The sequence below is a fragment of the Puntigrus tetrazona genome, chromosome 4 (assembly GCF_018831695.1).
Source record: "Puntigrus tetrazona isolate hp1 chromosome 4, ASM1883169v1, whole genome shotgun sequence".
Lineage (NCBI taxonomy): Eukaryota > Metazoa > Chordata > Actinopteri > Cypriniformes > Cyprinidae > Puntigrus > Puntigrus tetrazona.
The window spans coordinates 34733-147232 of record NC_056702.1 but is presented as its reverse complement, the minus strand read 5'-3'; the positions used below and the strand labels follow the sequence as shown (position 1 = coordinate 147232).

The window sequence follows — 112500 nt, the reverse complement described above, 5'->3', positions numbered from 1 at the left end:
TTGTATTATTCGTCATTATTTGTATAATTTCAAATAATTAACATTGCATAAATAATATTGTTGATTATATAGAAAAATGTACAATCCTATAAATATATTTACATTTTATTAAATATGAATAAATATAATTTAATGTTGTAAAATATGTCTTTTTAAAATACAAAATATTTGCCATTTTATATTTTGTATATATAATTCTTCAGATTTTAAATATTTATAATGTTACATATAATATAGAATTGTTAATATACAAAACATACGTAGATATAAAAACTGGTTATGTTCTTGTTTGTGTTTTATTATGTAAAGTATGCTTGTTTGCTTTCAAATAATTTCAGTATTATAAATATATTTTATAAATATTATATAAACTAGAACCTATAGCATAATGCATATATAAATATTTGAATTTGATAAAGATTTAAATATATTGTTAAATTAAATATTAAAAAAAAAAATCTTTTTGCATTTTATAATATTCATAAATCATACATTTTTATTATTAAACTAGATTTTTGTTGCTCATTTACTTTAGATATATCAAATATGCTATGTATAATATATGGATAATGTGTATGATTTCAAATAAATAGAATATAACAGAACTGTAATATCAAAACAAACAAATCTACAATATAATGCATATATAAATGAGCAATTTTGCAATATTAAAATGCTACTAAATAATGAAAACATACCGGTCGTCCCAAATAGCTACAATTCACAGATAAAAGTACAAGGACAAATGCTAAATGCTATCTCTGCTTGTTTCTCTTCCAGTTCATCGCTTTCGCCTCCCTGTTCTTCATCCTGGTCTCCATAACCACCTTCTGCTTGGAGACGCACGAGGCCTTCAACACGGTCATCAACAAGACGGACTCCTTCCGCAACGACTCGTTCACGGACTTCAGCCAGCAGTACGAGATCGAGACGGACCCGGCGCTCACCTACGTGGAGGGCGTCTGCGTGCTGTGGTTCACCTTTGAGTTCCTGGTGCGCGTCACCTTCAGCCCGGACAAGCTGGAGTTCGTCAAGAGCATCCTGAACATCATAGACTTCGTGGCCATTCTGCCCTTTTACCTGGAGGTGGGCTTGAGCGGGCTCTCCTCCAAAGCCGCCAAAGACGTCCTGGGCTTCTTGCGCGTGGTCCGCTTCGTGCGTATCTTGAGGATCTTCAAGCTGACGCGGCACTTCGTGGGCCTGCGCGTGTTGGGACACACCCTGCGGGCGAGCACCAACGAGTTCCTGCTGCTCATCATCTTCCTCGCGCTGGGCGTCCTCATCTTCGCCACCATGATCTACTACGCCGAGCGGATCGGGGCCAGCCCCAACGACCCGACGGCCAGCCACCACACCATGTTCAAGAACATCCCCATCGGCTTCTGGTGGGCCGTGGTCACCATGACCACTCTGGGCTACGGAGACATGTACCCTCAGACGTGGTCGGGCATGGTGGTGGGCGCGCTCTGCGCCCTCGCCGGAGTCCTGACCATAGCTATGCCCGTGCCCGTCATCGTCAACAACTTCGGCATGTACTACTCGCTCGCCATGGCCAAGCAGAAGCTGCCTAAGAAGAGGAAGAAGCACATCCCTCAGGCGGTGCAGACCGGATCGCCGTCCTACTGCAAGACGGACCTGAGCACGGCCTGCAACAGCACTCAGGGCGAGCTGTGTTTGGGTCAGAGCCGAGGACTGGAGCGCCACCGCTCAGGTGAGAGACTGCACGCGGGAAAACATGCTTCGTGTTGATGAAAAGCTTGAGTTGTCGTAGTGGACTTTTTGTAGCGTGTAACACCGCTTCAAGTGAATGAAAACATCCTGCAAAGTTTGAGAAATCTCAAAGTCGTGTTTATAACTAATGGCAAAGTGAGACATTAGCATATTGCCACTCACTTGTTGGTGTTTTCACACTGTTCTGAATGAAAATGCTAATTCATTCTTTGCCACTAGGTGCTGCTTTTGGAGCGTTAAAAGCTCACAAACGCAGAATAGCATCATTAAAAAAATATCTTAATTTGTGCATCAAAGATTAACCAGTCTTTTGGGTTTGGAATGAAATGAGGACGAAGATTAAATTTTTTGGGGAACTATCGCTTTAAATTTCTAACCTTGGTAGAAATGACTACCTAATGGGTAGTTTAGAGTTTAGCATTTATGTAGCTCAGCTGTGCTGTATGTTATATGCTAGATGTCTGCCAAATGCGTGGAAATGAAAATTTAAATGAAAAACTACCAAAAAATCAATCACATGACACACATTAGCCAATGACGTAAGCTGTCAATGGCGTCATTGTTTTTGAATTGAAAATGAGCGGGAAGGAGGGTTTGAGCAGCATGAGTTTGGCCTGTTTCATTTTGACTGAATTATATCTAATATCTACTGCATGGAGTTATGATTTAGGGTTTGAATTTCCTGGCTGAAGCTGATATTTCTTGGAGATCTGAGCGGGAGAGGTGGCAGATCTAGTGCAGATCGCCTGTTGCCACGGAGATAAGGGTGCGAGGAGATGGGCTGTGTTTCAGTCTGATATAATAGTGAGAAAGAGACAGCGTGCAGGCATGTGCTGGTCATTTACACGCTTTCAGGGGCAATGACTTGGAAAATGATGGAAAATTAGGCCTTAAAATGTTTTTGATCACAATCAGATATCTACGGAGCCCCTTAAGGGACATGATAGAGGGATACATTCAGGGTGGAAGGAAAAATGTTATTTAAATCTTTTGCGTTCCACTGAGAAACATTGCATTTAGTAAAAATATGTCTTTGCGAGAGAAAGATGAAAATGTTTTTTTTTTCTTCCCTTTTTTCCCATTTTTTCCCAGTCACCCAGAGTTTTCCCACCACCGTGTGAAATCAGATTAAAATCAGTCCCGTTACACAGCGCTTACTGACCTTTAAGTCATCACTGTCTTCTCATGATCCGTGTTGATAATGTTAACTAAATCTAAAACTATTAAAAATGGTTTCAGTTTATTAAAGTGTTTTCATGATCAGTGTTGCTCATGGTACAATGCTATATATATATTTATTTATTTATTTAAATCCAGAATAAATACTATATTAACAAAATAAAAAAGTTAAAAGGATAAATCATAATGACTGAAATAATAATGCAAGCAGAAAGTAAAACCTCAATTAAAATATAAAAAAATATAATACTGTAATATATTATGTATTATAATATACATTATAATAGTATGACTATTAAAATACCAGTGTAATCAGTTAAGAAGTTTTTATTGTGATGGATGTCAGTCAATGATGCATCAAGTAAATTGTTGTGATGTTACACATTTAAAGATCTTGCTTTCAAGCTCTTTTTCAAAACTCAGAGAAGCACAATTTCCCATTGCCTATTGTTTTAATTTCCGTCTCCTCCCTCACAGATGATATTATCAGGATGTTTTTAAGCTGTTCTTCTCGTGGGGATCATTAGTTTGGTCCCTCTATCTTCTGACGACTCACTCGTTCGACCCAGTTTCCCTCCTATTTCCATCCTGCGTTTGACCTCTCAACTCCGTCTGTGTCCCAAATAAGCAGCTGTGCTTTCTCACCGTCTCCCACCAGTGCTGTCTGCCGACTGCAGCGCAGGAAGTGACATCACCATGTCTCCGGAGGAGCGGATCCCGATGCGACTGTCCAGCGCTCGAGAACAGGACCGTCACACCGAAGGCACCTGCTTCCTGCTGGCCGCCAGCGACTACACCTGCTCGGCAGACGCAGCCATCCGCAAAACAGGTACCTGATCCACCAATCACAGCTCTCCGCTCGCCACACCAGCAAAACCCATCGGCCATTACTTCATCTACTCACATTCACTCAGGGATGGAAACGGTTTATGATGGTCTCTAGCTGCCGTCACCGCTAGAGCGTCACCCAAGTTTTTTTTTTTAAAACATAAATTACTACCATGACGCATAATTACTTAATTACATAATTACTAATATTTAAGTTTTAAATGTGTATTGTATAACAGTATTTAAATGTATATATTTTTTTTTTACATAAATTGCTACCCTTATTCATAGTTTTCTCAATTTAAATTTAAATTATATATTGTGTTACGGTCGTGAAAATTTGATTTAGTTTTTATGTAAATTATTGCTATGATGCACGGTTAAACTTTTTTTACTGCTATGATACACAATTGCTTGTTCATTTAAAATTTAAGTATGATACACAATTGTTGTTCATTTAAAAAATTTTGGTTCATTTACCAAAAATTTTTTTTTTTTTTTTTTTTATCATGATGCGTAATTACTTTTTAATTTAAATTAGAGATTTTATATTGCATGTCTGTTTTTCTCACTCTTTACTTTGCTCTCCTACCCATGCATCTCCCGTTAGTTTGCTCCTTGTTTTGGTTTGCATGTTGAATTGTTTCAGCTAATGTGACTGAACTATTACCCAGCGTGACCCTGTAGCCGGGCAGATGTTGATCGCCTGAGGCTATCACACACACACACACACACACACACACACACACACACACACACAATAACCCTGGCTAATAACCCTGCTGGGAGGTTAAACGTGTGTGTTTGTAAGGTCAAGCTCTGTCACAGCCTGCCGTCCTTCAGCACAAGCAGAGCCAAAGGCCATTAGAAGGTTACTCTTCTTGAATGCCTGTCAGTTCACACATGCAATTTTGTCTTTGATTGTTTGTGCATTTATTTATTTTTTTGTATATTTATCTTAAGCATCAGGACAGCGGCTTTAATATGTTAGGGACATTGTTTTATCTTGTTTTATCTTATCTTGTTTTATTTTATTTATATTTTATTATAATTGATAATAATGATCAATTATCATTAAAGTGTATATTTTACCAAAAATTATATTATTTATGCAAAATATTTAGATGAGTAAAAAAAAAAAAAAAAAATATAAAAAAAAATATATATATATATATATATATATATATATATATATATATATATATATATATATATATATATATATATCCAGACTGGCTTTTGTTGAAATATTTAATTCATATCATACCTTTTTCATCATCATCCCCTTGAATATCATCATCATCATCATCATCATCATCATCATTATCATCATCATAACTGGGATGTGTTTAAGTCTTCTGAAGGAGTTGTAGTAATTTGTTTAGGAACTGATTGATCAGCTGAGATTCTCATGATTTACTCACAAACCGTGTTCAGCCATCAAAACAAAACCAAGAACATTTCAGATTGGTCTTCCAGGCGTCTTGATGGTTCTGCTGGCTGGACGCAGAGAATGTGACGTGTGTGTGTGTGTGTGTGAGTGTGTGCACGCATGTGTCACGTCTCACTCCGTCTCATGTGTGTTTTGTGTGTTCTGTGCTCTTCATGTTGCGTCTGAAGGTTTTGACAGCGTCTCTCTCCAGTGACCTCTCCCTACAGCTCCCCTGCCAAGGCCACGCCCCACTCTCAGTGACCCCGCCTTCTGTGGGCGGGATAGAGCCATTATGATGTACTGTACATAACTATATATAGAGTGATATGGTGAAGTTTGTAAAGAAAGTATTGTAAAGAAATACTGAGGTAAATCTCACAAAATTGTTATAGAGAAATATATTTTGCTTAATGAAAATTGAGCTTAGTTTTGCATTGTGACATTTCAATTAAACACATTTAATTTAAAAGACATTTTCTGTGTAATTCCTGTTATTCTTAGTGTTAAAACAAATCAGTTTTAAGTTATTCAGTTATATCAGTTATTACCTTAATTCATAATAACTTTACAATTTAAAGTAAAAAGTAATTTGTTAATTCAATTAATAATTAAAATAAAAATACATATATATTTATTTTTTAATGACTATATAATGCCTAATAACTGGTTTCATTTGAAATATATATTGTATTAGAGAAACAAGATTGAGATTTTATGTTTTTCATAAAGTACTACCATGATGCAATATTTCAAAATGTACATTTTTAATAACCACTATATTACAGTAGTGAAATACAGTAGTGTATTACAGTTTTTTTTGACAAATTATTACCAATTATTTCACTATTTTTATTTTAAGTATATGTTATTATTATTAAATTACTACCATAACACATTATTACCACAATTTAAATTGAAATAATTGTAAATAATAATTAATAATAATATTAATATTATGTTATCATATATTAATATTAAAATATACACTGTTCGCATTTTCGTCATGCTTTCTTTCTGAACTTTTTTTTTTTTTTTTTTTGCAAAATTGGGCCATTTAATGTGACTGTCTTGTATTAAGCATTAATTGAGGAAGAGTTGAGGAAGCTTGCAGCAGTGTGTGTGTGTGTGTGTGTGTGTGTGTGTGCGCTGGACGCATGACTTCTGTCTCGTTGCACTGGTTGTACTCACAGATAACTGCTCAGAGGTTGTGTTCACGAGGCTCAGGCGAGCAGAGGCGAACGCTCTGTCTTAAAGGGAGACGAGGCTTGCGAGACTCACAGGTAACAGACGCCCTCGTGCTGTGTGATGTCACTGGGGAGAGAGAATGACTCTGATTGGCCGACTTTGATCTCAGATGCTGCTGATTCTTAAGGACTGTTTCTAGAGAAGAGTTCAAGTCAACATGAAACACCGTTGCATTTTTATTAATATTTAATTTTATTTTTAGTTATTTTGTTGTATTGTCTTTTTTATTAGCTAGCTTTTTATATTTTTAATTTAAATTTTTTAGTTAACATTTCAAAATTATTTATTTATTTTTTTAGTTCCTATAATTTTTTATTCATTTTCTTTTTTATTTTTCATTTGAATTGTTTCCTATTTTTTTTTTTTTTTTTTTTTTTACTTTGGTTAAATCTTTTGTCATTTTATTGTATATTTTAGAAATTATATATATTTATGTACAAAGTGTTAACTGGCTCCATTTAATAGGACTGTAATTTGGGTATAAGTTTTTGATCTCTTTCAAAAAAATATTTTGCAAAAAACAGCCTATTTTTTGTTTTGAAAAGGATATTGTTAATGACAATAATAACAGTTCCTTTAATGTAGACATTTTGTAGAATGTAGTAGTTAATGAATAAAATCTCTTTAAAAGATCTAAATAATATATGAAGAGAACAGAAAACGAAAGCAGACATTACCTAGTTAGAGCCGTTTTTTTAATTGGAGGGGTTGAATAATTACGAATAATTAAATAAGATTTTCTAAATCGTTATGACTGGAATGTGTGTTTGGTTGTTCTCATGTTCTCATGTTGATTTGAGCTCACTCTGTTGATGTAAACTGTAAATGCATCAATGAGTATTTCTATCCACGCCAGAAACATTCATAGTCATAACTTATTGAAAATCTTCCATCTTTCATTATTAACTACAAACCGACAGCTCACGTCACCCGAGTCATTCATCTGCATCCTCTGACCTGTGTGTCATTCATACGTGTCTTGTGTGTTTGTAGCTAATGCTAATTCAGAGGTTTGTCCTGAGCATCATGTGAGTGAATCTGGAAGGGACGGTTGCTAAGCAACTGGTGTAGGGAGATTTTGTGTCACGCATCCTCGGCATAAAACTTCATTTAGCACTTTGTGTCCACACCCTGTGCAGTGTGTTACCTGAACAAACGCTGTCTGCTCTGTGTGTGTGTGTGTGTGTGTGTGTGTGTGTGTGTGTGTGGCTCTACATCACTGAATATATGTGTGTGTTTAGAGGTGTATGATGTCAGGGTCAGTCAAATTTCTGCCCAAAATCAAAAGAAATTGCATCGTCACATTTTCACAAGTGCGTTTTATTACAGATTAGATACAAAGATTCAAAGTTCATGTCACAATGCCAATTTAATTTACTGTTTCATTCGTGCTATTTGACCCAGAATATATCAATAGGATTCACTTGTTAAGAAATAGTGAAAGCAATATATTTTGCTTTATTTTAAAAGAGGAAATGAAAAATATTATAAATCTTTTGTGTGATAGTAAAGACACGCAATACTGAACCATAATTAATAATAATAATAAAAACTTTTTTGCATTTTCTTGAACTACATGTAATACATAAAATCTCATTACTCAATTCTATTGTATTTTTGTATGTTTTTCATATTCGGTACAAAAAATAATTAAAATGAAAATCTTTCTCTGATTTGATTAGCTCTAATTAATTTCACTTTTTATGCTAAATATTTTTTATTTTGGGGTGAAATTTGACCTAGATATTATTCATGAGATTCACCTGTTAAGACGTGCAGTGTATTATGTTCAGTTGATTAGTTTTTTTTAAAGAAATGCTTCTTTTTAAAAAAGAAAAGGCAAATGTTGACCCTTTTGTGACGTAACACTGATGCATGGGATGTTATTGCGTTCGCAGCTACTGTATCACCTCTGGCTGACGTACAGTTTATATCGGCCAGAGACGGGGAAGGCGGGGCCAGCAGAGACTCAGATGGATTTGATGAATTGGATTGGACGGTCTGGAATAGAATAAGCCTGTGATTGGACGGTTCTGAAGCGGACTCTCTGTGAACAGAAACCTCACTTGAACTGCTCACGACCTGTGGATTTTCCCGCTTTTTTTTTTTTTTTTTTTTTTCGGTGTGGATAAAGACTGAAGCCAGTCGGCACAAAAAAAACCACGATATGGATAGTGAAACTTTTCCTGCTTAAAACGAGTTGGCTCTCCGTTTAATGTTGCATCTGTATAAAGGACACACATCCACCTGTGGCTTCCCCTCTGTGTCAGGTAGCAAATCAAACACCCCTCGAACCCCTTCCAAGGCCTCTGTCGTTGCAATAAGTGTATTAAGATGTGTAGAGGCACAAGTGTTTAAAAATGAAGTATTAGTGTATCGAATATACTAAACAGAGTAGAGAGAGAGTAAACATGATAAGTTTAATAAATGTGACCTTCAGTCGTTTATGCTTTTTATTTGCTCTAGTATCTCTGGTGGATTCATTGTTGTCTGTGAGTGTGTGTGTGTGTGTGTGTGTGTGTGTGTGTTTGTATGTGGGATGTTGTTCTCAAATGGCACATTTAAAGGAATAGTTCAGCCAGAAATGAACTTTTACCCATCCAAGGTGTAGATGAGTTTGTGTCTTCATCAGAGCATTCCCTCACTTTCCTCTGCAGTGAATGGGTGCCGTCAGAACGAGGGTCCAAACAGCTGATAATCCACACCACTCCAGTCAACCAGTTAACAGCTCGTGGCATTTTACCTTCAAATCAAGACAGGAGATGGGCCTTTTCATGAGCGGAATTGTTGTGGATGACATATTTAAAGTAATGTTTATAGAATGTAATGGACTCATATGCATTCTTATAGCGTTGAACAACATTCTCAGAGCGTCCTTGTAATGTAACTTACACTCGATGAACGTTTTTGTAACTTTGAAACAACGTTATAATTGTAACAAGAAAACTTGGACTTTTCTACGTTCTTAGAATATTACCATTAGACATTCAAACAACGTTACGAACATCTTAAGAAACATTTTTATAAATTACACAAAAAAAAAGTGTTTTTATAATCTTCAGCTGTTACCTTGATTTGGATTCGTATTTTTGGTCAAGAGTAAAAGTTCGAAGTTAAAGCTTGTGTCTTTTCCAGATCGCGATGTTTTTATCGGCTCGTTCTGACGGCACCCATTCACTGCAGAGGAAAGTGATGGAAAAATGCATTTCTCCAAATCTGACGAAGAAACAAACTCGTCTACATCTTAGATGGCCTAAGGGTTAGAACATTTTCATTAAAATTTCATTTTGGGCTGAACTAGTGCTTTACAGACCTCATGAAATGGCTTCAAAGCACATTTTGAAATAATCCCTCTGCTTTCATTTGCACAGCTGCGTTGATCTCAACTCTGCACCATTGGCCGAGTCCCACATCAAGCTAAAATATTTGAAGGAATTTTACCATTTATACCTAAAATGTTTTTTAATGTGTGTATCTTCTAAAATGTTTTTTTGGTCAGGTTTTATTGTAAATGAGCAGATAACGAAGCCACAAAACCTCGTCTTGAATGTCTTGCGGTCTTTGAATGTGTGTTGATTTTCGCAGTTCTCTTTCTCATCCCCGTTTCTTGGAAAATTCGCCCAGTGCAACAATCAGATGTGATGTGCAATAATGATGTGAAACAAAGCTGCACCGATTCACACTGTGATTTCAGTTCAGTCCGTGACAGACGCCGCAGCAGAGCCTCTGAAAACACAAGTGCGGCACGGACACTTTCGCTCTAATTAGAACCTTTCTTTTCCTTCAGCCATGGAGAGATTAGAGCTGTCACATTAGAGAGTGTGTGTGCGAGTGTGTGTGCGTGAGTGTGTGTGCGCATGCAGGCATTTCATGAAACCCGTCAAGAACACGTCCAGGTCACGTTTCACTGCAAAATCAAAAGAAAACTTGAATCAATTTGATTTAGCATAAAGAAAATGAAGCCTATTTTAGGATCGGTATTTCTGTTTTGCATTTTGACGTTGTATTTAATGTGCGCAATTACAATATTTTTTTTGATTATTAAATGAAAGCAGCGCTAAAAGTCCTGAATATTATATAGGCTACGACAAAAAATAAATATATAGACAGAGCACCATACAAATAAGATTTTTTTAAAGAAAGTTCTCCAAGGCTGCATTTATTTGATCATAAATACAGAACAAATTGGAAATATTATTACAATTAAAAAAATAAGAATATATGGTAAAATGTGATTTAATAAAATAGTCACTATAACCTTATTGGTCAAAATTAGCATCATTTTCTATATGCAATATATATACACACACATATATGTTGGATTTTGGGTTAAATGCGGGCTAGACAAGTTCTTGACAGTTTTGTGTGTGTGTGTGTGTGTGTGTGTGTGTGTGTGTGTGTGTGTGTGTGTTTCCCACCACCCACAGAACTTAAGAGGATAGTATTCTTCATGTTAATATTATCTGCTGCTTTAAGAAGTCAGGGCACCGTTTCAAATATATATGACAAAAATGTAAAGGTATATATATATATATTTTTGAACTTAGATCTTGTATTTTTGTGTCTCTTGATGAGTCTCATTGTCAGTCCCATGGTGTATCTGTATGTCCACTCTGTGCAGACTGTGAATCTGGGGTGTTTTTATGTTTCAGTGATTGGAGTTTTGAACATGTATTGTGGAGTCATTTGTCGGCCTTTTGTAGTGCATGCAAAGACCCATGGTCAAAATGTAAAGACTGCGTCTGAAGAATATGTACAGTTCAATGCAATGTGAGACAGTCGGATAAACATATTAACCTTGTAAAAAAAAACAAACAGCTTTCTTTTCTTTCTGTTTAAAATCGCCCTGGACTGCCCAGAGGAGAATGATGTTTCTCAGATGCTGCTCTTTCATAACAGTTCTTTCAACTTTGCCTCAGATGTTTCAATGGAAGCCTGTTTCCGCCGTGAAAGAAAAAAAATAAAAGGTAAACTGGGCTTTTTATCTCACAATTGTGACTTTTTTTGTTAAGTAAGAACTGCAAGATGTAAAGTCAGAATTGTAACGTTTCAGGGAAGAGTCTAAAATACAAGATATAAATTCAGATTACAGGTTTACAGTGCTCTCAATTCTGACTCATGCAGGAGGAAATATGCATATGCAAGGAATGTACTTTATTTGAGCCACAGAGAGATGTCAATCCACACCATTTCTCAAGTGAATCTAATCTGATAAGTTTGTCTGACAGGATCATGATTGGTCAGATCACCTGTCAATCAAGCTCTTTGTGAATTCTGACTTCGTACCACAAATCTCAGAACTTTAGACAAACTCAAACTTGCAAGAAAAGGTTCAAATTATGAGTTAAAATGTTGCAGTTGCCTTTATTTTATCCCGATGAAACAAGCTTCCTTATGTCTCTCCCAAAATCCACGAGAAATAAAAAGAGTAAAGAGTGTGCTTGAAGATAGGTTTGCCTTCACGGTGAGATCCCTGACTTTAGTAATAGAGTACAGTTTGAGACGTTGAGACGAAGAGAGGTTTGCGTTTTCGAGGGTTTTTTCTGAGAAACACCTGTGAACTTCAGCAGAAGTCGATTTCTTTGCATTGACCCTCGTTGCTTTCTTGGAGACACATTTGAGAAACTAAACAAACCTTCTCTTCGTTTTTCTTGATTCCTATTGTAGTGCATCATCACACATTGAGAAGATGATTTCTGCGCTCGTCGTCTTCTCTCCTATTAGCCTTGATGTAGGTCTCTATATGTAGGTCTTCTTCTGTCCTGTCACTACGGACACTGTTGCCATGGCGGGGAAACAAAACAGCAGGGGGTGAGTTTGTGTTTTTTAGGCCGCAGACCTCCCATGAGCGACCGTATCCATAACGACCAGGGAGTTGCCGTATCCATAACAACTCGTTCTCTGCACAAACCCGCTTGTGAGCAGACAGAAGTGAAGAGCATGAATATTGCATCACAGTCTCTCTGCTCTTCACTGTATGAACCACTGTGTGATCTACAGCTCCACACACACTCTTAAACGTGTTTAAAGGGAGCGTAGCTTCTAGACGAGATCGAGGCGTATTCGTTTACACTCATCTCTTGCATACCAAGTGTGCAGCGATTGCATTTTCAGCTGTTGCGTGTGAAACATTCATTTGGTAGGAAATACTGTGCTTCTTGTCGCTGAAACATGCGGTATTGATGATACTAGCACTTATTTATTCCAGTGCGTGTTTCCAAACGCTTGTTCATGCCTTAATGAAAACATTTTATTATGAAGAACAATGTAAGAAAGCATTACAAGCAGTAATGCTATTTTGACATTTTACAGTAAAATAAATTAAGCAATATTAAGCGAGCACGAGCTAACAATGAACAAGTATTGTCCAGTAACGTCAACAGAACATTCATCAATCTCTCAGTAATAGCCTAGATATTTATATATCATTCATGTAACATTGTTTTCCTGAAAAGTTTTAGATTGATTGTTTATCTAACAAGTTTTTAAATGTTTCTACATTAGTAGCATTCCATGTAAGTTACATCCCAAAATTTTCGAATGGAATGCTCCCTTTAAATTTGCGTAAAAAAAAAAAAAAAAAAAAACTGGATGTGGATGTTTTGAATTTTTTGAGAACATTCAGTAATTATACTTTCACAAATTTGTGGGAGCATTAGCAAAATGTTCTTAGAAAAACGTTTTGTTAGCTGGGACTATAAACAATGGTTTAGAACATAAGTTTAAACATCTCACATAAACAAAGTCCATCTTTTTCCTAAACGAATCCCTGTTTCTGAGCGAATTGGTTGAGTGAATGATTCACTGACTCATGCGTAATGACTCATTGCTTGTTGCATGTCCTGGATGAGTAAGATTCATTGAATCAGTGAAAAGAGTGACAAGGACAGAATGCTTGATGTCAGAAGGAATTCGAGCTGCTTGTGTTGTGATCCCGATTCAGTCTGTTGTGCTATATATGACTAAAAGCAAACAGTGTGTGTGTGTGTGTGTGTGTGCTGTTTCTAATTAGACCTGTGTTTAAACAGCAAACTCAACATGTAGCTCAAATACAGCCAAATCTCTGGTATATTTGAGCAAATTGTTTGAGTTAATGATTCACTGACTCACAATCCCTTTTTTATTCCTGAATGAATCCAATCAATTGAATAAATGCTTAAATGGCTCCTTAATAATCACTTTTCACCACCTAGTGGTCCATCAATGTAACACTTGTTTTTCCCGCGTTAGCATTTAGCATTTCATTAGAAAAAAAATACTGTTTCATGTGAATAGTCTTCTTCGTCATCTGTTTAAAAGTTTGTTCGGTCAACTTTTAGGAGCGCGTAAGCATGTAGACGAGCTCACGGCTATGACATGGACAGAAAGACGTAAAGTTGATATAAATGTTTCTCATGTTTAATGTGAGGAGGAATGAAATGCTGATCCAGTCTGTCGTGAGAGGTGCTGTAAGGACAACCTGAGTGCAGACGGCGAATGAGTGTGTGAACTGTTTCTAATGAAGTTTAAACAGCACACTCAAAACACAGCTCAATTACCCTCCAAATACAGCCGGCTGAAGTGAGCGCAGCGCTCTGTCTGCGCGTGTGTGTGTGTGTGTGTGTGTGTGTGTGTGTGTGTGTGTGTGTGTGTGGGGAGGTTGTACTATTGCGGTTTGATTGCTCACAAATGGAAATCAGATATGCATGACTCAAATGATACTTCAGCGCCACTGTGAATTGTTCTGCAATATGTCAATGGATGTCAAATTGATGCGGTTATTCAGAAGCACAGACGCTTACCTGACTCCGCTTCCCTACAGGCGACACGGATCTGAAACTTTAATATAACTATAGGAACACTTTAATATTTCTGTGCGACATGAAGATTTTAAATGTTTCAGTCTTGCTGCAGGGCCACAGAGGTTTTTATGCTGGGAAAAAAGTTTTTGATATTCTAGTTTAAGTTTCTCGGTCTAGTCAAATTAGTTCTTTTCAATAGCGCTTTTCATAATACACATTCAAGAGAATTGTTACTGAAAGTTATACATGTTTGTAGTGATATAAAAGGAATAGCTCGCCCAAAAACGAGTCTCTTTTGATGTGCTCAGGCCATCTGAGATGTAGATGAATTTGTTTCTTCATCAGATTTGGAGAAATGTAGCATTACATCACTCGCTCAGCATTTGAATGGGTGCCGCTGCTAAAAACATCACAATAAACCCCGCCCCTCCAGTCCATCACTTAACATAGGTGAGCATTTGATGTTACATTTCTCTAAGTCTGACGAAGAAACAAACCCATCTGCATCTCAGATGGCGTGAGGATGAGCACATTTTCTGCTAATTTTTAGTCAGCCATTCTTTTAAGATGTTTGTGTGTGAATTAACCTATCAACAGACATAAAACACAGAGACAATCATAAATTGTAAACTCTCACCCACGACCACATTTGGATCCATGTGCTTTAACGGCAACCTGAATCTGTTGCTATGAGACGGACTGCTTCATTAGAGGAAGCGATGTAGTGATGAAGGCAGATTGTGTGTGTGTGTGTGTGTGTGTGTGTGTGTGTGTGTGTGTGTGTGTGTGCGTGCGCTCTCAAGGTCAGCACACACATTCATACTGTCACTGTGCAGCGATATCCTGTCTCCGTGATTGCATTAGATTACATCATGTGTATGTTATCAAACAGAATCTTATATGTTGCATCCCAAGCAGTTTTCAGTATTACAGAGTGAACAGAATAACCAGAAACATAAACACACGTGATATAGTGCCGCTTGTGGAAAGGTCTCTCCCTGTGATTCATGCCACCGCCATCTCCGTGTCTTTTATTACGTGACACTTTTATACGCACTTTAATTACTGTAATCAAACAGCCGTGGAAACGGATCTGTTCTTACGTCGGCTCACATTCACAAATGTTTTGAAATACTTTGAGGGTTTCTGGTTTCAGTCGGCAAACGTGCCGCTTGAAATGAACGGGATATAATTGCCCTTGTCTGACCTATAAGGAAACAGAATGAATGCGATAAAACCGAATGAAACGTCAGATTCAGGTGATCAATAGCCTTAGCCTGAGAACCGAAGCTGTAATAGCGATCGCTGTGGAAATCAGTCTGCAATCAAGCGTGTAATCAAGCTAATGAATTGCTTCTGTAGAAATATTTCCATGCGGTTTGTATGCCAAAACATTTTTTGCCTTCCTTATTCTTATTCCTTATTTGTTTGTTTTTGCGCAGATCATTCAGGTTTTCACTGAACCTCTGGTGCTGGTCTCATCCAACACGGGGGTTTTCAAACTGGTAAAAATAGAAATAAGATTAAACTGAATACATGATACAAAAAACAGAAGGAAGTAGAAGAAAACATAATTACGTTATGTATTAGACAATATTTCCAAATATTTCACACACCTATAATCGTAACTTTTCTCAGTGTTAACGGGGGCTTTTGTACAAAAAAAATGTAAAAATGGTATTGTTTATGTGGCTCTCTTACATGAAGACTGTCCTGTTAGATTGGGGGTCCGTGTCATCTAAAGACTGAAAGCCCCTGGTCTAGACAGAGAGCATCAGTGATACAGCCAGCGAGGTGATTTTATATCACAGCATGATGAGAGCCGTTGCTCTATTATTGCAGACGTCAGGTGAGCTCTTCATGACTGAAATGCAGCAGTATCCAGCTGAGAGGATTAGTGTAGCTCTTATTAACAATCACATGCTTTAACACCCATTACTGTCCACACACGGAATTAAACCGTCTGTCCGGTCTGCACCAATATGACACATTTTCCATGTTGGTTTAGATAAAAAAAAAAGATGCTTGTAGTGGATTTTAGCTTCTGTGATGAATGAGATACAAAAGAGCGGCGAGTGCAGAGGTCATTATCTCGCCCCGGCGGTCAGCTCCGAGCGATCTGAGCCCAACATCAAGAAAGCCACGTCTGACATCAGCCAGAGCTCTTCCTGGAATACGTCGGAAAAATACCTGCTAGGAATGTTTTCAAAGCTATTTCAGAATGGTCTGAAATGAAACATTCTGTTTAAATATCAAAGGAACATTCCATTTTATCATTTTGAAACGAGTAACATTTAAACGTCAAACTGAACTCTCAACAAAATCAGTGAATAATATATTCTTTTTTTGTACATTATTAGTTTGTCTGTTTTTTCATTTTTAGAAACTCTGCTAATGTGTTAATACAACTGATAGTCATCTAGTCTTTTCATTTCAGCTCTTTAAAATTCTTTTTCCTGAAATTCCAAATCCTGTTTGCAACCTTCTTTTAAAATTGAATTATATTCAGGAGGTAAAACACACACACACACACACATTTATATAAATTGAATTATATATCAGGATATATATAATACACATATACACACACACATATATATATATATATATATATATATATATATATATATATATATATATATATATATATATATATATATATATATATATATATATATATATATATATATATATATATATATATATATATATATATATATATATATATATATATATATATATATATATATATATATATATATATATATATATATATATATATATATATATATATATATATATATATATATATATATATATATATATATATATATATATATATATATATATATATATATATATATATATATATATATGTATATGTGTGTGTGTATATGTATACTTAATGTCTTAATTGAAGAAGTTAACTTGGGCATCCCTGGTAATAGTGATATTTGTCATTCAGCGTGTCATCAGACGAATGTTTTCTCTTCTCGTCTGTGAGGTGCTGCTCTGATGTGTGTTTTAAAATAAGCCGCTTTATACACAGGGTGAGTCAGACACGGATACCTCCAGCAATCAGTCCTCCGGGAGCTGTACTCTCGCGCACACACACGTAAAAAACTGAAAAATGAGCGCACATTCTGTGGTTGTGAGTGGAGAACCGCAGCTGTGAGTGATGACAAGCAGACAGACTGATCAATTTAGCAGCCCAGTGTCTGAAGTAACCATCCACTCGAGAGTTATACATTCAAAAATATATAAAAACATTTTCTATATTTGTACGTTATTTGACATTATGTTCCTAGAAATTATTTTACCAAAAAAGGTTTTTTTGCCTTCTTTATTTAGACTAAAATATATATAATAATAATAATAATAAATTGAAAATAGCAAAATAAATTAAATTAAAATAGCAAATAATGATATAGATGAAACATAAATAGGAATTAAAATATTAAAAAGCACATTAAAAAGCAAACATTGTTACTTTGGTGAATGTTTTCTGCTGGTATACACATTCTGTTGTTAGGTAAACACTGGTTTAATAACTCGTGTGTTTGTGAATCCAGTACGACTCTGAAATCTTTTAAAAAGCATCTCCTCCAGCTCCTGCTGGTGACACCTCATGTTTTATTGTGATTAGTCTGTGCTTCTTCTCCAGCTCCATTAGTTTAGGGAGGTACCTTCACGGTTTATGACAAATCATTCGACCCGTCCATCTGTATCCTCCTGAGACCCAGCACAACACAAAGGATTTTAGCTTCCTTTTACTTCACTTTAAGTGTTTACCGCATTAGAAACATACAAAAGAACTGACATAAAGAATAAGAAATACTGAATGATTTCTGAAGGGTCATGTCACATGTGTAATGATGCTTTGATCGCGGAAATAAATGAAATTTTTCAGGATATTCAATTTCAAAAATATGTGTTTTATTGTTTAATAATATTTGGCAGGCTTTTTTAAAAACACAAAAACTTTTCAGTGTTTTTTAGCATTGTGACACGTACCGTACATCAAGCATAAATTGTTCTGAAAGATATTGCAGAAGATATTTGGTAGTATTTGAGCAGAAAAATGAAAGCGAAGCATAGCAATGGTCCAACGTGAAATCTAGAGCTGAAATCAAGCTTGATTGTATAAGGTAATAAATCAAACTGAAGAAAGCCAATTAGAGTGTTACGTTAGTGACAGGTGACCAAGGGAAGACAGTAAGAGTGAATAATGTTTCATCCATCACGTTACTGACACTCAATGGAGATCGCTGGCTTTTTTATTGATTGCAAATCAGCAGCAATGACAAAAGAAAGAGGATGAATTGACTGATCCTCGCTGCTAATTGAGCTGAAATGTCTCCTTTCACGTAAAGCGCATCAAACTATGACCTATTGACTCACAAACCCATTTCAGGGTCTTTGATGAGGGCTTTAAGAGCAGCGTCGCTCCTGTGTGTCATGTGAAGCTTTGAGCTCAGCCTTCTGGGTAAATGACTTTAATTAGCTTCGTTTAGTCGCTCTGATAGACTGGATTCATTAGTTTTATCAGCCTTGTCGCTTTATTATTCCACATGCAATTACACAGCGGCCCGCACGCCTGACCTCGCCGTCCCATCAGAGCACAAGCAGGTCGGGATGGAGAGCAGGCTTCGGTGTCCCGTGTGTGGAGACTTTAAACCTCCATTTCTGCACGGTCAAACCATAGAGCTCCAGTTGGTATCAAAACTCCTGTTAATTGCTTCCTTGAATGGGATTTAAAGTCTGAAAACATTGCTTATAAAACTGTGAACTGTGCGAGTCTTTATGAGTGAATCATTGAATCATTCACAGACGAATTGTTCAAACATGTCGATTCATTCAGAAACAAAGTCTTTGTGTGTCATTGAATCGTTCATGCAACCGATTTGTTCAAAAACGCTACATCCTTTTGGAACAAACTAAGTGGCTTTTATATGTGATTCAGTGAATCACTCACAAACATTGAGGTCATTCATTCAGGAACAACACATGTGGCTGTCTTTCTTAATGAGTCATTGTGTAGTTCATTTAACCAGTTTGTTAAAAATATTACTACCTTCAGGAACAAAGAAAGTGACTTTCTTTATCAGTGAATCATTGAATCGCTCACAAACATTTAGTTTAGTTAAGCTGATTCATTCAGAATGAAGTGAGTCATTGAATCATTAATTCAAGCAATTTGTTCAAAAACACTAATTCATTCACAAATTAAGCAGTAACTGGTTTTATGAGTGAAGCAATGGATCATTCACAAATGATTTAAGCACACTGACTCATTCAAGAACAAACTGAGTCACTGTGTATATGAGTGAATCATTGAATCATCCATGCAATCGTTTTTGTGCAGATGACTAACAAATAAAGACAATGGAAGCAATTAAAATCAACTAAAGAACGATGACAAGTGCTATGACAAGTCTGAGTATTTATATATATATATATATATATATATATATATATATATATATATATATATATATAGCAGATGTAACAGAACTAAGGTTAAAGTTGATAGGTTTGGAGTGTATCCTGGCTGATTTAAGCTGCTGTGTATGTGTTCAGTGGTCCAGAAGGGAGATATTGCATCATTTGTAGTGCTGGTGACAGCGGGATCTTGAACCAGCCGACAGGAGCGTGTCTAATCGTAGCTCGAGAGTTTCTGCAAGCCTTTCCCTTTTTCACAGTCACGGGAAATCCAGCGCTAAGCGGCGTTTTAGATCTAATCTGAACAAAATCACCCAGAGCGCTGAAAGACAGAGATGGATGTTGAATAGCAGCTTCAGGCTAATAGACACTCGAGCAGATGAGCAGCAGAGCGAGAATCTCCTGCAGAGTCTGTGGATATTATTATATCTGAAAAACAGAGTTCTGTTGCTAATTTTAACATTAAATATTATAGGAGCAGCTGATGGCTTTCCCTGCATATAGTGTACAGCAAGAGTGCGCAAAATAAATGATTTCTAAAATGTGGAAAATATGGACGAGGTAACAGAATTAAGTCAGAACAAAGAAATTCATACAGATTCAGAACTACTCAAGAGTGAGTAAATGATTACATATTTTTTTATTTTTGGGTGAACTATTACTTAAATTGCTATTTAAATATGAAGTTAAGAAGTTGTAATGTAAATATGAAGGGATAAAAAACTCAAATATCATCATGAAATTAACAATTTGGTTCAACTTTAGAAAACATTACTATTGTGCAGCAGGCCGTACTCACATAATAATAATAATGACATTATTACAGTATTATTGTAGTAAACCTCTGTTGTGAAGTACGATTTGCCAGAAAATAAAATAAACTACATTTTTATTTGATTATATTTATTAAAAGTGACCATTTCTAATTAAAAACGAAAACATTTCATAGCGCCCTATTGTTGCAAACATTTAAAAAATATTAAAGCTTTATGAATTCAGTTGATTTGACATGCTTATGCTTTTTTAATGATTCAAATTTGAGGAAAAAACTAATATCATAGGGCCCTTATAACTTTTCATTAATTGAACACACCTGTTTACACCTGCTTGCAACATTTTTTTTTTACTTTTTGTTTATTTTAGACATTTAAAAAGGACCTGTTTGTGCAGCTTTGCTCACTAGCCCCTTTCAAGAGTTCATTCATTCAACACGTTTTGAACGAGTCCAGAAAAGAACTGCTCATAAGAATCATCTCTTTATGAATCACTACTCTAGATTCAGCTGTATTTTTCTTCTTATTATTATTGTTATTTTGGATGTGTAATTGCGATTAGATTTTTAAGTTTTAAGATGGTAATATTGTAAAATATTTTATTTGCATATAAGAATGATTTCTGAAGGATCGTGAGACACAAAACTGGACTAATGGCGCCGAAAATTCAGCTTTAAATTACATGAACACATTACATTTTAATATATATTCACATAAAAAAGCAGTTATTTACAGTTCTAATAATATTGTCAAATACCTTTTAGATTTGTAAGTTTGTCTTGAGCGTAAGAGACAGAAGTAAATAATTAAAAGACAAGAAAGAAAGAAACAAAGAAAGAAAGAAACAAAGGTCTTCATAAACAAATGATTCTTACACTGAAAAAGTAAGACTGAAAAAGACTGGAGGTCTTGATTTGAATCGTTCTAATGAATCTCTAACTGAATTATTCAGTGCAGCTAGTGAACGAGCTTCTTTTGGCTGAGAATAAGGGTGTTTTGGATCTCGAGGGCAGTGATTTGATCTTGAAGTGCAGTGGTTTCTCAGCAGAGATCACGTCATCATGTTGTACTGCTCGTTGAAGAAAAGAGAGTAACTTGGTTCTGCTTTCTGTCAAAAGCAGAGCGTTGTATAAGAGCCAGACTGAGACTGAAACTTTCATGAAGCTTCTTAAATACTTCAGCTGGATGTTGGAGGTGAGAGAAGAGAGGCTCAAAGAGAGAAACGCAGCAGGCTTTTTTTCTCTCTTTCAGACTGCAAATGTGTGTTCGTCGTTTCCGGCAGAATTCTCGAGCAGACGTCTGCGAGATCTCTGCGCTCGCCGCCGTCTGCTTTCTGACACCGCGTGAAAACAAAACGAGCCGCAGTTCACTGACCCGCTTCTGCAGCGGCGAGAAAAGTGGCTTTAGACAGAAACAATGGAGAGAGGGATTCTTTTATCTGCGCTTGGCTTTAAAGCGGACTGATGTATCGCCAGGCCGGTATTTGCCCGTTTTCAGATTATCAGCGTCAGTTTTGCCCATTTGGACGATTAACAGAAGCGTTTTCTTGTGTCAGATCCAAAGTCTACCGAGAGCTTTGTCAATAGATTATCCACAATTTGCATGAAGAAAAGAAAGCCTGTTTTAAGATTTTTTTTTGTGCACATTGAGAAAAATAGCCATCATTTCTTTTTGTATTATTTCATATGATGCAGACATGTTGGTGTAAAAAATACTGTGGGATTTACTAACAATTTTTACTATTAGATTTCACAACTTATAACAAAGAAATGATAAGTAACACAGTGAAGTAAAGAGGAAAAAAAACCTATTTAATCTAATAAAATGTGTTTTATAATGTTTGTTTGAGGACAAAAATAAATGCAAACGATGGGAAATCCATATTTATTTAATTCAAATACCATTATAGCTATTTAAAAATTTATATTACAATTTATATTTCTTGTTTTCATTTTAAATTTTAGTTTTTAGTGTTTTAGTGCTTTTCTATGTGTAGTTTTTTTTTCAGTTTTAGTTATGTTTATTTTAGTTTAGGTAAGCTAAACTGAAAAACGTTGCCTTGGCAAGTAGCTGAAATTGAATCAGTTTTTGCCTTTTTAATTTGATTATTGTTTATTACACACATTTAAGAGTTAAAGGTGCAGTGGAGGAGCAACTGTTGAAATGAAGGGGCGGATGTTGAACGTGACTGTCAGATGATGGAGAGCACAATGATCTGGACGGGTCACACATTCGATGAGGTCAGACTCTGAGGTGCGTCACTCATTGACATGCCATTTGTAAAGGCGCTTATGAAGAATTGCGTGTCCGTCTTTAACACACACACATTCATCAGTTCTGAAAGGTTTTTGATGAGGAGCGTTAAGAGAAAATGGCATCACTGAAAATAGCTTCACCAACAGATTCAACAATTGCCCTCAACAACCTGAGAGTCAGAAAATAACATTAGGGTCAAGAAAACACGGTCAAATATAGAGCTTCTGGCAAACCACAAATATCTGTCATTGACCACAACTTTTTTTATTTTTATTTTTATTTTGCAGTTGTTTTTTTTCATGTATGCAATTTTTTTGTAATTGACCACAAATATCATATTATATCATAATTTTTTTCTTTCATATTTTATTTTCCATTTATATATATATAGACACTTTTTTTAATTAATATATATTTTTTTATTTATGCCTTTTTTTTTTTTCTTATTTTATTTTATTTATTTTGGGTCTGTCAAAGAAAATGTTATCTTATATAGGTATTCTTATATAGGAAGAATATACATTTAAAAAAAAAATAAATAATATATATATATATATATATATATATATATATATATATATATATATATATATATATATATATACATATATATACATATAGTTTCAGTTGGCCAAAAATGGTTTCCGGTCATCACAGAGGTCAGTAAGAGTTCGTGTTTTGTTAATGCGATCATCTCCTTCATTGATGGCATCTTAACGGGCAGCGTTTTCAGCTCTGCCATACGGAGGAGCCGTGCCTGAGGAGGACGCCATCTGCCCGTCCTCCTCTCTCGCTGTCATTAACACCTTCTTTTTATAGCGGAGAAAATCGGGGGCGGACGAGTTTAATGCTCTAAAACCGCTGTTGTGCCACGTTTCTCTGTACAAACACCGTGATGCTGTTTCCAGAATCAGTCCTCCCTGCATTCTCTCGTGCTGTTGCTCTGGCCGTTTCCTTCAATTAGAAATCTGTGGATTGTGAAGTAAGAACCTAGAAGAAATACGCCAGAAAGTTCCCAGAAACCCCTAAAAGCTGCATAGCAATACCCTAGCAACCACATAGCAATGCTCTGTGAAAATGTTCTCATAACCCCTGACAACAACAAAGACACATCCTAGTCAAAGAGTGGCAGACATGCCAGAAAGATCTTAGTATGCATAACAACCACCTAGCAACACCCTAGTAGCAGTAGGACCCTTAACAACAGGAAACAACTGCATAGCAACACCCTAGCAACCACATGGCAATGCCTAGTTTTGGATATGAATAAAATGACGTAAATACTTTTTTTTTTCTCATTAGTCTACAAAAATGTTTTGTTTCTGTGGAATATTTTACAGCAAAACCTGGGTCGCTGTCATCAAACACTTAACGGTTTCAGTTAACTAAGGGAAGGGTTTAAGGGATTAAATCATTCCCTTCACGCCTTAACCTAAGGTGCTTCATGCAGCCGGGTACTGGTGTATGGAGTTTTACATTAAAAAGCACAATTACATTTATAATAGGTTTTATTTTATATAATCCGTCCATGGCTGGAGTCAGGACAGTGCTGGGAGGAAAAAACACCTCTGAGAGACGAACAGCCGTGTGAGTGTGTGTGTGTGTGAGTGTGTGTGTGTGTGTGTACGAACCCAGCGATCGTTTGCTTTCTCAGCACGTACAGCCGTGACCAGTCCTGTTAACACATCTGAGATAAGACGGCATGGATGACCGCAACACACACTCTCCACACTCTTATCTCAGATAACACACTCTTTGAGTTTGGTTATATCATACATTTTTAGCATTTTATTTTATGAGTTGGGTATAGTTTGATCTTTGTTTGCTTCTGTACTTTCAGGACTTCATGCGGGAAATGAAAACGGCTGCGCGTTTACTTGTCTGTTCAGAATGGGTCATTTTTGCAGTCTGAATAAATAATTTCAGCGTATTACAAAAGGAAATATTCATGAGAACTGATGTACATGAACGTCTGAGGCTGGTGGGAGAGATTACATCACTAAACAGATGGAGAATCAGTGATAAATAAACACGCTCTTTATGCAGCCATGCACACACACCTGTCTGCGCGCGCACACACACACACACACACACACACACGAGCAGATGGTTTATGCTGGTGTTCAGAATGTCGGCTGTTTTCCCACACAGCACTGATTCCCATTTCAATTCTGATTCACAAGCTCTCAATTTGGAAGATAGAAATGTTTAATGTTCTTTATAACTACATAGCAGCATCCACTTTGACCTTAAGAATCAATTTCAGATCTAGCATCTTGCAATTATTTAGAAATGTTTACTTTTACCCAGTAGTAGTGCAGAGAAGGAGCCAGAAACGTGTGTGTGTGTGTGTGTGTGTGTGTGTGTTGGCAGTGTGTGTACATAATCACTCTATAATGATGAAAATCCCCCTGCTCTTTTTTTTTCAATCCTAAAAAACGGTTAGCTGTGTCTGAGCACAAGCTGTTTGCAGAACTCCTAAAATGCGACGCCATATTTCTCAAGCCCCGCCCACCGCCGCTGTATTAACATGCTTACAATCCACCGGCCATAATGTAAATGTAATTATGTAAGTGTTGACATCATAGCGTTGTTATATGGTTGCTAGGTTGTTGCTATGAAGTTGTGGTGGATTCTAAAACCCTTTGCTGCCGTACTCCTCCTCAGATGTTGCTATGCGCTTGCTAAAAAGTTTCTCATTGTGCCTGCTGTAGAATATGAGATGAGATATGAATAGCTGGATTTATTAAGATGAGTCTGTCATCTAATAACCTGAGATCCTGAACTGCTCCACACTCGTGTTATGACCCTACTGGATGACAAATATTGACTCATTTGAGTCTGTTTTAGGAACTCCAGAGAAGCATCTGAGCTGAACTCTGATCTGTCTGAGCACTCACAGTCTCCTCTGGAGGGCTGGAAATATTTGTTCTGTAATATTCAGACACCAATTACGAGACTCTCAGAGCAGCGATTATAGGCATTTTACCCCTGAAACGAACAAAAGCAGATAAAGGCAGAAAGGCCTCACGGTCGGACTGAACGATCTGTGAGGAGGGAAACAGTCTCGCAGGCTGTCAGTGAGACGGATGACTCGGACCTGATGGACAGAGCCGAAAACACACACACACACACACACACACACACACACACACACACACACACACACACACACACACACAGACATATGCGCACAAACACATACACACACACTCTCTTGCACACTCTTCAGAACATTATGGCAGCCAAAGAAAGCCTGTGTGTGAGTGTGTGTGTGAGTGTGTATGTGTGTGTGTGTGTGTGTGTGTGTGTGTGTGTGTGTGTGTGGGTTGTCAGTTGTGTTTTTTTGAGGGCACAAATGTGTTTAATGACATGGCTATGACAGAGATATTACAATTTGAAGATGGTTTATGAGGACACTGCCAATGTCCCCATGATTCAAAAGGCTTACAAAACATACTGGTGTTTAAAAAATCTAAAACTGCAAAAAGTTTTCAGTACGGGGTAGGTTGTGTGTGTGTGTGTGTGTGTGTGTGATGTGTTAACCTTCACGACTTGAGTTTAGTTATGGGGTTACAATATTTTCAAAACAGCGCGTGGAATGAAGAACCAACTAGCAGCGTCTCAAGGCTTCACTATTGTACTTAGTAAAGCAAGTAGCCTGGTTACTATGGAGATGTGAAGATAAAAAGGCCTGGAACACCTGTTCATGAAGAGTTTCTCCAGCAGTTTGATAGAAATATCAGTATGTTTCACAGAGCTGGGGAATTGTTCTCCTGTGTGTCCTCGTTTATATCTGGTGGTATTGATGATCATTGGTTTTAAATTGGCTCATTGTCTTCTGTTCTGGAGGGTCAGCGTTGCATTGAGATCAAACAGAGCTATGTCACCAGCATTATTTATTCATTTTGCTGGACTCTGAAAGCCAACGTTTTGCCTGTGTCACTGATCAACAATGAGTTTTACTTCTCGCTATTTCATTTTTTATTTGTTCTTGGAATTCTGCGTTTTCTTCACAATTTCATTTCAATTTCTCTCTCACGTTTTACCTGAAATTATGAGTTTATGTCTATGTTCCAGAGTGCATAATATCCACAAACAGTATTGAAAATGACTAAAATCATATTCTGACTTTTTGTTTCTGCCACAGATTTAAAAAAATTGCAATTGCAATATTAAATATCAAAACTGATATTTTATCGCATATTCTGACTTTCTGAATTGTAAATAAATAGATAAGTAGATAAATATATAAATAAATAGAATTGTGAGATTATTTATTTACATTTTTAACTCCAGGCATTCCATACATATTTTACTATGCACTTTGTAAAAAAAAAAAAAAAAAAAATATATATATATATATATATATATATATATATATATATATATATATATATATATGTAACATCCAGCCAGCAGAGGAGCCCTCTCCCGAGTACTGACCCGAGCCACGCCCTCTGCTGCTACTTCCGGGTTAAGGGCTATTTAACCGTAGAGAGCACCAGGTGCTCTACGTGAAGTATTGCCAGCCTGTCTGCCTTACCAAGCGTTTACCATTGTTCTACTGACTACTATTGGTTATGACCTTTTGCTTGCTTCACCGACTCACGACTTCACGGATCATCCTTGTTTGTTACGGTAACCGATTACTACTGAACTTTGATATTGACCATTGCCTCCATTCGACTTTGCCCACGGATTTCCCTTTGTGTATGTTTGCCTTCGGACTGATATTACTGTTGCCAACCCTTGCTTGTTTTTGACCATCCTCATCTGTGTGTGTGTTTCCAATAAACATCCGCACATGGAATCGCAATCGGCTTCCGCCTCCTCCTTACAGAATACTTCGCCAGACCAGACTCCAGCGGAGGTGACACACATGCAACAATTGATGGCATACCAGGAGGAGCTATTGAAAGGTTACCAGTCCCGATTGGATCAACTGCAGTCGGTGAACGAACACCTCACCCGGTACATTCAGGATCTACCCCCTACTACGTTTTCTACAGTAAACCTTGCCTTACCGAAAAGTTTGACGGTTCTGCTGAACGGTGCAAGGGTTTCATTCGCCAGGTCAGGCTGTATTTGGAGTTTCAGCGGGGTAGATTCAACAATGAAGAAGTCAAGTGTGCATTTATTATGACGCTACTGACGGGAAGAGCGATCGACTGGGCGACTGCAGTTTGGGATACAGATCCCCACATCAAGACATCTGCTAACTATTTCTTACAGATGCTAAGAGAGGTGTTTGAATATCCTGCAGGGGCAAGGATATCTCAACCCAGTTAATGGATCTGTCCCAGGGTAAGCGCACAGCCGCTGATTATGCTATTGAGTTCAGGGACGCCGCTGCTCAAAGCGGCTGGAATGATGTCGCACTCAAGGCGACTTTTTCAAAGCGAGTCTCACGGCAGATTTACAGACGGAATTGGCGTGTAGAGGTGAGGATTTATCTTTTTCCGATCTCGTCAATTTAACAATCCGTATTGATAATCTTAAGCGCCAGGCACCGCAACGTAAAGCGCCCGCCTATGGTCACGAACCAGGAAAAGAATCAAATACGACACGAGTTAATGGAGAAACCGGAACCCATGCAAGTAAACTCCCAACGTGTCTCTATGGAAGAACGCGAACGCCGCGCGTCGTCTTCAACTATGCTTTTACTGTGGAGAAGGCAAACATTATCAGGTTGACTGTCCTCGCAGACCCACCACTACAAACCGGGTAAATATGAATCATTTTCACGTACTCAGCAACAAGGCTCTCATGTTACCTATCATGCTCGGTCTAAACAATGTAAAGGTTATGTTGACAGCAATGGTTGACTCGGCGCGCCTTGAACATCATCAGTCGTGAGGTAGTCGCCAAATATCACATTCCTTCTCAACCTTGTGAATCTGTTTTAAGGATCAAGACCATTAATGACGAGGACATCGGAGGAGGCATTTCTCACAGAACCAAGTCTCTTACTCTCCAGGTTGGCATGTTCCACAAAGAAACCATTACGTTCTATATTGTTGATTCATCCAAGTATGAAGCAATCCTCGGTTCCCTGGCTTTCGTACACGACCCAACTATATCCTGGGGTAGAGGTGAGTTAACGCAATGGTCTCACATGTGTATTAACAGATGCTTCGCTGTATCTCCAAGGAACTGCCTCACTACCAGTATAGAGAGTCCGGAAAATCAGAGGAGAATCAAGATACCAGCATGCTACAGGCAACTGTCAGAGGTGTTTAGCAAATCACGGGCAACAGAATTACCACCTCACCGACCATGGGACTGTGCGATTGACCTCCTACCTAACGCCATGCCACCCAAAAGTAAGGTATACCCATTGTCATTAACTGAAAGCCAGGCTATGGAGGAATATATTAATGAGGCTCTTAGCTTTGGGTTCATTAGACCCTCCACATCACCTGCAGCATGGATTCTTCTTTGTAGGAAAGAAGGATGGAGGCCTGCGCCCATGCATCGATTATCGAGGCCTAAATAACGTCACTGTCAAGTTTCGATATCCCCTACCTTTAGTTCCATCAGCTCTTGAACAACTTCATGAGGCAAGGATGTATACTAAGTTAGACCTCCGGAGTGCCTATAACCTGATAAGGATCAAGGAGGGAGACGAGTGGAAGAGTGCTTTCATGACGACTCAGAGGGCACTACACGAATATCTTGTTATGCCGTATGGGCTAGCTAATGCTCCCGCTGTATTCCAGTCCTTCATCAATGAAATCTTCAAGGACATCCTAAACAAATACGTGGTGGCTTATATTGACGACATCCTCATTTACTCAAAGAATGAGGCAGATCACATTGGACATGTCAAGGAGGTTCTATCCAGGTTACTGAAGCACAGATTGTATGTTAAGGAGGAGAAATGTGAGTTTCATGTGTCACAAACTCTGTTTCTAGGTTACGAAATCAGCCACCAGGGAGTGAGGATGGACGATGACAAGGTTAAAGCAGTTACGGAGTGGCCTCAACCCACTACGATCAAGGAGCTCCAACGGTTTCTAGGGTTTGCAAATTTCTACCGACGCTTTATCCGGAACTATAGCGCTGTTGCTGCACCACTAACCTCTCTCTTAAAGGGAAAGCCGTCCAAATTGAGATGGAATGAGGGAGCAATTAGGGCGTTCTCCAACCTTAAGGAACGTTTCACCACAGCCCCTATTCTCAAACATCCTGATCCTGAGCTACCGTTTATCGTGGAAGTGGATGCATCGGACTGCGGAATTGGAGCTGTTCTCTCCCAGCGTCACGGTCAACCAGGGAAACTTTACCCATGTGCTTACTTTTCCAGGAAACTGACAGCAGCTGAGAGAAATTATGACGGGAAACAAGGAGCTATTATCCATGAAAGCGGCCATTGAGGAGTGGAGACACTGGCTGGAAGGAGCAGTGCACCCGTTCCAAGTCATCACGGACCACAAGAACCTGGAGTATATCAAGGAGCTAAAAGACTGAACCCCAGACAGGCAAGATGGTCACTATTTTTACTCGTTTTCAATTCACTGTCACCTATCGTCCAGGTTCCAAGAACAGTAAGGCTGACGCACTGTCACGAAGATATGACGCACCTCAGAAGGAGGGAATCCCGGATAATATTCTGCCACCCACGGTGATCCTGGCTCCAGTGTCCTGGGATATAATGGAGGAGCTGCAGAGGAATTACAACATGAACCAGCACCCCCTCAATGTCCTCCTGGTAAACATTACGTACCATCAACAATACGCCAACGCATCCTCCAATGGGTACACACTTCACTAAGTTCAGGTCATCCAGGCATCAACAGAACACTACAGTTAGTGAAGAACGCCTTTTGGTGGCCGTCAATATCTCGGGATGTGACGAACTATGTCAAGGCATGCCAGGTATGTGCACAATGCAAGACCCCCAGAGAATTGCCTGCCGGTTTGCTCAAGCCTCTGCCCATCCCTCAGCGACCATGGTCTAATCTATCCATTGACTTTGTCACAGATTTACCATTGTCTAACGGTTTCACAGTCATTTTAGTCATTATTGATAGATTTTCTAAGTCATGTCGATTAGTTCCCATGAAGAACCTCCCCACCGCCATGGAAACTGCCCTCGCCCTGTTCGAGCACGTCTTCAGAATCTACGGATTACCCGAGGACATAGTGAGTGATAGAGGTACTCAATTTACTTCCCAAGTATGGAGGGCCTTCTGTAAACAGCTCGACATTAATGTGAGCCTTACCTCAGGTTACCACCCACAGGCTAATGGACAGGTCGAGAGACTTAATCAGGAGATCGGGAGGTACCTGCGGACCTATTGCCACAGAGAACAACACAGATGGTCAGAGTTTTTACCATGGGCCGAGTATGCTCAAAACTCACTAGTTAAATTGGCTACTGGTATGACCCCATTCCAATGTGTCCTCGGTATCAGCCGCCCATGTTCCCGTGGTCAGGAGAACCATCCAATGTCCCAGCCGTTGATGATTGGATTCGTAGGAGTGAGAGGGTGTGGGATAGTGCTCATGTGAGACTACAAAGAGCGATCAGGTATCAAGAGACCCAAGCTAACCGCCACAGACGCCCACATCCCCATATCAACCTGGACAAAGGGTCTGGCTCTCGACGAGGACATCAAGATGCGGCTGCCCAGTAAAGCTAAGCCCAAGGTATGTAGGACCATTCAAGATAATAAAACAAGTAAATGATGTCACATATCAACTGGAGCTGCCTACTAATTATCGTATATCTCCATCCTTTCATGTATCCCTCCTCAAACCGGTCCACCCGGGAGCTGACCCTGGCCATGAAGCCCCAGAACCACCGCCGCCACTTGAGATTGACGGGAATCCCGCATATCAAGTGAGCGAACTACTGGACTCGCGGAGACGCAGGGGTCGGCTCCAGTACCTGGTGGACTGGGAGGTTATGGACCAGAGGAGAGATCCTGGGTAGCCGCTCAGGACATTTTGGATCCATCCCTTATTGAGGAGTTCCACAGAGCCAGACCCGATCGTCCAGCACCACACCCGGGACGCGCACGCATCGCACCAACGACGAGATTCTGCCCAGGACCAACCACGGCCACGAGAACAACCTCGAGACCAACCACGAGATTCTGCCCAGAACCAACCACGACCACGGGACGCCCACGAATCCAACCACGAGATTCTGCCCAGGACCAACCACGGCCACGAGAACAACCACGAGACCAACCACGAGATTCTGTCCAGGACCAACCACAACCACAGGGGACGCCCACGAGGACGTCCACGAAAAGCTCCAGGAGTCGCTCCTAGAGGGGGGAGTTCTGTAACATCCAGCCAGCAGAGGGAGCCCTCTCCCGAGTACTGATTTGAGCCACGCCCTCTGCTGCTACTTCCGGGTTAGGGCTATTTAACCGTAGAGCACCAGGTGCTCTCACGCGAAGTATTGCCAGCCTGTCTGCCTTACCAAGCGTTTACCATTGTTCTACTGACTACTATTGGTTATGACCTTTGCTTGCTTCACCGACTCACGACTTCACGGATCATCCTTGTTTGTTACGGTAACCGATTACTACTGAACTTTGATATTGACCATTGCCTCCATTCGACTTTGCCCACGGATTTCCCTTTGTGTATGTTTGCCTTCGGACTGATATTACTGTTGCCAACCCTTGCTTGTTTTTGACCATCCTCATCTGTGTGTGTGTTTCCAATAAACATCCGCACATGGAATTAATCGGCTTCCGCCTCCTCCTTACAATATATATATATGAATATGATATATATATATATATATATATATATATATATATATATATATATATATATATATATATATATATATATATATATGAATATATAAACATTATTTTTGAATATGGTTTGCAAAAACATACAGTTTTATATAAAATACTGTGTTTAATTCAGTGTGTTACTTCCTGTTTCGAGTAAACAATGTTTAACAGTATATCCTACACCAGTTTCCTTCAGCCAGCCAGGGAAAGTTATCCTGATGATTTTCAGTGAACACGATTCAGCTGTGTACCTTCTTCATTTATTTGCATGTATATGTTCCTGTGATCGGAAAAATGAGAAATGATTCATTAACACCATTCAGTGCATACTGTATCCTGAAGTGTGTTGAAGCTGTCACTTTATTTTCCAGTTGTGTGTTGGTGCAGTGTATGGAATGAGGAATGAGTGTTGTTTGGATGAAAGCGCAGGTGTGGAGGTGTGTGAGGTCACTGTAAATATTTATTCCAGAGGTTAAAGGTCAGCGCTCTACAGCTGAATAAAGCTCTCTGCAGCGCTCGACGCAAACCCTCGTTACTATGCAACATTTGTCGACTTCCATCTGGATGTGTGTTTATGCCGTTGTGTTTGTGGCTCGTGGATTAATCATGAGCGAGTGGTTAAACGTAAGCGTTTCGAAGCTTCCTTTGACTGACCGGAGAGTTGTAGACCTCGAGTATCTGATGAATTCTGGCAAGAGTGCATGGCAACAGATGTAGGTAGAAGAATTACTATTCAAAATATGATTTAGATTTTAAATGATAAATTATATATATATATATATATATATATATATATATATATATATATATATATATATATATATATATATAATATATTATATTTCCCAAGAAAAAGAAAACATCTAGCAAAAAATACTAAAAACTAAAAATGTTTGAAAGATCAAAATCAACTATTTTTACTTAAAAAATATACTTTTATGATATATATATATATATATATATATATATATATATATATATATATATATATATATATATATATATATATATATATATATTTATGAAGTACAGATGATAAAAGTGAGATTTGTGCTGAAATGCAATTAATTAATTACTCTGTTACTCTTTTTTTTTAATACTAATATTTTTTTAATATTTAATATTGTAGTTTTACCAAACAAAACGCAAAACATCCTACAAAAAGGTCATATTTAAAATGAAAATGAACTTTGCATTTCCGTATATTTCAAAGCAGTTCCAAACAGTGTAGCGTTGCTGACCGCTGTGAAGTCAGCTTTGAACTGATTTACAGTAGGTTACTCAGGATTGTGTGTGTGTGTGTGTGTGTGTGTGTGTGTGTGTGATGTCCCACATTACATTTAATACTCAATGAACGCGTGGTTTTGCGCAGCTATAAGTCAAGGCCGATTACGGCGACCGGTTGCCATAGTGACGCAGTCAGTCACAGCTAAAAACAGCTCTGTGTGTTACTTTACATAATTTGTCACTTTGGATTTTCCCCGTCTTGCTCTGCGAGCGAGCTCTCTGCATTATTGAGGACTTTTTAACGTGGGAGAGCTCAGCGTTACTCCAGCGCCGGAGGAACCTTCTGCAAATATTAGCTCATCAAATCTCTCAACCACTCGCTGATGATGATGATGACAAAATACACAGAGCGTACAGTAAATATACAATAAATACACACTCTTCTGAACAAATAACATTTAGACTTTACTTTGACGTCGTACAAAAATGCAAGAGTTGTGTGGTGAGATTTGAAATTGTGGCATATGAACATTTTTGATAGCAGGATTTTCGAACATTTTATGAATGATTGTTATGAATGTATCGTTGATGTTAATTAATATTATAATATCTGTAACATGAATGCAAGCTGATGGCCATGTATTAATACAAATATTAAATATAATAAATATTAAAGTATAGTTTGAATTAGGTGGATATCAGCTAATATATAGTTTTTAAATAAATAATAAGCATGATGATTTTTTTTATTTTCCCTAATAATATTTATAATTAATATAAACAATTACTAGTAGTTTATTCATTATTACAATGATTAAAATACATGAATTGTATAATATCTAGCATGCTTGGTGTTTTTTGTGGAGTATGATCATTTTTCTGAAACCCTTGATGTACAGAGAACATTTATTTGAAACGGGTATCTTTTGCAACATCATAAATGTCATTATGTATTTTCTGAACAGTAATCACAATTTCCAGAAAAATATTCAGCAGCACAACTGTTTTCAGCATTAATAATAAAAATAATGTTTTTTGAGCAGCAAATCAGAATATTAGAATGATTTCTGAAGGATCATGTGACACTGAAAATTCAGGATTTTGTCAAAGAATAGATTATATTTTAACAGATATTCATACAGATAAATATCATAGTAATAATTCACAAGTTTTACTGTATTTTTTTTACTGATGAAATAAGTGTGTGGTGTGTGTGGGTGTGTGTGGTGTGTGTGTGTGTGTGTGTGTGTGTGTGTGTGTGTGTGTGTGTGTGTGTGTGTGTGTGTGTGTGTGTGTGTGTGGTGTGTGTGTGTGTGTGTGTGTGTGTGTGTGTGTGTGTGGTGTGTGTGTGTGTGTGTGTGTGTGTGTGTGTGTGTGTGTGTGTGTGTGTGTGTGTGTGTTTGTGTGTGTGTGGTGTGTGTGTGTGTGTGTGTGTGTGTACACTCACAGAATTCATCTGTCATCTCGCCTCACAAGCGTTTCACTAATGAACCAATTAATGTATAACACACAAGCTGCGCAGATTACGGGCAATTTATTTGAAAAATGAAAGCGGGATTCCAGACACGCGCACACAGACACACACAGACACACAGCACACAGACACACACACAGACACACAGACACACACACACACACACACACACACACACACACACACACACACACACACACACACACACACACACACACACACACACACACACACACACACACACACACACACACAGACACACACACACACACAGACACACACACACACACACACACACACACACACACACACACACAGACCACACACACACACACACACACACACACACACACACACACACACACACACACACACACACACACACACACACACACACACACACACACACACACACACACACACACACAGTGACAGAATGAGTGATGTGTGTGCGTCCATCATTCTTTTACAGCTGCACTTAAAAGCAATAGTTTTTTAATGGAAAAGATTGTTGTGTTTTTTTGGTTTTGTTTTTGGTCATTTTAATATTAGTTTTAGTAATCTTTGGAGAACGTTTTGTGTTTTAATTATTTCAATAGTATTTTTTCTGTTGAATATGCTTATTAGTTTTTGTTTTAGTTAAGATTTTAAATATATATTTTGATACATTCTCATTTAATAGTCATTTTTCTTTTAAATATGTATATGTAGCTTTTATTTCAGTGTTAGTTTTAGTCAATTTAATCCAAAAAGTTAAAACAAAATAAAAATGAAATGTTGCCTTAGCATCTATAAAATGTGCTGAAATTGAACAATTAAAATTTTTTTATATTTTATTTCCATAAGTAATTATTTGTTTAATAATTATATAATTAATTCTAATAATATATATTTTTTTACGGTTTTAGTTTTAGTTAACTATAACATTTAACTAGTGTTTTAACTGCAAAAATCTAACTATATGAGTAAAAACATAATATTTTAAAGTGAAAAAATGTAATTGATTTGATTGCGATATATGATTTTGTGTCTTATCAGGTCCTGTATGTACATTAGTGTATCATATGTCATTAGATTGATGTATGCCGCATTATTTTAGTCTTGTGTATTTCTGTGTCTGGCACTGAGGATGAAGGATTACGGAAGATGTGTGCTGTGGATTACTGGGATGTTTTTATCAGCTGTTTGGACCCTCAGTCTGACGGCACCCATTCACTGCTCTGAAGGAGAAACAAACTCATCTACCTCTTGGATGTCCTGAGGGCGAGTAAACCTTCAGCAAATGTTCGTTTTAGTTTGAACTATTCCTTTTAAGAGCACGAGATGGGTGCTAATCATGTAGATCGTGTGAAGCATGATGAAACGTATGTCTATGTACCGACTGTGAAATGCAACAAGCAGCTTTTGGGTTCCGCTTCCTCCAGAAACGCTTTCAAACATCTTCAAGGTATCTCAACACGCTGTTGCCATAGGAACCACATATATCTGCCACGGAGCTGCTGTGATGCGCTCGAGCGTTTAAACACATACGTGTGCTGAATCCCCAAACACATATTTATCATTTCTGCTGCCGTTTAATTATCCCACTTTTCTCCAGCGGAGTCTGGAGTACGCTGACGGCCTGTAAGCCGCCCGGAGACTCGAAGCGGCTCGGCCCGGCTCAGAAGAACAAAACCACTGAAGAGATTTTAATTTGGGATAAAAGCGCATCACGCAGACACAGAGCCGGACGCGTGATGTCACAAATGAGTTTTCTCTCCGGCGGAAATCCATCACACGTCTGCTCGCGCTCGATAAGCGACGGAGGAAAACCCCCTCGCTCCCTCCACAGGCTAAAAATAGCAAGCTATTAAAAGAACAGAAAAAGAAAGAGCAAGCGGGTCTTTCTCCCGCCATTTAAAGGAATAGTTCACCCAGAAATGAACATCTATTCACCTTCAGGCCATCCAAGCTGTAGATGAGTTTGTTTCTTCGTCAGATTTGGAGAAATGCATCATTCCATCACTTTCCTCTGCAGTGAATGGGTGCCGTCCAAACAGCTGATAAAAACATCACAGTAATACACACCACATCAATGAACATCTTTAGCCTCAAGTTTGCATATTTGACTTGATTTGATTTATTTGCTAAAAAGAAAATGTTTAATTAAACTTCTGTTACAATCTTTATTTATTATGAATGAAATATTTAGTCTTTTTAATATTTCTTTCTTTGTTTTAGTATCATTTATAAACTAGTACAGTTTTTGTTACTATGAACTAGTATTATGATCACTAATAATAATAGTGACATCATAAACAGGTGTTTTTGGATTTTTACTTTCACTCTGTATGTATATATATATATCATTGTTTTGTAAATATTGTCAATTTGTAATTATATTTTACTCTTAATATTTCCATTAATATTAACCATTTTGTGCTCTTGTCTTTAAGTATTACTAATGACCTATTTTAGATATTATTTACATTTTAGTTTGTTTATTTTTTATTTTTTACTTATTTTCAATAAGTAATTTTACTGATTCAACTTTAACTTATAATTGAGTTGCCAAGGCAACATTTCTAATATTCATTTTGCTCATTTAAAAAAAAAAAATTATTTGAACTAAATTCCAAAAAGTTAACGACAATGACCCTGATTTCAGATTTGTTCACACGTCTGGCTCAAACTATGAGCAACGATAGCAAAGACACAATAAATCAGTGTTTTAAATGTTATTTTTTTAATCTGAAAATGTATTTACTTTTTTACCATTTTATTGCACTTTTAGGTTTTACTATTCATACCGTTTTTATTAATGTTTTATCGTTTCCAATTACAAAAAAAAATGAATTTGAAGTGACGTTGTCTCCATCTAAGTCTAAGACGTACACAAAACAGCGAAAGGAAACAAGTTGTTAATAACATAGAGCTTAAAAGAGTTTTTTATTTTACAAACCTTGTGGAAAGTACTTCCAGGTCAGAGCAGGTTGAAAAAGTTCGTTTTTTTTTAATATGCGTTTTCTTTTTATTAAGGAGAAACATCTTGATTGGGGATGAAAGCATGTATATTTTATCCTATTTTAGATCATCTTTACATTTATAACTCAGGTATGAAATTAGTAAAGTAAAATAAAATAACAAGGTTTTGAATATGAGTAATGATATCCACATGTAAATACAGTCAGATTTTACTAAAGAAGAAGAGCATTGATCAGACACTGCAGTCTTTCAGAGCTTCAGCGATCTAGTCCAGAAGCAGACGTGAGTGACTCGAGACACACAAGATTAAAAACGTGAGCTAATCTATGAAACTTTTTCACCGAGGATGTCACGCAGTGTGTCGTCACTCACGCGCGGATCACTTCTGATCCTCAGGAAATAAGGAGAGGCATGTTGTATCCAAGCAACAGGACGGTTGCCAGGTGACAGACACCGAGGTCCTGAGAGCAGAAAGGGCGTGTTTGGTGTTTGGGAGAACGACCAATCGTGTTCAATTAACACATGACCTCACATCCTCTCTTTTTCAATGAAAGTTTACGACTCTGTGGCATTTCATACTACTGGTAACGTTTAGTGTAATAATTCAGACGCGGCACTAACATTTTGCACCTAGGTATTAGTTGTCACGAGTATTACAGGTTTTCTGAAAATCTGATAATCTGCATACATTTAAAGGCAGAATTTTGGCTCCATGGTTGATTTTGTTGATGTTTTAGAGTTTAGTGAAGGGATGTTTGATATCTCTTCATCACTAAAGATTTTAATTAGGTTTTTAGGAGTAAAATATATGACGTATGAACAAACCTCAACATTAATACCTTCTGAATACATATATATGGGTTTTGGTGAATGTAAATAATAGACCAACTCAAGTGGAGAGAAAACTCAGGAAACAGAATTGACCAGTGCATAAAAACTCAGTTTCTAATCTGTTTTTAGTTAGGAGTGCTGTGTAGTGAAGCACTGTTGTGAATGTAGTGGTGGTGGTAGTTAGTTCTGGTGTGTTGTACTGTCCTCTGGTGGTCAGGGGGGCTTAGACTCTTCAATCATTGGCTCTGAATCACGAGGTCACTGGCTTTGCTTGCCGTTGGTTTTTTTTGCTCATTCCAGTTCAGTTTACAAGAGAACACTTTGCCCCCGGTATGCTATTTATGAGGCTAATGTAGAGGTCTCTATTATTGAACGTCTTTCTTGTTTAATAATATAGATGACAAGATTTGTTCTTTGAAAAAATTATTTCGTCACGCTACAGGAACAAAAAAAAACATGAGATTTAATTAACTTGTGATTTCTATCATCTGTAAAAAAAAAAAAAAAAAACTCAGAAAATCCCAGAAAAGAAATGGCAAATTAATACTGTTTTTTTTTTTTTTATAAAAATTGGAAAAATAACAATTGTGCTGCAAAAAGCTGTTCATATGCACAATCTTTTAGTTGAATTTCAGTGGTTCATTTATGATGACACTGAGATTATAAACCCTTCAGGTTACCCTTACAGTTAAAAAAAGTGAACTAAAATATAAAAACTTTATTCCAGCTAGTTGGTAATGCAGTATTGCTCATTTTATTTTAGTGTAACTTGATTTTACTAAAATAATAAACTGAAATATAATTGAATTAAATGATATAGACATATAAAAAAGACTTTAACACAAACTAAAATGAAAATGGCAAAACAAAAGTGAAAACAAATTCAAAATACTGATAAATTGTATTAGGAAAATGTTAATAAAAGCTCAATAATACTAAAACTATTGAGGTTTTTGAGGTGAATCTTCTAACAGAGACTTCAAGAAACAGTCACGAGTTTCATTTCATTTTTTAATGATTTTTTTGCCATGCTACAAAAATAGAGTTGGCACCGATGGCAGGGATGTAATGGTGTACATATCACAAAATACACAATATTCTGTCTTTTTTTTTTTTTTTTTTTTTTTTAAATACAAACATTTTACTAAACTGATATCAATACCCAATATATCAAATGCAATATCAAAACTAGTTTCAGTACGATGTCCATAATTGTGAAATACTCGCAAAGGAATGTAACCGCACACACACACACACACACACACACACACACACACACACACACACACACACACACACACACACACACACACACCCCTAAAAGATCCCAACAATCATTCCGTTCCTCAGATTTGGCAAATGATCTTGATTTTTACACTCATTTCATTTGTTTCTAAAACTACTAAGTGTCGTTTTGTACATGTGAACGTTCCTATATTTGCACACTCTCTCAAAAAGGTAGAAAATAACGTGATAATAATGCAACTCAAGCATACAATAAACTTTACAATAGAAACTTTACATAAAGCGGCTGTCTAGATCGGTGCGTCTGCTTGTTTGGAAAGATGGGAGCGCGCAGACGAGCGAGACAATCACATTTACAGCACCGCACACGTCCTCCAGCTCCTTCTGAAAGCACTCATGAGCTTCAATATTATCAATATATATACGCTGCTTTAAGTTGTAAAAGAAAGAATATTGGAGCTTGTGATTTCTCTGCATCCGTCACAAAATAACCCAGAAAAGAAATGCCAAATTAATATTGATATTTGTATAAAAATCTGGGAATTTTACATAAAAAGAAACTTTTATTTCTGACTTTTATACAAGGAACCTCAAATTGAAGTAACATTTGAATTCTTTCATGTGTAATAACACTATAGTTTGCAAACTTTTATGCAAAGATATTTTTTAAAACAGTGTAGGCTGCAATCTTTTTAAGACTGTGATTATATTTCCCTGTGAGAGCACCCGACGCTAACAGAAGGGCTGAGGACGGAGAGCGGCCGTTTAAAGTGACTCTAGAATACCGTAGTGAGCATCTTTTATTGCTCTCAAGTGCAAAATGAGTGACTTACATCAACCACGAGAATCTCCACCACTTCTGTACTTGTGAAATAGAGAGTAAAAGATCACAGCATTGTGAATGAGGTCTGCTGAACTCATCTGTACCTGTTTGACCGCTTCAGACCTGCGTGTGTTGAGTGAATCAATGCAGATCAGTGCACTTGTAAAGTACTATATATATATATATATATATATATATATATATATATGAACAAATCTCACAAAACATTTCACTTCTAGGTCATATTTCACCCCAAATCAAATATATTTATATGAAACTGAAGCTTCTTAAGTGTTTGAAGAACTTGTTTTCGATGAAGCCTCTTCTGCTCATCAAGGCTGCATTTCATTGATTAAAAATACAGTAAGCACAGTGCCATTTTGAAACATCATTACTTATTGAAATAACTATTTGATATTCAGATATATGGTCAAAAGTATTTCGTTCCTGTGATGCGCAGCTGAATTTATCATCATTACTCCAGTCTTCAGGGTCACGTGATCCTTTATTATCAGTCTTAACAGTTTGTCTGCTCAATATTTATTTGCAGAAACTGACATATTTCCATTTAGAAGTTTGTAGTCACTAAAAAATACTACTACTATTAATAATAATAATGCTTTTATTTCACAATGGTAAATTAAATTGATGAAAACTTCTGTTTCAAATAAATGCACTTTTTTTCAACTTTCTATTCTTCTAAGAATTGCAAAAAAAGAAATGCATCATGGTTTTCACGTTTTAAGCAGCAAAAATTGTTTGTCGAACATTGATAATTATATAAACTGATAGCTGAGCGCCAATACTGACTGATAATAGCTGAGGGATTGATTTCTGAAGGATCATGTGACACTGAAGACTGGAGTAATGATGCTGAAAATCCATCAATTAATTATTTAATCAATTACTTTTTTAAAATTGTAATAATATTTCATTTTTGTTCAAATGAATGCAGCTTAATTATTTAGAGTTTGCATGTATAAAGCGGGGGATCTGATGATCGAGGTGTTTAGTAGTGAAACGTGACCTAGACCTCGTGTTTTGTGGAGCTCAGCCGCTGGGTCACATGGGCAGGTCGGTGCTGTTGTGTCGTGTTTTTCTGGACGTGCCATCGTCCCGCGGCTGGGCTTTCTGCAGGCTGGACATAGCGGCGGTGCGCTCGATGTCGATGACGGCGTACAGCTCCGTCCGGCGCGTGGGGGTGGGCGGCAGCGGCGTGGTGGGCGTCTTGGGGGTGTGCGGCCCGCTGGAGTCCGACACCTTGTCCATCTCCACCTCGATGTAGTTGAGCTGTCCGAGCCGGCGGAGGTCGAAGCTGAAGACGCTGGGCTGAGCGCTGTGGAGTTTGTGTGCGCTGAGCGGCACCGTCACGTTCTCCGTGTTCACGTAATTGTGATCGAACGAGTGGAAGCCGTTCAGAGACGGAGATTTGAGTCCGTCCTCGTCCTCCGCCTCGCTGCTGGGTTTGCGGGTCTCCCAGACGGGCGGCAGCGCCGGCAGGTTCTCGTAGTTGAGCAGCGCCGGGCGCCGCTGGGCTGAGTTGTTAGCGTTGTGGGCGTCTGGGAGAGGAACGGGTGGTCTGATGCGCCTCGCTCCGGACCCGCCGTTAAGAGTCTCGTGCGGCGTCTCTTTGCGCTCGTCGCTGTCGTAGCCCGTGTCGCAGTCCGTGCCGCCGTTTACAGTCTTTACTGGAGAAGCGGCGTCAGTGTTTGAGCCCACCGCCGTGTCCGGCTCGCCCAGATCTCGCTGTCTCTGTCTCTGGACCGGCGTGGGGCCCAAAACAAACTTGACGGCCTCCGGCTCCAGAAGCACGCTGGGCTCCAGCTCATTGGGCGAGGCTGGGGCTGCGCTCTCTGGATTGGAGGTCCGGAGCTCTAGAGGGGCGTGGCCAGTGCTGCGAGAGCGCCGCTCTTCTTGCAGACCCGTGGTGTTGACATAAGTGTGTACCTGCACAGACGTCAGAGACACGTTAAATCATCCATTTAAAAATATATAGTGCTTTAATCAATCAATTAAAAATTTTATTTATTTTTTTTAATTTACATATTATACTTTACTACTGAAATACAAAAAGATTACTCACTACATGCATATAAAATATAAAATCTTTTATTTAAATGTTATTTAATATTCTAAAATCTAAAACAACAATTATATTATTAGTTTTCTATCTTTTTAAATTCATGCATGAAAATTTAAAACGTTTGAAATATTTATATATATATATATATATATATATATATATATATATATATTATTGTAATATATGTAATTATATACATATAAAAATAAAACATAATATATTTATATATAACAAATGTAAATACTTGTGAATATTTTAGTTTGACAGCATTAATATTTATGAATACATATAAATGTATAAAATTTATGTTGTTTATTTATTTAGATTCATACATAAATGTATACATAGATACATTTATGTTCATTTATAAAAAATATATATATATATATATATATATACATATATACAAGTATTAGCATGAATGTTGCGTACGGTCTCGTCGTTGAGCAGCAGTGGGTGTGTGGACTCCTCCCCTACTGAGGGTAAACGGGTGCTGCCCACCGAAGGGTGACGGCTGGACGGCCGCGAGGAGGCGTCGCCGAATGAAGGGTAGCGGCCAATCCCATTGGCTACCGTCGGGACGGAGTAACCGGGAGCTGCAGAGAGAGGGGTGGAGGGGTCAATGAGAGCCTCCAGTCTGAGTGAGAGTGTGTGTGCGCGTGTGCGTGCGCGTGTGAGCTCTTACTGGTGGGAGTGTGAGGCGTCACTGGAAGCTCGGGCTCCAGCACCGGCTCCTCCACCACGCTGATGCTGTTGTTGTGCATGATGTCCTGCAGCATGTTAAAGATCTCCTCGGCCCGTGCACACTTGAACGCAAATATCCCTGAGAGGAGAAGAATGAAGTATGAATGTGAGTAACAGCCATATCTGATAGCAGGGGTGTCAGAACACTTGAACACCATTGATTGGCCGCTGTATTCACGTGCTCACTGGATATGTATGTACTTTGAATTGAATGATACAGATACAGATATATATAATATATTTCCTTTTGTCTGGAATCAACACCAAGCATATACTGTGCAGAAATGATAAGCAAATTAGTTTTCATTTTTATGATAAAATAGGCCAAAAGTTTATAATTAGAAGTAGGCCAAAAGCGCCCCCTACGGACCAATATTGGTCCGATAACATTGTGTTATCCCTACTGTGATTGGCTACAATGCTCATCAGTTCAGCTCCCAGAAGCAGACGGGAGAGTTTGAGAGCGGTTGCCTGATTTATCTGATCACCTTGACCGGTTTGACAGCGCCGGCCGCTCTCGAAGGAGAAGAGGTTGGAGTCGTAGCCATAGCGACGCAGGCAGAGGTAGGGCCACTTTACAGCGTCTCGTTTACGCGTGTGCAAAATCAGCTCTTCCTCCGTCAGCTCCATCACACCTGAGCCCAGCTCATTACCGTCATCATCCACGTTTATCACCTACACACAACATAGAAATGCTTTCAGACACACTCACGACCGGTCAAAGCTCGTTCTCAGGAGCTAAAGGTCTGTAGCATATTGCAGCCCACTTGTTGGTCTGAATGAAAATGCTAATTCATTCTATGCCACTAGGTGCTGCTTTTGGAGGGGTTTGGAAAAATTCATCGTTGAACAATCATTTGGGAGCCATTGAACAAATAATGTAAAAATAAATGCATATTATAAGGAAATTATAAGGCGTTATTTAACCTTGCATGCATATGAATCTCTTGTTTGGAACAAAAAGCAAAATATGAACCTTTCATAACCCATAATAAGGGCACTTTATTATGTATACAGCAATAATTGATTAATATAAATATGAGTGTATGATAATACAATATAAAAATCATATATAATTCTTATTTTTTATTGTTTGTTTTTTACGACAGAACGAAGAGGTTTTATTTACTACAGAATTTCCACATTTCCAGTTGTGTGTTTATATTATTAATATTTGTAAGTTCAATATTTTATGGAGAGTAGTTTAAACTGTCCAAACAGTAAGCACTTCTAAGAGCACTTAATAATGTGTTAGTCCAGAGATATGAGAGACAGACTGAGAGATGCTCACCTTGAATTTGTTGTGATGATTGTCAGGTATGATCTCTTTATCGGGACAGCTACAGCAGCTCCCCATGGCGCCTTTAACACACCATCGGACCCCTGAGAAAAAAAAGAGATATATATATATATATATATATATATATATATATATATATATATATATATATATATATATATATATGAGGGACGACATGAGATGGAGAAGAGAAAGTAACACTTGAGAGCCAGTGGTGTGCTTGCTAGGCTGTTTATTTTCGAGACAGAGGTGGTCTGTAGACGCGTGTTTGCTCTGAGGGTCCAGCAGAGAGCGCTGCAGTGCTCACCTACATCCAGCCATCAATGATTGTGCTCGTGTCCACACACACCGGCGTCACGGACCAACATCACACCTCCGGCGCGGCACGGAGCCACTTCCTGTGGACCAAAACACACAAAACAAACTCATGTTTCTACTGAATAGAGTAGACATATATATATATAAATATATATATATATATATAAATACAACTCAAAATCATTTATTTATTATAGATTAAATAAATATAATGCATCCGTAAAAATTTAAAATTTAAAAATTAAAAAAATATATATATATATATATATATATATATATATATATATATATATATATATATATATATATATATATATATATATATATTGATCAAAGACAAATAAAAGGGTCTAAGCATAAATATAATAGGTGTAATACTACTTTAAATTATGCCCCCTGCTTTAAATTAAACAAAGTTTTGCTTTTTTGTTTTTTTTTTCAGAGGAAAAAATAAATCCCATTCCTTTTCCCCAATTTACAGAAAACATCCACTAAAATGTCATATTTACAACAAAATCTTTATGACATATTAAGAGACAAATTACTTTCACCTCAAATATTAATTAGTTGTAATTTTACGTTTTTAAAAACTGCCACTATCCTAGGTTTTTACGAATGTTTTACTTAAAAAATAAATATGCTCCCTTAATCTTAGCATGTTTTATACATAAATATTGTGTTACATTGAACGAATTAGCATTTTTTTCCGACATCTTATTCTTCAAAAACGTCTAAATCCCATCCCTGGACATAAAAGCACACTTGTTTTTGGACGCGGACGTCTTGATATAAATAAGTAGGTCAGGGATGCACATATCAGGTAGTTCAGGATTCACGGAAATCAATTTTCCCCCAGTGTAGATTTAAACCAGGCGTATCCAAAGCCTGGATTCTGAGTGTCACGTTCATAATTCATGAGCACATTTACATGAACATCTCCAGAAAAAAGGCCAGAACGTCCCTTAGCGGCTGTTTGTTTTTTGACATTTTCATTGGTTTAAACAAAAGCATGTTTGTGGTGTTAAGCACTTTTTTTTGCATCTGATCCTTCCGTGGTCAGAAACATTAGCCTGGTTCAGTCTCTGTCATTGTGGCTTACATCCAGCTATATATCGAGTGATCGTAACGGTATAATTAGGCTCACATGATTCATCAGATGCGTTTCTTGGGAGGTTTTCCTAATGAAATGTTGTTGCATTCAAAAAACGCTGGACTAAATGCAATGCCATCTTTAAAATACGCCTAAAAGCCATAATCAGTGATGGATGAAATTGCCCTGATATACCAAAATGCTAGCATTCCTGTCAAAGTGAAAAACAGGCCTTATTTTGAATAGCAGCAGAAAAGGCAACAGATAACAGATGTTAAAAATGAATCTGCAGCATGACCTGCAGCTCAGTTCATTATGGCCACTCATGAGGATGAAAGGTGAATAATTGATGAGCTCCAGTCAAGCTGCTCTAGTTTACAGCTCATCTTCCTGCAGGAAACAAACGGCTCGCTCACATATCAGACGTTACACACGCCACTCCTCCTTCATGTGGTCGTATTTCACGAGGGCAGCCTGTGCAGGTACGAGGAGGTCATGTGACCACAGCTCACATCCTGCTCGCGGCCCGTCAGGTTAACATCCATGTCTAAATGGACACTTTCAATAAATAACTTTCGGGCAATAAAATTCATTCAAAGCTTATTCAAAACAAATCACACCATTTGAATGAACTTCTTCTCTAATTCTAAAAAAAATTATTAATTTCAAAAAAATTATGTATTCAATTTTATTTTTTATTTCAATTATGAAATAGTAATGTATATTTATATTGGTTGTTTAATATTTATTATACATCTACTGTATATCTGTTTCACAAATACATTTTGGATTTAGTTGAATTGAATTTGTGTGTGTATTTATTACTGTTCAATAAAATATATGCATCTAAAAATATAGGTCACAATACAAGCACAAGCTCAGCATAAATTAGTAACAATTTAATAAACTATTTGCAATGCATGAGCAGCACATGATTTTTGAACATGAGGAAATTAAGACTAAAATATTTGTATTGCATTTTTTGTATTACCGTTGTAATAATTGATTTCTTTAATACCGGATTATTTTGCGATGAAACATCACAATAGAAATATGTCTTATTTTAATATTTTTACTGGAGAATATTTGAGAAAAGTTTTTGTACTTCAAAATGTCATTCATTTAATGTGTTATTTGCCATTTCTTTGTAATTGCGAAATTTACTTCAGGTTAGACTGAAATGAGTGAAATTAAACTGAAACCCGCCTGAACTATCTCAGCAAACACACGTGTTCAGAGCGTCATGTCAGCCGGATTAGCAGCCATCAGTCAGAGCCTACTGCATGTTTGGGCAATTATCACCCCGCTAACACCCCGCTAAACCACGAGCCCGAGTCGTATTACAGCAGCACTCTCAGCTCACAAAGGTCACGCGTCAGAACACCCTTCTGAGGCTGGATGCAACCAATCAGGATCACACAGTTCATTCAGTTTTACCTTTTACCAATTTGCTTTTACCTTATGCAGTGATGCTGGAGACATGCTCATTGTAAAGATTATTATTTACATTTTACAATATAAATACTTTTAGCATTTTCCTTTAGTAATAACAGTATGAAATAAATAAACATTAATAATTTAGTTGTTAATAATTGTTTTCATGTAATGATTATGTGCTGCTAATGATTTTTGAAAATGAAATTAAGACTAAATATATTAGTACTGTATATTTTGCATTACATGTAAATGTAAATTTATATTTTCCGTATTAATACTGTAATATTGTCATTAGATTATGTACAGTTAAACATGACAATAGAACCTTCTTATTTTAATTTTTTTTATTTTAAGTAATAGTAGCATTAAAATCATAATAATCAATTTTAAATATATTAAATTGTAATAATATATAAAAATAAAATCTCTCCTTATCTTTATCTCTAAATATTATGATTGTTTTATAGTCATATTGCTATGTAAAACAAATAAGCACAGCAAACCTGGAGATTGTTTTTCATTTTGAAATGCGAGGGGTCACGACACGTATATATACTACATAGTCGACTAGATGTACGACGACTCACACACTTTCACTGGAAACACAGGGGAAGTGCTGCAGGTAAGATTGCACTCCTCTGACTTCATCACCCTCAAACACACACCCTACACTAGTGAGTGTGAGTGTGTGTGTGTGTGTGTGTGTGTTGAAAGCGTGCAATGACTGAAGCCACTGTGTCTCTCCCCCGCACAATGTTCACATTCCACGGGGCACAGGGTGTGGAAACCGAGGTAGATTTTTTTGCCTTTCTATCTGTCTGTCTTGATCTGGGACTCACCCACTCCTCCTGCACTGCTGCTGCAGAGGCTTGTCACAAACCGGCCAATCTCTGACTCACTGCGTTTGCATTCTGGGAACGGTGTGGGGTCACTGGAGCACTGCGCTCTTATTCTGCTTTGGTAAAGAATTCTAATAGTATAAACAGTGCGCTGGAAAGAATGAGTCAGGAGATGCTCTCAAGCAGCACTTTAGAGCTTGCATTAGCAGCCGTGTGAAGCCGTCAGAGTCTTGCCAATTTGCTCATTACGTGCGGTCCATGGCATAAATGATACGCACCGCTCTGACAGGTAACTGAACTGTAGCTTCTTTATTATTTACAGCTTCACAAATTCCAGCGTAACTACGTCTATTTATATCTGCTGAATAAATAAAAGGGCATTCAGAAGTATGTGGCCGCGCAAATATTCTGCAGAGGAAAGCCGGGCCACTTTCAGGTTCAGACTTATTCCGGGTGGTTTTTAACTATGTTTTTGGAAACGGTCATGATCGAAATCCTGATATAGCTCAGTGCAGAGCCTGCGACTGAATTTAAGAAATAGACGTGCTGCGTGTTTCAGAGTGAAGCATGGCTCCCACTAAAAGTACTTCAAACTAGCTTCCCATAGGTTTCATTAGAAGCGGCTCTCATCAACAACAAAAGACTCCCTGTGATCATTCATTTATTGCCAAAATAAAAGCCTCCTTGTTTGCCATTGGAAAATAAGAGATTAGCACTGGCATATTATAACTATTAATTATAATAATTTGTATTAAAAATGTTTTAATCTTTATTTTATCCTTTATTATAATTTATTTAATATTCATTTGTTATTTCATACAATAAGGAGGAGGAGGAGAATTTGTAGGAGTGTATTAGTTATAATGAGAGTTGTGACGCTCCCATAGGCTTCCATAGAAAGTGAGGAATGCAGAAGTAAAGGCTTTTATGAAGCGCTCAATAGTCCCAGCATTGAAATCTGTTCATTTCAGTGCTTCTCAAGCACACTGCGAGTACAAATACACTTTTTAAATTCAATATTTTAAAAAAGCAAAACTTATAAACATTGAGTGTTTGATAATGTCTTAAAGCAAAACATTAAAGAAATCAATAGATATTATGACCGATAAAACTCACAGCAGCTGGAGCAGAGCTAAATACATGAAGGTTATATTTATTAAACATTCATAACGGCGTAGAGTGGTTAAAACATGGCATTACATATTATTTTTCTGGCCACAAAACGCCTCCAATTTGCATCTTTGCACTGGAATTTAAAAACATTTTCTCTATTTTAACCCTAAATATCTTGCTAATTGTACTATAACGATGAGATCAAAGCGTCCCGCAATTCTGGTAATAATGATATTAGTAATATTTAATAATAATAATATTAACAGTAGTAGTAGTGTATTAGTAATAATGATTGTAAAATGAAGCTTTAAATACTAATACATTTTACATTGTTTACATTACTTTTACAAATATTTTTATATTGCACTGTAAATATTATTATTTGTCATAATATCTAACACAAATATTTATGGGGAGCTCTAAAAATAAGCACAAAAAAAGACTTCACATTGTGGCCTCAATGAATAAACACACATCATAAATATTATTATTAATCACATTAATATCTAATCCGGATTTTTCCTGCAGAACGTAAAGCCCTACTTTAAACACTGTAGTTTAGGCATAGATATATTTGGCAAATGCATTCATCCCGAGCGTCCGTGCATGGCCTGGGAATCGAACCCATGAGCGTAGTGTTGCTAGCGCTGCAGGAATGCATCAGGGATGTGCTGTGAGAGTCATGAGTGCAGGATTAGCATGAACTAACCCCACACCTCTGAACACGCATTCCAGCCCTGGGAAAAACACATACACTCCTTCCCTTCACACTGGAATGTAAACAGCGTTTAACGCTGGCTTTCTTGGGCTTTCTGGTTTGGAAAAATAGGATGCAGAAATGCACGCTCGCTTTAAAGCGTCTATTCCCGAAGGAGCGCTATAGATATGACAGACAGCTCGTCTCCAACTGGCAATGAATAAGCACCACGGGCGCACCCACTCATTAGGACAGAGATTTATTTCTACTTTAATGGCTCTGACAGCAGAACCGTCCAGACAGGCATTACACGAGGCTGACTGAGAGGGAAAGAGCTGTAGCTCTCGCTCAAAAGACAGATCTATCGATCACAGACTCGGAAATGCGATACGCAACTTTCTACTTCTCCAAGCGATCAAAACTCTGAAAGTAAAAGGTTTAGCGTTGTTGTAGAAAAGGTCTATCTTCAGCCGGTGCTTCTTGTGTGTTTTGGCTGTCAAATCTTGACTGATTTTGATCAAGCATCAGAATAACTTTAATAATATTCCCAGATGAACACTAGACTGAAGCAGTTCATCTTTACTCGATCCTCCGGCAGTCAGTTTTCTAGACGAATCGAATCTGATCATCTTTTGAATAGCATTTGTTTCCAGAAGCTTCACTTTTACTGTTCCTCCAAAACATCTTCTGAGGAGTGTTTATTTCTTTTCTTTTTTAGAAGGCATTATATGTTTAGATCATTTCAATCACATCTTACTACGACACGTTACTGCAGATATGACCACTTATGTTTCAATTATGTTATGCAAGCATCTACTATACTGTTATCTCATTGATTTACATTACAAGCATCAGAATTTAATGACATAAATACCCAATCTGCACCGAATTGCATGCTTTTGCTCATTCTAGATTACATCCTTGATATATTCAACTATATGATCCACAACAAAAATACATGTGCAAAGTTTTTTCTGTCTAAAAAGGTCCAATGAACTGTTTTATAAAAACATAGACCGACTAATATTTCATATGTCGAATTTAAAGGACAAAAACTAGCCAATATCGTTTGTTCTTAATCGTTCTTCAATAAAAATCTGTTATTTTGGTGCAGATTACCCTATAACTTGCTAGAAACCATTGAGTTTGACAGATTACGGCATGAAGATATGCTTAACCTCAAAAGCATTAAAAGAAAGCACAGCCCGTCTGCACTACTAAACCAACAAGACTTTTTCCTGTTAAAAAACCTGCAGTTGTGCAGTTAGTGTGTGTACGAGCAGCTGTGAGTGTGTGTGGGACGGGTGGGAGGTAGAGAGCTCTTCACCAGCGTGTACAGTAATATTGTGCTCTCCTGGCATCCAAGAGAGAGAGAGTGTGTGTGTGTGTGTGTGTGTGTGTGTGTGTGAGTGAGGTTTTCCTCACACAGCCCGGTCACCCCGGTAACCCAGCGCTCCCAGTATGGCCAGCTGGTGAACGCTGAGCGACTCGCACACTTCAAACCAGCGCCAGAGTTTACTTTAACTCCCACCAGAAACACAGAGGAAGAGAGACGGCGTGTCAGAGCGGGGGAGGAACGCAGCAGATTAGTTTTTAACTCTACTAACTCTGGTGAGAGGGAAAAAAAGGAATGGACGCATTACTACTGGGCAGAAATATTTAGTATTTAGTAGTATTCAGAACAGTTCACGTGTATCATGTCTTCTATACGCTTATTACAAAAATGTGTGTATAACAAAAAAAAATGGTTACATTAAAAAAAATTGTTACTAGAAATTAAATTAGTGTTCCATTAAAAAAAAGAATTAATTGTAACAGATATAATCCGTTTTATTTTAGCTAGTTTCAGCTTTCTTTTAGGTTATCTCAAAGTTACTAACCAATATAATATAAGACATCCCATCTTCTTTTATTGTAATGTCACAAAAACTATTTTAGGTCTTATTTCACCCTAAAATGAAACATAAAAGTAAGTAAAATAAAAATATTTATTAAGAAATAACCTTCTATTAAGATTAGTTCATTAAGTTAGTTTATCTTTTAAACAAACAGTGTAAATAAATATATATATATATATATATATATATATATATATATATATATACACACACACTGTAAAAAAGATCAAAAAGTAACATTTGAATTAAAAAATTTTTAAAAAAATCTTTTTGCATCCTGACATTTTTATTAAATTTTAAACAAAGTATTTTCTTTATGAACAAAAAAAAAACGTTAACACTTTGGGGTGAAATATGACGTGGACATTTCTTGTAAACGGTGTAAATAAATCTAATAATGCTATGATGAAAACGCGGAGCCTCCAGTGAGCTATTAGCTCTTCACATATGAAACAAGCTTAAGCTTGTGTGGGAGGAACAAGATCAGAAAGAGAGCGGCCGACCTCACTGCATGATCCTTCTCAACAGAGGACAAGAGAAGGGGGAGGAGATAGAGAAAGTCCATCTGAAATACAGAAATCAAGCACAGGTCAGCTGAGTCAGTGAGGACACAGAGGCCGGCCGATGACCCGGGAGAGAAAAGCCTGAGAGTCTTAAACTCCCACTCTGTCATTTCTTAAAGGGATAGTTCGCTCATTTACTCCACAAACCTGTGTGTTTTGAAGAACCCCAAAACAACAAAGACCACTTTGATTGTAGTAATAATATATATATATATATATATATATATATATATATATATATATATATATATATATATATATATATATATATATATATATATATATAAAGAAAATAAATAATAATAATAATAAATATCAATTATTATACATATTCTAAAAATTATATATATATTTTTGTAACAATTTTGTTAAAACGTATTGTTTTGTGATAGAAAATTTTTTACATCATGGCAGGATTATACTTTCATGGTTTTTAACTAAAATAATTAAACTATAAAACTAAACTATAAAAAAAGAGAAAATCTTAAAGTATAAAAAGGTCCTTGATCTTACAATACTACGTTTATTTCAGTTATTTGCCAAGGCATAATTTGTCTTTTTTCATTTAGTTTAACTTTAAGTGCTAAAATAATTAAATAAAAAAGGGAAAAAAATATTTTAAATAAAATCTTTAAAAAGACACAAAAATATTAAGTGAAAACAAAATCTAATAAAATCTAAATCAAAATAGTAATACAATAATATATGTAATACTAATATGTAATATAGGATAGTAATGTATCGCTGCAATCGTCAGCATCAATAATAAATAAGTGATTATTAAGAGCAGGAACATTTCCAGACAAGTTAGTATTCTCACTAATGCATAATACAATATTAACAAAATTGTTATTGTGGAGTAAATATCTCTTAAAAAGGAGCTGAGCTGTGCTCCTTAAACAAAGACAAGCTGCTGTTTGGATGAAATCAGAAACTCATATCAAACTGAAGGCTAAATGCTGAATAGTTCTGGTTGTCCATCGCGTCACTGAATAATTCTGATGATGATTCAGCTCAATTCTTCCAGCATGGCTATTATGATGGAGGAATGAAAGAAAAACTGCCGAGCTGCTGTGAGTGTTTTCATAAGAGCGGCAAAGCAATTTCACCGAGCCTCTGAAAAGAACTGGATGGCCTTCAGAACTTTTGCTCTATTATCTGCAATTCAACACGGCCACAAAATCAACACATTTTACAGAGTGGGGAAAAAAAGTCTGCAATTAAACGAGCAAGAACACGATTAGCAGATGATAAAACATGTAGAGAGAGCCACAACATTACATCCTGAATTTGAAGTCCACCCAAAATTCGAACTTGCTAAAAATGTACTCATACTTCCATCCGGGATGAGGATTCTTTTGTTGTCTCTTCCTCGGATTTGGAGAAATTCAGCATTCTATGACTTGCTAAGCAACGGACCCTTTACAGTGAATGGGTGCCGTGAGAATGAGAGTCCAAACAGAATAATGCACAGCACTTCTTGAGAAGACAAAAGCTGCATGTTTGTAAGAAACAAATCTATCATTAAGATGTTTTAACGTCATAACTGTTTGCTTATAGCTACAAGAATGTCTCCTCCAGTCAAACTCCTGTTGTCTCTCACATCAAAATCCAGCCACATATTTGTTTAGAGCTGTTTTGGCTTGGAGACTCTTCTTGATCTGCGCAGATATCTTTGCTGATTCACACTAGCGAGGAAGCATTATAATGAATAGGAGATCTGGATGAATTTGAATCTGAGTGACGGAATGCTAACTTTCTCTAAATCTTTTGCATATAGACACCACGCTTTTATTTTGGGGGACTTTTAGTAACCCATTTCACTAGCTTCTACTAGCAATTTTTAAGTTGAAACAGTGTGGGATCAATGTTAGTTATGATCCTGTATGTGCTGTACTGTCAAATTAAGCGTGCACTGCCTTGTTTACGATCCCGAAATAAACTATTAAAGCTTTAAATGCACATATGAAAGCAAACCTCACACCGAACTGCATGACATTGAGGATTTAGCTTAAATGTATACTTGTATTAATGCTGGCAACTTAATGCATTCAAAGCATCTTTTTGCTGATAAGAGTACATGGCACGAAGTGCGTCAGAGACACTGTCGAATGCAATAACGGGAAACCATAAAGGCAGCTCTGCTGAGTCACTGGGCAAACAGGAGAAACACAGTCACCCTGTCAGCACACACACACACACACACACACACACACACACACACACACACAGATTTGAGGGAGAGTGTGTGTAAACGGACATGTCTTTGCTCTGCTTTTTCCACCTGACATCCATCAGCACAATGTGGCATTATTGCCTTCTGCCAAAGCTTTATCCTATGGGTGGTGAGGCTCTTGTCATCACACCCACAGCTCCTTGACTTTGTGCAATCATGACTGTGTCTTCTGCCTTGATTCAGGTGTGGTGACCTACGGTGCACCACACCCATTAGAAAAAGTCGAGTGGAAGATCTCCAGTTCTGAACTTTAGCGAAACAATACCTGCATGGGCCGACTCGCTATCACCAAATAACCCACCAGACAATGCAATCTGCTACTGAAACTGTTCAACATTCAATAACACACACACACACACACACACGAGCGCTGCATCACTACTGACCGCTCCTTCTCAGAAAGCACACACTGACAGGCTTCAGGCGAGATTCTTGGAAGTCGGAGGATCAATGCTGCTGATGAGCATTATGAATCACACCGTGTTAGTTATGATACTGTAAGTGCTGTATTTACAGTCAAATTAAGCGTGCACCGCCTTGCTTACATTTCAGAAATACTGATAAAGTGTGCTTTAACGATGCAAATGTCAGTAAATGTGAATGAAGGGACACTGTTAAGCGGTGTCAGTGATCATAATCAGGGTTATTCATTAATAATCATACTCTCGAGGACCCTCTGAAATAGGGCTGCACGATTCATCAAATTTCTAATCGCAATTACAATTATGGATGCCACAGTTACATAGGCAAATCGTTCAAAAAGGCAATAATTGTCCACTTATGTTTATTTATGTGCTTAAGGTGTGTTTTTTTTTCTTTCTACAAATTATCTTAATGTTTTTTCCATTGGTTTTTTTTAAAAGCCATTGCATAGTTTTAGGTTTTAACTGCTTCAAACAAAAGTATAAGAGGTCGTAATTAATTGTAATTAATAAAATCACACAGTCGAATAATCAATAATCTTCAGACTAGTGAATTATGATATTTTAAAACAAAAAATCTGACTAAAAAAAAAAAAAAAGACACAAAATATAACTTTTATATAATGATAGTTAAAGGCATGGTAAACCAATAGACCAAACCAGTATTACTTGACATAAATACTGAAAAATTAATTAATTCATGTTTTATATTCCTACAGTATTTGATACTCATCGGGATGAATAGACAAACTAATTTACATTTTTTCTATGAAACACTGTTTATATGAAGCAAGCATAGAGTTTTCTTCCCTGAACACACACTCTCACATCAAAGCTGTTTGAACACACCGATGTCATACTTCATTAACTTACGTCAGAGGAAAAACTACTTTTAAACTCCGTGTTTGAACCACAATAACATACCGATCGACGAAAATATGACATGAAACTCAAAGTCTTCGTTGATTTGGATTATATAAGTTATTTTGCGAGGCTGCTATGCTAATTACCTAGCCAGCTAACAACTAATCACAGCAGAAGAGACTTGATTCATAAAACATGAGGTAAATGAGTACTTACAATAGTCATATCTCCACTGGCTGAGTTTAATAAGTGGTTAACAGTGCAGATGAGCGCAGTAAATGAGTGTTTTTCCAGTCAGATCTGTGAAATCTCTTCACGGGACTCATCGCTCGTATCGAACTCCCTCACACACACCAAAAACAGTCAAACTTTTCCATCTATCCATGTTTCGCAGTCCAATAGTCGGGGAGAACGGCGGGCAAACGGAAAGTTAACGATCCTGATTGGCCTGGTGAAGACGCTTTTGCAAATGAAATGAGATTATTCAGCGATCCAGAAAGTTAAGCCTGGTGAGGTTTCTCTCCTTCGCTTTCTCTCTCAGGCCAAATAAATGAGATATTTTGGCGCAGCAGCGAGAGAGAGAAGAGTGAAGAGAGAGAGAGCAGAAGAGACTGTAGAGAGAGAGAGAGAGAGAGAGAGAGAGAGAGAGAGAGAGAGAGAGAGAGAGAGAGAGAGAGAGAGAGAGAGAGAGAGAGAGAGAGAGAGAGAGAGAGAGAGAGAGAGAGAGAGAGAGAGATGCCCATTACTACTACATCCGGGTCGCATGTGTGTATTGTATGTGTATAAAAAAACATTTTAAACTAATGAAGAATTTTCAGGATTCATAGTACACCCTACTGTACGTGAAGAATATTCTCCTGTGCACTAACAAAACAAGGAAAGTTACTTTCGAAATACCAAGGAAATTATTTTTATTATTTTCGTTTTTGCATACCAAAAATAAGCAAATCCTGTATGATTTATATATAGTAATGATTTATTTTCACGTATTACGTGACATAAAAAATACTGGCTGTACATTGAGATATGTGCCAAAAATATGTATTGTTATTCCCCTTAAAGCTACTTTCCCTTATCAAGTATTAATTTGGTGGTTTGGGGTGGACATATTTCCATATTTGAGTATTTTAATGTCAGAAACGGTAATGTGGTTCATTGATGTGTGGTTGTGCTTTAGCAGCCTCTAGTGGAGGAAAAAACTTTTAGACATTTAATAGACGCTTTTAACCAAAGCTACTTATATATTTTTTTTATATATATATATATATATATGTGTGTATGTATATAATATATATATATATATATATATATATATATATGTGTGTGTATGTATATATATACATATACACATATATATATGTCTGTATATATATATATATATATATGTGTATATATATATAAAGTGGTTTAAGGGCTAATTTTCTGGAAAGGTGCTTGAAACAAAATATTTTTAAAGTATGAAATAAAACTGGACAGTAATCAGACAATATTTGTATTTGTAAAAAAACAACAACAACAAAAAAAGGTTTATTTATACAAAACATGTCTGTGATAACTACAGAAGCTCAAAAGGTAGTCTCATATTTTCACACATTTTGCTGATCTGGACATAAAACTGCACAACACATAGTTGTTCTCTACTGAAATGTGAAGTGATCAGTCCCAGTAAGTGTTCACAGCTGTGTGATGATGCTGAAGTCCTCAGTGGTCCTTCATCTGGTCCTCCTCTTCCAGTCTGCGTATCTCTCCTTTCAGGAAGTTGATGTTTTCTCTGGAGGCTTTCAGTCGCTCCTTCAGCTCTGCAATCTCCAGGCTTGTCTTCTTCTTCGCCGCTTCCACTTTTTCTCGTGTTCGTACCTCCAGCTCTGCAACTAAATGATTAGTTGACATAATCAGACGTGCTGTAATTGTCGTATGTATAAAGCACACTGTCTGACTGATGGTATCTTCACATGCTGTGCAGGTAAGTGAAGCACTCACACTCTGTCTCGTGTTTGTAGGCCCCCAAAGTCAGCTGTCTGGTGGTGTTCAGGAGCTGTTGCATCATGGCTGTAGGGTCTTGAAATATCTGCAGAAACACAGACTTTATGCTTTAGCACTGACTGTACTGATACGTCAATAACATGTTATGTTGTTCTGTTTGAATTGGCACCATCTCATCGTAGAACTCGGACACAACGGTCTTCTTCGGCATGGCACTGGAGTCTGACTGGAAGAGCTTCAGCAGGTGATACAGTGTGACCTGAACACACCACAACATCAAACCGTTTTTAGGGAGACCGATGGTGAGGGTGTCAAACTGGTGCTATTCACTTCAGTTCATGTGCAACAGTATAGAGCTTTTACAATAATATTTCATATATATATATATATATATATATATAAATGATAATATGTAATACTATAAAAATAAGATTTCACACATTTTAAATTAGTGAAAAAAATATATAATAAAATGAACAACATTTTCTGAAAATAAATATAAACTTGATTTTACTTGATTTCTACTGAAAATGTTAAAATGGTAAGTACAAACAAATTGTTTCAATAAAATGTGTAAATGAAAAATATTTGTTTGGTTTAAATAACAAATCTAACAGTTCGGTACTATACTGCATGAAAGAAAAAGTAAGTAATGTAATATAATAATAACCAAATATTTGCAATCAATGCTAGATTTTTTGATGTTGCATTGTAATTTATTTATTACAAATAATGTATTTATTATAGGGGTGCAATGAGGATGATCGTGTTTGGGGGTCTGTAGCATCCAAAACATTAAAACAATCCTGCAATAATTTACACACAGGAAAAAGTGTCATTTGATGACATGTACCGGTCTCTCATTTGGATCGATGAAAAAGATCTTTATGATGATCTCAAACTCTCCCCATCCAGTCTCAGTAATCTCATATGGAGGCTTCGTAACCACTGAAAGAATACGATGAGTGAGTTATGATCAGTGACTTGCATTTTTGATATTACACTATAATATTATAAAACCAGCTAAATTGCACACCTCTTAAAGGGTTCCCGTAACTTTCATGCAGTTTGAATTGTATTTTTTTGACATAAGCAGACATATCCTGGGGATATCAGTGGGGTAATAAGAAAAAGAGCACTTTGTTAATATATTACAAATTAAAAATTCACCATACATACGCAACATTTAAAATGAAATAAGAGTCAACCTCATTTCTGTAAGGCTTCACATAAACTGTCCACTGATGAGTGTGACCATCGTCTTCTCTTTTCTTTCCAAAATAGCGTGCGACGTTTCCAAACACTATGGGTTTCACGATAGTCACTCCCTGGATTATAATAAACACATGAATCCATTGTTATTGTAAACGAACATCAGCATTAGCATCATGATCGCTAACGATACCTACCTTCACTCGACCCCCCGAATCTGGACCAAATTCAGCCATCCTCTTAAACATAGTACACAAAAAGTCAAGTGTTTTACTCGAATTGGCTTCTACGAAAAGAGTACAGTTCGGAAATGAACTGATTTATTGTACGGAACTGCCATTAAGAACAACATACATGTTTCTTCGTGAAGAAAGCATGAGCACGTAGCTCTCATAGCACTCCGTCTTCGTTTGCGAGTCAAACTTCAAATTAAGAGTCCCAATAAACGTTTATTAGGAAACATGTTTCTGTTCTGGGTTATAATGTCTTTATTTGGCTATAATATTATTTTTATTAAATGATTTAAACGTATTTAACTAGCAGGTAAAAGAGCATAGTTAAGATGTAAACATTTAATAATTTATAAAAATAAAAAAAGTAATATTAAAGTAATATTACCCAGCAAATTATTTTGACTTGAAAGATTAACAACATAATTTAAATGTAATCCGTCGGTTTTGAGGCTACTGTTATTAATATAAAAAGAAAATATTAATATGAAGACAATAAAGTGGATCTTAGCACAACGTCATAGGTGAGGGAAAAAATTCCGCTTTATTTTGAAATCGCTTATAATCCATTAGCGCGTCGTCGTTTTCGTTTCTGGCTTCACGTTTCGCCGTCTCTTCTTCACGCGCAGCGCGAGCACAGTGGAGGAGGAGGGAAACAGAAAATGGCGGACGGTGTCGACCACATCGATATTTACGCCGATGTAGAAGAGGAATTTAATCAGGTCAGGTTCAGTTTGAACATATACGCTTGCTTAGTAAGAAATAGTTTACGTGTTGCACGTGCAGATTGAAAAAAAGGCCACGGAAACATGCTACGCTCTTTGGTGGTTTATTAGGGCGTTTGCTAACTCTAGCGGCTAGCTAGCTAGCAGCGTATGTGTATGGTAATATAAAGGTTAAGTCAGTTACATATCTTATTTGTTGTTAGTTATCTACACGATACCAGTATTACGTTGGTATTTGTATTTGGAGCACAGGTTTGTGGCGCGAAACGGAATCCGTTGCGTCGCGTGCGCGTTCATTGTTTGGTCTCGTGCAGCTACAGTAGGCCGAGCGCGGCGCGCAGTATCTCTTCAACCGGACGGAGTACTGCGTATGAATAACTAATCTGACATTACGAAGCTTCAAAGACTTTTAAACGTGCTTGTAGTTGATGCAGGTTTAATATTTACATACTCGACGCTGGGTCGTTCGTTTTAATAATATGCAAATTAGTTTTGAAAACAGGAGTTCAAATCAGGCCATCAGAGAATGTTGATTGATTGCAAGATTTTATTTGCTATTTTGAATTATTTGCGTGTCGATTTTGTTTTGTGTGTGTGTGTGTGTGTATATATATATATATATATATATATATATATATATATATATATATATATATATATATATATATAATTTTCTAGTAATGCTTATAAGAACTTCATTTCAAATATTCAGTTTTTTGAATGATTAAAAACCTTTCATTTAATGTAACTTGATGTTGTAACTAACTGAAATACAATGGGTATAAAGCGTGAAGACATCTTAAAAAGAAACAAGTAAAATGTCAAAATTTGTTAACTTGAAACGAGAAATTCAACTAAATGTACTACATTTTTAAAGTGAAAATAATCAAAATGACAAAAGTCTGTTTTTAGTTATTAAAATAGTATTATTAAAATAAAAGTTTGCAGTTAACTAGTACCTTTTGTGACGCTAAAAGGGTTGAGATGCCTGTCCTGTGAATGTTTCTGAAATGTGTCTGTCTTTCTGCCTCCACAGGAATCAGATTATCCTGTTCATGAGCAGATTGACCTGTATGATGATGTCATCTCACCATCTGCCAACAACGGAGACGCACCTGAGGACCGAGATTACCTGGACAACCTGCCTGCCCCGGGAGGATCCGAGGGGAACAAAGGCGCTCCGCCAAACGTCGTCTACACCTACACTGGCAAACGAATCGCTCTGTACATTGGCAACCTCACATGGGTCAGTCTTGTGCCCCCTCTATCACTTGCTGGATGTATATTTATTACACGCAAAGTGTAACTAAGGTTTTTCTTCTTTACAGTGGACCACTGATGAAGATTTGACCGATGCTATTCGCTCAATAGGCATCAATGATGTGCTGGAGATCAAGTTTTTTGAGAATCGAGCAAACGGCCAGTCAAAAGGGTAAGTGAAGTCTGAAATGCTTTTCTTAGGTCTGTGCAAATCTACAGATCAGCCCCGATGTGACGCTCGGTTGCATGGTTTTTATAGAGCTCAGCATCATGACTGTGCTTCACAGGTTTGCTCTGGTCTGCGTGGGGTCAGACTCCTCATCCAGGAAGCTGATGGACCTGCTGTCCAAACGTGAGCTGCATGGACAAAACCCGATCGTCACTCCTTGCAACAAACAGTCTCTCAGCCAGTTTGAGATGCAGTCGCGAAAAAGTGAGACCCCTGTTTACAGAAAATCCAACTAAATGGAGCTTAGTGAGCTTGTTGCTGTGTTTGCGCTGCAGTTGTTTTATGGTCCGTTTTGTTTTTGTTTTTTGTTGTCCACTCAGGCACACAGTCCGGGCAGATGTCCGGAGAGGGGAAGGCAGGGCCTCCGGGCTCAGGATCTCGTAGCGGCTTCCCACTTGGCAAGAATCGAGGACGCTTTCCCACCCCACCTGGCCCGGGAGGAGACCGCTTTCCTGGACCAGTTGGACCTGGTGGACCTCCGCCACATTTTCCAGGTATGAGTCGCTATATTAGAAAAAACACTTACTAAAATTATCTCTAAAAAAATCATATGAAGCTTTTACCAAAAATAGTTTAACTGAAACATAATATTAATTGTCATTTAAGTCATGTAAACATTCAATACCAGAATCATGAAAATGGCTGTTTTCTTTTTTGAATTGAATTACTAACTTTAAATCTCCATGGGAACTAGTGGTTGTTTTTCAGTCAAAGGGATTTCTCTGATGAAATTTTGGGGGTCTTTGCACTCCTTTTGTACTTTTTTTGTACTTTTTGATCATTGCAAGTTAATTTTTAAATCCTCCTCTTGTAGGAATGCAAGGGCCACCCCGTCCTCCCTCTGGCCCACCTGGGCCTCCAGGACCCCCTGGGCCCCCTCCACCTGGACAAGGTTTGCTGCCGCCCCTCGGAGGTCCTCCAAACAGAGGAGACCGTCCTCCTCCACCCGTCATGTTTCCTGGTCAGTTTGGTCAGCCTCCTATGGGTCCGATGCCTCCTGGCCCACCCCCACCTGGATACGGGCCTCCCCCAGGCCCCCTCCACCTCAGCAGGGTCCGCCCCCTCCGGGACCCTTCCCACCCCGTCCACCTGGGCCCTTAGGACCCCCACTTGGCCTTGCTCCTCCACCTCACATGCAGGGACCCCCCCCTGGAGGTCCACCTCCGGCTCCTCACGTCAACCCGGCCTTCTTTCCACCACCTGGAAACAACAACATGCCATCGTCCGACAGCAGGGGCCCCCCGCCGGGTGAAATGTATGGCCGCCCACCTCCATACGACAGAGACTATGGCCCTGGCGGCAGGTAAACACCTTACCTTCACTGCACTGCAAATCTCTAAATGTAACAAGTTCTCTGGCTGTACCAATGGAAACTGAATTGGGTAGATGATGGTCTAGGGCTTCATTAAATCAAAAGAAAATGGCAACAGAGCATTTAAATGTTGGTGTGGGTTTTTTGTTTGTTTGTTTTTTTTTCCCCCGAGCACCATAAGCTTCAGGTTTAATTACTGCTAAAGGACTTTTTTTCAAATAACACAAAACTATCATATTTAATTATTATAACCATTTTTTACAGTAAAAAATAATGAAGCTTCTTTTTTGTAGATGCACAACTTGGCCACAAATTCATTTTAGTATTAATAATGGTAACAGTAAGTAATTGCAGTAATACAGCATTAGATACTTATTAACTGTTTACGGCAATAGTATAACTTTTTTGTGTATATTTTTACTGTAAAGCATGCAACGTGTATTAACTAACAATACTTAATTTCAGAATTACAAAAAGTATTGTATAAAGTCTATATATGTATAAATAAAAATTTAAGTCATATTTTAGAAGTACTGTACTAATATTGTTATTTTTGGAAACTCTAAAATGCAACACAGAATTTCATGAAATCTCAGCCATGGCAATTTAGTACTCACTATTAACCACAGAACCAGGAGTGGATGTTATTAAAGCGTGTGGCTTCAGTCTGACCCTGAATCTCCTCTCTGGCCTTTCTTCAGTAACTTCAGACCCCCTGTAGTATGTGGCTTTGAGCCCTGGATAAACGAGGGGTTGGTTGATGTCAAAAACCCTGGCCAGCACTTGCACAATACAAGTGATCAAGGGTTAGTGAAGTAACCGTCCGCTGAGACCAGGATCCTGAACGAGGATCTTTTTTTCAGGCTTGAATGTTGTGAACGCATGGAGTGTGTGCCGACTCTGCAGTGAATTTTAACAAGTGATGCACTGAAAAGAGTTTATTTACAGCGTGCACATTTTTGGTTACTAAAAAAAATCAGTGCATCACTAATTTTAACATGCCGTGTGATTCAGCACTAACGGCACTGCTGCTCTGTGTGAATTGATGCGTTGTGTTTTCTTTCTGACTCATGCTTGTATTCTCAGTGCATCTGCTTTCTCTCTTTTTAGGGACATGGATTCATCTCGTGCTCCTCTGAGTGAAGCAGAGTTTGAGGAGATCATGAATCGCAACAGAGCTATCTCCAGCAGCGCTATCTCGAGGGCAGTATCGGACGCGAGTGCAGGTGCGGAAACTTGAAGCACAAATGTTTGGTTTGGTTTGTAAGGTTGTAATTAAACGCTCTGTTTTTGCAGCGGATTACGGCAGTGCTATAGAGACTCTGGTGACGGCCATCTCCCTGATCAAGCAGTCGAAGGTTTCTGCTGACGACCGCTGCAAAGTCCTCATCAGCTCCCTGCAGGACTGCTTGCATGGAATCGAGTCCAAATCCTATGGTTCTGCATCGAGGTAAAGATCTTGTGGATTTAGTGCTTTTGTTTGCTCTACGGGATGCATTGTGTTTGCATGGGTGAAGTGTCTTTTGAGATCACTTTTCTACTGGTTTAGTTGGTGAGAGTGAAAACCTGATTGATAATCCAGATTACAAAGATGCAGTCCCACCATGTATATTCTATTGAATTTATGCATTGTGTCAAGTTGGTGCAATTTAAAATTGGATGCATGCAAAATTATTTTTGTAACCTATTAATGCATTGCAAATTGAGGCATGAAAAAACTGATACTTTACAAATAATGGATGTAAAAGTGCGTGCAAAATTAATGCATTTCATTTTTCCATGTAATTAAAGTTTTGCAGTACATCTTATAATTTAGCTTGTATTGTAAAATTTATTTAAATTCTTTTTAATGTATTGCAAAGTTTCATGTGCACACATCTTACTGACACAAAATGTTTCATAGGTGGAAAAATTGATGCGTATTTATTTGGCTCGTTGATAAAAGTATTACTTGTGGTTTCATATTCTCTTTCATGCTTTTTGACCTTTAGCAGACGGGAACGTTCCAGGGAGAGGGACCACAGTCGTTCTCGTGAGAAGCATCGACGCAAGTCTCGCAGCCGAGACCGACACGAGGACTATTACAGAGAGCGCAGCCGTGAGAGAGACCGTCATCGTGAGAGAGACCGCGACCGTGACCGCGAGAGAGACAGAGAACGTGAGCGGGAGTATCGCCGTTAGTTGGAAAGGAAGGTGTGTATCCTGTTTGTTTCTGTCGTTTGTTTGTTTTTCTCCCCTCTTCCTTCAGGATTCAGATGTGCTTACATCTTATCCTGCAGAGGTCGGGATCACAGGTACGTGATCAGAAAAGGTGAGCCCCTTAACCTATAATGTAATGACAAGTACTGTCATTTTTTTATTTTTATTTTTCCCTACAGCTAATCTATTTTTTTCCCCTTTTATTTACGAATGTAGCGTGAACTGAGTACGCTGATTCTTAAAACCTTTGTGCCTGGTCTTGAAGCCGTTTAATGTGCAATATCAGCACCAGCAACCATAAACTGTCCCACTGTTGTATTGATAACCTGTCTGTCTTTTGAAAGATTATGTATTTCAACATTTTTATAAAAAAAAAAATCAAAATGCATTTGCATTTTAAAATGCAAGCTACAGCACTTATTTGTCCATTTAACTGGAATTTGCTGCTACTTTTGAGACTCTGCAAATGTCAAACAACACTTTCCTCCTCATTTTGACTAATTGTTTGACAAAAAACCTAATTCAGGATGAGTGAAATATAAATTCAACGTGTGACCATAAATGTATAGAAGTTTGATTTGAGAGAAAATGAATGTATTGAAATGAGCAAAATTGTTTCTCAGGCTGTGCGTTCTTGCAGGCAGATTTGATGTTGATAATTATTGTTCTAGTGTTTAGTTCCTCTCTGATTTGTTGTGAAAAGCAAATGAATGGAGTGGAGTTGATCTGCTTTGGCATTTATAAACATGAAGCTAGTCGTCTTATCAGGTTGAGTTGTCATGGTGTAGGCAAATTAAAATTTTCATGTGTATGGTTTAGTCCTGAACACATCTGTACAGTAACTTAAGAAAACGCTTTCTGAATGTCCAGAACAAGCTAAATGTATTTGTACTGTAAAGGGTCATCGTCTGCATCCTAGTATGTCGCATTTGTAGGTTTTAATAGCTAGTCAAACTTCTCCATCGTTTTCTTATCTGAATTTGACATTTTCCTGGTTTACATACCGTTATTCATTTATTTTCCATATTTAATGTTACGACCTCTTAGATGCTGCACATGTAGCAGTTCTTCACTATTTTTTTGTTTATGGCGTTAAATGTTAAAATAAAGGTAGATCTACAATGTCAGTTAAACCAGTTTTGCTTTTCATTTTATCATTTACTTTAATGCTAAACAAATGGAGAAGAACTGCTATATTGCTTTTCCAGAGACATGTGAACATTTTTAGCTTTTTTAACACTGTTTTTTTACACTCATGTTTGTGATTTTTAAAATGCAGCATATTTAATAAATATTTTCACAATCAGTATTTAAATTAATGCAGCACATGTCCTCAGTTCAAACCCTGTTGGTCTGATTTTTAGACTCGTTTTACTGTTACCTCATGGCTCTGCTGTGTGATGGTGTTCCTACAGGCTAAATTTGTATTTAAATGTAAATTTGTGCATAATTTGTATGTAAATGCTGAGGACACTGTAATATCGTGTGTGATGCATTGTGAGTGACCCCACATATTCTAGATTTAGATGAAAACCGTAACTCCGGTTTAGCAGATAGATTGTAAATGCCCAACTTTGTTAGTTTTGTTGAATGTAATTCTGGTAGCCTCCAAATTGTTGTTCTGGCCTCTTATCAAAAAACTGCCATTTATTCAGGTGTTTTGTTTTATTTTTGTTTTTCTGTGTTCTCAATTGTACAACCTATAATTGCAGTAACACCATTCAGGGAAAGTCAGCAATGCACAATTTGCAATTTTGTTCCGCTGTTATTAACTCAGAAATTGTTGCACTTTTAAAGTATGCATCTGGTTAGAAATTTTGAATAGCTCTTAACCACTGCAAACCATTGCGTTAGAGCCCTGTTTTGTGGGATTTATTGGGATTTTTGGATGTAGTGTCTCTGTCTTGAATGCATCTGCAGAAATGACTGTGTTTCCAGGTTATTTGTGCAGGTTTTTCTGAAGTAATGGTCCTCACGTGGTATTAATCGCAGCCCTTTTCCTCTGTTCAGTATTGTGCTTCTATAAGATGTTGTCACAGGATTGGACAAACTTGTTTTTGTGAGTGTGTTACTAGTATTAGTAGTACTAGTATTATTTTAATTCCAAACACAAACTACACCGTTAACAAATTCAGCGTAAGAAGCTGTATGTTAATGTCTAACTTGCTAATTATTTCTGAAAGATCTTGTACTAAAATGGGCTGAAACACCTATAAATGACTTAAGACACAATCTAATGTTTTAATAACAAACCACGTCTTCAGTACTTTTTGTGTTGTCTATCTTTCTTGACCGGCAGAAGGGCAAAGTACTATTAGTCGCTGAATTTTGTCCAACCCTGTGTACTGTAACTCTAGTGTCCACTGAATCACTAGAATCAAGCAATTTAAACTTTTCTTCCTTTTCTTGAACTCTTAGACGTTTCATTTGCTCAGTAGAACTGATGCATGAAATGGTAAACAATTAAACGGATGCTTTTAGCAATGGGAGTGGACCAAATCTGAAATATTGATTTGATGCTTGTTCTCAGAGGTAAAGTGGACACTATGGGGGAAATATTAAGAGTTAAGTGTTTTTTGTTTGTTTTTTTTCCTGTTGTAGAAAAAAAGAATGCACATTAGCGTTTCTAATTTGTTTAATTGAAGCTGAATAACTAGTTAAATGCACTAAAAGAATTTTAATTCAGTAAAAGCCAACATAAAATGTGTTTTTTAAATGTCTGTATCTCGCAGTTTATTATGTGGACTTGTCCATGACTGAAGCATTAATTTTTCGACGTGAAACCTTTTAGATGTGGTGTTCCATAAGATAAAGAGATGACGTTTACAAAATAAACAGATTAAGTAATCGCATCTGCTTATATAATTGAGATTTAACTGTGATATTGAATAGAAAAAAAACTAAACTCAAAATAATTGCTAGTTAACCTTGTTTGATGCCACAAGATATCGTACATGTTTTACATTGAGATAAACCAATCAACCAAAACAATGTCGATCAGTATCATAATATAGGGAGTTTTATGCAGTTAATGTCCATAACCTCTTCTTCTACAGATCCAGCTCATGCATGCACTTTTTCTGTACTTCACTGCAATGAATTGCGGTTTTTCATCTTCAATATTAAATTTTTTATCCTCTCATCTTGTTGCAACCTGTATCAATTTGTTTTGAACTTTGATTAAAATGTACCTTTAATACAGATGCTGATTTGTATGAATTTGTTTTGGTTGGTTGATTTCTCAATGGGACTAAAAGCCACCTATTTTCATATGAATCTATTAATGCATACTTTGCCAATTGGTCAACTCGTGAATTACAGTTTTTGATGTGGGTATTGTGAATACTATACATTTATCATTGTCATGGATGAATATTAGACGTCAGACATGATTAATTGCTAATGATGATTTTAAAGAAATGGTTCATCCAGAAATGAGCATTTGCTCAATGTTCACTTTTAAGCCATTCATGATGTGGTTGAGTTTTCTTCATCAGATCTGGAGGAATGTAGCGTCACTCGCTCTGCAGTGAATGGGTGCCGTCCGAATGAGTTTGTTTTTATCAGCTGTTTGGACCCTCGTTCTGACGGCACCCATTCACTGCAGAGGATCCATTGCTGAGCGAGTGATGGAAAGCTACGTTTCTCCAAACCTGATTTAAAAACTAAACTCTACATATTGGACAAACTCTTTCATTCCTGGTTAAACTAGTTCTTTTTGTCCTTCAGAGTGAAAATGACGTATTTGCAGAGTTGTGGTGTTGAGTACAGTGTTTCATAGTTGTGCATGCCAATGTCTTTTTATGATTGTCGTCTCTTTACACTGTATTTATCCACTGAATCCAGGGGCTTGGTTCAAATACAGTGGTCGTTTTAATGACTGCAGTTAATGTTGTACTTTTTTACCAAATTCTGTGCTTTTGTGAAACGACAACATTTTAAATATTGCTTTAGTCTTTTACAGTAGTCGTTACTCTATGCCCCTTAGTTTGATGCTGTTGAGAAGTTGTTTGCATGCCTGTGTATGTCTGGGACGGTCTGAGCGTGTGTAGATGTAGAGGGGAAAAGCAGCTGTGTGTGTTTCTGGGTTCTGTGCCCCAAAACAAACTGCCACCTTCGTTTTGACACCTTTCAGCTGAACGCAAGAGGAGGAGGAGAGACGTCAGGAGCAACATGGATTCATCCGACAGCGTCCCGCATCGCACCGTCACGGAGAACGCCGGACTCCGGACACACTCTGCAGTGCTGAAGTAGAGTTCTGTAAAATATTATATACTCACTCTTAATTCCCAACAGCTCTTTTTATTTTTGAGTTTTATTTGGAAGTAGCTGTGTGCTAAAGTCAGTTCAGCGAAAGAATTATTTGCCTGCTTGTTCGAAACACAAAACAACTTTCCCACTGCTATAATGTTGTAAATGGTCAGTTAGCTAGATTTGTTTTTATAGGATTTTTTTTTTTTTCTTTTCTTTTTTTGGTTTCATGTTTCTTCCCTTTTTTTCCCCTCGTCCATATAATGTTTGTAAGTGTCTTTTTGCCTTGATTATTAAATAGAATCTGTGTTGTAATAAAGTGTGTACTTGTTGCTTGTTCATACTTGATCTGCTAGTTTAGGTTACTGGGTTGAACATTTAGCTAGACATTGCTTTTTATTTGTTCAGAATTGCATACATTTATTTTCAACTTGTCCTGCTTGGATATCAGAATAATTGGTTTGAGATGCCTTTCAGGTTGTTTGACATCTTTCTATAAACATTGTGCCTTGTCCAATTTGGGTTAATTTTAAGAGATTGAGCACAATCTGTTTTAATTCCTGTTCATTCCAAATTAATTGCCACTTCCTGCAGGGTTGATTTGTCATAGTTTATTGGATTTCATGACTGTGATTGGAGCTGTGCAATTCAAATCTGTGAAACCGTGCTCAATTTGTAGTTTGTCAAAATAATGAATCTTTTATGGCTAGGAAATTATAGAGCAAAATATCCTGCGTTTCTAATGTCTAGCAGACGTCCCTGCTTTGTTTTGTGTACATACCAAGTCTTTGTGTGTTTGTAGGATTTACTGCAATGTCTCTCAAAAGGTCTCTTGTTTGATTCTGATATAGTTAAAATTTGAAGGAATAGTTCACCCAAAATGAGAATATATCCGTCCTCAAGCCTTCCAAGATGTAGAGGAGTGTTTTTTTCTTAATCATATGGAGAAATCTAGCATCATTTTGTCACCTGTGAATCCTCAGCTGTTTAGAGGTTCTTTCTGACTGCACACATTCACCGGTGAGCAAGTGATTGAACGCTACATTTCTCTAAATCTGATAAAGAAACAAACATTTAATACATTTTGGATGCTCTGAGGGGGGAGTAAATTAAGCACATTTGTGACCCTATTCCTTTTAAGTTTTAATAGGAATTTGTTCTAATTCATTGTGCAGTTTCCAATTTTTATGTAGACTGCTTACGCAGCTGTTTTTCTAGTGATGTAATAAGCAGTGTTTCCACTTGCACGTCTGTAAGATGATCTCTGCTTACTGTAAATATTCATGCACTTTATTTTGAGACATTTGAGAGATGTACTTCTGGGTATTGGACACATGACCTGTGCATCGGTCACTTTGCATCTGTTTGAATGAAAGATTAAGGTTCACGTGAGCTCAGTTATCTGCCTGAGCCTGTGGGCTTTCTATTGCTGTGTTTGATGGTGTATCACTGTAGTTAGAGCAAGTTCATTGGAGTAATTCTAGTGGTTCTTCAAACCGCATCCTCTGCTAGTGAAGAGGACAGACATCGATATTGTGGGTTCCTGTTCCCTCATAAACATCCGGACTGAGAGGTAAGTCCGTTTTTGCCTTTCAAATCTTACAGAAATCGGTACACTTGTGTATTTTGTAGTTTTTTGTGTTTTTGTAGCCCAGAGCATTGCAGCTTGTTTACAGCTCAAGTTTATTCAGGTTTTGCTGCTTGACGTTCTCCTGAAGCGGTTCCTTTATTGTACATTGATGCAGTACACACCTTTAAGTATTCATGATTGATGTGGGCTACCTGATGTAATATATTCAGATTTACTATTAAATATTTTTGCCAAATCAATAAATTTTTTTCCACACTAGATTTGCACTTTTTGTTGTCCTTTACACGTTTTCGGGTTGTAATGGAGAATACCGAGTCCAATGGATGCAGAAATTAAAATTCTAATGTTTTGTAATTTTCTATTGGACAAACATTTAAAACTGCTTCCATTAATTCTGAGACCTAATGTAGATCAGTGAAGCACTTGACGTGTTGTATTTATCGTTTGATTGTCCACTTGAGGACGCCGTCGAGTGCTTGCAGTGACCTGATGTGACCAGCAGAGGTTCCTTGTCCTCAAGTATCTGAAACGTTTGAATGAAACTGATCCCTAGATATGGGTCAGGTATGCTGCTAGACGACACAAACCGCTTTGTTCAGGTGATTTGCATGTAGTTTCCAAAACGCCTCAGATGTGGGCTTTTTCACACTAGTCACTTAAAAGAGTCCTTTGTTTTAATGCAAACGGGTTTCAGATCGTGAGTGGGATGGTTCAGGGAAGTAGTCCTGAGGGTGTAATGAAAATATGGGTGTGAACGTTGTTACTGAGATAATGTTTCTCTGCTATAATTACACCTTGAGTACATGCACACAAACAAACGTCCATCCTTGCGGTTAATGTACTACTAAAACTCTACAGTAACAGGTCAGTACTAGTATGGAGCAGAGTAAGTGTGCTTCCTAAAAGTGTTTCTCAAGATCATGTACTATTAAACGCCCTTATTTTCAAGCACACCGCCGATCAAAAGATCTAAGAACGCTTTTCTTTTTACGAATGTTGCAGCAACATTCTATTTCATAGTTTTGAGAACATGAGCGTTACTAAAAGGTTCCAAAACGAACGTTCCAAAAAAAAAGTTTAAAAACGTATACGTTTTAACGCGCTTCAATAATTTACCATTTGATTACCTTTATCTAAACGTGATTCTGCCTTAGATGACAGCTAAAATGGCAGGATCTTCTTAAGAATCATTCAGTGTTTCTGTTGTCTTGTGGCCCCACAGAAAGCCGTTCACTCAACTGTACAGGGTTCTGTCAGGAGCTCAATAACGTTTGTTTTTAAGCTCCGGGTCCTCATCTGTGCAGTTTGTTTTCCGTCATGCTGTTTGGACTTCCACTAGGATTATTGTGCAGGTCTTTTGCATAATGTGGTATTCGGTTCATTCTTTATCTCAGATTGTTTGGCTTGCGGACAGCGTAATGGAAAGAAAAAACTACAACATTCAGGCAGTCTTCTTCAGATAAGATCAAAATACATTCCACTATCGTGCAGTATGTTAATCATTGGGCTTAATGAAGTATATTTTATCATACTTTAACATATTCAGTAACTTTACTGCTAAGAGGGCATGCTTTCGCAACTTCCTGACAGGTTTCGCAGTTAGGAAATATCAAACGTTCTTAGGAAATCAATCTTGTCTTGAATAATGTTAGCACTAAGCATTTATAACTTTTTCTCAGTGTTTACTTGGATGAACTTTTTAAGGTGGCTGCTTGTTTTAGAATTTAAGGAACATTCAAAACGGTTTTTAGAACATATTTTTGTTAGCAGAGTATTCTTTTTGTAAGGCAGACTCGATAGAAGTGAAACAAACCCTCATAGAGTTCTAACAAATGAATGGAAAGCTTAGTTATGCGAGGAATCCTAATACTCGAGTGTAGCTGCTTGATGCATATAAATGATTTAACCCAGGCATCCATCAACGCGTGAGGTGTGTCTGACTCTTCAGCATGTCTTCTGTCACAAATGAAAAGCACTTTCATTTTCTCAAACACGTATGGAATTTAAGCTAGTTTCCAATCGCTAGTGAAAAAAACATTAATACCGACCAGTCCAGAACGAGGACGTGTAAAGCTAAACACTTAGTTTTCGTTTACAAAGTGTATTGAGTGGGTTTGTGTGGAGTCACACCCACACACACACACACACACACACACACACACACACACACTCATACTCACTCGTGTCTCCATCAGCGCTGCGCCAGAGGCGCGTTCACTGCAGCTCTGTGGAGCGCGCACGCTAGAGAGAGGGACGCGCTGCTGCGGCTCGGAACATCTTCACCGGCGTGATTCATGATCAAGGTAAGGGGAGAGGTTCTGCTTTATTCTGTTCTAGGAGCCAAATGTAGATTCGCTTTTAATCCCGGATGTACCGTTATAAGAGAAAAAGCGTCGCGGTTTGTTGACGCATCCTTGAGGAAGAGAATGTGCTCAGTGTGTTAAATCATGACGGTCTGGATGCGTTCACGTGTGCTTTGAAAATCGATCGAGGGTGTTTTAAATCTGTATTCGGGTAGAGTCAAGGATGTAAAATGTCCCCATCGACCCGGAGCGGCTCTCAAACCTCACGTACAGTCTATAGGAGGACGCGTTTTCGTCGCGTTCCATTCGCGGTGCGTCATACTGGCGTCTTTCACCGCCGCGTTTTAAGATGGTGCGTCAAGTCCAACTTTGAACATAGCACCGTTTAGTTGAAGATGATTTTAAACACCCGCACACGTTCTGCGCGACGCGGCTCTGTCGCCGCCGAAACCGACGCGTCATCAGCAGCCACGCCGCTGTCATTAAATAATCCCGGAGGTCTCGTTTCTTCTGTGTTTCGTGTCACAGCAGTGTTTAAATGCGTGCTGCCGCGGCGACTGAAGCGGAGAGAACGCGGGAGCGTGCGGCGCCAAAGCTTCTGTTCAAATGTTAGTGTAGCGCAAACGATTCTTGAACTGTTGAGGTTTGGCGCGATCGAATCATTCTTGCTACATTTCTTGCATTTGAGCGGCAATCTTTTCCGGGTTGCGTTTCATCCCAGATTCAGAAGAAAAACCGTGCTTGATTCTTACAGTGGCAAGCAGTTATTTTAAACAAATAATTTGAGCTTAGTGCTCGGAGTTAACAGAACATATGAAGTTATGAAAATGTCCAGATTTTTTTTCCCCTTGATCATTTGAACTTTTCTTTTGCTAATGTTATAGGAATATTACCTTTGAGTGATCTCTGAGCATTCTTAAACAAGTAGCACCATAATAATAGGTTCTAAGAAGATTAACTTTGGTCGAATGGGCTATTAACATTACTGGAAAAAACATTCTTTTAACATTTATATAAATGTTACTTGTGAATGTTCTCCGAGCATCCTCAAGTCACTGTTTTTATAGCACTTTTTGCAATGCAGATTGCATCAAAGCAGCTTTACGGTACTAAAAAGGGAAATGGTGTGTCAAACAGTGTTCGGAAATGTTGCAAAATGGCTTTTGGGGTAATGTTTTGAGAACGTTCTTAACAAATGTTCTGTGAATGTAGAGTGTTCTGAGAACATTCCCTGTTAACCAGGGCTTCGGGGTGGACATGCTTTTGAAAGCTTTTGTCGGAGGTTAATGTACAGTAAATTACACTAGTAATTTATCATACATTAGCTGATGCCTCAAGGTACATTTGCAGCAGTAGCAGCGTTAAACAGAGACTATTCAATATTCAGCAACATACACGCTCACATGCCACTATATATATATAGAGAGAGAGAGAGAGAGAGCTGAAGTGCAGCAGATACATGCCAGCAGGTTCATACGGTCACAGCGCAACACTTGCAACCTCACAGAGCTAAATATGACGGCTGGACTTTATCCGGACCGTGACACTGATACTGCTACAGGCAGACAGACAGAAAGGGCCATCTGCAGACGGATAGAGGGCTGCATTTATGCAATTTACCTATTGCTTTTGTCATTTGGGACCAGTTTCTTGCTGTCAGTGCTGCATGGAGGGAGTTGTTTGTCGATGGCCTGATCTACGCGTGACCTTTAGTTTGATCCGTGCGCTCCACGCGATCACACTCCGACAGCGCAGGATCAGTACGAGAGTTGAAGGCGAGGATGTTGAGATTAGCGCTGGTTTGATGATCAGCAGGCCTTCTTGGGTCACACTGAGAGCGAATGAGGGGGGGGGCAATGTATTTACACACATGAATCTGCGGCATTCACAGACACAGACTTAAATCTTGCTTTTCATTTACACAGAACCAGACTAAAATTTAATTCAGGGTTATTACAGGTAATAAAGTAATTAAAAACATAAAATGTTAACTGAAGATATATATTTGTGTATATGTGTGTATATATATATATATATATATATATATATATATATATATATATATATATATATATGTATATATATGTATATATATATATATATATATGTATATGTGTGTGTGTATATATATATATATATATATATATATATATATATATATATATATATATATATATATATATATATATATATATATATATATATATATATATATATATGTATATATATGTATATGTAATTATAAAATAACTAACAGTACCACATAACACTAAACACTAAAAATGAATTGAAATGTTTAAATGATGCTAAAATAAAACAATTAAACCTACAATTCTAATAAAATGAAGTAAGAAATGTAGATGATACTGAGATGGCGGTATTATTTTGTTCCTTTAGTAAATGCAGACCCGGATGTCCTGTATTTATTAGCCGAAGATGTGAATCCAGCCCTAGTTTTGTCATTGCGCTCATGCTGCAGCTTCTATATTTACGTTGCACACTTCTCCTGTTCTCTTTTTACTCATAATAGATTTTGTAGTCATTTTAACTGTGTATTTCCCTCTGGACTGGGCTATAATTAATGTGACTTGGAACTGCTATTTATACTACAGGCCTAATTAGCCAGAACCATGTCTGACAGAAACGCTAGGCTAGGCTAACAATCCATTGCTGCCCTATTAAACAGGTGAATGATTGATTGATTATAGAAAGTAGCCGCGCAGTCATTAATTCGTTCATTCAGCTAAACGTCTACTCTGAAGTTTTGAGAAGTCACCTGCTTTATTATATGTGTCATGAGGAAAAAATCACAAGTCAAAATGGTTAAAGTACAAAACTAATAAAACGCCTGAAGAGTAGGTTTTAATTTTTATTATATAACCTTAGTTTTATAATAACTGTGAGGGATGTTTTGCCGTTCACCCCGTATAACAGTATTAAAAAATAAATAAAGTTACAGATATCATTGATTGATGTCTTTATTTTTTTAAGCTTAGCAAAGCAGGGTATTTTTGTGAGCGTCGGTCACACCTCGGTTTCTTGTAGAAAAAAACGTTACTTAATAAAAGTGATGAATGTGCATGTTTTCATGTAACACAATAAATCCACAACCTCATACTGTCACGGGCCAGTTTCATCTCTCGTGTGTAATAGTGCTGTGACTGATCTGTGCACCTCAGCACATGGCAGTGTGTTTGTAAGTCAAATGTTCTTGTGTAGCCTTAGGTGAGTGTTTTGACTTTGGTGTCTGGAGGCATCTTGAGGCGCTGCATTCTCTGATCTGGGTCTGTTTACAGTGCTTGGGTGAGGCGAGGATGTTGTGCAATTTCCTTTGGCCTGTCGTAAAGGGCTCCTTAAAGTAAAGATTTAGGACCGTTCCAAAATGTACTTAAAGATTAATCCACGAAAGCTAAATTAGGAGTTACTGACCAGTGTACAGAAACATTTTTACATACTTTAAGATTAGCGCACAAACATTTTGCATGAAAGCAACTTATTAGTGCACATTTTACATAATGTGCAAAAATGGACGGAATGCACAGAAACATTTTACATACGGTCATTGTGGGTCATTGCAGAGGTGTTGTGGGCAGTAAGTCAGCTGGACCTTCTGATCATAGTGGACTAACTGCGCTTGAGTTTAAAGTGTGTTGTTCTAATGAGATGCCATTATTGGCCGTCTCTTCATGTACATGGAGCAGTGAGTATTGGAGTGATGCATTAGCTAATGATGTTGTTAGCAATCTGCTCTCAGTGCTCCCAGAGGATGTTCAACTGATGTAGGGCAAATCAATGAACACACACACACACACACACACACACACTCAATGTCTGTTGTGATGACTAATGGTGGTAAATCAACATGACTACTATGAGTAGTATTAGTTCAGAACCTTTTGAACTCTTGAACGTATGAAAAATTAATGTTTGTTGAAATAAAAAAAAAAAAAAACAACACATTTTGCTTACTTGCGTTTTCTCTCTAAAATGATGTTGCATTCTGGAGCATAATAAAGTTCTAAAATCAGTCAATCATTTTGCTCTTACTTTTAAAATGCTATTGATTTGTTCATCAAAATTTTTTTTCCAAATTAATGTTTTGATATTAAACCCACTTTTTCCTCTGTTTAGAAAAATAAAACAAAAGAACACTATTAATTTAATTCAGAAAGAATTGTTATAGATCACATACGTGGCTAGTGAATTTGAAGATATACCCTATATATTGATTTACAATTAATTGTTTAAAAAATGTCATCTCAAGCTGAAAATGTTTTTTAATACTGTGTTTAGACAGTCAGATCAGTATCAGAGGTCAAGAGTCACTTTATACTAGTGAAGTCCTCTGATCTGGCCCCGCGGGTTCATGGGACGTTTGCATTTCTCCTTCAAGTTCAGACCAGTCGCATGAGATGTGTAGAATTCTTTACATTTCTGTCGTCTTTGTTTTGTCGTGTTCTGGCATCATGCATTATCTTCCACTCAAACGCTGCTTATCAAGGCTGCATTTATTTGATCGAAAATACAGTAAAATTCAGAAATATCATGATTTAAAATAGTGAAGGTGTATTAAAATGTAATTTATCTCTGTGATCAAAGCTGAATTGAAGTGTTTGCTGCGCAAGAACCATTTCTGATTATTATTAGTGTTTTTTTAAAACTACTTTTTTGACTGTCTTTACTGTCTCTTTTGATTCATTTAATGCCCCAGAGCAGAAACATGATTCTGAATGATAAAGTATCTTGATAGATCTGAAGCCCTCTTCCTGATTGGGTAGATTTCTGTTTCTTTTTAACTCCGTTATAACCGCAGACGGGCTGCAGCGAGGTGTTTTTGGCCGTGAGAGTGATTGTTCGTAGGGATGCAATGTGTTTGTTTCTTCATTCTTGGAAGAGAGGCTGAAAGAGACGCTTCTCAGCAGATAGTGTTGCTCTTGTCCACGCTTGCTGTAATTCAAGCCCAAATTAAAGCGGACTTCTGTTGTGGTGTATTGTATCAGGACTGGATCAGATCGCAGCTGGAATATAGCTTGTGTGTGACACTGCATAATAAATCAGTGGTGTAGCTGACGTGTAAGTTACAGCCGTGTTCGTGTGTGTTAAGGGTCCGCGGGTCACCTGTTTGCTTTCTGGGTGGTGCTAGTCTTACTGAGAACTGCTGGGAGCAGAGCTGAAGACTGTGTGTGTGTGTGTGTGTGTGTGTGTGGGGATCGAACAATTGGCCTCCTTTGAAATGAACAGGGTGGAATTTGAATGGAATCAGCCACACGCCCAAATAGTTGTTGTTTTTGGAATGACAGGAAGATGAGTTTAGTGCATAGGAATCTAAGTAAAACTTTATACACTTTTAATTTTTAATTTCTTTTAATTGTTATAATATTATATATTACATGTTTCAATGTGTATTTTTCTGATTAAAATACAAATTTATTAAAATATATGAAACATTTCTATAGAGAGTGTTTTAGTGTGTGTAGTGAACACTTTCTTTTTCAGCCTCTCTGTGACATTGAAATCTGCCAGATACATTTGCCTAAAGTTCTTTAAAATAGTTCCCTTATGCAAAAGTGGGCTGACCTGGAGACATCCGAGCAGGAAAGAGGATGTTGTGTTTGCTGCTGTTCAAAGCTCTTCAGCGAGGAAGTGACTGTCTCACGGCTTACACCTGAACACCAGGAGGAACTCCTCTACTTCTACAACTTTACACATGTGATGAAGAAAAACACAGACGATTGTTATCTATAACTTATTTTAATAAATGAATAATTCCTTTATTTATTTCATATTTTAAGTATGCATCCAAACAAACAACAGTGACAAAGACTTTTATAATATTTCAAATAAATGCTGTTCTTTTGAGCTTTCTGTTCATCAGAGAATCATGAAAAGATCAGTTTCCTACTAAATAAATAATCAGCTTTTTTCAACATTAAATTAATTAGTAATTATTTTTTTTATTTATCTCTCTCTCTCTGTCTCTCTCTGTCTCTCTCTCTCTCTGTCTCTCTCTCTCTCTCTCTCTCTCTCTCTCTCTCTCTCTCTCTCTCTCTCTCTCTCTCTCTCTCTCTCTCTCTCTCTCTCTCTCTCTCTCTCTCTCTCTCTCTCTCTCTCTCTGTCTCTCTCTCTCTCTCTCTCTCTCTCTCTCTCTCTCTCTCTCTCTCTCTGTCTCTCTCTCTCTCTCTCTCTCTCTCTCTCTCTCTCTCTCTCTCTCTCTCTCTCTCTCTCTCTCTCTGCCCTCTCTCTGTCTCTCTCTCTCTCTGTCTCTCTCTCTCTCTCTCTCTCTCTCTCTCTCTCTCTCTCTCTCTCTCTCTCTCTCTCTCTCTCTCTCTCTCTCTCTCTCTCTCTCTCTCTCTCTCTCTCTCTCTCTCTCTCTCTCTCTCTCTCTCTCTCTCTCTGTCTCTCTCTCTCTCTCTCTCTCTCTCTCTCTCTCTCTCTCTCTCTCTCTCTCTCTCTCTCTCTCTCTCTCTGTCTCTCTCTCGCTCTCTGTCTCTCTCTCTCTCTCTCTCTCTCTCTCTCTCTCTCTCTCTGTCTCTCTCTCTCTCTCTCTCTCTCTCTCTCTCTCTCTCTCTCTCTCCTCTCTCTCTCTCTCTCTCTCTCTCTCTCTCTCTCTCTCTCTCTCTCTCTCTCTCTCTCTCTCTCTCTCTCTCTCTCTCTCTCTCTCTCTCTCTCTCTCTCTCTCTTGAGTGTGTGACACCTGTGACCCGTGTGTGTGTGTGTCTCTGTCTCTCTCTCTCTCTCTCTCTCTCTCTCTCTCTCTCTCTCTGTCTCTCTCAGCCGTTCTCTCTCTCTCTCTCTCTCTCTCTCTCTGTCTCTGTCTCTCTCTCTCTGTCTCTCTCTCTCTCTCTCTCTCTCTCTCTCTCTCTCTCTCTCTCTGCCTCTCTCTCTCTCTCTCTCTCTCTCTCTCTCTCATCTCTCCCTCCTGTGTCTTCTCTGTCTCTCTCTCTCTCTCTCTCTCTCTCTCTCTCTCTCTGTCTCTATCTCTCTCTCTCTGTCTCTCTCTCTGAGGAGATCAGGAGTCTCTCTCTCTCTCTCTCTCTCTCTCTCTCTCTCTCTCTCTCTCTCTCTCTGATCTCTCTGTCTCTCTCTGAGCTCTCTCTCTCTTCTCTGTCTCTCTCTCTATTCTCTGTGTGACACCCAGGCGAGTGTCCGGTTTGTCGAGGAGATCAGGAGTGACAGATGAGAATATGTCCTCAGGCTCAGAGAGTGATGTAATGAGTGTAATATATATCGCTGCCACAGGGCTTGATTTACTTCAGCCTCTGAAACCAGAGCAACCGGTCCAGAGCAGTCAGCTCCAGCACACTTCACTGCTGCTTCGCACACAGTTTACTCCCTTCACTTGTCATTACAGCTTTTATTAGCTTTTAGTTACTCCAGTGAAGAGGAAGTGTGTATGTGAATATATATATATATGTATGTATATATATATATATGTGTGTGTGTGTGTGTGTGTATATGTATATATATATATATATATATGTATATATATATATATATATGTATATATATATATATATGTGTATATATATATATATATGTATGTGTATATGTGTATATGTGTATGTGTATGTATATATATATATATATATATATATATATATATATATATATATATATATATATATTGTTAAGATGACATGTCAGTTAACATCCTTTAGAAATATTTTTATGTATTATTTGATATTTAATTTTTATATGAAATATATTTAGTTATTCATTATTAGTTATTATTTTTAATTTTTCCTATGTCTATCACTCGGTGCTAGACTAAGAAGTAAATCTGAGCTCTGCATCTTTAGCCTCTGAAAATCAAATGTACATCTTAAGATCTTACGATGTGTGTGTGTGTGTGTGTGTGTGTGTGTATATATATATAAAACCTGTGTGTATACAGGTTTTGACATGACATGCATGCAAGGTTAAAAACGCTTTAATTTTTTTAATAATATGTATTATAATATGCATTTTTTTAACTTGTTTTGAGAACGATTCATTTCAGGGATTCAGATGTTTTAATTTTCAGAAATCCATAATAGGGGCACTTTGTAATCTCGTCCTGTTGAATCTTGCAGGATGGCAGGATATAATCAGTGCATTTTCTCTTTCTTTTCAAGCGTATGTCATTGAAACTGAGTGAATACATGCAGTGACTCCATGACAAATTAATCCACATGAAACATGCTTTATTAGCAGTGTTTGCCAACTCAAACATCACTAATCTCTCTAACAATCGCTATGCAAGTGTTAAAACAAACAGCAGCAGTAAGTAACGCTGAGTGTGTGTGTGTGTGTGTGTGTGTGTGTGTGTGCGCGCACAGTTACTTAAGTGATCAGACGCATGGTTTTCACCTCTAAGGGCTGTGAGAAACCACCTAGCAACCAGTTGGCAACACATTGCAGTTCCCTCTGAACACCTTTTGCAAACAGATTAAAAAAGGTGCTAGTGAGTCTTCATCAGTGTCCAGAGGAAGCTGTGTGTGTTTGAGTCAGGTGACTGCCCCTCTTATCCTCTCTGTCTGTCTCTGTGTGTGTGTGTCAGTGTTCAGGAGGAGCGGCGTTCGTCTCTCACCGTCGTCATGGCCTCGATATCGGAGTGGTACGCAGGGAAGAACGTGCTGATCACCGGAGCCACGGGCTTCATGGGGAAGGTGCTGGTGGAGAAGCTGCTGCGCTCCTGTCCCGACGCCAACGCCTCTACATCCTCGTCCCGCCCAAAGCCGGTCAGTCCATGTCCGAGCGCGTGCAGGACATGATGAAGTGTAAGGTGAGAGCTCTCGGTGTGACTATTGTCTAATTGCTATTAATTTTTTATTAATATATACATTTTTACTATTTGAGTATCAATTAAAATTACTGATATGATTGTTTATATATATATATATATATATATATATATATATATATATATATATATATATATATATATATATTATAGTATCAATTGATTTATTAGATATATAATATTATTATAAGTACACACAGAATAATAAATTACTGTAGTATCTGCATTTATAACTATTATTAAAATAATAGTAGAGGGAGTGGTAATAGTACTAATAATAATACAAGATAATAATAAATTGAAAATAATGTTAAGTTATAATTAAATGAAAGATATTGAATACTTAATAACTATAATAAAAATTACTTAATGAAAATATCATACAAAATACAAAAGCTATTGTATTACATGTATCTCTCAGTGGTTAAAATAGTAATATAGTAATAATGCAACTAATAAAACATATAAAAATAATATATTCATAATAATTGTAATTATCATGTTGTTTTCATTATGATGTCTGTTAAATAAAAATATTAAAATAATAATAATGATGATTACAATAGTTTTTTTTGCATCTCAACTGTAAACTTACAGTAGTAATATTTAAAAGAAACACATTTTAAAGTCTTAATTTTCTTGATGATAGTGACTTCATAAAGTGCTTTTTTATTACAATTTTGCAAAGATAAGACGTATGGTGATTTCAGGTTCTATTAACAGAGCAGCTCTTCTTCATCATCTGTGAGGATCATAGTGGATCATAGACATTTGTAACCTTCTAGAGCATTGTGCTTTTCTTCTTTTCCTGCTCTTCAGGTTTTTGAGACCAAGCCTGACGCCTGTGTTGTGTCTTTTGTCATTGGATATGTCGGTCTTTTGTGATTGGATGACATCTGATCTGATCGTGTCCAAACTTCAGTTAACCGCGTGTTTATGCTTAAATAGTTAGTTCCACGGAACGTGCAGAACGATCAGCTTTTGCTCGCAGGCCGCATCAGGGTTTATCACAACTGTAATCTGAACTTGATTCTCTGAAACCTGCAGCAGAAGTTCATGTTCTGCGTTCCTCGGGCGACAGTGGAAAATGCTCTTTGATTGTTGCATGGAAACCCCACCACAAATGCCATCCACATGAGTTATGATGAGTATTTCCATACGCGTCTGTAGGTGCGGCTTCATTAGCGCTGGAGCGCTGGAGCGCTGGAGTCTTTCTTTATGTGAGGCTGATGAGTCACATCCGCAGTAACAGAGAGTCAGCTTACGTGTGTCACATCCACTACTTTTCACCAAAGAAACGTGCGTGTGTGTGTGTGTGTGTGTGTGTGTGTGTGTCATTGTCATAAATAAATATTACCACTTATATTTAGTATATGGTGTCATCAAAATAATATAACTATATTAAATATATAATTATAATAAATATTATTATTTACCAGTTATATTTGAAATATATTAATATGCATAAATAAAACAAATATATTAAACATTCATATATATTGTTGGTATTCAACAGCAACATGCCGGTAAAACTTTAGCAAATATATATTTGCACTTTTTTTCTTTTTTTTTAATTTACATTTTTATTTTACAGTTGAAATGAAAGTGTTTTAGTTTAAAGGCGTTCATCTATTCAGTCAAATTAGTTCATGTAGTGTGCTTTATTGGTTTGTTTAGATCAGTGTAGTTAATTTAATGAGTAATGCTGCTGAGCTGCATGTAATCTGAGTGATGTTGTGTTGCTTGGGTTTGCTGGTGTTTCAGTGGTTTATCTGGTCTGTGCCGGACTGATGTGAGATCTGGACTCGAGCCAGAATGAAGCTCAGCTGTTATGAGATGCAGATCAGTATTATGGGTCATTATGGGTCAGTTAGATCCTGTCCGCACTGCGCAAACTCTCCGACCTCTGATAGTGTCCTCAAACATGAATGTGTGTGTGTGTGTGTGTGTAGGTTGTATATGTAAGGAATTCTCAGCGCTCACACAGGCAGATTTGTGTGTGTGTGTGTGTGTGTGTGTTTGGAGAAGGAAAATGTAATGTGGGAAGCTATTCATTTTCAAACAAACACGCCCATTGTTTTGTCATTTAAAAGCCTTTCAACAGATTCTTAAATAATTAAAGAGACAAGCTTTATATAACTTTTATAACTTTCAGTTTATAAAATTATTGTATAGGGAAATGAAAAAATAAATGATCGTGGTAAAAAAATAAAAATAAAAAAATAATAATATGTATGATGTATACACGGCAAAAATGAGAAGTTGACCTAACTTAAAATGTCAAGGCAACTTGCTGTACATCTTTTGAGGGGTTCTTCACTCAAGCCAGGTCTCTGAGTAGGGTCATGTCTCTTTGTGTTCAGCTAACACACTTTATCATCTTGAATGTTGATATCATTTTTTCTGGAAGATGTTTTTTATACAGAGTTGGTGAATTTCCAAACTGCTTTTCCTGTTTAAATGAGTTTTTCAAAGTTGGCAAAACTAGCAAAAATTGCTGAAGCTGGTTGCATTAAAATTTTTACTTTTTTTTTTTTTTTTTTTTTTTTTAAACAGTTTGTCTTTGACTAGTCAGGACAACATTTGGGGTAATTTTGGTGGTATGACAAGGTCTTTTATGATTTTTAAATTTTTTAAAAAGAGTTATTTGTTTTTTGCAAATGAACCCTTCATATATAATAAAACAATAATAGGGCAGCAGAGTACTAGCAATCTTCAAAACCAACTCAAAACTCATCTTTTCGGCTTACACTTGACCCAACATTGATAGCACTCTCTTCTTCTCCTGCTCCTTCCTATCCTTGTTTAAAAAAATACTGGCATGAATAATTTTAATTAGTCATAATCTTGTACTGATATGGATATTTTATTATTGTTATTTTCTGTCTTTCTTTAATTGAACTGTGGCAGGGATCCTGATCCACCTTCATTCTGTCCGCTCCTCCTTCGTGTCTCCAGTCCACTGCTCTTCTGCTCTCTGCTGTGTGTGTGTGTGTGTGTGTGTGTGTGTGTGTGTGTTTTATCATTGACCCAAGGCCACGGCGGTGCAGGAACTGAAGGAGTATTGTCTCTCTCTCTCTCTTTCTCTGACATTAATGGGGTTTTTTGTGCCAGAAGGCCCGGTGGAGACTGGCACAGAGCGACTGGGTCATCCCACAATGCACTGTTTGCTCTTTCCAACACGGAGAGAGCGAATGTTTACAGCGCTGGGGCCTCATTTGAACCCCTGACTCTCAATACAGTGAACCTGTGCCGTCCTTCATCCGCAAGTCACTTTCTTTCATACAGTACAGCTTTAATCGATGAGTTTGAACTGTTTCAAGCAGGTCAGCAGTCACTATTATAAAGACTATATTTTATATAAACTTACATTAAAATGTAGCCTATTATTAATTACTTAATAATTAATTCATCCTAATTTTTGATAATAATCGAAGGAAGATACTTCGCCGCGTGTCGTGGTACTTCCTTTGATTATTTTATAGTTCCTAATAATATCAGCCTAGAAAATGCTAATTTTCCGATGGTCTTAGTACACAATATAACTACAGAACAGTTACGCTTAAATAGGACAAATATCAAACTCTCTTGGTCATTTGGTCAGATGCTTCTGGTCTAATCGGATTCAGTGATCTATGCTAAGCTATGCTAAGCTATGCTAGTGCGTTAGCGCCAGACCCAGAGATCGCTGAATGGATTTAAACTCTACTTATTAACTCTGGAGGAATTGAAAATGAGCCTATTTTCAAAAAAATGAAATGTAAACGAGTTTAATCCACGATGTAAAGTGCCTCTGCAGGTATTCGTTATGTGATACATAATGTACTTGTTGGAACGTAGTTAGTTATGTCTACATTACGTATAGCCACATTACACTATGCATTTTAACAGTCAATAAAACCATCTAATGCTTTTGATATTTTATTTGAGCCAATTGTTATTATAGCCTCATCATTAGTTTCCTATATAAAAAGGCTTTTTTACCTAGACCTGTTTGTGAACCAAAAATATCAAATTACTTTCGCTTGTCAAAAATAATCAGTAGATTATTTGTTAAGGCAGTAGTCATTAGTTTCAGCCCTATATTGTTTAAAATGTTTAAAAATACAACTGCATTGTTCAGGTCAACCATATATTGATGACAACAATGAGTAATAACTTGCCATAGTATCCTTTCATGTTTTACTCACTGCTGTAATTTGTGGAATTATCGCTTATTTTATAGTTTTATTTCTTCATTAGTTTTTTCTTAGCTTTTATTAAGTTTAACTTTTCGATTTTCGATGTGCTTTTGCAGTTTTTCATCAATTAAATCAGTTTAATAGTTCAGTTTTATTTTTCCAATTTTAGTGCTTGAAGTTTTTCACCCAGCGCTTCTATTTATTCATTTTTTTGTAGTTTTATTTCAGTAAACATTTGAGTGCTTTTGAGTTGTAGTTTTGAGAGCAGTGATAGTGCTGGTGTGTGTGTGTGTGTGTGTGTGTCTGTGTCTGTGTCTGTGTCTGTGTGTCTGTGTGTGTGTGTCTGTCTGTCTGTGTGTGTGTGTCTGTGTGTGTGTGTGTGTGTGTGTCTGTGTGTGTGTGTGTGTGTGTGTGTGTGTGTGTGTGTGTGTGTGTGTGTGTTCCTGCCAGCTGCAGCAGCATATGGAGCTTCTGTCCTATGCCAGCATGTGGGTGTGTTTTGTGTTTTGTTAATTCCTGGTGACACAAACCACGGCAGGAAGTTTGGCTAAAATGTCTGCGCTCATTTCCTTCTGTTTACTGCATTTCTGCAAGCTGCTCTAGCACCTCACGTTCCTGCTCTCTGACACGAGGTTCTCCTTCAGTTATGTGTGTCTTGACCTTTTTAACTGCTGCCTCTCCAGCATGGACTGAACTTCTAAATCTTGTGTTAGTGTCTGTCTGTGTGTGTGTGTGTGTGTGTGTGTGTGTGTGTGTGTGTGTGTGTGTGTGTGTGTGTGTGTGTGTTGGCTAGACTGCTAGCATGGCCTATATGCTGTGTCTGATCTGTCCAGTAATCCTGTGTTAATGGTCATTGTTAGAACAGACTTATGTGTTCAGATGATATCATTAAGGCTTTATTCTGTAATATTTGCAGTGTTTAAGTGTGTGGGAAATGCACCCTGGTGGTTTTTCATATTAAATGATGCACTTTCATTTGCATTTGAAAATCCTCTGGTTTCAAAAAAGATAAGATAGTTGCTTTATCGTGTGCACGCAAAATTATTACAAGTTATTTCTTGTTATGGTTTCTGAAATGGGGTTTATGTGTTTCTAATTTCTTTTTGATTATTAATTTGCAATGGAAATTGTTTCATTAATAATTGTGTTGTTGTTTTATTATACTGCTTTATTTGCTATTAGTTTTTATATTTTGAATTTGCTTGTATCTAGTTTATATTTAGATTATTTCTGTTTGTTTAATTCAAATTTTAGTTTGCCACAACATTTATTTTATTTGTGTAAATGACATTTATTTGATTGATAATTTGCTTTTATATTTTTTGTTTTAATAAATTACTTTAAATTCTATAAATTACCATAAATTATTTTTTGTAAATTATACATTTTATTATTTAAATAACACTTAAATAAGTGTTTTATCTAAACACTTAGAAAAATATATGTGTAATATATCTAGCAAAAATATATTTTTAAATTATTAATATATACATTTACATTCTTGTGTACTTTAGAATTCAAAAATGTTAAGTATAGGTGGAAGAGGTCTGGGACATTTCGAGATTTCCCAGTAACTGTGTAGGAAAGTGTTTCTGTTGAAACAGGAGTGAATGTGTACTGTACATATCTCACACCTTTGGCAACATCTTGAATAAATGAGCACTATCATAAAGCAAATAAAATGATCTGTGTCTCAACATGCAAGCAGACTTCAAAACACAGCAAATCCTGGGAAAAAGTCAGGAAGAACTGGATTGTAACATGTTTCACAAGGCCTTGATGTGGTGTTTAAACGTTCAGTTTATTTGTATGCTGAGCGTGGATTGAAGCGTATTTGGCGTGCTGATTTCTGATTGGTCGACTGGAACTCAAAACATCCTCCTTTGTGTGTGTGTGTGTGAAATTTTATTTTGCATTTTAAAAATAAAATGTATTGATTGGAGGGGGTTTTGACTAAAGTTTAAGATTTTTTTTTTTCAATTGTATTTTAAATGTTTATTGGTTTTGAAAATCAATATTTTAATTTATTTGACTTGTTTTTCAATAATGTGTTTAATGTAATAATTTTTTGTGTGTGAATGAATATTATTTGTTTAATGATTGGTATTTTATTATTAATATTTTTTTTAAATATAAATATATAAATTCAGCTTATTTTACTATTTATTAAAATATTTTGGTTCAACTTAAAGCAGTTTTGTCATGGCATTTACTACTTATTTAAAAGAAAATTAGGTTTTGAATGAATATAGTATTTGTTAAATTTGTTTATATCTAGTATGATGTATGAGTAACTAAGAGAATGTATTATTGCATTTTGCTTCGTTTGAAAATGAAAGTAGCTCTGATGTCTTGTTTACGCCTCAGACCTCAGTATAATTTGATGGCACGCAAGCGCTGTTTTTTTAGTAATGCAAATCTCTCTTGATAAACATGCATTGAAAAGCGTGACTGGACCGAGAGGCTCAACAGCTGTCAGCATCTGTCCGCCCTCGCAGGTGCCTGCTGCCGGGTTACAGGGGGCATGCATGTTACGCCCAGGACTGATTCTGATTGGCTGCGCTTTAGGAATGTGCCACTGCCAGACCCTAGGAATTGTGGGTAACATAAGTCAGCACATGTGTGTCAGAGGACGGCAGTGCCTGCAAATCCTCTTTGATATCAGATTACAGAAATCACAGCAGATCTATCAGCTATGTAGCGCTCAAACATGCAAGTTGAATGCCTGTGCGCTTGGATATGGTCAAGAAATATCTTATTTATTCACTCTGCAGTTTTTCCATTACATAAACGCTGAAGTCTGTGATATAATATGATGAGATTTGTCATTTGCATCTTGCACTTGGCTTAACGGAAAATTACATATCGTCTCTGGAAGAATAAATTCTCCCATAAACCTGTACTGGACTGCATTTTACCACAAAATAAATTATATGATAAATTGTATTTGATAAAAATAGTATGAAATGATGCCTGATTTAGAACCATGCATTTTAAGGTTACTTTAGGGGACAATTAATTCTTTTAGTACGCTTACTACCCAAATTCCTGTTTTGTTTGTTTATTTATTTATTTATTTGATTTTTTGTCAGTGATGATTCTCATTATGCTTTTGAATATTATTTAAATATTTTGAAATATTATATTAATATTTCAGAGTATTTCATTATTCACGCACATTTGTGATGTTCATTCCTAATTTTATTTTATTTCCTTTATTTATTCTAGTTATTCTTAATGGTGGTATTCAATAGGTTTTCAAATAATACACCATTTTTTAAATAATTTTTTTTATTTTATTCTAATTATTTTCTGTGGTGCTTTTCTTTTCTTTTTAAATAATTCACTATTCGTAGTAGTATTAATTTTTTTATGTATTTTTTTTGTTTTTGTTTGAAATAAATTGTTAACTGTATTTACTACCCAAATTCCTATTTTTGCTATGTTTGTTTATTTTTTCTCGATTTTGATTCTCATTAGGTTTCCAAATAATTCTGTGTTTGTTTCAGTTAGATCAGCGTAACAGTGCTGCCTTCATGCGTGAACATTTCGAGAGTGTGAAGAATGATAATTGTCATGTTTTGTGCGCCGCTGAGTGTTTGTCTGTGTGTGTTTCAGAGCTGTTTGACCGCTGCGGCGTGAAGATAATCCTGACTTTCATCAGAAGATCATCCCCATCAGCAGCGAGCCCATGCAGCCCGGCCTGGCCATCAGTCCAGAGGATGTACAAACACTCACTTCCTGTATTAACATCGCCTTCCACCTGCGCCGCCACCATCCGCCTCGACGAGCCCCTGAAGTGAGTGATGTTTGACCACGCTCACTAAACACACAATCAGAGATGTTTCTGAAGGATCACCTGACACTGAAGACTGGAGTAATGATGCTGAAAATTCAGCTTTGATCACAGAAATAAATTACAGCTCAACAGATATTTACACAGAAAACAGATGTTTTAAATTATAATGTTATTTCAGATTTTGTACTGTATTTTCAATCAAATAAATGCAGCCCTAGTGAGCAGAGAGATTTCACAAAGCATTACTTAAACCTTACAGAAACACAATTTTTAAACATTAATGTATGGTGGAACTTGAAAGCCATAGCTACACTTGAAAAGGATGTGTGAGAATAAGAAAGGTAAAACACACACACACACACACACACACACACACAGTTTGCTGTGTCATGAGTCTCTGGCCGAGGAGCAGATGTTCTCTCTGCTGGAGGAACGAGGGATTCATTAGTGAACCGCTGACTCTGGAGCAGGAGCAAGGGAAGGAACGGACACACACACACACACACACACACACACACACACACATCTGTTCACACTGACCTCTTGCTTCATTGTCTTAAGGAAAATAAAAACAGCATCAATGTCCTAATGTGTGAGAATTCCATCCTCTCTCGCCTTAGCAGCATCACAGACCAGTATCAGTAATTGATTAAAAAACTACTTTTAAATTTGAAAACATTTTTAACTGTAGTATTTTTGTTATAATATTTGGAAGTAATTTATTCAAGTTTCAAGTTTATTTTATAGCGCTTTTACAATGTCTATTGTTCCAAAGCAGCTTCACAAAAGCAAAAGCAGCTTCACAAAAGCATTGTGTATTTATTATTATTATTATTTTTATATATTATTTTTATATATATATATATATATATATATATATATATATATATATATATATATATATATATATATATATATATAATATTTTTTTTTCCATTCTATAAAATTAAATATATTTTTATTTCTGTTTTTGATTATTTTATTTATTTAGTTTCATGAAATATGAAATGAGAAATGCTGCTCTTGGCAACCAACTGAAATAAATGTCTCTCTTGTCTCTGTCTATATATAAGGTTATATTTTTAAGTGAACCTAAATACCCTGTAATAGACTTTATTTTAATAATTTGTTTAATTGTGTGTTCATTTTTATGGTCACTATAGTACTGTACTGAGAGATAATGATTTGTTTTTTTATTTCATCACTTTTTATTTATATATTCATTTTTTTTTTTTTTTTAAATCTATATATTTTGGTCTCTTGACAAATTATAATAATGTATAACTTGTTACTTTTTTCCAGTCATTACAGTTCTGTGCTGTTAGATGTATTTTTATTATCTATTTAATTTAATCAAATTAATTTAATTATTTATTGTGTTTTCTGGTCTACATTGCCGGATATTGCATCTATGATTTCTCTGCATTATTTAACTGTTGCAGGCCGTATGACTCCGATGCAGAGCGCCTGTGATGTGTAGTAATGTGTGTGTTTGGTGTGTCTGCGCAGGCATGCTCTGCAGCTGAACGCCATCGCCACGCAGCAGCTCCTCTCTCTGGCGCAGCAGATGCAGCAACTGCAGGCCTTCATCCACATCTCCACCGCTTACGCCAACTGCAACTTGCAGACACATCGACGAGGTCATCTACCCTCCTCCGGTCGAGCCCAAGAAGCTCATTGACTCTCTGGAGTGAGTGCACTGTATCATCATCACCTCAAACACACTTACTGAATCTACCCGGAAACTATACAGCCAGAAGCTCATGTTACCTGATGGAGCTGTAGTAAGAGAGTGTAGTTGGTATCAGACTTCAGCTAACGCTTCTGAACAGAATTCTGGCATGCTGGAAAATACTGGGGAATCATAATTCTCTCCTAGCTTGTAGAAATGTGTTCTTGGCAACAAGCTGAATTAACTAAAAAAACAACGCTTCAAATTAATGTTTTTTCCTAATAGTAATTGGATATACATTTGTAAAAATGAATAGGCAGGTGTATATTTATATGTAGAAAGTCCCAAAAACTAAAGCTAATATTATTAAATTTATCCCAATATTACAATATTTCAGAATACTTGGTTTTTTTTGCATTACATTTTTCTATTTGGTATATTGCTGTAATTTGTTAGGTGTATTATTTATTTAAATGTGTTGTTTTGTTATTTATTTGTAATCTATATTTAATTATTTTAATCATTTTTATTACTTCAGTTAATTTATTAATATAAATGGCCTTTTCTACTCCCTACAGTGCTCTAATTTTAGATGTATTTATTTATTTATTTAAAAATATATATGATTTTAATATTTTTATTCACGTTTTTTTTTCCTCTAACCTTTTCCACAAACCCATGTTTGGAAAACAGTGGTTTTATGTCACTGGTCATTGCATGTCTGATTTTCCACGCTGTTTGACTTTGTCAAGACATGTTGCATCAGGATGTTTCTGGTCTGACACACTGTGCCGACTCCTGAAGCAGAGCAGCGATTTATCTGTGTGTGTGTGTGTGTGTGTGTGTGTGTGTAGGTGGATGGATGAGAGTATTGTCCGTGATATCACGCCGCTGGCCTGATCGTGACCGCCGAACACTTACACCTTGCACCCAAAGCGCCGCGCGAGTGTGTGGCAGCAGGAGAGCGGTAAGCTCAACATCGGCATCATTCGCCGCCCATCGAGAGGAGCCAGCTGGCAGGAAACCTTCCCGTGAGTGACGCTTCCTTTCAAACAGGCCTCGCTTCAACCAGTGATGAGCAGCCTAGAGGATTTAGGTTCAAATCTTGAACTAATGGCATAAAAATAACTAAATCTAAGACATTAATCAAAAATTAACTATTCAAAAATGACTAACTAAAACTGTAAACTAAGAAGTAAATCAAATCTATTGGTTACCCTTTGATTTTTATCGCCCCACCTTAAACATTCTATTAACTTTAAGCAGCTACATGTCAGAGTAGACTTCAAAATAAAGAGCTCAAAGATATTAATAAAGATATTAAGCAGACAGGCTACTAATACTCTAATGACTGCAGTTGACATGTAGCTGCAAAGTTACTGTTAGTAGAATGTTTATAGTGGACTATCAAAAAAATTGTTAGTCTAAATCTAAAGTAAAAATAAATGTAAAATTAAATAAAACTATGTAGATATTTGAAATGAGTTATTACAAGATGTTTGTATGTTTTATTTCAGATTGACGTAAAGGCAAAAGTTTTTGTGTAGTTTATTTTGAAATACTAAAGGAACTAAAACTATAATATATCTCACATGCACAGCACATTTAAAAATATTTTTAGTAAACTTTAACTGAAATTAAAATTAAAATAAAAAGTATACATTTTATTATGAAATATAATAAAATATTATCAAGAACTTTAATAATATCTCAGTTGTATTAATTTAACATGGTTTGGACTCATTTGGCATTTTTGCAAGTAATCATTAATGTAGATTTTAGTTGTTTGTGTGGTCAATAACCTATTCTGAATCTTTAGGCCATATGCATTTGTTTTATAGCAAACGGCATATGTGTCTGTTGTATAACCCTGTGAGATACACAGCAATGCTAAACTAAAATGCCTCTTTTTCTGTATTTATTTTACAGGGTTGATAGATAAACTTTAATGGACTGAGTGGTGGCCATTGCTGTAAGTATCACTTCTGGGCATGTGCTACAGTAGATCTGAAGGTTTAAGACACTTCCTGAACCCCACAGAGAGCAATCTTAACCCTACAACACTGCTTTAAGTGATTGTGTAAGATCTCTAAATGAACAACATGGTCAAAACTATTGTTGATAAACCTGTTGCACAGAAACCTCAAGTCATATGACTGATAAATAACTTCCATTTTAGCTGAGAAGCTTGTATTTTTGTTTGTATCAAATAAGCATCAGAATAACTGTAGTCATATTTCCAAACAAACACTTACTGACTGAAGCAGCTCAACATTACTTGAGATTTATGTCATTTTAGAAAATCAGTGCATTTCAGATCTGATCATCAGGATCCTTTGAGACGTGTTTGATTACAGAAGTTATAAGTAACGCTTTTTATTTCTTCATCTCTCTCAATCATGTTTAGGTCATTTCTGGCCCCATCTTATTAAGACAAATTATAAAAATACAGAGTGAGCACTGATACTGACATTATATGTCAGTATCTGCTTTACTGTTATAAATCTTACATTACTAGCATCAGAATCTCATATAAATATCCGCATCTGCACATCTAAATGGTAATTTTTAATAAATGTGAACGTTTTTTGCTTCATATTTCAGAATCATAAAAAGCCTGATGGATCTGTTATGATTTATATATTTTCTTCAGACTGCTCTATTTCAAATTGTGATGAATTAATTTTGATTAATGTTTCATTAAGACTAAAGCTTGTCATTTAGTGCTGATTTAATGTAAAATCAAATGGCTGTTTAAGACCTCACTCCTGTCCTCCTGGTACAACTGAGAAAGCGATGAAAACAGATCTAATTAGTCTGCATTTCTGAAGCCATAAAGCAGTTTGATCCTTCTAAACGCGTGTGCGTAAGCTCGAGCCAGACAGGGATAGGCGGTGCGCTTACGCCTCTCTCTGAAGAAGGCAGGTTTTGTGTGTCCCGGTGCAGGCTGGGGCGTATCCCGCGCACCATGAGAGCGGTGTAATGACGCCGTGGCCGATCTGATTCCCCTCTAGATGTCGTGATCAACCTGACGCTGGCTGCCGGCTGGTATACCCGGTGCAGCGTCAGCTTCACCTGTCTGATTTGCTTATGAGAGAGCCGCAGGTGATTAAACGGAGAACATTAGATGAAGAATCCTCTGCTGATAGATTTGCACGAGGGAGAAACAGGCGGGTTGTTCTCGCAGCGACACGCTGTAATTTCCTTTGTTTTGTGTTTTCTCTTCAGACCAAAACTGCGCTCGTGTACAACTGCACAACCGAGGCATTAATCCTTCCACTGGGAGAGATCGTGCGTAGCGCGCTTTCTTTATCCTGTGTGTGTGAGTTACGTGCACGTGCAGACTCTAGACTGGGCTCAATGGGTCCAGTGTCCAGAGTTTCAAACACACCTGAAGCAGCTAATCAGGTCTTTCTAGATATACTCTGACACTTCCAGGCAGGTGTGTTGAGGCGAGTTGAAGCTTAAACAAGCTAGACAAACTTCAGATCAAGTTTGATGACTCTGATCTAGACTTATACTACAGTGAAAGAAATGCAGTTTTTTGCTGCATATCACATGGGATGTAATGCAGTGGAAAAGGATTTCTGTGGTTCTCATTTCAAGGTGCACAAGTTATGGGCATACAAAGACAATTATTGGAAAAATTAAGAATAAGGTGTACAGTAGAGAGAGAAAACAAACGTAGAAAATACATATAATTATAGAATTTCTGTGCTGTGAGATTTCCATATTTCCACAAACCGTTTTCTCCAAATGTATGTAATAAATGAGTAATGTTGTTGGTGAGGTGTTAGTGAGGCCAGCAGGGGTGCCTCACATGATAGTGATGGGACTTATACCTAGTCAAAGAGCATTGTCTTTCAGATGAGACGTTAAACTGAGGTCCTAGCCTAATTTCCTCCACTGGTCCTTATCAAACATGGCCTCCCAGTAATCCCCATCCAACTTGATTGTCTCTATCCTCTCTCTTCTTCACCTTTAGCTGGATGATTGTAAAAATGACTGTAAAAGTAAAGTGCCATATAAAAACACCTCATCTGTCTCATAAATGTTTCAAATAGTGTCATGGTTGGTATTGTATTACATGATTAAATCCAGTCTTAATAAAAATAAATAAAATCACACATAATTACTATAAGAAATGTAATAAACCTAACTTAATTACTAAGAGGCAAAACGAAATTGTGAAGGTTGATAAACTGAATAAATTAAAATCGCTTTTATTTTATTTATAACATTAGTATTTTTATATTATATAATCCAATCTGAAAAACATAAAATAGCATTCACAGTATGCAAATAATGTTTGAAACTTTATTGCTGTCACCTCTTAACACTTCTTTAAAAGAAAAATCACAGTAAATCATAATTGCATAAATAGTGTATATGCCATTTCTTATTAGAAAAGACTAAATATTTATAAAATATGCAGTATGTATGTAATGTATGTATGCGCATGTAATGCTAAATGTTTGAAAGACTCACATTGTCAGTGTGTTGTGTTTAATTTCAAGCTGTGCAGAGTGGTGTCAAAATAAATCATAATTGCATAACTGCAGCTTCATTTGTATTGCAAAGTAGCTCAAGTCAAACGTAATGAAAGTAGTTGTTTTGCATTTGTAATAAAACCCTAATAATAAGCAAAAAGTACAGTTAGTAACATTTCTGGTTTATTCACACACTGAAAGAGGATTGAGTGCATTGCATTGTGGGTTGCAGTGGTCTTGCTGTATACTGCACACTTCAGCAGATGCATGATACTATGTTTCAAAAAATAGTTCTGAGTGCATGACTAGGATCACACTGTACTGTACTGTATGTGCGCTAGTGTCGCTGCCTGAGGCGAGATCACTGGTGAGAGCAGCTGAAGTTTCCATGGTAAACAGCAGCATCCAGAGCTTTACTACCATGAGCAACATCTGGCTGCCAGCATCACCATGCCAGGAGCAGATCTTCCTCTTCCTGTTAGCACTTCCCAGATTCATGCTGCAGTACCAGTGGCTTAGAAGTTATCATATTATAAACAGTGCCCTTTGCTTTCCAGAGCATCACGTGATGTCAACGCTTAAGAGGAATCCTCTGAACAGGCTTTCCGCCGCCCGAACGCCAACATCACCTCCAATTACCTGTTGATCAACTAGTACTGATCCTCACAGTCAGCAAGTTCCCTGCGCCATCTACGACCTGTTCCTCCTCCACTGTCAGACAGAAACTACAGTGAGAAACCACCTAAGACTCATAAAGCATATAACTTACATGATCTGTTCTGTTCTGATAAAATAACACACACACACACACACATATGCATAAAATATAAATATATGAATGTAATATATATATATATATTAATATATAATTTTTTTAATTCTATTTATTTTATAATAGAATAGAAATGAAAATATGAAATATTAAAATATTTATTTGCAAAAACACATACTCTTATAGATAAGTTTTTTACAATTTCTAGAAATGTATTCATTAATAACGTTCTGGATTAATCTATGATATACATTATATGGCATTAAATTATATTGTTTTTATATTATTGAAATAAAATGTCTGCAGAGATAAACGACATGTAGTTTTAACAAATATATATATATATATTTTTGTGAAGAATTTTAATTAAAGCTATTTCGAAAAAGGCCATTTCTATGTTTAGGAATGTTATTATATTATGTTATCATGCATGACTAGAAGACCTTTTGCAATGCAATATATTTTAAAAAACTATTGTTAATTTTTATATTGTATTTTACAATTTAAGCTATTTATTTATTCATTTTAAAAATTCACAATTATTTTGAGTAAGTTAAAAAAAAAGTTTATATATAGACTAGTCAAGCTTTCATCAAAGCTGTCTTAAAATGAAAGAGCTTTGTCTTAGGACAAATTCTTTTCACTTAAATTATTGCATCATGTTGATAATTTTATATTATGTATAATAATATAGATAATTATATAGATTATATAATATAGATTCTAGATAATTATATTATATTTATATAATTATTAATATCACTTTTAAACATTATAATATACGGAAAAACAACTTTATAAGAAGTAGTGTAAATTATGTTTGTGTAATCTGTGTCTATTCAGAATGATGCGTATTTTCAACCGCCTGCACAAAGCCATCGGTCTGCTGGAGTACTTCAGCAGTCAGGACTGGGAGTGGAACCTCAGACAACATGAACATGCTGATGAGTCAGCTGAGCGCCGACATGACAGGAAGGTACGCGGACACACACACACAACACACACCTCCGAACCAGCCAGTGTGGAGGGCTAAACTGTGTCTAACTCATCCTCGTGATATTTCAGACCTTCAACTTGACGTCCGGCAGCTGAACTGGCTCTGAGTACATCGAGAATTACTGCATCGGCACCAAGAAGTACGTCGAATCTAAGACATGTCCGACATTCCCGCCAGCCAGACAGCACCTGAGGAAGTACGCCCATCTGATAACACCTTCTCAGTTAGAATTAATTAACAAACTATTTTGTTTTGTTAATATTTGAGATGTTTATTGTCTCTTTTGATGGATATATTACATTATAGAAATGAAATTAGTAAATTAGATAAAATGGCATGTTTGGACAGAATACAGAAAAAGCATTATAAATTTATTTTTAGATATGTGTTTAGTTTTACTTTTTTAATAGATTTAATGCTTTCTTGGTGATTAAAAATACTTTTATCGAGATATTACATTATATTATGCTGCTTTTTATTTTCTATTGTTTTATAGTTTTATTTTAAACTATTTTGTTTCTAAAACATTAATATAATTAATAATATTTTTTGTCTAAATAACAAAATATACTATTTTTTAATTTCTATTTTTTTCTACAGAAATGTTCTCTTTCTATAAGAAAATGTAATATAATATAATTAACAATAGTTTATATATATGTATATCTATCTGCATTGTAAAAAAAGGTCTTCTGAGGTGAGGAGAGTTTACATGAGGGAGAATAAATAGTGGCGCTGTAGCCTATGAACACACTCCATCCTCCATAGAGACAAGGAAGATTAATTGAACGCACCTTTGAGTTCTGGCAAGCTGATAGTCAGTAAGAGTGTTTGGTGCGTCATTGAATTATTGATCCTCGCTCTCACAGGCTGAGAAACATCCGATACACATTCAACACGGTGCTGCTGGTGTTCATCTGGCGCTATCTTTTCATCGCCGCTCTCAGATGGCCACGGGAACATCTGGTACTTTGTCGTGAGCTTGTGCTTCAAGTTCTGTCCTACTTCAGGCTTCAGCACTCTGACCCAATGACCGGTGTGACAGGAAGTGTGTGTCTCCGCCCTCCGAGCACTCTCTTCCAGAGGTGTCTCTCAGCCACACACACACACACACACACACATACAGACAGATGATTCTTTAGCTTTCTCAACGGCCGCTGCTCCCGCCTCTGACTCCTCCATGTGCTGTTTTAAAGATGTCTTCTTTATAATCGACTGTCCTTAATTTCGATTATATATGCAACTACATTTACAGTGTTTCTCCAACATTCTCATCGCCATCCAACATCTGGAGACGTCGTTGTTTTGTGTCTTCTATGGATGATTTTAGCGCCTTCTCACTACAGACAGTGTTTCGGAGCAATGGATCTACCAGCCAAAGCTTTGCTGTTTTCTGCATTTCTCTCTGTGAGTGTGTTTGTCTTCTCAAGTGGGTTTGTTTATGTCCTGTTTCTTCTAATAACGCAATCCAGCTGGAAAAATATCGCACTGCGGTGGTACTTCAAAGCCTGGCAAGAACATAGTCTCTCGCTTTTCACTCGTGCATTTTATTTGGTGTTTTGTCTTATATCTTGTTTTTTCGCTTGCTGCGTATGGAGGAAAGGCCATTGAACTGCAACAGATCTGATGCATTTCTAACTCCTGGCGTTTTTTTTTCACAAAAAAATGCTTGCTCAACTACACATCTACCAGCTTACACAAACACTATAGATCAAAAAGAAAAAAGTCTGTTAATGGAAAAAAATAGCCTATTTAAGATGCTCAAAATAATTCTCAATGTGTTTAGGTTTAAGTTTGTTGTGAAAATTAAAGATAATTACCTCTCTTCCAAATTTAATGCATTTTAATGCATGTAGAATTATTCTAAAGAGTACTTCTATTACTGTAATACAGTATTTTACAGTAAGCATTGTAAAAATAAATACTGTAATATTATTACATTAAATATTATTTGTATCGAAGAATTATAAAATATATATTCAATACCATACAATATTAAATATAATAATTTTTATGAGCATTTTTTAGTATTGATTAATAATAGAAAATATAAAAATAAGACTTTTTTACTTCTATTTTGGATTATGGTATACAGGGCATCTTTTGTGTTAATTTTTCTGTTTGTATGACAGAAATATGTTGATTTAGCGCCAGACTCTCTGTTAGATGAGGATATTTCTTTTGTCTGTAGATGACATAAGATGGTTTCCACTGGTCTGTAAATATTTAGATATATAAATATATTCTTTCAGATGATATGCTATATTTCAAAATGTACAAAATGTATATTTGCGAGGGTGAATCAAACTGAAGCCATTAAGAAACATCTTGTTTTCCCGAAATGACTGAGGGCTTCCCATATTTTTTGAAGAAAAAATCAAAAAAGTGAAGAAAAAGCATCTAGTCTCCATTTCAATGTTGTTTTATTATGTGTATTAATCCACTGCTTTAAAGTGCTCTGAATCTAGAGACGTAAAGTGACTTTTAAATTCAAGAGGGAAACGTCCTTAAGAGCTTTTAGTCCTGACTTGGTAGTTTCTATGCAGTACAACCTGTGCTTCTTTCTTCTAGATACATTATTTCTTCTAGTTTAGCGTTTGCTTTTTCACCTTCTGAAGCACTTGTATTTACATTTGCTTGTCAGATGAACCAAAACGAGTGTATTTCTAATATTTTATGAATCTCCTACGGTCGAATAGAAACTTGACGGGCTAATATTTCTGTACGGTTTTACAGCATCAGTGATCAATCGACATTTCATTCCGAGGATCTCATGAGGATCTATTTTCTACACTGCCCCCTGGTGGTCTATTACCAAACTGTATTTTTAGATCACTGCTCTGGTGACATTTCTGCCTTCCGTCCGTCCGTCTTTTTGTATGTCGCATACAGTATTCTATGTTCCTGAGTATCTCAAGCACGTCTTCTCAGCTCAAGCGTTCTAGCAGTAGTGGAGCATGATTACTTTAGATGATTTGAGATGTTTTCTTTCTCTTGCACGCTACTTAGTCTCTGTAGAGATAGCACACGCACACTAAAAATCTTCTCTTAGAGCATTCCAGACATGAAAAACATACAGCCATTTTTCTACTAGAATCTAACACCTTTGATGTCTTAATAACGCAACCCTTCGCTTGAGCCAAGCTGAGCTTTCAACTGAAGCTTCCTTACTGCCAACGCAGATCTTTATAATCTCAACCGCTTAAGCTCCGCTACTGATGTTTGTCACAGATGAGGTGTTAGAGTTGTATTGGGTCGCAGCAAAAAGAAAAAGTTTTAACTGAAAGTCCCCTACTGAAAATGCTTTTTTTCCCCTGTGTAACACGCATGTTTGCTTTTTACATACGGGTTTCTAACAGCAGTGAAGTAGTGGCTGACATGGACGGCATACCTTTCCTCTTCCTCACATTTGTTCATGTTGTGCTGTCAGACGCCATTCGTCAAGGTCCTTGAATGGAAAACTGTACTTTGATGTGCTGTGTGGCTTGACTCCCGCTTGTTGCAAAGAGTTCATGAGAAAATAAACCAAAATGACTTCCCAAGATCCTGTAATGTCTTCATCTTTGTTTCAGCTGACTGTGGAAGCAGTATGAAAATGAAATAATATTATTTACCTAAATTGGTTTTACATTGTAATGTTTCAGGTCAGTTTATACCTTGTGAGTTTTAAAAATACAGCTAAGAATGTCCTTCTTTGAAATTGTGTGAGATCTGGAAGATTTCCACTTATATTTCCATTTAAAAATTCATCATTTTGACCTGCAAATTATAATATATATATATATATATATATATATATATATATATATATATGTGTGTGTGTGTGTGTGTGTGTGTGTGTGTGTGTGTAGTGTGTGTGTATATATATATATATATATATATATATATATATATATATATATATATATATACACATACACGTTCATTTATAAGATATATATAGTCTTCTCTTCTTTCTGGAAAACTTGAATAATTATTGACTGTACAAATTCAAGTTCTTCTGGGCTACATATGTTGTGAAGGAGGTGGTTGAGTTTGTTAATTTTGAAAAATGTTGTTAGTTTTTAATAAACAACTTCCGTTGAAAAAACAAAACAAAACACTTGTCAAACCATCACTGGTGTCTTTTGAGGTGTGAACCCTCGTGTTGATGGCAGCTGTGCAAGACCCAGTTCAGCATTTAGACTAGATTATATGAGCTTTTGTATTTAGCCTTAGCTCAATGAACTTAATCTAATGAACATCTGTAAGAATAGAAAGTCTATGGTTTAAAGTAAACCCTTCACCCTTCTGGCCTGAATGTTTTAAACAGGATGTTTGTGGATGATTGACACGCTTTCGCCAAATGTCTTGAGAGAGATCTGGAAAGGGAAGTATTTGTGCTTATTGATCTAACACTCACAAGCCGCGTTCTCTTTATTTATTAGAGCTATGCTTATCAGCAATACAGTCGAAAATAAAGAAACTGCATGAACCGGAATGAAACGTGGTTCTGCAATTTACCTACCACTGATCTTCAAAGTAGGTATCCGTAAGTTATCTTTCAGCCAGAGATGATCACTAGACACCATTTAATTTACTGTTGACTTTATTTTATCAAAATTAATGCATCACAATATTATTATCATTGTTATTATGTAATTATATCAGGAAAACACCATATGTACCATATGTCCTGACAGGAGTTAATTTAAATGACAAACAAACGAAAAACAGCATTCCCAGCTTTTTCCGGATAGATGTTTGGTGGAAACATTTAAAGAATATAGCAGTACATCAGCCTTCATCATGAAATAATTCATTATTATTAGTGATCTGTAGACTTGCTTTCTTTTGTGAAACACTCAGATAAAGCCAAAATGACAAAAAATAAATAAAAAGAAAATAAATAAATAAGTGCAAAAATACCCCAGGTCCTATAGGCTACCTTATAGACTTTGGCTGATAATTTCTACATGCCCTTCGTCCTATAACATCTCGTGGAAGTGAAGGCCATCTAGCCTTAATTAAAAGAGAATTGAGACAGCCCTAACTTCTTCAACATGAAATGAAAACGTAAAAGGTAGGGGTTATGATGAAGTGTGACTGGACTCAAAAGTGTGACTCCTCAGTTATTGGCAGTGTTCACAACAAACGTGGACACAAACTACACAATAAGAGAAAGTACGTTTCTACTCAACATTTTAATCATCACCTCTTCTTTCCCACAAACGTGGTTCTGGAAAAACACCTCTAAAATAGCTCTGGCTTCTTCTGACCATCATAATGTTAATAAATATGATGCAGAGAACTAAAATACGGCTGCTGACTCTACCACTCAAAATGCAGGTGGATTCATAAAATGCAAGTCAATTGGTACTCATTAATAAAAAGCATCTCTCTGAGGTCTTACAGAAGTGAAATGCTTATGTAAAGTAAGATACACATTATTTAAAATCCTTCAGATACCTGTGGCCGTTTCATACAGTCTGGGAGTGATGTCTGTCTTTGAATGTAGTTTTGACCCAGGTTCAGCCAAATCAGTCTGAAGTGATCTGAAACATGAAGCATGTGGGTTCGAGCGGCATCGGCTTCCGAGACACATCACTTCAAATCCCAAAAGAAGATAAAGAGGATGTTCATTTCTGCCATGAATGAACTGTCCTGTTAAAAATCGTCCCCAGGTCAGAGTAATTGTAAGTTTTAGATGAACAACCCCCTAAGTTGCTCTAAAAAGCCTGTGAGCCCAAAGATGCATCAGTGTTGGGCAGGTTACTTCTCAAAAGTAACAATTAATTAGTTACTAATTATATAACTAATATTTATTTAAAATTAATAACTATTCTAGTCCGGCAAGTAAATTCATAATGAATTAGTAATAAAATAAATCAAGTATATAAACTTTTGTATAAAATCATTTAGGTCAATTTTTCAGCTTATTCTCATATAGCAGGTCTTCTTTTAAAACTATTTTAAAAAATTAGACTAATCTTATATTCATATTTTTTGTATCTAGGTAAGTGCATTTGAAAAGTGAGTGACTACATAAAATGAGCTCAGGTACAGGAAAGACATGAATGGCCGACCTCCTTTGCTCTCATAATGGATTACATAATCAGATAATATTTGCTTTTGATTTGATTATGTTTCCATAAATCACGCCTTCTGATGCCGTGAAGAAGTGTCTGTGATCTCTGCTGTCGCGCCCTCTCTCTTGTTTGGGCTCTGTGGTGTTCTCTGCGCCTGCAGCTTCTTCCAGGACGGTGTGTCAGATCGTGAAGCGCATTCACTGGTCAGCGAGGCTATGCCCCTGATCTTCCCAGACGGGCGCTTCAGTGTTTGGAGAAATCGGATGAGGAATAATGGTAAGAGATTCAGGTTCGTACTGCTATGTGGATGACAGCATGCCGCGTATCGGCGTGAACAAACTCCGAATGTCATGATCCAGAGCAACGTCTGATGGAGAAACAAACAGCTAAATGAGGAAGATCTGCTGAAGCACTGGTCTGTAACAGTTTTTTGAGAACGGAATTACCTTACTTTATTTGAGCTGTAGAACGAGTCCAGACGCACGCTCTTGCCTGGATTCTGGAAGGTTTTTTCTTCCTCTCCTGAAATTTATAAAGTGTTAATGCTTCTGTTCAAAACTCACAACCAGATCTCACATCTTGTCTTCATGATGATAGTTGTAGGACTTAAGTCTCATCTGCATCATCGATTAGGTAACAAAAATAAAATCCATTAAAAGTGTTACATTGAAACAAATCACTTTTAACTGGAAATTAATTTAGTTTCTTACATTTAGATTCAACAAAATTACAAAACCTTTAGACCTTTTTAATACTGTTTATACTTTCTTTGTCACTTTTAATTTTTCTTTCTAATATCAATATTGTTTTTTGTTTTTCTCAAAGGAAGTAGTTTTGTATTTTAGTTGTTCATTTTATTTCACGTAATCGGAATGTGAAAACGCTACATTTAATTCAATCAACTGGTGGTAAGCCCTGGGCCTTTCCAATAAAAACGGAATCATTAATTTTTAAAGTCAGTGCGGTAGTAAAGATCTGTTTGGCGGTAGAACGGCCAGCACTTCAGAGACGTAAAGCAACAGATGTGGATAAACCTAGACGCCTCTATTAGTGACCGTTTCTATGGGGGTGCTATACGTGCAAGCCTTCCAAAACGCTTGTACTGTCATTCACCAAAGTAATCAATGAATATTCAAAAGAGGCGTAATCCCGAGGACATACACCTGCTGTGTGTGAACGCAGCATGGTGAATGGCGTCATGTTCACCCTTCCAACACGGCGTACTGCGTTTCACGCGGCTCTGAGCGTCCAATGAGGCGCTTCATGCGCGTCTGCCGCGGCGCTCTCAGTGACATGCGCGATGCACACTGCTGATCTCATTGAGAAATCAATAACTTTTACACTCGTTATTTGCTTTGAATAACGCATAGCTGTAAGTATGGTATGGATTTACTGGTGATTCTCAACATAAAATTGAATCGTAAGTTTAGTGAACAGTTTGGGAGAAATTTGTTGTTGTTCTAAATACAGATAAGTGCTGGGAATGGATGTCGCATATGGTTTTTTCAAAGAGTTGCTTTAAAGAGACTTTGTTTCATCACCACTTTCAGAGTAGAGAGCTTGACGCATGCATAGAATCATCATCAGTGATGCACTCAACAGCCGCCTCCGAGCAGCGCTTGATGTGGAAGTGGAGACCTGGAGAGTGGAGTTTTATTGGCCAAAGTTTGGCCTTCTTCATAGTTAGCGTGAAATTTCCAATGTGAATCATTACATCATGCACTTTTTAAGTCTCAAAGTAAGTGTAATTTCAAGTGTCATTTATTGCGCATTATTTTCATATGGATGTAAAGATATAATTTATGATCGTTGCTTTGTTTCTCACTCATCTCTGTGTTGATGAGATGGGCTGAAATCTGCTGATCGTGGCGCTGGGCCGTAAACAGCTTGACGTCGAAAACACTGCAGGACGGCCTGTGTCTGAGAGGGACTGACGGAGGGTCAGGACGCCTTTCACTCTGGTGCTTCCTAACTTCTCCTCTCACTGATGGGTGTTTCTTGTAGAGTTAGAGCGATGTCCAGACAGACGCCACTGCAGTGTAGGGCAGGGATTCCCATGGAGCCTCACAGACACGAGACACACTGTTTCTCGCGCAAGAGCTGTTGACTTCAAGCGAATCTGAAAGAGAGAATATGACTGTTATGTACTAGAAAATCTTGATGAGGTCTCACAGTAAAACATGACTGTTATTCTAATGATAAAACATCTTTTTTTTTTTTACAGTAAAACCACGTTACTTCTCAGGAAATTTTTTTGGTAATGACAATATGCAAACAGCATTTATTAGTAAGTTTAGTATTAGTAAGTTGGTAAGTGTATACATCTTGTTTGACAAATTTAAGTTTAATTATCTTCATCTGTATTTTTTATGCTAAAGTTGTTATGTGCATTTGCTACAGATTGGTTCTTTTTAGAACAACCTGTAATAAAACTGTTAAATTTTGACAATATATTTTATAATATACAATATAATTTCATTTGAGTAATCAACTTAATTTGTCTTATGCTAAAAATAATTTAAGAGCTACTTTGAGATGCAGTTTTAAAAAGTTTTTTATTTTAAACCTTGCATTACCAAAATGCTGGGTAAAAATGTTGAATCAGAATCAGAGATGAGAGCTTAATGTCGGTATGTCGCCCAGGTCGTATGAGACAGGACTGTAGCAATGATCTATCACAAACGGAAACCAAATCTAACTCAACTGTTCTCTCACAATTTCTCTGTAAAGGGATGGTGTTTGGCCACAGCGCTCTCCCTTTCTCACAGCTTTTCTAGTATGCAAACTTTAGTTTATAAAAAATAGGAAATTTCAATGACAGTCTCACAGTAGTTATGTTTATCGGGATCAGGTTAATACGCAAGTGGCTTCTGTCTAAGATTTGTAAGGCTACAGGTTAAAATCTTTGTATTTTACAGGTTTCAGGAGCCACACTGGATACATTAAGCAGCAGATTATATCTAAATGTAAATGGGATATTTAGCATTTCTCATGACCTTTTTTCAAAGTTTTTTTTTATAATTTGTAACATTAACTATAAAATAAATATGTATGGGAAGTATTGGAAATATATCTTAATGAAATGAAACCTGCAGCGTATACAAATTTCTCAGTAGTAGAGTATAATAACATCCTTTTTACCAGCTGTTTTTGGCAGCAACCATTTCTTCTATAAATGGATAAGGTTACTGCTTTCTGCCTTTTCTTCTGTTATTTTGTATATCTCATTATTGCATTACCATCAAAATAAATAAGTCAATAAATAAACTCTTCTGTGGTTCTGACGCTGGGATAAAATTACACTCTTATTTCCATTTTAGTACTTCACACTGGACGCCCAGCACTCACTGATGTGCTCTGAGATCCGTGTTTGGTTGGGTCAGCTCTACAGTAGTACAGTCCTCTCTGTCTGTAGGGTCAGGGGTTGTTGGAGGGTCAGGGTTTGGTCCGGTCTGAACTGATCTCAGGAGCTCCTCTTCTAGGTCTCTGTGTACCAGGTGTGTTCACTGCTGGGCTTGCATCACTGCTGCAGATCAGAGTCACTGAACCATCTTCTCCAGAAACTAAAATCCAGCTGGGGTTTATCCTCACTGATGTGTTTGTAGGAGCATCTGAAAAGGCATTGGAAAATCAAGTGAGTCACAGCATCTAGTTGGTAGATGTATAAAGTCAGAATGGACTTGATGTAGTTCCTGTCTTACACTGAACTGCATCATACGGGAGCGCCTGTGTTGCTAGTATTCTCTGTAGCTGGTGTGGCCATGTGCAGGTGAAAAGGACTTTTGTGAAGACGGTGAGAAACAGTGAAGTGCCTAGATCAGAGATTTAGCTCTGATTGGCCTGATATCAGTTGTCCTGTGGATGTTCTCATTGAGAGATTTCCAGGTTGACTGGGTGAGAGATGGAGGATTTGAGGACGGACAGAAGATCTTAGTAGAGCAGCGCAGACTCAATGAACTTCTCCATCACATCACTCCATCTCTCATCACCTCCTCTCTGATCTCTAAAGACACTGCATGGGCTTGGGGTGAGATCCTGGAAAATACATAGAGATGTTGGCAAGTGTTATAGATTAGTTATATCCTAAAATGAAGGGGATGTATTGTTCAGTAGTAGATTTATTTTAATTTAAAGAATAATATGAAATCCACCTGAGACGCATAAATTAAAGAGTGATTATTTGGTGAAGCTTATAATTCTCAGTTTATCATCTCAAGTCTGGAAGAAGCCACATCCATTATGATTCTGATTGATATTATTTGCTGCAGCTGCAGTTTTTCTGTGTAGTATGCCAATACATTTCTCCTTGAACAGTTTAGTGTTAGGGTCTGCTGGAGCTGCCAAACACTACAGAGTATGGGCTTTTATACCATATTCTCTTTGGTTTCATCTGTGAGATCATTTTATTTTATCAAGACCAAATGCAGGGAATGAAAACACAGGATCCTTTGGTAGAGCTACTTTGGCAGATTGATATTGAAACTACAAAACACTTCCAAAACAGATTTAAGACAAACAGAGAGGGGCGATTGGTAGAGTTTAAAGTAAAGCAGAACTTTGGTACTTCAACACTTATTGGTTTCCTTCACCTCTACAAAGCTAATCTAAAGTGCTTGGCATGATTCAGCTGCTAAAAGAGGAAACAATCTATAAAAATGAGACTCCTGTACTGTAGATCCAGGAGGAGTGAAATTCGTCACCAGTCTTTCCATGATTTACATCTGCTCCTTTACAGAATAAACACACACACATTTATGTATACAGATAGATAGATAGAGAGATAGATAGATAGATAGATAGATAGATAGATAGGGGATAGATAGATAGATAGATAGATAAAGATATAAAGAAAAATTAAATAAATGACTTGTGTATAACCTATAGCTTTGTGCTGGTATTTGTATCTTTATATTCTAAAGGCCAATTTTATATGGAACAGAAATAACACATTTGGGTGCTAAAAATGAAAGAAAAAAACAAGATATTTACATTGAGCATTTAAAAATCTGGAAAATCTACAGATGGATTTCACTGTATTGTTTGTAAAATGACTTCACCAGAGAAGAGGCAGAAAATCCTCCCAGAGCTCAAGCTGATGTTTCTACAGCTAATGAGGGAGAAATCTGTGTGTAAAACCAGCAGCTGAGCCGAGGCTGAGGCTCTCCACTTCTCCCTAGACCACACTCCATGATGCATCTTGACTGGAGAAGCTTATGCAACCAGCATCAAACATAATGAATATTCAACATTTCTAAGATATTTGCTTAACAAATGTTGTTTGTAATGTTAAGTGTCTATGTTGGGATGATAATTTCCAGTGCTCAGAAATAGAGCTGCGTAATTTCCAGGATTTTTTAGTGTCCACAGATGCAATTATGCACTCAATCTGAGTTGCCCATTGACGGTAAGTCTAGTTGTGTTATTCTGTGTAAGATGTCTTGGTGGTTTTTTCTCTCACGGATTATCTTAAGGGTGTTTCATTGTTTTAATTTAGTTTGTATAACTTACAGATACTATTCATAGTTTATTTTTTATTTAAAGAATAAACCAATCCAATGTATAATTGATATTTGAGGTTTAATGCTAGAAAAGCATTTGTTTATGTTTATAAAAATACAATAAACATTTTTTTTTCATTTATAGATTTATCAAAGGCAAACAAACAAGGATAGTAAACTGTAGCTGATTTCATATATTAAATGAACTCTGAATGGTGTTTTCCAAGATCCATGTAAAAACTTGGTTGAGTTTTCCAGATGGGAAAACAGCAGTAAATTAATGTTCTTTATTTATTTCTCTTGGTGGTCCATTTTTTTTGCGCAAACGACTTGTTTTGGTGGAATGTGTGATGTTTTTTATACGTGATGTCTTTCTACAGAGTCGCCAGCGGTAGTGTCTGTACTGAAACTGTCTGCATGTCATGTTGTGGTTTTCACGCCAGTTGTCTTAAAACACAGCTGGCGCTTAGTTTTGCCGTCCAGTGGAGAGATGATGGTGGAAAACGCACATTAGTACACAGAGGACACCAAAGTGATGTTTTTATATCTAGAGTTTCTGAATCCTGGTCCTGCGCCTCTGACACTCATTTTCTGGCATTTTCTATGTGTCTTCTTTGTCCTCATACACTCATATCAGGTCCCAAAAGTTTCTTCTGCCTATGTGGTTAAATCATGTGTGCTTGATTATGAGATAAGCAAAATGTTCAGTGTTAGTCTTATGACTAGGGTTGAGAAACACTGTTTTATATGCTTACATACAGTAGTAAGGAAATAACATTTTTTGAGTGTGGTTTATAACTTTATTTGTAAATGCAATTTTTACAATTTTGTAAAACAGAATGCTGACTTTTCTGAATTTTATTTCATAAACGCTCAATATCCAAAAGTTTGAAGTTTGTAGTTATCCAGTTATGAATACAAATTTTATTCATAAACGCTAATGTCCAAAACACTCACTTTGTAAAAAGGCTTTCTGTGCTTTTATTTACAATTATATAATGTTGTTTTTTTTTTTTTTTAAGTAAATTAATAAATGGTTTAAAAAAAAAGTTAAATGCATTATTCAAACACATTTATAAAATTAAATAATTAAATCTAATAAAATGACTAAGTGACTTGCCTTTTTTATTTGTGACTGCAAATGCTAATTTTTAGATTTTAAGTTTCAAAATCTAAGACAAAGATAAAAGTCTTCTTTCCACACATTGTACAATGTCATTAATGCACCTCTAAAACTACATCTCTATCTTCTCTAGCACAGAGTTTTCTGGGCTGGAAGCCTTGATGACTGGGTGGAATTGAAGAGACATAATCTGTAAGTCATTTATCAAACATTTAAATGAGAAAGTTTTTGTGAGTGGAGTGGAGTTTCATGCCTGCTTTTACATCAGTTGAATGAATGAATATTTTCATCTCAGTTTATAACTGATTTACCATATAAATATCCAACATTTGCAATTTACCATTGGCTTCCAACTCCAAAGTAATATGACCCATCATGACTTGATTGACATTATTAAGCGCACACTGCAGTTTTTTCTCTGTGTAGTACTTCAAGTTAAATATTTTCCTTTTAACAGTCTATGTCAGGCCATTCTCTCTTGCGCCAGTGGGAGGTAAAATAAGGTTGTTGATCAATATGAAAATGTGCAGGGTATGAGCACACAGGACCTTCTAGAGCTTCACTCTCTCTCTGTGGCAGTGAATTGACCAAATGATATGTATAACAAACATCTACAGCACTCTATTGCTCTTTGATTACAGTTTCATATGGAAAGTGCTTTCATGATAATTCAGCTTGTTAAATAGAGGAAAAATATGAGGAGGAACTTATCAGTATTTCTACTCATTTAAATACACTTTTCAGCTGTTTCAAAACAGTTTCACTTTGATAGTTTGTCTTTAATGGCTTCCCAAATCTCTGTTGGGAGGCAAATTATTTTAGTCAATTAAAGTGAAATGAACAAATCACTTGATTCTTGATTTAATTCACTTTCAAATATATGAATATTTGTATGTATTTTATTTATATATATATATATATATATATATATATATATATATATATATATATACATCTTACATAAATATATTCAGAACACATTATATTATGTAAACATTTTGGAATATGATACATTGTAAAACATTTAAATAGAAAAAAGAATTAGTTAAAGTTTGATTTGGTGATTTATTTGTATGAATGTATAACTGTAATCTGATTATGATCAATCATGAGGCTTGATTTGTAGAATAATTCTAGTGGTATGAAGGTAACTGCTTTACTACTCCATCTCTGAGTATTTTAAAGATTAAAATAAGAGAAAGAAAACATGCATATCTTGAA

At 36.9% G+C, this 112500-nt stretch overlaps 5 protein-coding genes across 9 annotated transcripts in view; 3 read left to right on the top strand and 2 right to left on the bottom strand.

Moving 5' to 3' along the window:
- The window catches only part of kcnc2 (potassium voltage-gated channel, Shaw-related subfamily, member 2), a 35332-nt gene extending 24102 nt beyond the window's left edge, over positions 1-11230 (top strand). The window contains exons 2-5 of one of the 3 annotated variants that reach the window (XM_043236160.1): positions 781-1711; positions 3569-3739; positions 6361-6450; positions 8314-8433. In XM_043236160.1, the coding sequence (XP_043092095.1) occupies positions 781-1711; positions 3569-3739; positions 6361-6422 (1164 nt within the window). In that variant the 3' untranslated portion in view covers positions 6423-6450; positions 8314-8433. Of the gene's footprint in view, positions 1-780; positions 1712-3568; positions 3740-5358; positions 5640-6360; positions 6451-8313 lie in introns of those variants that run through there. The other 2 variants (XM_043236159.1, XM_043236161.1) reach the window with 2 other exon arrangements.
- Positions 11231-39927: 28697 nt separating this feature from the next.
- On the bottom strand, positions 39928-57025 carry frs2a (fibroblast growth factor receptor substrate 2a). Its single transcript, XM_043237828.1, has 7 exons — positions 56819-57025; positions 45433-45523; positions 45117-45208; positions 44314-44500; positions 43767-43904; positions 43514-43677; positions 39928-42945 (listed from the first exon to the last, which is right to left on the bottom strand). Exons 3-7 carry the CDS (start codon positions 45180-45182, stop codon positions 42061-42063), a joined length of 1440 nt encoding a protein of 479 aa, XP_043093763.1. The 5' UTR covers positions 45183-45208; positions 45433-45523; positions 56819-57025; the 3' UTR covers positions 39928-42060.
- Positions 57026-58080: 1055 nt separating this feature from the next.
- Positions 58081-60229, bottom strand: yeats4 (YEATS domain containing 4). 3 transcript variants are annotated; one of them, XM_043236240.1, is made up of 8 exons: positions 60152-60229; positions 59995-60036; positions 59794-59913; positions 59622-59688; positions 59439-59533; positions 58755-58844; positions 58583-58670; positions 58081-58473 (listed from the first exon to the last, which is right to left on the bottom strand). In XM_043236240.1, the coding sequence occupies exons 2-8, from the start codon at positions 60031-60033 to the stop codon at positions 58304-58306; spliced, it is 669 nt and encodes a 222-aa protein (XP_043092175.1). In that variant the 5' UTR covers positions 60034-60036; positions 60152-60229; the 3' UTR covers positions 58081-58303. The 3 variants fall into 3 exon arrangements, with proteins under 3 accessions (XP_043092175.1, XP_043092174.1, XP_043092176.1); XM_043236239.1 differs by having other exon boundaries at positions 59995-60207; XM_043236241.1 differs by lacking the exons at positions 59439-59533; positions 59622-59688 and having other exon boundaries at positions 59995-60207.
- Positions 60230-60622: 393 nt separating this feature from the next.
- cpsf6 (cleavage and polyadenylation specific factor 6) lies at positions 60623-71852 on the top strand. The gene is given in 10 exon segments (XM_043237975.1): positions 60623-60749; positions 61789-61998; positions 62081-62184; positions 62300-62445; positions 62562-62735; positions 63056-63271; positions 63274-63544; positions 64664-64779; positions 64850-65003; positions 65545-71852. Coding segments are annotated over 10 exon segments (1641 nt in total). The 5' UTR covers positions 60623-60689; the 3' UTR covers positions 65735-71852.
- A 1699-nt stretch (positions 71853-73551) lies between these two features.
- Positions 73552-99623, top strand: si:dkey-97m3.1 (fatty acyl-CoA reductase 1). Its single transcript, XM_043236916.1, is given in 22 exon segments — positions 73552-73897; positions 82437-82588; positions 82591-82661; positions 90481-90495; positions 90498-90623; positions 90625-90659; positions 92169-92283; positions 92285-92349; positions 93186-93366; positions 94261-94288; positions 95257-95336; positions 95339-95395; positions 95560-95626; positions 97379-97411; positions 97414-97478; positions 97481-97551; positions 98437-98515; positions 98517-98551; positions 98642-98690; positions 98692-98786; positions 99460-99547; positions 99549-99623. Coding segments are annotated over 21 exon segments (1545 nt in total). The 5' UTR covers positions 73552-73897; positions 82437-82473.
- Positions 99624-112500: the final 12877 nt, after the last annotated feature.

Excerpts from the sequence above, each read along its gene's own strand:
- frs2a (XM_043237828.1), bottom strand. The coding sequence starts at position 45,182 with ATGGGGAGCTGCTGTAGCTGTCCCGATAAAGAGATCATACCTGACAAT. Across the intron at positions 44,501-45,116 it reads ATCATCACAACAAATTCAAG|GTGATAAACGTGGATGATGA; the intron begins GTGAGCATCTCT and ends TGTTGTGTGTAG. Across the intron at positions 42,946-43,513 it reads TGCTGCTCAACGACGAGACC|GTACACACTTATGTCAACAC; the intron begins GTACGCAACATT and ends ACGTCTGTGCAG.
- yeats4 (XM_043236239.1), bottom strand. The coding sequence starts at position 60,045 with ATGTTTAAGAGGATGGCTGAATTTGGTCCAGATTCGGGGGGTCGAGTG. Across the intron at positions 58,845-59,438 it reads TCGATCCAAATGAGAGACCG|GTCACACTGTATCACCTGCT; the intron begins GTACATGTCATC and ends TGGTGTGTTCAG. Across the intron at positions 58,671-58,754 it reads CCGAGTTCTACGATGAGATG|ATATTTCAAGACCCTACAGC; the intron begins GTGCCAATTCAA and ends GTGTTTCTGCAG.